The sequence below is a fragment of the Dendropsophus ebraccatus genome, chromosome 12, assembly GCF_027789765.1.
Source record: "Dendropsophus ebraccatus isolate aDenEbr1 chromosome 12, aDenEbr1.pat, whole genome shotgun sequence".
NCBI classification, from domain to species: Eukaryota; Metazoa; Chordata; class Amphibia; order Anura; family Hylidae; genus Dendropsophus; species Dendropsophus ebraccatus.
In genome coordinates this window covers 26,332,606-26,461,550 of record NC_091465.1, presented here as the reverse complement: position 1 = coordinate 26,461,550, position 128,945 = coordinate 26,332,606, and the positions used below count along the sequence as shown (strand labels likewise).

General features: G+C 44.5%; 2 protein-coding genes across 6 annotated transcripts; one reads left to right on the top strand and one right to left on the bottom strand.

Moving 5' to 3' along the window:
* The first annotated feature begins 26,137 nt into the window (after positions 1-26,137).
* On the top strand, positions 26,138-75,501 carry NADK (NAD kinase). 4 transcript variants are annotated; one of them, XM_069946958.1, is made up of 12 exons: positions 26,138-26,312; positions 44,772-44,991; positions 50,732-50,815; positions 66,589-66,718; positions 67,739-67,844; positions 69,948-70,033; positions 70,567-70,669; positions 71,412-71,563; positions 72,198-72,297; positions 73,031-73,188; positions 74,190-74,272; positions 74,918-75,501. In XM_069946958.1, the coding sequence occupies exons 2-12, from the start codon at positions 44,813-44,815 to the stop codon at positions 75,066-75,068; spliced, it is 1,332 nt and encodes a 443-aa protein (XP_069803059.1). In that variant the 5' UTR covers positions 26,138-26,312; positions 44,772-44,812; the 3' UTR covers positions 75,069-75,501. The 4 variants fall into 4 exon arrangements, with proteins under 4 accessions (XP_069803059.1, XP_069803057.1, XP_069803058.1 ...); XM_069946956.1 differs by having other exon boundaries at positions 26,139-26,312; positions 67,736-67,844; XM_069946957.1 differs by lacking the exon at positions 26,138-26,312 and adding an exon at positions 34,811-34,895 and having other exon boundaries at positions 67,736-67,844.
* Positions 75,502-83,370: 7,869 nt separating this feature from the next.
* On the bottom strand, positions 83,371-113,133 carry LOC138768922 (uncharacterized). 2 transcript variants are annotated; one of them, XM_069946972.1, is made up of 9 exons: positions 112,982-113,133; positions 111,286-111,379; positions 107,109-107,274; positions 98,628-98,773; positions 96,732-96,908; positions 88,518-88,637; positions 88,040-88,126; positions 85,514-85,661; positions 83,371-84,728 (listed from the first exon to the last, which is right to left on the bottom strand). In XM_069946972.1, exons 1-9 carry the CDS (start codon positions 112,993-112,995, stop codon positions 84,697-84,699), a joined length of 984 nt encoding a protein of 327 aa, XP_069803073.1. In that variant the 5' UTR covers positions 112,996-113,133; the 3' UTR covers positions 83,371-84,696. The 2 variants fall into 2 exon arrangements, with proteins under 2 accessions (XP_069803073.1, XP_069803074.1); XM_069946973.1 differs by having other exon boundaries at positions 107,121-107,274.
* Between the last annotated feature and the right edge of the window lie 15,812 nt (positions 113,134-128,945).

Genomic DNA, 128,945 nt, shown 5'->3' with positions numbered 1-128,945 from the left:
CACTATAGGATAGGATGTTTGGCTAAAGCCTTATCCGTATTGCGGTGCAGGATGTTGCACTCTCTATAGGCCTTACTTAAAGGCTACAAAAACATGGCCACTTTCTTCCAGAGACAGCCCCACTCTTGTCTCCAGCCTGGGCGGGGTTTTGCTGCTCAGTTCCATTGAAGTAATTGGAGCTTAAAGTTATATTATTTAGTGGTATTAATAGCTTGGAAATAAATGTGCACCACCCATATTATAACCATAAATCCCAGCCTGATCACGGCTCTAATAACCAAACCTTAAGGGGGTAGTTCTGCAAAAATAATAATAATAATTTCAAAGCAACCGGTGCCAGAGAATGCCAGATATTTGTAATTTACTTATATTAGAAAATCTCAAGTCTTCTAGTGCTTATCAGCTGCTGTATGTCTTGCAGGAAGTGGTGTATTCTTTCCAGTCTGACACAGTGCTCTCTGCTGCCACCTCTGTCCATGTCAGGAACTGTCCAGATCAGTAGCAAATTTCCATAGAAAATTCTCTCCTGCTTTCCAAACTAAAAAGAATACATGCAGGACATGCAGCAGCTGATAGTACTGGAAGACTTGTGTTTTTTTTTTTTAAATAGAAGAACGTTACAACTCTTTGGCACTTTCTGACTTTCCGGTTGATTTTTTTTTTTTTCTTTTTTTTTTTTTTTTTGCTAAACTGCCCCTTTAAAGTGTACCTGTTATTTAGAAAGACTTTTAACACGTCTCTGGTCATGTCAAAAGTTGGTTGGTGTGTTAGTGCTGAGAGCCCCAAACAGCAGTGGGTAGCGCACATTACCTCCTGGTACACAGTGATCTCTGTCCTGTTTTTCTCAAGTCATACAGAAAAAGAGATTGCTGCGAGTGGGGAAGTAAAGAGCGCAACCGAATGCTTCTCTTATTCTAAAGATCATTGGGGGTCTCAGCACTGGTTGAAAGTCTTTCTGAATGACAAGGACACTTTAAAGTGGTATTCCGCTCACACATTAAATTTCATATATTGCTGCCCATGGTGAGACTAACATTTCTTCTATACTTATCTATTTAGTCTCCTTCCCCCAGTTCTGAGCTGCTGTTTTCTGTTGAAGATGCAAAAATCTGTGTGTGAGCTTTTCTCTCCATCTCACCCTCCTCCCTCCTTTCTGAGACAACTGATGTAAACAAGTCCCTGGCTGTATCTGCAACTTCTTTGTAAAACTGGGAGGGTTAATCTGAGTTCAAGTTGCTGATGAAATCACTGTGATTAATCCTCCCAGCATTAAAAAATTGTAGATAGGGGCTTATTTCCATTGTAAGAAGGGAGGAGGGGTAGACAAAAAAAAAAAGCTCACACACAGTTTTTTGTGTCTTTAGTAGAAAGCAGCAGCTCAGAACTGGGAGGAGGAAACTGAATAGATAATAACAAGTATGGAAGGAATTGTAAGTCTCACCATGGGCAACAACATATCAAAAGTTATGTTTGAGCAGAATACTCTTTTAAATCCTGTAAATCCCAATGATGCTGTTACCCTGGGTCATTATAGCTATGATTAGGTCTGGATTATGGATGATGATCATAACGTGGCTGTACTACAACCCTCAGAGCGTCTACACTAAAGAGAAGAGGAGCAGTAACATGCAGCATACAGCTGGTAAGTAACAATAGCATCTATCTGGCTAACGCTAGGTCCTAAATTTTGATCTCTAATAGCGATCAATATCTCATGTGCGATCACTCCTGTAGGCTTCAGTGCCGTTCTTGGAGTGGTCTGAAATAATGTGGCCCTTGATCAAAGAGAGGTCGAACACTCTCCTGCCTTAGGGTGTTATGTCTGTCTTTCAGTCACCTGTGTTATCAGAAATGAGATTAGTCATTAGTTATATTGGTCCAGAAAAGTAACCAGTGACTACTCGCCTGGTGGACAGACTCCCAGGAGGCCAGCCTCTGGAGCGAGAGCCCTGCTGTTTCCTGGAGACAGCCTCCATGCAAAACAAATTAAGGATGACAAGGCCTGTATTGTTCACCATAGCAGAAACAAGAACGACGATGGTGACTACTCTCATTGAGAGAAAAATAGTGCACCAAGACGGAGTTGTTGGAATCAAATGGAATTCTATATGTGACTGTAATGATGAGTGGTTACAATATCAAAGCTTATTGGGGAACGCTACAATTGTCCGGAGGCTCCAGTACCCTGGATACAAGATGAGATGCTGTTAGGTATGGAGTATACAGGTTCTGTATGGCGTCCTGCAGCACATTTATCCGTAGATGTTATAGCTGGGTATGTAGACCCTGCACACATATAGGTTGTCACACTGGCTCGCTATAAATGCATGGTAGGCTATAAATCCGGGGATCAGGCAGCCAAGGAAGTGTTACAATCTGGTGGAAACATGGTCAACACTTATCCTGCAGCTGGAAGCCATGAGAGACCAGGGCCGTTTCTAGGTAGTTTTGACTGCAGGGCAACTCTTGCTAAAATGGACCCCCCCCCTTTAAGTGATGTCAAGGGGGGGGGGGGGCGATTGTTGCTATGGAGAAGCAGTGTGTGTATTATGGCTTAGAGCTGTGTTATTCAACCTTTTTTTGACTTGAGGCAAAAAAAAGTAATTCAGTCACTCACAGGTGACGTTATCTTTGATCTGAGGCGTCACTTTTCGCCTCCATCTGGCCCAGACCCCCATGATGATTTCTTGCAGCCACAATTCATCTCTTCTGAACCTGCCAGACAAACATCTTAGGCTCTGTACTTTTACAACTTCCACTTCTTTGTGTCATATGCAGTAAAGTCAGTAGGTATGTGGGTTGCCCCCTGTAGGTAGGATCCCCTACTGTGTCCTCCATATAGGGATAATGCCCCCTGCTTTGCCTCTATATAGTAATAATGCCCATTGTGCAGTACCCAAAAAGTAATCCCCCCCTGTGCTGTCCCTATAGTAACAATCCCCCCAGTGCTCCTCCTTATAGTAACAATCCCCCCAGTGCTCCTCCTTATAGTAATAATCCCCTCAGTGCTCCTCCTTATAGTAATAATCCCCTCAGTGCTCCTCCTTATAGTAATAATCCCCCCAGTGCTCCTCCTTATAGTAATAATCCCCCTAGTGCTCCCCTTATAGTAATAATCCCCCTAGTGCTCCCCTTATAGTAATAATCCCCCTAGTGCTCCCCTTTATAGTAATAATCCCCCCAGTGCTCCCCCTTAGAGTAATAATCCCCCCAGTGCTCCCCCTTACAGTAATCCCCCCAGCGCTCCCCCTTATAGTAATAATCCCCCCAGTGCTTCACCTTATAGTAATAATCCCCCCAGTGCTCCCCCTTATAGTAATAATCCCCCCAGTGCTCCCCCTTATGGTGATAATCCCCCCAGCCCAGTGCTCCCCCTTATAGTGATAATCCCCCCAGTGCTCCCCTTTACAGTAATAAATAATCCCCCCCATGCTCCCCCTAATAGTAATAATCCCCCCGTGCTCCCCCTAACTGAGGTGAGGTGCGGTCCGGGGAAGAGGGGGGGAAGCTGCGGGGGATCTGCGGGCAATAATGTGGCAGGTGATGGGCCGAGCGCAGGGGCAGATGATGGGGCGGGCGGGCGTGCGGGCGGCACGCACGGCGCTGAGTGAGGTCCGGAGGGTGCACCAGCGCCCCCTATCTGTCGGCGCCCCGTGCGATCGCCCGACCCGCCCGCTGCTAGAAACGGCCCTGTGAGAGACAATATGGCTGCAGGATGTTCTGTACGTAGGACTACTAGGGGCAACTGACTGTAATGTAATGGCTCCCCAGATCATTACACCAGCAGGGAGCAGCGTGTCGCTTTGCAGCAAAGGCAGGATGGAAGCACTCATTATTTATGCCCAAAAGTATTTGCTGCCCCCCTGACAGATCTGTATAACCAATCCCTCCTAACAGATGTTCCTGATGATTGGAGAACAGCCAATGTTATACCCACCCAAAAGAAGGGTAGTAGAAAAGAGCCCAGTAACTACAGGCCAGTTAGCCTGACATCTGTAGTAGTAAAAATTATGGAAACACTTCTAAAAGATAAAAGATCATCTAAGAATCAAATATTTGATGGATCCAAACCAGCATGGCCTTACTGCGGGCCGATCATGTCAGACTAATCTTATTGATTTCTTTTACAATGTGACAACGTGACTACAATGTGATTTCTTTTACAATTTTAAAATGGTGTCATGGATATCGCCTATCTGGACTTAAAACAGTTCCCCATAAAGCACTGATAAAGAAGTTGAAGAAAATTGGATTTAAAGAAGCAGTCCAAGTGTTTAAGTCTTCCCCCTACTGCAGGCTGGCACATATACTTATCACTGATGATTATTGTCCTACGGCGCGGCTCAGATGTGAATGGCACCTACATTACCTCTTCAGCTCAGGCTGGAAGTCATGCTCTCATAGAGGTGCATTAAAGACCCTGACTTTCTGCGTTCAATACACCTGTAGAAAGAAAAGGGGTCAGAAGAGCTGTGACATCACCACCAGCGGGATCCAAGCGGCGGATACGGATAGTGACATAGGAGAAGGTTTGGTAGGTAAGGATAGTGATATAGGAGAAGGGTTGGTAGGTAAGGATAGTGACATAGGAGAAGGGTTGGTAGGTAAGGATAGTGACATAGGAGAAGGTTTGGTAGGTACGGACAGTGACATAGGAGAAGGTTTGGTAGGTAAGGTTAGTGACATAAGAGAAGGGTTGGTAGGTAAGGTTAGTGACATAGGAGAAGGGTTGGTAGGTAAGGATAGTGACATAGGAGAAGGATTAGTAGGTAAGGTTAGTGATATAGGAGAAGGTTTGGTAGGTAAGGATAGTGACATAGGAGAAGGTTTGGTAGGTAAGGATAGTGATATAGGAGAAGGTTTGGTAGGTAAGGATAGTGATATAGGAGAAGGTTTGGTAGGTAAGGATAGTGACATAGGAGAAGGGTTGGTAGGTAAGGATAGTGACATAGGAGAAGGTTTGGTAGGTACGGATAGTGACATAGGAGAAGGTTTGGTAGGTAAGGTTAGTGACATAAGAGAAGGGTTGGTAGGTAAGGTTAGTGACATAAGAGAAGGGTTGGTAGGTAAGGATAGTGACATAGGAGAAGGTTTGGTAGGTAAGGATAGTGACATAGGAGAAGGTTTGGTAGGTAAGCATAGTGACATAGGAGAAGGTTTGGTAGGTAAGCATAGTGACATAGGAGAAGGTTTGGTAGGTAAGGATAGTGACATAGGAGAAGGTTTGGTAAGTAAGGATAGTGACATAGGAGAAGGTTTGGTAGGTAAGGATAGTGACATAGGAGAAGGTTTGGTAGGTAAGGATAGTGACATAGGAGAAGGGTTGGTAGGTAAGGTTAGTAACATAGGAGAAGGGTTGGTAGGTAAGGTTAGTGACATAGGAGAAGGTTTGGTAAGTAAGGATAGTGACATGGGAGAAGGTTTGGTAAGTAAGGATAGTGACATAGGAGAAGGGTTTGGTAGGTAAGGATAAGGTAAGGATAGTGATATAGGAGAAGGTTTGGTAGGTAAGGATAGTGACATAGGAGAAGGTTTGGTAGGTACGGATAGTGACATAGGAGAAGGTTTGGTAGGTAAGGTTAGTGACATAAGGAGAAGGGTTGGTAGGTAAGGATAGTGATATAGGAGAAGGTTTGGTAGGTAAGGATAGTGACATAAGAGAAGGTTAGGTAAGGTTTGCCTGTTTGCTGATGACACAAATGTGTGCAATAAGGTTGATATTCCTGGAGGTGTCAGTAATATGAAAAATGATTTAGCTTTGCTAGATAAGTGGTCCAAACAGTGGAAATTGAAGTTCATCGTTTCCAAATGTAAAATAATGCACTTGGGGAGGAGGAATCCTCTATCCCAGTATCATATTGGCAGTTCTGTGTTGGCAAAGACTTCAGAAGAGAAGGATTTAGGGGTAGTGATTTCTGACAAAATGAGTCACCAGTGCAACCAGGTGGTTGGGAAAGCAAATCGTATGCTGGGCTATGTATATATATATAGGTATGCTGGACTGTGTGTGTATATATATATATATGTATATATATATATATATATATATATACACACACATACACACACACACACACACACTCACCGGCCACTTTATTAGGTACACCATGCTAGTAACGGGTTGGACCCCCTTTTGCCTTCAGAACTGCCTCAATTCTTCGTGGCATAGATACAACAAGGTGCTGGAAGCATTCCTCAGAGATTTTGGTCCATATTGACATGATGGCATCACACAGTTGCCGCAGATTTGTCGGCTGCACATCCATGATGCGAATCTCCCGTTCCACCACATCCCAAAGATGCTCTATTGGATTGAGATCTGGTGACTGTGGAGGCCATTGGAGTACAGTGAACTCATTGTCATGTTCAAGAAACCAGTCTGAGATGATTCTAGCTTTATGACATGGCGCATTATCCTGCTGAAAGTAGCCATCAGATGTTGGGTACATTGAGGTCATAAAGGGATGGTCATGGTCAGCAACAATACTCAGGTAGGCTGTGGCGTTGCAACGATGCTCAATTGGTACCAAGGGGCCCAAAGAGTGCCAAGAAAATATTCCCCACACCATGACACCACCACCACCAGCCTGAACCGTTGATACAAGGCAGGATGGATCCATGCTTTCATGTTGTTGACGCCAAATTCTGACCCTACCATCCGAATGTTGCAGCAGAAATCGAGACTCATCAGACCAGGCAACGTTTTTCCAATCTTCTACTGTCCAATTTCGATGAGCTTGTGCAAATTGTAGCCTCAGTTTCCTGTTCTTAGCTGAAAGGAGTGGCCCCCGGTGTGGTCTTCTGCTGCTGTAGCCCATCTGCCTCAAAGTTGGAGGTACTGTGCGTTCAGAGATGCTCTTCTGCCTACCTTGGTTGTAACGGTTGGCTATTTGAGTCACTGTTGCCTTTCTATCAGCTCAAACCAGTCTGCCCATTCTCCTCTGACCTCTGGCATCAACAAGGCATTTCCGCCCACAGAACTGCCGCTCACTGGATGTTTTTTCTTTTTCGGACCATTCTCTGTAAACCCTAGAGATGGTTGTGCGTGAAAATCCCAGTAGATCAGTAGTTTCTGAAATACTCAGACCAGCCCTTCTGGCACCAACAACCATGCCACGTTCACAGGCACTCAAATCACCTTTCTTCCGCATACTGATGCTCGGTTTGAACTGCAGGAGATTGTCTTGACCATGTCTACATGCCTAAATGCACTGAGTTGCCGCCATGTGATTGGCTGATTAGAAATTAAGTGGTAACGTGCAGTTGGACAGGTGTACCTAATAAAGTGGCCGGTGAGTGTATATATATATATATATATATATATATATATATATATATATATATATATATATATATATATATAATGGTATGCTGGTCTGTATTTGTATAATGGTATGCAGTGCTGTGTATATATATAGTGGTAAGCTGGGCTGTGTATATATATATATATATATATATATATATATATAATGGTATGCTGGGCTGTGTATATATATATATATATATATATATATATAATATGATATGCTGGGCTGTATATATATATATATATATATATAATATGATATGCTGGGCTGTATATATATATATATATATAATATGATATGCTGGGCTGTATATATATATTGTAGGGATCTTCCCGGGGGATGGTGTGTTTGGACACAGTTCACAGCAGACTTGGACTTGTAAAATAACAGCTTGGCGTTTATTTGCAGCATAAACAGTCCATCAAACAAAACACAGCAGCACCGTGCTTTAAGAATAAAACAAACAAAAAGGTCTTGCCCGTCTGGGCGCTTACTAACAGGTCTTCTCACCTATCTGACACTATAACACAGCGTCTTTCGCCTGGATACCGCAGGGTGTATATTTGCTCCAGCCGTGGCTGCATTCGCAGCTTCCACCAAACACACTGGCTGTTCACTCCTGGCTGAGAGCGACCACCTGCAGCTCTGCAGAGCTTTTACCTTTTCCAGGCTCATCAAATCACACCTGACCACAAGACCCAAACTGGATCGGGGGGAAGGGAATGGCAAGTCCCACTACCAAAACCTACCTGCCATTCCATGTAAATCCAGGCCCGGTAAAAATAAATAATAACTCAGCAGCATAGCACTGCTGAGCAACAGATCCATCCTGGACTTACCATCTCACACTATGCATCAGCCTAGGTTAGATGTACACCCCCTCGAACACATCTCCAGTGACACGTCTACAATATATATATATAATATATATATATATATATATATATATATATATATATATATACATGCAAAAAAGGGGTTCGTGGAGCCTCAGTTACGAGTCTCAAAACACGGGAATAGCCAGATATCCCTCTCTCCAGAGAAGGAAGCCCATTGCCAAAGGGGGGTTCCTAGTGGGGAGAGCACCAAACCACCCAGATACATAGTCCCTCAGGTCCTCACTCTGTAGCGAGCTTTGGGACCTAAATAGGGAAACACCAGGGTGGCCCCTGTAAGTCAAAGTCTAACTCTGTGGCGAGTATAACGACATAAGACAAGGGTTACCAAGGCTAGGCATCCATCCACAGACTGCAGTTTCGGGGTATTTGCCCCTCGTCAGTGTGGAGCAGGATTCTGGCTACTGGGGCAGTGATAAATAGACCAACAAAACACAACAATCACTGAACTCAGGGAGAAGAGTGAAAAATTCCAATGGAGTACTCATTTACGAGTCTCCATTGATTGTCCCATACAAAATTTAAATATGCAAAAAAGGGGTCCGTGGAGCCTCAGTTACGAGTCTCAAAACACGGGAATAGCCAGATATCCCTCTCTCCAGAGAAGGAAACCCCGAAACTGCAGTCTGTGGATGGATGCCTAGCCTTGGTAACCCTTGTCTTATGTCGTTATACTCGCCATAGAGTTAGACTTTGACTTACAGGGGCCACCCTGGTGTTTCCCTATTTAGGTCCCAAAGCTCGCAACAGAGTGAGGACCTGAGGGACTACGTATCAGGGTGGTTTGGTGCTCTCCCCACTAGGAGGCACCCCTTGGCAATGGGCTTCCTTCTCTGGAGAGAGAGATATCTGGCTATTCCCGTGTTTTGAGACTCGTAACTGAGGCTGCACGGACCCCTTTTTTGCATATTTAAATTTTGTATGGGACAATCAATGGAGACTCGTAAATGAGTATATACACTCACCGGCCACTTTATTAGGTACACCTGTCCAATGCACGTTACCACTTAATTTCTAATCAGCCAATCACATGCATCTCTGAACATGCATCTCTGAACGCACAGTACCTCCAACTTTGAGGCAGATGGGCTACAGCAGCAGAAGACCACACCGGGGGCCACTCCTTTCAGCTAAGAACAGGAAACTAAGGCTACAATTTGCACAAGCTCATCGAAATCGGACAGTAGAAGATTGGAAAAACGTTGGCTGGTCTGATGAGTCTCGATTTCTGCTGCGACATTCGGATGGTAGGGTCAGAATTTGGCGTCAACAACATGAAAGCATGGATCCATCCTGCCTTGTATCAACGGTTCAGGCTGGTGGTGGTGGTGTCATGGTGTGGGGAATACTTTCTTGGCACTCTTTGGGCCCCTTGGTACCAATTGAGCATCGTTGCAACGCCACAGCCTACCTGAGTATTGTTGCTGACCATGTCCATCCCTTTATGACCACAATGTACCCAACATCTGATGGCTACTTTCAGCAGGATAATGCGCCATGTCATAAAGCTAGAATCATCTCAGACTGGTTTCTTGAACATGACAATGAGTTCACTGTACTCAAATGGCCTCCACAGTCACCAGATCTCAATCCAATAGAGCATCTTTGGGATGTGGTGGAACGGGAGATTCGCATCATGGATGTGCAGCCGACAAATCTGCGGCAACTGTGTGATGCCATCATGTCAATATGGACCAAAATCTCTGAGGAAGCTTCCAGCACCTTGTTGTATCTATGCCACGAAGAATTGAGGCAGTTCTGAAGGCAAAAGGGGGTCCAACCCGTTACTAGCATGGTGTACCTAATAAAGTGGCCGGTGAGTGTATATATATATATAATAGTATGCTGGGCTGTATATATATATATATATATATATATATATATATATATATACTGTATATAATCGTATGCTGGGCTGTATAGCTACAGGTATAACCAGTAGGGAGGGAGAGGGAGCTTCTGATCCCGTTGTATAGAGCTCTGGTGACATCACATCTGGAATACTGTGTTTAGTTCTGGAGACCTCACCTACAAAAGGATATTGAGAAAGTAAAACTAAATAGAATCCAAAGAAAATACCCCAAAATACCCCAAAATGGTGGAGGGGGCATAAAACATATCAGGAAAGACTTAAAGGTGTTATCCAGCGCTACAAAAACATGGCCACTTTTGCCTCACTCTTGTCTCCAGGTCAGGTGTGGTTTGCAATTAAGCTCCATTTACTTCAACTGGAACTGAGTTTCAGACCCCACCCAAACTGGAGACAAGAGTGGCGCAAAAGTGGCCATGTTTTTGTAGAACTGGATAACCCCTTTAAGGATTTGAATCTGTATAGTCTGGAGGAAGGAAGGGAAAGGGGGGACATGATCAAAACCTTTAAAGAGGTACTCCGGCGCTGATAAAAACAATCAATCAATCAATCATAAACATAGTTTTCACACTTACTATCCCTCCTTGGTCTGCCTCCATTTGCAGGTCCCCCTGTCCCCCCCAATTTCCCCCTGTTTGCAGGTCCCTGAAGCTCCAGTTGGTGTCATTTTTTTTCTTCACTTCCTGGTTTCAGCTTTCCCATGATGCTTAGACCCGCCTCCCCCTTGATGATGTCATTGTCACAAAATGGCTTCCACAGAGCAGCCTGGGGTCAACGGTCATTAGGTAAGAATGAGTTTATTTCACTTCCTGGTGGAGGATTGAGGGGGGAAAAGATAGGAAAAGGGGGAAGATAGGTGATTGAAGCATATTACAAAGTTAGGCTATGAGTTCACACTACATTTTTCCTATCCGTTTAACGTGTACGTTTTATGAAAAAAACAGATGCAATTGTATGCCATCCGTTTGGATCCGTTTTTCCAATGACTTCTATTATAAAAAAAAAAAGTATGAAAATGGATGGGTTTTTTTAACGTACGTAAAAATAGGGTTGATGACCAAATAAAAACGGATACGTTGAACGGATAGGAAAAACGTAGTGTGGACCCTGCCTTATATAACTTTGTAATGTGTTTCAATTACTGGGAAAAAAGCTTTTCGCTGGAGTACCCCTTTAAGTATATTAAAGGACTAAATAAGGTTAAGGATGGAAGTGTTTTTTAATTTAAAAAAAATTAACTCAAGAACAAGGGAACACAGTGAGAGGTTAGCTGGGGGAAAGATAAGAACACACTTCAGGAAATATTACTTTACCGAAAGAGTAGTACAATAACAGAATATAAACCTGCCTGGTATATAGATATATCTGTCTTATCATAATAAGAAGGGATTACTAAAAGGGCAGACTAGGTTGACCGGGGGGGGGGCTTTTTCTGCCAACAATTTTCTATGTTTATAAGTTTGATGCCCTCTGGTGGCAAGACCTGGTATATTGTCAGGCCACACCTGTAATTATTTACATGTCTGCCTGACACACAACTACAGGCTGAGTTTTGAACCTGTATCTGATTTTATTATTCTCTTTTGGTCAGTGAGTGTATTTCTTAGTTAGACCTGTGAGCATGTGCAATGGTCTGTTCCTCAACGTACCAGACATTTATCTCTGATGTCAGCGTAGTGAAACAGACCACTGCCAGAAATAACAGGGTGTTTCCCTGCACCAAAACTTGCAAGACTTCATATTTGTAATAAAAAGTCTCATGTCTAATCCTGGTTGCCCCTTACTTGTCTGACAGCTCTCTCCTTCCCCTATGTACGACCAAGGAGCCATAATCTGTGCTGCCAGCAGATGGCAGCATCACTCCTGCTGATGGAGAGGAGACAAGGCTGAGTATTCTCCATATGGGGGGAGGCTATAGTTTACATCTATAGCCTATGTTCACCCACTGTCTTTTTTAGTAAAATCACAGCTGTTGTTTGCAGTCTTGAATGATTTCCATTGAAGTCTATGAAAACAACGACCGTTAGTTCACACAATGTATAAAATAACTAATCAATATTCTGTGTAATTAATTTGAGGCCGTTATTTAGCAAACAGCAGCCGTTATTTTACATTGTTCACACATAGATTTTTTTTAACCGCCTTTTCAATTAAATTCAATGGACCTTTTAAAATTAAAGACCCAAAAGGGTCATCATCTACCTGAATTATAATAGTGTACCAATGGTCATCATGGTAAATGACTGCCTCCAAAGTATGTTAAACAATGGCCATTTTTTGATGCAATGGCTGTTATTTTGAGCATCAAATAACGGCCATTGAAGATCGTTGTGTGAACATGGCCATAAGGTGCTCTTGCTGTCACTTTGTTTGCATCCCAGAGCTGAAATTACGGAGGCTCAAAAAGCGCCTATAGAGGGGATATTCCACACAAACATAACTTTTGATATGTTGCTGCCTATGCTGAGACTAAAAATTCATTCCATACTTGTTATTATCTATTCAGTCTCCTTCCCCAGTTCTGAACTGCTGCTTTCTGCTGAAGAGACAAAAATATGTGGGTGCCGTTTTCTCCCCCTCCCTTCTAAGACAGCTGATGTAAACAAGTCCCTGGCAGGCTTTATCTGCAACATTGTAACTTTGTAATGCTGGGAGGCTTAATCTGTGGTCAAGTTACTAATGGACTCACTGTGATGAACCCTCCCGCATTACAAAGAAGCTACAATGTTGCAGATAAAGCCTGCCAGAGACTTGTTTACATCAGTGTCTCAAAAGGGAGGGGGGACAGAAAGAAAACCTCACACACAGATTTCTTTGTCTTCAGCAGAAAGCAGCAGCCGAGAACTGAGGAAAGGAGACTGAACAGATAATAACAAGTATGGAAGGAATTGTTAGTCTCACCATTGGCAGAAACATATCAAAAGTTATGTTTGAGTGGAATACCCCTTTAGGGTGCGTTCACACCTACAGGATCCGCAGCAGATCTGCAGCAGATTTGATGCTGTGTTCAGTTAATTAAATGAAATCAGCTGCGGATCCGGTAAGTGTGAACGTACCCTTAAGGTATTTATGATTGACAGCATTATTAATAAAGCTGCACACATGTCTCTTGTCCACGGATACAAACTACACTATATGGACACAGGTATTTACTGTAGTGTATACACAGGTATACACTATATGGACCCCGGCTCTTCATCGCTGTATTCAGGTGCTTACATTCACTTCCACTGACACAGATGGACACATCCAGTCCCTTCCAGTCTGCCTTTATAAAGCTTTCTGAAAGAATGGTTGCTGGTTGGATAGATATCAGTAAAAGCTTTCAGAACAAACTTTTGCCCTTGTTTTTATTTTTACTAAAAAAGGCCTTTATTTGGGCCGAGAAGTGTGTCAAGGAGGAGGAGCCTAGGGTCTGCTGGGTCTTAGCACCACTACTTATATGTAGGTGTTCCATTACTTTTATCCATATAGTTTACATAGGCATACATATAAATATTCCTTATTAACTCTTTGAGGACCAGGCCCAAAATGACCCAGTGGACCGTGCAAATTTTAATCTTAGTGTTTCCATTTTTCCCTCCTCCCCTTCTAAGAACTCTAGCACTTTCAGTTTTTTATCTACAAGGCCATGTAAGTGCTTGTTGTTTGTTACAGGAATAGTTGTACTGTGTAATGGCGTCTTTCATTTTACCATAACATATATGATGGAATTCCAAATATATTATTTATGAAGATATAAATTGGTGAAATCGCAAAAAAGAATGCAATATGGTAACGTTTGGGGGGTTCCTGTGTCTACGTAATGCACTATATGGTAACAGCGACATGATACTATTATTCTATAGGTCAGCCCGAACACAACCATATGCAGGTTTACACAGATTCTCTAATGTTATATATTTTTTTTAAATGAAATCCTTTTTTTTGGCAATTAATTATAAATAAAATGGGACTATTGTGACGCTTATAACGGTTTTATTTTTTCACCTACGGGGCTGTATGGGGTGTCATTTTTTCTGCCATGATCTCTAGTTTTTATTAATACCATATTTGTGAAGATCGGACGTTTTGATCACTTTTTATAATTTTTTTTTCTATATAATGTAACATAAAATCGGTAATCCGCGCACTTTTTTCCCTCTTTCCGTGTACGCCATTTACCGTTCGCAATGACGCTTGTTATATTTTAATAGATCGGATAATTACGCACGCTACGGTATATTATATGTTTATTTGTTTATTTATTTTTATATGTTTTATTTATATAATGGGAAAGGGGGGTGATTTCAACTTTTATTGGGGGAGGGGTTTTGGGGTAGTGTAATAGTGTTTTTAACTTTTTTTTTTTTTTTTTTACACATTTGAAGTCCCTTTGGGGGACTTCTACATCCAGTACTTGGATTTTTACACTGACCATTGCTATGCCATAGGCATAGCATTGATCAGTGTTATCGGCGATCAGCTCATTGAGCCTGCCTGTGCAGGCTCAGTGTAGCAGATCGCCGATCGGACAGCATGGAGGCAGGTGAGAGACCTCCGGCAGTCCGTTTTACCGATCGGGACCCCCGCAGTCACACTGCGGGGGTCCCGATCGGTAAGTGACAGGGGCGTTTAAGGAGTTAATGACACGCGGCAGCACGATCGCTGCAGCGTGTCATTACCGGTGAGGTCCTGGCTGCTCACTGCAGCCGGCCCCCACCTCCTATGAAGCGCGCTCCGCTCCGGAGCGCGCTTCATAGCGGGAGAAACACCCAGGGCGTACAGTTACGCCCTAGGTCGTCTGGGGACAGACTTCCATGGCGTAACTATACGCCCTGGGTCGTCTAGGGGTTAACAGATTGTTGGGACGATTGAAAATCTCAGGTAGATAGGTGCAGTCATAGACATATAGGGGGAGATTTATCAAACATGGAGTAAAGTGAAACTGGCTCAGTTGCCCCTAGCAACCAATCAGATTCCACCTTTCATTTTCCAAAGAGTCTGTGAGGAATGAAAGGTGGAATCTGATTGGTTGCTAGGGGCAACTGAGCCAGTTTCACTTTACTCCATGTTTGATAAATCTCCCCCATAGTTTATTCATTTTCCTTTCAGCGTGTGTGTGTGTGTGTATGTGTGTGTGTGTGTGTGTGTGTGTGTGTGTGTGTGTCTGTCTGTCTGTGGTTACAGGTTGGGAGGATTTTGTCCATTTACACAGAAAGATTATCTGACAGATTTTCTGCCAATGATTTTCTGCCAAAACCAGGAACAGACTATAAACGGAGATCAGGTCATAAAGGAAAGACTGAGAGTTCTCCTCCTTTCAAATCAATTCCTGGCTTTGGCTTCAAATCTTTGGCAGATAATCTGTCAGATAGTCTTTCTATGTAAATGGACCCTTAGGGTACGTTTACACAGAAAGATTTATCTGACAGATTTTGGAAGCCAAAGCCAAGAATGGATTTGAAAAGAGGATAGATCCCAGTCTTTCCTTTATGACCTGTTCCCTGTTTATAGTCTGTTCCTGGTTTTGGCTTCAAAGATCTGTCAGATAAATCTGTTTGTGTAAACGCACCATTAGACTTGAATGGAACATGTAGCACATCAGTGCCGCTATCATGTGGAAAACGCATTGGCTGGAAATCAGCAAACAGGGTAACTAGATTGCCAATAGATGGGTTTGCTAGAACTACAGCAATCATGAATGCACCGTGTTCAATACATTTTAAACACTGAACATCCTTGAGAAATAATCTCTGTTTAATAAATCAGGAATCTGTAAAAGATGGAGCAAAACATCAAAACAAGATCTATGTATCTATATCCACCGTGTAAATAAAATCTTACATATTATATGTATGTGCAGGTACCTTCTTTGACCACTAGATGTCACTATATGCACCATGTTTTACATCAGGAACAGGGAACCTACAGCCCTCCAGCTGTTGCAAAACTACAATTCCCATCATGCCTGGACAGCCAAATGATAGGAATTATAGTTTTGCAACAGCTGGAGGGCTGACAGTTTCCCATCCCTGTTTTACATGTTTGTGGGTTAAGTTCACACAACCTCAGATGAATTCACTTACTGTTTCTTACTGCTTTCTATTTAATTTTCTGCTCATATAGCACATACCACTTTGGAAACTTAGTGCACCAATAATCCCTTGCCCCCCACCCCGACATGCAATCTATAGTGATACAGTGGTGCCTTGGCTTATGAGTATAATACCAGGGCCGTGTTTGTAATCCAAATCCACTCTCAAACCAAAGCAAATTTTCCCATAAGAAATCACTGAAATGCAGACAATTGGTTCCACACCCCAAAAATGAAGATTTATTATTCTGAATAACATGTAAAACAAATAAATATTTAGAAACAGCTGGATATGTGATATTATAAGTTACTGTACAGTATAGCAATCAGCATGTGGTATATAATGTATAGTAACTGCATAAACCTGAAAACACAGCCGCAGTTTGAAGATACAGGATGAAGCTGCAGATCCCCATAATGCAGTAGTGTAGTACGACAGGCTAGAATAGAGAAGCAGGGCTGCTGTCAGAGGTCTGTGTGGTCACATCACAGCAATGGGGAAAGGGGTGTGTTCAGCATGGACCAATCAGGAACTGAGAATCACAGAGCTGTGCAGGAGGACAGTAACAGAAACTTTTGTATAAAGCAGTGTGAATGGCTGAGTGTGAGTGCAGCCACATTATAACAGCAGTGTGTATAGCTGAGTGTGAGGGCAGGCACATTATAGTAGGAATGGAGAGGATGGAAAACACAAGGACTGACAGAGACTGCAGGGAGCATGAAGGAATGAGCAGGACATATGTGGGTACAGTATAGTAGCACTCTCTGTCTGGGGAGAGAGGGGTTACAGCTATGGAGAGATTACCTCCACAGTCCTCTCCCCTGATGTAAGCCCCAGCCTGAGACTTCCTGGGTCAAAGTACAGGGCTTTAGACCCGCTATGCAGACCATGCCCCTCCCCCACCCCCCCTCCCACCCAGTACAGGGAGCTCTTAAACCAAAGCAATACTCTTAAACCAAATTACAATGTTGAAAAACTGTGTGCTCTTCTTGCAAAACGCTCTCAATCCAAGTTACTCTTAAACCAAGGTATCACTGTAGTAGTCTACTGTAAATTATTCACGCTGAAGTACTAGCCTGTTCAGTTTAAAGGACAACTTCGGTGAAAAGCTTTTTCCCAGTAATTGAAACACATTACAAAGTTATACAACTTTGTAATATGCTTCAATCACCTATCTCCCCCCCGTTCCCCATCTCTGGTCATGGGGGACTCTACGGGGGGGGGGGGGACTGGTCATAGGGGATTCTACAGGGGGGACTGGTCATGGGGGATTCTACGGGGGGAATGGTCATGGGGGATTCTACGGGGGAGGGACTGGTCATGGGGGACTCTACAGGGGGGGGACTGGTCATAGGGGATTCTATAGGGGGGACTGGTCGTAGGGCTTTCTCAAGGGGGGGACTGGTCATGGGGGATTCTACGGGGGGAGGGACTGGTCATGGGGGACTCTACAGGGGGGGACTGGTCATGGGGGATTCTACGGGGGAGGGAATGGTCATGGGGGAATCTACGGGGGAGGGACTGGTCATGGGGGATTCTACGGGGGGGAACGGTCATGGGGCATTCTACGGGGGGATGGACTATTCATGGGGATGCTACAGAGGGGGCTGTTCATGGTAGATGTTACACATAGAGGGCTCTTAATGTGAGATGCTACAGAGGGGGCTATACATCGGGGATGGTACACAGGGGGGGCTATTCTATACAGAAGGGATGCTACACAGAGGTGGCTTATTCTATATGGAGGGGGGCCTAACTACTATAGGGGAACAAAATAGAGTTGCTTACTACTATATGGGGACTCAGCAAAGAAAAGGCTATTTATTTTATGAAGCACAGAGGGACATACTATTTGGAGGCATAAACTGGGGCTAACTGCTTATATGGGGCACAGAGGGAGCACAGTTAGGGTACTACTACACGGAACGATAATCGGCCGAATTGGCCCGATTCGGCCGATTATCGCTCTCTGTAATAAATGCAACGATCAGCCGATGACAACGATCATCGGCTGATTGTTGATATAGGTTAGACCCCTATTTTCGTCGGGCGACCGCGCACCGCTGCGTGTAATAGCGGTGCGTGGCCGGCGACTAACGATATACATTACCCATCCACGTTCCAGGGCTGCTCCTGCCGTCCGCTTCTCCCGGGGTCCCGCGCGCGCTCTAGCTTAACTGTCAGCTGATAGGCCGCTCAGCCAATCACAGGCCGCGGCGGTCCCGGCCTGTGATGACAGCCGGCAGGAGCAGCCCTGGAACGTGGATGGGTAATGTATGCCAGTTTAGCAAGGGCTGCAAGGACATCGGTAACGATGTCCTTGCAGCTCTTGTCAAACGATTATCGGGCCGTGTAATAGGCCCAGTAAACGAGCAACGATCTAGCAGATCGCTGCTCGTTTACAGGTATTATCGGGCCCTGCTCGGCCCGTGTAATACCACCCTTACTGTGTGAAGCAGATGGAGAGTTTGTATATGAGATGAGGATGATGCTGGAGCAAAGAGCCTAAAATGTCTGATCCTGTGGGGAGGAGTCATGGCCGGAGAAGTCTTCATGATGGGCTGAGCCAGATGGTGACAAAAAGGAAAAACGGACAACTTCAATTAGCAAGACGTCTCTTGTAATTCGTGTAGAGAAGACGCCTCCTGTGAGTCACTGGATGTAACGCTCTGTTGTGAAAACAGTCCTTTATACACTCACCGGCCACTTTATTAGGTACACCATGCTAGTAACGGGTTGGACCCCCTTTTGCCTTCAGAACTGCCTCAATTCTTCGTGGCATAGATACAACAAGGTGCTGGAAGCTTCCTCAGAGATTTTGGTCCATATCGACATGATGACATCACACAGTTGCCGCAGATTTGTCGGCTGCACATCCATGATGCGAATCTCCCGTTCCACCACATCCCAAAGATGCTCTATTGGATTGAGATCTGGTGACTGTGGAGGCCATTGGAGTACAGTGAACTCATTGTCATGTTCAAGAAACTAGTCTGAGATGATTCTAGCTTTATGACATGGCGCATTATCCTGCTGAAAGTAGCCATCAGATGTTGGGTACATTGTGGTCATAAAGGGATGGACATGGTCAGCAACAATACTCAGGTAGGCTGTGGCGTTGCAATGATGCTCAATTGGTACCAAGGGGCCCAAAGAGTGCCAAGAAAATATTCCCCACACCATGACACCACCACCACCAGCCTGAACCGTTGATACAAGGCAGGATGGATCCATGCTTTCATGTTGTTGATGCCAAATTCTGACCCTACCATCCGAATGTCGCAGCAGAAATCGAGACTCATCAAACCAGGCAACGTTTTTCCAATCTTCTACTGTCCAATTTCGATGAGCTTGTGCAAATTGTAGCCTCAGTTTCCTGTTCTTAGCTGAAAGGAGTGGCACCCGGTGTGGTCTTCTGCTGCTGTAGCCCATCTACCTCAAAGTTCGACGTACTGTGCGTTCAGAGATGCTCTTCTGCCTACCTTGGTTGTAACGGTTGGCTATTTGAGTCACTGTTGCCTTTCTATCAGCTCGGACCAGTCTGCCCATTCTCCTCTGACCTCTGGCATCAACAAGGCATTTCCGCCCACAGAACTGCCGCTCACTGGATGATTTTTCTTTTTCGGACCATTCTCTGTAAACCCTAGAGATGGTTGTGCGTGAAAATCCCAGTAGATCAGCAGTTTCTGAAATACTCAGACCAACCCTTCTGGCACCAACAACCATGCCACGTTCAAAGGCACTCAAATCACCTTTCTTCCCCATACTGATGCTCGGTTTGAACTGCAGGAGCTTGTCTTGACCATGTCTACATGCCTAAATGCACTGAGTTGCCGCCATGTGATTGGCTGATTAGAAATTAAGTGGTAATGTGCAGTTGGACAGGTGTACCTAATAAAGTGGCCGGTGAGTGTATTTCTTAAAGGAAGTCTGTGAAGTCTGTACCAGGTAGAGGACTACAGGTCCCAGCAGACAAGTGTGATTCTCCTTAATGCTCTGTTCACACTTACTGAGTACATTGCAGATTTGATGATTTAATCAATGTAATTGGCTTTAAATTAATTGACTTATTGGCCACTGCTCAGTGCTGCCCCACAGGCTAAAATGTGCCAACCTGAGCAAATTGTGAGGGGACAAACAGAAAACATGGCCACAGCAAAGCCCTAGTCCTCATTTATAGGTCACAGCCTGAGGGGGCTATACACCATGTCCTCGGGCTATGTGACCTCTAGATGCTATGTGGGGCTTTTCTATGGTAATTTATGTGGTTTATGGCCACAGAAAATCCCGGGCAGGATTAGTTGAGGCGTGGTTATTGGATGGGGGCAGGGCTAGAGGGGGTGTGGTTAGCAAGGGGCCCACAATTTCTGAACCGCCCGGGGCCCATGGTACCCTTAATCCGGCCCTGAGCAGACAGTATCATTTACGGCCACTCCATAAAATCTGCCGCCCTTCAGAGTCTCTCCAAATCTGCCGCCTGAGCAATAAACTAATTTCGCCTCATGACAGAAGTCGCCCTGGTTTCAGAGCCCCAATAGTCTGTGCTGGCATCTAAAAAGGAAGCGTCACCCAGTGCCACAGGTCTACATTAGTGCATGGCCGCCGTATCATCTCCTTTCATGTGAATAGGCCTCCGGCCAAGTACAGCCATGGAATTATGTTGTTTTCCAAGCTTTTCTTGCAGAGACTGAAGATCCCGAGAGGGCGCAGGTATGAGATGTTTGTCATCTGCTGACAATCTCTCATCCATAGGGACAGCTGAGAGTTGACCATGGAGGTAATGAGGATAGTCAGGAGAGACGTCGCTGTCAGCCAAATTATCACTCAACCAACCATACCATACTCCTGTAGCCACATTGGGCGCTCCTTTACGCTGTATGCATCTGATGGTGTTTGAAGGGTATATTTAGTGTAATTTTGTACATGCTCTTTGTTCTGTCGCCAAAAAAAAAATCTTTGGTACAAGATCCCAGCGATCAGCTGACAAATGAGCGTCAGCAACCTGTGTATCCCAGGGGTTGTGTTTACACAGTATGGCTGCTGTACCATATATATATATTTTTTTTTTTTGCAAATGACAAAAATCCTGGTATAAACAATGCATTTCTACCGCAGTTTGTGCTATTTGGTGTGAACAGAACCTTACACAGGGCAATAATAGTAAAAAGAAAAAAAAAATCAGCTAAAGCTGTCAGCGATGTACTGCGGTATATATCCTGTGATATAGGTCAGGACACATAACATGGTGGAGTGACCCCGTCTGTACACATGGTGCCATTCTGTGTGACCCCCCCCTCTCCACCCCCCGTCCCCCACACACAACGCTGTAATGGAAAAGTAGATGGCAGTGAATGTCTTCTGTGTAACTTCAGCCATGTCCTCGCACAGGATGAGATAATACTCCAGCCGGCTATATTTATATAACATGATCCCAGAAGGTGAGAAATCACCATTAACCGTCTTCACCCGGAACACTTGTGTCCTCGGTGTAGAGATCAGCTATTAGCGGCATGGAGCAGAATACGGTAAGACATAGGGATGGTTCCTGCCAACAGAAAAGATAAAGGGGCTTAAAGGGGTTTTGCAGCAAAATGTTTTTTTTTTTTTCTTTCGAATCAGCTGGTGTCAGAAAGTTATATAGACTTGTATTTTACTTTTATTTAAAAATCTCAGGTCTTCCAGTACTTATCAGCTGATGTAAGCCCTGCAGGAAGTGGTGTATTCTTCCCAGTCTGACAGTGCTCTCTGCTGCCACCTCTGTCCATGTCAGGAACTGTCCAGAAAAGTAGTAAATCCCCATAGAAAACCTCTCCTGGTCTGGACAGTTCCTGAGAGCAGTGTCAGAGTGGAAAGAATACACCACTTCCTGCAGGACATGCAGCAGCTGATAAGTACTGGAATATTTGAGATTTTTAAATAGATGTAAATTACAAATCTGTATATCTTTTTGAAACCAGATGATTTGAAAGATTTTTTTTTCCTGAAGTATCGCCTTAAAGAGATTAGAAGTCCTTGACCATTTTTCTCTAGAAACAGTGCCACTCTTGTTCATAGGCAGTGTCTGGTATTGGACCTTATTCACATTGTGCTTTGTTATAAATTCTATATACTGTACTCTACACTGTGTGAGAACTGAGAATGAATGGGCCCCCTTCACCAGTGTTCTCCGCTCCGGGCACCCCCTGTAGTAACCCGCAGCCCCCTGTGAGTGGATAGGACGGTCTGTAGTCCCCTCCACTATAACAGCTGCGTCCTCAGGATTGGAGGGGATCCTCACCGGTCACACAGTGATGGTGTAGCACAGCAGCGGGGTGACTATAACGTCCTGAACAGGGAGATGATGTATACCAATGTGTCCATAATCTTCATAGATATTCATCTCCTTACATAACAGGATTATCTTCCAGAATCCAAAGCTCTCACCTTACCCCGTCCACGTATGTGTCATCTGTGCGGCCACGCCATGGATTAGGGCCGGCACTCACCAGGTACAACACTGGGATAAGGATGAGCCCGCTATAACCAGAGGAAACTATAGATCTCTGTATAATAAACCATCTCTTATATACGGACAGACTGTGGTTTATATTATTCCCAGAGAGGGGTCAGTAACATATAATATGCTGTATCTCCCCCAAAGTGTTACCCGAAACGTGCTGCCTGGTTGGTTATCTCTTACATTTCTACATAAAGAGGAATTAATAACGTGGAGAGCCCGAGTTTTCTTAGGCCGGATTCCCTCCATAGCGTTATGTTGGCCACCTGTCAGTATGGGATACTGATACACCTCTATACATGCATGGAGAGGCACGGCCCCCATTGATTTCCAAGGTCTGACTTAGGGCTGAGCGACGGACCCTTAAACTGAAAAATAAATTTTTTGGGGGAAAATTGCAAATTCAATTTTCAAAAAAGAAAAAAAATAATTGTGTGCTCCAACCTGCAGGGGGAGTAGCAGAGCTCAGGGCCTGGGAGATAAGGTTACAGGCAGACTCCAGCTAGAACACAGAGTTTGGCCGGGTCCCCTGCTGGATCTGGCGCTGCCATGTCTGAACCTCCACCGCATGCCCACTCAAGATCCTCCAGCGTAGCTGCAGCCGGGCCCTGGGGGGTCTCACTCAAAGGAGGATCAATGGGAGGAACATGAGAGACCCCGAGCACCATCACCAGAGAGCGGGTGAGGTCCTAACATGGTGCCCCACCCCCACTACCCTGTAACTACTACTTCCCTCATCTACAGGACCTCTTCTACTACTACTCCCCTCATCTACTTTACCGCTACTTCTATACCCCTTATCATTGGGAAAAAAATGAAGAATCATCCATATAATTTAAGGCACCCTTAAGATTTTTTTTTTCTAATTTCCCATGTTACTATCTATATATTGGAATCTTGAAGTTTTCATTCTTACCACTGGGGCTAAAACTAAGCTGAGTTGTGTCTGTGGTGATAAGAGGAGGCTGCTGTAAAGTGATCTGTACAGCATTACAGTAACATGTGACACCAGTAGATAGAGAAAATAGCAGCTCCATGTGGAAGCTTTTCAAAGTTCACAGAGCGCGCTCAGTAATGTTTCACATTCATCTCAAGGGGACTGAGTCTGTCTATTGTGGTCTATGTCCATGAGCCTGGCTGTAAAGCATGTCACTAAATGATGTTAAGAACAACCCAGGCAATAGAGCAACTCCCATAACAATTTACAAAAAAGTACATTGTGTCGAACTCAGGCCCTCCTGCTGTTGCAAAACTACAATTCCCATCATGCCTGGACAGGTGGAGGGCCACTTTTTCACACCTGTGATCTAGGCGATAGATTCCCTTTAACCCTCTCTGTGCTAACCCCTTATCCCACTACAAACATGTCTCCTCTATACCACATAGATAGGGGCCACATGTGGTAGAGCCCATACTATGCCCATGACTAGAGGTGCACTGAGCACTTCCTATGTAGTTATGGTGCTTTTAGACAGAACGATTATCGTTCGAATTTGCGCCATAACGATCGGATTCGAACCATAATCGTACGTGTAAACGATGCGAACGATCAAGCGACGAGCGAGAAATCGTTCATTTTGATCCTTCAACATGTTCTTAAATCGTCGTTCGCAAAAAATTTGCAGATCGTTCCGTCTAAACAGTCGTTCACTGATTTAACCTATGTGTGAGATAGGCTTAAGCGATCGCAAAACGATTTTTCCGTACGATGTATTGTTCCGTCTAAACACTGATCGTTATAAAAGACATAACGTTCATTTAAAATCGTTAATCGTGTGATCTGTTGAATTATCGCTCCGTCTAAAAGCACAATGTACCAGGCAGCCCTCACTCTGTACGGGTCCATTAATGAGATGCGGCAGCCATGCTGTGACTATGTACATGTCCGTCTCTGTCACCGCTGACCACAGGAGATCTCTGCAGACAGGAGACGGCCGGGGATCCACTGTATTATAGGTGTTAGGCTAGGTTCACACTGCGTTTTTCCCTATCCGTTTAACATATACGTTTTAAGGAAAAAACAAATACGGATGCAATTGTGTGCCATCTGTTTGGTTCCATTTTTCCATTGACTTCAATTATAAAAAAACAAAAAAACAAAAACGGATCGAAACGGATGCATTTTTTTAAACGTACACAAAAATATTGTTGACTACGTTTTTCTGTCTAATAAAAGTAACCAATTAAAAACGGATACGTTGAAAGGATAGGAAAAACGCAGTGTGAACCCAGCCTTATAGAAACACAAACAGTACAATACACATAGAACGAGCTGACGGACACAACGGATATAACTCAGGCCCCTCACACGGCCATAACCGTCCACAATTGGAACCGACCCATTAATACGGTGATCTGTGACTTGTGCACGGTCCATAGGTCCTCATTATCAGTGCCGGCCGGTATATCACATCACAACCCCAGCACCGGATCCGTAACTAAAGATGTGCGCAAGGACAGGGTAACTCATCACAGGGAACAAACACCCTCCCTCCACCTCAGCCCTAACAGTGCAGAGCATCACTCCCTCCACCTCAGCCCTAACAGTGCAGAGCATCACTCCCTCCACCTCAGCCCTAACAGTGCAGAGCATCACTCCCTCCACCTCAGCCCTAACAGTGCAGAGCATCACTCCCTCCACCTCAGCCCTAACAGTGCAGAGCATCACTCCCTCCACCTCAGCCCTAACAGTGCAGAGCATCACTCCCTCCACCTCAGCCCTAACAGTGCAGAGCATCACTCCCTCCACTCAGCCCTAACAGTACAGAGCATCACTCCCTCCACCTCAGCCCTAACAGTGCAGAGCATCACTCCCTCCACCTCAGCCCTAACAGTGCAGAGCATCACTCCCTCCACCTCAGCCCTAACAGTGCAGAGCATCACTCCCTCCACCTCAGCCCTAACAGTGCAGAGCATCACTCCCTCCACCTCAGCCCTAACAGTGCAGAGCATCACTCCCTCCACTCAGCCCTAACAGTGCAGAGCATCACTCCCTCCACCTCAGCCCTAACAGTGCAGAGCATCACTCCCTCCTCAGCCCTAACAGTGCAGAGCATCACTCCCTCCTCAGCCCTAACAGTGCAGAGCATCACTCCCTCCTCAGCCCTAACAGTGCAGAGCATCACTCCCTCCACCTCAGGTCTTAATCAAAGGAGGATCAATGGGAGGAACAGGAGAGAGACCCAGAGATACCATCACCTGAGAGCCTTAATAGTGCAGAGCATCACTCCCTCCATCAGTCAACCTTGTGCTGCAGAGCATCAGTCCCCCTGCAGAGCATCACTCCCTCCATCAGTCCTCCCTGCAGAGCATCACTCCCTCCACCAGTCCCCCCTGCAGAGCATCACTCCCTCCATCAGTCCCCTAGTGCAGATTATCTCCCGTCTGCCCTTCCCACGTCTGTCCCCTCCGCGACCCCTTGACGTTCTCCCTCCATTGAGCGGCACTGCCACTAAGCCCCGCCCCTTCCGCTCAGATCACGTGAGCTCCTTTAACCCTTTCGTCCCCTGCATCTCCCGTGCGCTCGGGGCCCGGTGTGGAGCGGCGGGCGGGGGGTTCAGGCTCCGGAGAAGCGGCCATGGGAGGCTCGTAGCCTGGAGACCTGGAGGAAGAGGAGGCCATGATGTAGGAAGAGACGACGTCCACCCTGCCAGCTGGGCACAGCCTGTAAGTCACGTGTCCACGTCTGCCAGCTGCTGGGCGGCCTGTGCCAGGCACTGAGGGGGGCAGTCATCTCTGTGTGGGGGTACATAGGAACTTCTGTCATATGAGTGATGCAAAGGTGGGGTACACACACACAGCCCCCTCAGCTGACCCCACAGTCACGTGACGATCACAACTTTTCTCTGCTCTATTGTTTTATTGATACTTTTGCTATTGTGTGAAAATTGCAGGAAGGTGCAACGGTCACTGCACAAAGTGGTATGCTGCCGCAGCCTTACAGGGGTTGTCCAGGCTGGTGTCTGCCTGTACCCCCCAATGAATGAGGTACAGGATTGTCGGGGTCCCCCTGCTGGCAGTAGCCCTGTACCCCGCAAGTGAATGGAGCGAGAGTGTGTGAAAACGCCCAACAACCAACCGGTTATTAGGAGTGAGTGTTCCTGGGACTGCGACATTACCGGCCTATGGGATGTGTCATAAAGACAAGTCCTCAAACTTTCTAATAGCGTCAGCAATTCATGGTCACAATCTCTGCTTGCTGCCATAGAATGGAAGCACAAGCTGTTTTTACCTCCAGCCTTCATGTCTGCAGGGTTCCAGTCAATGACAGGCGGCAGAGATCTTGTTATTTTACAGCACAAGTGTCAGATTGCGATCCTCCAGCTGTTGCAGAACTACAATCCCCATTAGGCTTTAGCTTTGGCTGTCCAGGCATGATGGGGATTGTAGTATTGCAATAGCCGAAGGTTTCAGCCTGGTGGAGACCCCACCTCCAGCAGCAGACGGCAGATTAGATAGGGTCTTTTCTTGGCCCCTTCTTCCTCAGGTGCCATCTCTGTCGTTCTCCTGACTACGCCGCCCCCAATGTAGTCAGGAAGTGACTGCTCTCAGCTATTTTTTATATTTATTTTTTTCAAAATTATACATTTTGATTAGGACTCCCCTGTTTGAGAGAGTCATCACAGGGCTTCTCGGAGATTAGTTCTCACACACTACTACTATGATCCTTGTACAGAGTTCAGTTACATTTTATACTTGGCAATAGAATTCCTTTCTATAAAGTTTTACTGTGAACCTGCGCCTCAAAGACGCCTAACTAGACCGTCCCATAGCACAAACGCCTGATCACCGGGTATAGGGAGGCTTCTAGGAGATTCGGTAAGCGTCTGATGGCAGCTCAGCCTCTTGTCTATTGTTAATTTTGCTTTTTATTTCTTTGGGGTAATGCACACAGCATGGGATAATACAGCGCCTGCAATGCAAGATATCTTATAGATATACTGTAGTCACATGTTGTACGATGAGACGTCTTCATGGTGTAAGACCAGGATGAGGGGGGATCCTAGTGACCACCACTATAAGGTGTCCTGCACCGCTATAGGGGACGGTATCCTAACACTTTATCTAAAGAAAGACAGAGCCCCATTACAGTGAGCGTCTATGATCATGACCTTCACTTTATAGTCTCTGACCCCTATGGTCTATCCCATGGTCATGCTGCCTGTACTTCCCTTTCCAATGAATTTTACCAAAGCCTTTAAAGGGGAACCCCAGCAAAAAATCTTTCAAATCAACTGGTGCTAGAGATTAGTATTTTACGTTTATTAAAAAAAAAAAAAAAATCTCCAGTCTTCCAGTACTTACCAGCTGCTGTATGTCCTGCAGGAAGTGGTGTATTTCTTCCAGTCTGGAGAGGTTTTCTATGGGGATTTGTTACTGCTCTGGACAGTTCCTGTCATGGACAGAGGTGGCAGCAGAGAGCACTGTGTCAGACTGGAAAGAATACACCACTTACTGTAGGACATACAGCAGCTGATAAGTACTGCTAATAATTCTCAGATCTCCAATCTCTGGCCCTTTTTGACACCAGTTGATTTGAATTTTTTTTTTTTAGAGTACCCCTTTGAAATGAATCCCTCTTCTTCCATGTCTGAAGTAGTTACAGGTAGCAGTGTATGGACGGGACATAACTGTCTAGTTTTCCCCCGATTAAGTCATGCACCCCATCTGTTTGAAGGCCGTGGCATCGCATACAGCTCTGAAGTGGAAATAAGCGGCCTTGATTTTCTTTGTTTCTTTGACTTTTGCAGCGGTCACATTGTTCTCTTTACATGTCGGACATCAATCGTTGTATGGTTGAACGTCCCTTTGAACGTCGTTGCGTCCTGACAGCTGCTTGTGCCAAAAGTAGATATATGACTGCACACAAAAAATTAGGGGAGCTGTTAAAGTGTACCTGTTGCTTTGTTGACATTGTAAAGACGTGTCAAAAGATTTCATCCATGACCCCCGACCAGAACCGGCAAGGAGAGAAGTGCCTGGCTGAGCGCTTCTCTCACTATGTTCAGTGTCTATGACTGAAGTGGTCCCATTGTGTGATTAAGTGTTCCTTTAAGTAAGGGGTAGGGAGCCTTGGCTCTCCAGCTGTTGCAAAACTACAACTCGCGTCATGCCTGAACAGCTAAAGCTTTGGCTGTCCAGGCATGATGGGAGTTGTAGTTTTGCAACAGCTGAAGAGCCAAGGTTCCCTATCCCTGCTCTAAAGGGGTTGTCCAGCGAAAATCTTTTTCTTTTAATTTAACTGGATTCAGGAAGTTATATAAATTTGTAATTTACTTCTATTTAAAAAAATCTCAAGTCTTCCCATACTTATCAGCTGCTGTATGTCCTGCAGGAAATGTTTTTTTTTTCTTTCTAGTCTGACACAGTGCTCTCTGCTGCCACCTCTGTCCATGACAGGAACTGTCCAGAGCAGTGGCAAATCCTCATAGAAAACCTTTTTCCGCTCTGGACAGTTCCTAACATGGACAGAGGTGGCAGCAGAGAGCACTGTGTCAGACTGGAAAGAAAACACCATTTCATACAGGACATACAGCAGCTGATAAGTGCTGGAAGACTTAAGATTTTTAAATAGAAGTAAATTGCAAATCTATATAACTTTCTGAAACCAGTTTATTTGAAAGAAAAATATTTTCACTGGAGTACCCCTTTAAGTTTGTGAGCAATGTATATGATATCTCTCCTGTCTTGTCCGCAGCCAAATTCTAGTTTTTCGTACAGGTCTCATGTGGACTTCTCCAGCTGGCCCCATAGGGGTCTGGACCTTCCCTTAGGACTTCATCCTTAGAATCGGTGGGGGTCCCAAGGTCAGCGTTCTCTTCTTCGGTGTCCCTATTGCCTACACTTCTATATTAGAAGACTGTACACCTCCAAGGAGCCAGCTAGCCAGTGCACCTAGACACATCGGGCATCTAAATGTCTGTGATAGTTTCCATTCATATGTAATATTGCTGGGCCATGTAGTAAATCATACAGGCCTTCTTACTGTATCCATCCCGGGGGAATGCATCAGTACCATAATAGACTCCATTAGGGATTCAGTAGGAGATAAAACCTACAGACCCACATGGTGTAGCGCTATTTCCATCCACTAATGTTATGGCCTATGACTAGGATATGCTGTACCACTCGGGGCCCAAACGCTGGAACCTCTAGTGTTTTCAAATCAACCAACAGAAAGTTATAAAGATTTGAAAATTACTCTTTTAAAAAAATAAATAAATCTCAAGCCTTCCAGTACTTATCAGCTGCTGTATGCCCTGTAGGAAGTGATTTATTTTTTCCAGCCTGACACATTGCTCTATGCTGCCACCTATATGACAGGTCGGGTTTTCCACTGACATCAGCAGCAATGTGATATTAGGAAATTGCACATTACTATCCCCTCATATACCGCTATCTTCTAAGTCAGGATAGGCTTCATCTCTCACCTTAGGGGTGTAACCCTTTTACCTTAGCAGGGACCCCTGATAATAGGCTGACCACTGCTGGGACCCCCCAGAGACGAAAGCCTTCAAGTACTAAAAATTACAAGTCTTCCAGTACTTATCAGCTGCTGTATGCCCTGCAAGAAGTGGTGTATTCTTTGAACTCAGAGATACTCGGTGAACAGGGGATAACTTTTCATCTTGGTATAACCCCTTTAAAAGTGAAAAAAAAAGTTTTCAAATCAACTAGTATACAGATTTGTAAATGGCTTCCATTTAGAAATCTCAATTCTTCCAGTACATATCAGCTGCTGTATGTCCTGCAGGAAGTGGTGTATTCTTTGAACTCTGCTGCCAATTCTGTCCATGTCAGGAACTGTCCAGAGCAGGAAAGGTTTTTAGGGAGATTTGCTACTGACATGGACAGAGGTGGCAGCAGAGTGGAAAGAATACACCACTTCCTGCCGGACATACAGCAGCTGACAAGTACTGGAAGACGGGATTTTTAGTACTTGAAGGCCTTTGTCTCTGGGGGTCCCAGCAGTGGTCAGCCTATTGTCAAGGTTCCCTGCTAAAGTAAAAGGTTTACACCCTCTAAGGTGGGAGATCCCCTTTAGGAATCACTGTAATGAAGCCTATCCTGAGGGGATAGTGATGTGTAATTTCCTGATATCACGTTGCTGCTGACCTGTCATATACAAGGAATCTCAGCCGTGGGGTTATCCGAGGTGTAAGTCAGCCCCATGCCTACACTTCCTGTCATCCTATTCCACTTCAAAGCAGATTTCCTTACTTCATGGACGTTATTCCGAGCCGGGAGAACCAGCCGGATGACATTCTCTGTATGTGTGGAACGGGGAAGCGGCCGTGGCTGTCGGGGATCCCGCCCCTGGACGCCGGTATGTTAATGGCTTTCTGCCTTAAGTGTCATTGTACATTGTCTGGTGCCATATATACAGCTGTGTATATCCTGTCATCACCAGTATATATATATATTAACCTCTGGAGCTAGTGAAAGTCTGCGAAGTCTATGACTGTAAGTGTGACTTATGGCATTATACCTATTACAGATCTGTTATGTAGCTTTATATGCTTTTACTCCTTTTCTGATTCAGATATATAGAATGAGTTAATCTCTATAGCAGGGGTAGGGAACCTTGGCTCTCCAGTTGTTGCAAAACTACAACTCCCATCATGCCTAGGCAGCCAAAGCTAAAGCTTTGGCTGCCCAGGCACGATGGGAGTTGTAGTTTTGCCACAGCTGGAGAGCCAAGGTTTCCTACCCCCTGCTGTCTAGGGATCATTGAGCATTTTATTAGGTCTCGTTCACACCAGTGTATTGTGGTCAGTGTTTTGTATCAGTATTTGTTATAGGCTTTTATTAGTTTTGTCATCTAAACACGGAAGCAAAATTCGCAAGTGTGAGGGAGGCCGTAGGCAAAAGTGCCCCATGTTTGCTGTATATAGCAGCAGAACAGTATAACAACCTATATACCGCCGCCATGTATGCAAGCTGTGCGCGTTCATTTCAGTGTACAGACCTATACTATTATTTTGAGGGATTCATTAGATAGAGCCAGGAGAAGAACACGCCTGAATGCTTCACTCCTCGGATTGCTACCTTTTAGGTAGGCTCCATTGTGAGGGTGCTTTTACACATACAGGGGGAGATTTATCAAACATGGTGTAAAGTGAAACTGGCTCAGTTGCCCCTAGCAACCAATCAGATTCCACCTTTCATTTTCCAAAGAGTCTGTGAGGAATGAAAGGTGGAATCTGATTGGTTGCTAGGGGCAACTGAGCCGGTTTCACTTTACACCATGTTTGATAAATCTCTCTCCCTTTTACACCGAGCGAATATTGTCCGTTCACGCCAATAATTGCTTGATGTGATTGGTCATGCTAATGCTGCGTTAACACGGAACGATAATTCGCCCAATCGTACGATTAACGATGTCGGAGTAACATTTTTTTCTTTTAATAACGATCAGCGTTTAGACTGTACGATATATGGTACGGAAAATTGGTTTAACGCAAAACCAATCTCGCACATAGGAAAAATCGGTGAACGACTGTTTACACAGAACGATCTGCGATTTTTTTCGCAAACGACGATTTTAGAACATGTTGTAAGACCAAAATGAACGATTTCTCGTTTGTCGTTTGATCATTGGCAGCATTTACACGTACGATTATTGTTCGAATTCGCACGATAATCATTCCGTGTAAACGCTGCATAAAAGGCAACAATCAGCCGACATGCACGATGTCGGCTGATCGTTGTCCCACAACGTATTTTTAAAAAACGATCACGCTAGCGACGGTCTGCTGGCAATCACCCTGTGTAAGGATATGTTCACGCGGAGCAAAATCAACAGAATTCCGCAGCTGATCTCTGCACCACAGAATCCCACCTGGTTCAGTGTCACACAGTGTCTCTATGGGAGGGTGTGCACGCCTACGCTCTCCGCTCAAAAAATTGACAAGTCAATTCTTTGAGCGGAGAGCAACGGAAACGGAGGCACGTAAGCCCTCCCATAGAGACACTGTGTGACACTGAGCCAGGCGAGAGATCCGCTGTGGAATTCCGCCCCTTTTGCTCCGTGTGAACATACCCTAATAGGAGCAGTGGCATTAGACCGCCGCTTTCCTCTATGGGCTCTATGATCTAAACATCATCCAGGCAGCCCCTCCTGCTCCTCCCTGCTCAATATCTCTTTCAGACAGACAGCGAGCGGGGAACAAGGAGCAAGCAAGTGCTTACCTGACAGGTCGGCACAGCGTTCTCCTAAATATCGGCCTATGTAATACGGCCTTTAGTCTGTCTATCCCAACTCTTGCAGCAAGCTGTAGAGTGAAACCCTTACTTGGCTACATCTATGATCAGTCTGAACACCCTAGGTTGTCAAAAGTCTGGACATAGGCAGAGGGTTTTTTTTTTTAAAGTGGCAGGAACACTTAAACCTTCCTGGTGGTGTCCATATTAGAAAACACTCACTTCCTTCCTGTACAGACAGTGAGTGTAGCAGGGTGTGTATGCTTTATGGCAGCTGCAATGAATAGGTGTGGTCTCATGTGGGTTTTCCCCCCCTATGTATTGCCATTAAGGAAATTATAGGGACAGTCGTCGTAATTTCTATTCCTTGTTGCTTTTAGTGTAGCGATAGAACCAGGCATCTGCCAGTGACAGCCGTGTATATTTTTTTGGGTGACTACTGAGGTCAGACGTCTTGTTGTGCCGACAGTCCACAGGAATGCCTTGAGTCATGGAGCGGTGAGCTGTACGTGCCCTCTCAATGTGATCACCAACAATATAGAAGAGGAAAATGATTTTAACACGTTGCATTACGGCAAATCTTAAAGGGGTTATCCAGCGAAAACCTTTTTTCTTTCAAATGAGCTGGTGTCAGGAGGTTATATAGATTTGTAATTTACTTCTATTTAAAAATCATATGTCTTCCCATACTTATCAGCTGCTGTATGTCCTGCAGGAAGTCATGTATTCTCTCCAGTCTTACACTGCGCTCTTTGCTGCCACCTCTGTCCATGGCAGGAACTGTCTAGAGCAGTAGCAAATCCCCATCTGCTCTGGACAGTTCTTGTCTCGCACAGAGGTGGCAGCGGAGAGCACTGTGTCAGATTGGAATACACCCCTTCTGCAGGACATACAGCAGCTGATATGTATGGGAAGAATTGTGATTATTTTTTTTTTAAATAGAAGTAAATTACAAATCTGTATAACTTTCTGAAACCAGTTGATTTTAAGAAAAATATTTTCGCTGGACAACCCCTTTACGTAATACAGCGCTCGCTGTAATGTTTCTGTAAGCTCAATGGACGTTAGTGGATTCACAGATGCATCACCAATACCATCTACTCCATTTGGCTTGGGCTTTGTGATGGCAAATTGCATCTAAAGCCCCTATTACATGGGGGCGACAAGAGGGAGCAAGCAAGTGCCGACCTGCTGGGACCAGTGGGGATCTTGAGAACGGTCACCTTGTCTCGCCTTGGAGTGGGGTGGTCGGTTGAGTAGGTGGCCATCCATTCGTTGTATAGAGTCATGCTGGAGCTAGCAGAGTACAGCACTATATCATTGGAGCAGATAATGGCAGCATATTGGCAGCCTCCAGAGAGTGATGAGGGAAGCCACCAGAAGACTAAGGGACGTTCACTGTTCTTGTTCTATAAGGACTGTTTGCACGGCTCGCCATGGTTCGCACCCAGGGCACAGAGATCAGGATCAGGGGCCATATTTTGAAAGTGGTTGTCTTTACCTCTTCTTTTTTTTTTTTTTTTTCTCAAATAAGACAAGAAAACCAATATAGGAGAGCGGGAAGATGGTTAGTGGACGGAGAGGTATATGTATTGGGCCTTTAAGGGAGCATATTCCCTGTAGGTCCCTCAACGAGGTCCTAGGTCACAGCATGCTGAATCCAGGTGTGGAGGGTCAGGTGCCACATCTGGTTAAGGCACGGAAAGCGGTGTTGTCGCATTGCGCAGTTTCAGTTTCTGCGCCAGTATGTAGTAATGGCTTCAAAAAGGGGAAGCTGGAGTAGCACGAAATGTGGCTGAAGACATCATAACTCTCCTATATTGGTTTAAATAAATATCCAACAAAAGAAAAAAAGAAAGGATTATTTGGTTTAAATAATCCTGTGTCTCTTTAAGTCCTATCAGGATGGGTTAACCTTTAACAGCATTCAGGACTGTGACCAAAGTGTCAGTTCACAGTGCACGGCTGCTGTCAGGAGCGCGGCCGTCGTTACACGTCCATGGCATGGACTCTCTTAAAATGGGCTGCAAATATTTCGATGGGAAGGTAATATGGGGATTATTATATGGATAGGGGGAGATTTATCAAACTGGTATAAGGTAGGACTGGCTTAGTTGCCCCTAGCAACCAATCAGATTCCACTTTTCATTTTCCAAAGAGTCTGTGAGGAATGAAAGGTGGAATCTGATTGCTTGTAGATCCTATTTTAAAGGTTCGTCTAGGGCAGGGATGGGGAACCTTCAGCCCTTCAGCTGTTGCAAAACTACAGCTAAAGCTTTGGCTTTCCAAGCATTATGGGAATTGTAGTTTTTCAACAGCTGGAGGACCGAAGGTTCCCCATCCCTGATGTAGGGGCACATGAACGGTTATTATGGAGGGAGGCTAGTGATCTGTGGAGAAAAGCACCCTAGCCCCTTTAATTTTAAAGGTGAGAGCTCTGGTTCACAGATGATGACATCATCTGACTTACAAGGAAGTGTCTAAAAGTGATGCATGACCTCATATGTTTGATGTGTGTAGTTAACAACAATGAAAGCCAGTTAATAGCACTGTAAAAAGTTATATAGAGATTCAGTAACCTGTCATGGCAGCCCCTTACCGTATGCTATGATAAGGCATGTGAATGATGGACACCCCCCCTCCCCCTTGGGAAACTGTGGATAAGCGTGACCCCAACTTAGACAGTCATGCCGCGACCCTGTGTTCTCTATCTTCTCTTGAATAAATATAGATGTATGGATAGCTTTAGTGGTCACTTTCTCTAATGCCGGGATTCATCGTTCTGAGGGTTGTTGACCTGCCCTGCGTAAACCAGTGCCACGATAAGCCTCATCCATAGCAGGTGAACGCTTCCTGCAGTGCCTGGTGTTTCATAACATTATATAAGGAGTCACTTAAACTTTTAAAAGGGGTTATACACAGTTAGAAAAAACACATCTACTTTCTTGCACAAACAGCACAACCCCTGTCCTGGGTGGTATTACAACTCGGCTCCGTTAACTTTAATGGAATTGGAGCTGAAAACTGAGGACAGGAGAGGGAGAAAGTGGCCATGTTTTCTAAGCCTGAATAACCCTTTTAAGGACTCCATACGCAGTAAACAGAAGTTGGCCAAATCTGCAGATATTTGTCTAATGTGTCCAGAAGGAAGCAGCGTCTATTTGCAGCTTTTGACCCTGAAACAAAGATGCGTAAACTACTGAAAAGGAACTCACCCGGTCACCGCTAATATTAGGCCCCGTCACATGAGCTGCTGAGTAAATGAACAAATACAACACTATGATGTATCTGGGCGTCCGAAAACTGGCTCATGTGACCGCTCTACTAGACGTGGAGTTACAGCCGGACGTAAATGCTGATAAAGTAGCCGATAAACCAAGTGCCGCCTACTAGTATTCCTGGTATGCCATGGTAAGTACCTACCTAAAGTGCTCCTCCCTGGTAGCAGGGATATGTATATGTGTGTATATATTAATATATATATTATACACACACACACACAGTGGTGCCTTGGATTATGTGCATAATTTTTTCTGGGACTGTTCTTGTAATCCAAATCACTCTTCAAAACAAAGCACATTTTCCCATAAAAAGTAATTAAAATGCAGACAATTGGTTCCACACCCCAAAAATAATGATTTTTCATTCTGAGTAAAATGTAAAACAAATGAAACAAACATTTAGAAACAGCTCAATATGTGATAAGTTACTGTACAGTATAGCAGTCAGCATGTGGAGTATAATGTATAGTAAGTGCATAAACCTGATAACACAGCAGCAGTTTGTAGATACAGGATGGAACTGCAGATCCCCATAATGCAGTAGGGTAGAACAACAGGCCAGAATAGAGAAGCAGGGCTGCTGTCAGAGGTCTGTGTGGACACATGACTGCAATGGAGAAGGGGGGTGTTCAGCATTGACCAATCAGGAAGTGAGAATCACAGAGCTGTGCAGGAGGACAGTGACAGAAAAGTTTCTATACAGCAGTGTAAATGGCTGAGTGTAAGTGCAGGTACATTATAGCAGCAGTGTGTATAGCTGAGGGTAAGTGCAGGCACATTATAGCAGCAGTGTGTATAGCTGAGTGTTACTGCAGGGATATTTTAGCAGCAGTGTGTATAGCTGAGTGTGAGTGCAGGCACATTATAGCAGCAGTGTGTATAGCTGAGGGTAAGTGCAGGCACATTATAGCAGCAGTGTGTATAGCTAAGTGTGAGTGCAGGCATATTATAGAAGCAGTGTGTATAGCTAAGTGTGAGTGCAGGCACAGTATAGCAGCAGTGTGTATAGCTGAGTGTAAGTGCAGGCACATTATAGCACCAGTGTGTATAGCTGAGTGTGAGTGCAGGCACATTATAGCACCAGTGTGTATAGCTGAATGTAACTGCAGGCATAATATAGCAGCAGTGTGTATAGCTGAATGTAACTGCAGGCATATTATAGCAGCAGTGTGTATAGCTGAGTGTAAGTACAGGCACATTATAGCAGGAATGGAGAAGATGGGAAACACAAGGGCTGAAAGAGACTGTAGGGAGCATGAAGGAATGAGCAGGACAGATGTGGGGACATACATGCAGCACTCTCTGGCCGGGGAGAGAGGGGTTACAGCTATGAAGAGATTACCTCCACAGTCCTGTCCCCTGATGTAAGCCCCAGCCTGAAGTGGATCTGCCACTTACTGGGTCAGAGAACAGTGCTGTAGAATCGCTATGCAGGCCATGCCCCTCCCCCACTCCCCATCCCACCCAGTACAGGGAGCTCTTACACCGAAGCAATGCTCTTAAACCAAGTTACAATTTTGAAAAACTATGAGCTCTTCTTGCAAAACGCTCTTAATCCAAGTTACTCTTAAACCAAGGTACCACTGTATATATATGACATATATTGGACTTGCGAACACTACCAGATAAACATTAACCACCATGAACGCCCGTGATGGGATAGAGTATCTGTCCTGTCAGTGGTCATGGTGTTTTCCCAGTAGATCACCCATTATTGCACCTTCCTCATTCCTTCCAGGGATTGACATGATATTGTATACATGTGGCAATGATTTCCTGGTTTCTATGATATTGTGGATGATTCATCTTTTGTTTAGTATGGCATTGTCTTCCTGAATGGTTACATGTAAGGTGGAGCTGTAGCTGGTAACATTACAGAAATATTATCTACTCCCTTTCTTTAAAGGGGTTATCCAGCGAAAATCTTTTTCTTTCAAATCAACTGGGGTCAGAAAGTTATATAGATTTGTAATTTACTTTAAAAATCCCATATTTATCAGCTGCTGTATGTCCTGCAGGAAATGTTGTTTTATTTCCAGTCAGACACAGTGCTCTCTGCTGCCACCTCTTGCCGAGACAGGAACTGTCCAGAGCAGGAGAGGTTTTCTATGGGGATTCATAGAAAATCGAGAACATTAAAAATGTGTCCTGTCCTGTCCATTAAAAATGTGTCCTAGAGATGAGGGAACCGGTTTCGGGTTCAAGTCCATCCAGACCCGAACATTCGGCATTTGATCAGCTGTGGCTGCTGAAGTTGGATAAAGCTCTGTTTGTCTGGAAAACATGGATACAGCCAATGACTGTATCCATGTTTTCCACATAGCCTTAGGGCTTTATCCAAGTTCAGCAGCCACCGCTAATCAAATGCCGAAAGTTCGGGTTCGGATCGACTCGAGCATGCTCCAGGTTCGCTCATCCTGTCACATCCACATCCTGTCACATCCACCATGTCCTCTTTGACTAGTTTTTTTTTTACCAGCAGACCAACTAGTCGAATATTAACCTTTTGTCGTGATCAGGGGGCAAAGATTCCTCACTTGGAAAAATCTAGAAACACAGAAGATAGCTGGCAGAAAAAGCCCCCCTGGTCCGTCTAGTCCGCCCTTATATTATCTCCTTTCTTATTATCTTAGGATAGATATATGTATATACCAGGCAGGTTTACGTTCAGTTATTATAAATTTACCTACCACATCTGCTGGACGTTTGTTCCAAGCATGTACTACTTTTTCAGTAAAGTAATATTTTGTTTGATCTTGCCCTTAACTAACCTCTCACTGTGTCCTCTTTTTCTTGTGTTGTTTCCCCCCCCCCCCTCTCTTTTCATATTAACCTTTATCTATGTATGTAATAGCCATTATATGGGGTAAGACATAAGCTCTGCTCTATAACACAAGCAGTGTATGCCACATAACACTACTAAGGGATGAAAAAAAAGAAAAAGAGAAACAATAATGGTCGGACGTGCAAAAAACGTCTTACCGGTGGAGTCCAGTTACTCAGTCCCCTATTGTGCACATTGGAGCAGAGGACTGTAGGCCGGCAGGTTGTGCAGAAGCCAATTGTTATTATAGTCTATGGGAGTCATATAGAACCCTATTATATGATATGGTCCCATCTCTCATAGGTATTATTTACAAAGGTACTGGTGTGAATACGGTTTTTTCCTGAAACACAATCTATTATTGGGCCGGAGCTGGAAATCCCCCTTCTATTTGCTGTAATCTATCATACATTCTATCAGGTGAATACATAGTGTTCCTATGACTGAGCAGTAGGTACATAGGGAAGTAGTCGGTGTTTATTAAAGATAAAATCTTGGTATACTTCCCATTATACGGTGGGGAACATCATGGGCTATGCGGAAGTGCGGGCTGTAGCAATGGTGGCTGAGGGTTTTGTAAGATGATTTAGTGGAAGTGGCTGTAATATCATCATAGCGAGAGGATGGGGACATGATGGATCATTTTGTAAGATGCAGCTTCTTAGAAGAACTTATAACTGAGGACAATGGTAGTTTGTGTCTGTGCCATGATATATGCTGAATGGTGGCACAGTCCGACACTACTGGCATCTATTTTACCCATCCCGTTTCACACACACACATATTTATATATATATATATATATATATATATATATATATATATATATATATATATATATATATATATATATATAATTATAATAGTTGTATGTGAGCACAGGAAAGAGTTCCTTCATGGCATTGATCGGACAATGGCCTCGGAAGGTCAGTTATTCCTAATGTCTAGGCGTGGTGAAGAAGCTGGGTTCGGTCATTAATCACAGAAGTTTCCACTTAAAGGGGTACTCTGGGGACAAATAGTTTTGAGATCCAATTTGTATCAAAAAGTTTTATATAGATTTGTAAATTACTTCTATTTAAAAAATATCAAGTCTTCCAATACTTATCAGCTACTGTATTCCCTGCAGGAAGTAATGTATTCTTTCCAGTCTAACACAGTCCTCTCTGCTGCCACCTCTGTCCATGTCAGGAACTGTCCAGAGCACTAGAAAATCTCCATAGAAAACCTCTTCTGCTCTTGACAGTTCCTGACATGGACAGTGGTGGCAGCAGAGAGGACTGTGTTACACTGTAAAGAATACACCACTTTCTGCAGGACATACAGCAGCTGATATGTACTGGAAGACTGAAGATTTCTAAATGGAAGCCATTTACAAATCTGTATACTAGTTGATTTGAAGACTTTTTTTTTTTTTTTTTTTAATCTTAAAGGGGTTATACCGACATGAAAAGTTATCTCCTGTTCACAGATAAAGGAGAACTAGTTAATCCCAAACAGATCAGTTGCATAGACAAATTCTGCCATTACCATAGCCAGCGAGTGACTGAGCGTGCCCTCTCCAGATCATGGTGGTCAGACCCCTACCGATTAGCAGGTTATCCCCTATAACACCACCAGTTACTTTGTGTCATGATCTGTAATTATTACTAAATGTGATCAGAAAGAACCAAATTGCTGGTAAAATCCTCCCATGGAAACCCATCTCAGTGTACAGCCAAGCCTAGAATGGCCCAGAATAACACACATTGTTATATACTGCTAGAGAAACCAGTCCAGTAGGTGCAGGGTGCCCGGCCTTCATATGAGATGTGGAAACACCAGAATGTTCTCAGGCCATCAGGCTTGGCCTCATTGCGTCGCTGTTGGGCTGAAATCACACATGAATTTTTTATTTATTTTTTTTGCCATCCCCTGGATGTGGATTCATAAAGGAGAAAGCATAGACTGATCCTTCCTTCTGTATCTGCTCAGAAAATGAAGTGTGTGATTCCAGCCTGGGCTTTGGCTCCAATACTGTGTACATGGTTATGTTTCATCTGGGTTAGGCACCTCGTGAGTGCTGAATGGAGACCAATGGTTCTCCATGTTAGGGCCTGTTCACGCTACGGAATCGCCGTTTAAATTCCACTCGGAACCCCTGCCGACAGACTCCGGGCCAAATCCGCCTGCTATCTCTTTCAACGGGAGGCCTCGCGCTTCTACGCGGGGATTAGCGACGCCTCCCATTGAAAGAGGCGGGATTTGGCAGGGGTTCCGAGTGGAATTTAAGCCGCGAGTCCGTAGTGTGAACAGGCCCTTATGCAGTTTTACTCAAGTCCTCCAGAATGGGAGCTGCTTGTACAGAGTGGCTCATGGAGAGAATCCTATACCCCCCCCCCCCCCAGCCCATAGTTTCCTTGTGTCTTAATAAGTCAAACCTACGAACCTCTTCCCAACATTTTAATATATGGAAGGTTGCCCTGAGCCCCCTCCACGTATGGTCAGTAGAAGTTTTCCATTACAGCTGATGCCCAGAAGCCTGAATAAGAGAGAACTCTGATAGCGGCTCTTTAACCCCCTAGATGCTCCAGTCAATAGTGACTGCAGCATCTAATCGGTTAGATATTAAGTGGTGGCTACATGATAGCTGGTAGCTGATGGCAGATGGCAGCTAGTGATGACGCCTAGGCCTGTCATCTTAGTACTGCAATACTGTAGTAAGAGAGGAGTTGTGTATTGTAAAAGCAATCACTTGGTCCAATCCTCCTAAGCCAGGAATAGGGAACCTTTGGCCCCCTAGATGTGGGTGAGTGGACCCTACAATGCAGCCCTATCACAGCGATCATCTGTAACAAACCCTCAGCAGCGTTCACACTCCCTGCAGTTTGGTGGCCTTGAGTTTTGGACTGTGTAGTCCCTAATCTAGAAAGCAGAAGGCTGCTGGTCATTGAGGGGGGTGGGGGCTTCACTGAGTGGATTCCTGGCTAACAAATGTCTTATTGTAATACAGGATATAAAATAATCGCTTCCTTTCATTCGGAGACATGAATGTGCGGAGGAATGTTCTCGCTTCTGCCGCTCCTGGCCCCTTTAGTCTACTTTCTAGCAGATTTCTATAATGCAGAATGCAGCCTCTCCTCATAAAGAGTCTAAAAGTACCGATCCGGCTTAAACGCAGGGCCGGCTTCTTCTTATGTAGCCCAACAGTGTCATGAATGTCTTTCTGTTTTACACATGTCATGAAAGAGGTTGTACCCTATGGACAGTCTTCTCATTGTCAGGAGACCCTTCCTAGCAGTATATTGTACAGGATCCTGCCAGCAAGTGCTTAACTTTTCTGCAGAGCCTCCGCAGGACAAATGAAGCATTACACATTTTTTTTAATTTTTTATTATTATTTTTTTTTATTTGTGTCTGTATACTGCATGGAGATGCCTGTCCAGGGAGATGTACCCTTTATAGCCACTCCCCTTTGACTTATTATGTTAGCATATTGTCATCCACCTCTCTAGTTGTCATGTTGCTTTTTAGCTGACAAACTTTCTATTGCCATTGATTTAAAGGAGAGAAAGTTGCTGGTCTATATGTGTAGTGTTTAGTCCTCAGCGTCCCTATTCTTACATATCCAGACACCACCCATGCCCACTAAGCACCATTTAGTTTAATTGTAAGTCCCTGATGCATATTACAATGCTAAAGAGATCGCAGAGGTGCAGTGATATAGTAGATGTCCCATACTGTTCCTGAAAGGTAAATCAAGGCTTCCTCCTTTCACCACCTATACATTTTTGAGCAGCTCTCCAAATGTAATCTCTCCCTCTGCAGTTTTATCTCCCCCCACTACCCTTACTAGCTTCTCAGCAGGCACAGTTAACCTCTTGCTTGCTGCTGGTTTTATTACTGATCACATGACACCTTGCAAAGTCAGTGCATTAGTAACCCCTTCTCTCTCCCCTCATGCCATCTGTAGTAGTGTACTGTAAATCATGTCTTAGTACAGTGTCAGCTTATTCAGTCCATACTTTCACCAGCCCTCTGTCACGACTTAGTGCAGTCATGTGACTGGTCAGACAAGTAAGGACAAGAATCTACCTGTATGTGTACTGCTGGCAAATTGCCTAGCTTTGGTCCTCAACGTGCAATGGTAAAAATAAGAAACAGGACTCTCAGGGACTCGGTAACAACGGTAGGATAAATACAATCGCTTAGTCGCCCCTCTGGATTTGTAGGTACACTTGAAGGCCATGTTCCCACAGCATATCTTTTTGTAAAAGTACGGCCGTTGTTGCAAGCGGAAACAACGGCTGTAATTTGTATGAAAAGACACGCTGCCTTATCTTCTATGGGATCCCAGCCGGATACACATAGTATATACGCTCCGGCTCGGATCCCTCGCGGCGCCGCAAAGAACTGACATGTCAGTGTTCTGCGGGTGCAGAAAGCCCTGTCAGTGCACACAGTGAAGCGAGCAGCTGCGGCCGCAAGCTGTATGGTGTTCTGTGGGGAGTTCTGATGCAGACGTGCATGGATGCGCCCGCATCAGAACTTTGCGGCATGAAAGATCATCCGGCCAGTACTGCAGTCCTGGCCAGGATGATCTTTTCAGAGACCGGCCGTTCCGTGACTCGGCCGGGTCACGGAACGACCGGTCTCTTACAGCATGTGAACATAGCCTAAAGGAGAATTCTGGCAAGGGGCAAAAATCCATTAGGGCAGTGGCTGGGGGGAAATTAAAAAAGACAATATGCTCACCTGTCCCCATTCCCACACTGTGCCATATCACCGGGCTCCTTTACTCCGAGGGCTGTCCTCCTCTTCCAGTTTCCAGGCGAAATTTTTAGCCCGATCAGCCAATCAGTGACTACAGCGGAGTCCCGGCCCAGTCACTGACTGGCTAAGCGGGGCATTCGTTAATCGGATCATGACGTAGCCATAAGGGAGCTCAGAATACAGCCAGCGGGGTCTAGGAGCGGGATGTGGCGCTGTGTGGATATCGAGACAGGTAAGTATAACTTCTTTTTTACGTCCCCCCCCAACCCTAATAATTTTTTTGCCCTGCGCCCGGACTTCTCCTTTAGTACAATGCAAGGGAGCTCTGTTACAGGGAAAATGCTATGAGGAAATTAATCAGTGTAAACAGACTGCTCTAAAATGATGTGATCATAAAAAGTGGACTTTCCCTTTAAGTGACTCCTATAGCAGTTATGTTATAAAGCTACTATGTGCTATAACTGCAGGAAAGTCTGAGTATTACAGTAAGACTATAATGCAACTTTTTTTTTTTTTTTTTCCCATTATCTGTGAAATTACCATTTCAGTTTGGTGTTCTGGGTAAAGGTATCCCTTACGGTCGCACGTCTAGGTACCTAGTATTGCTCTTTCCCATCACTCGGTATCTGTTGTAATCTCATGTTGCGGCACAAGGTCTCCGTCACACCAGATACCTTCTGTAATAAAGTTTGCCACAATGTGACAACCTGCATTTTCTTCCCCCTTTATCCTGTTTGTGTAATCCACAGACCTTTTTTTTTTCGTTCCTGGTATTGACCTACTCTGGTTGAGAGGAAGCCGGGTGGAGTTTCCTCCAGTCTTGAAACGCGCAGTGTTCTGTGCCTGGATTACTAGGCTGTCAGTAGGGCAGGTATGGCTGCGGCTGCCCTCTGAGTGTCTCGCTGTCAGCTGGGTGGGGAGGAGGTGTATAGTGATTTCACGTCTCAGGTGTCACTTGCCACCTGACTCCTATTAGAATTGATTGGCTAATAATACAAAGGACGGACACTAGGTTTCCAATACAGAGGCGTAAAATGTAACCTGTATTGTTTCCTTCTCTTTCAGGTGTTTTCATTGTTTTTGAGTGAGCCATTCCCTGTTGCACTATGGAGCGATCCCAGAACAAGGTGTGCGGCCAAGAGAAGAGTGTGAACGTAGAAGAGCCGCTCTTCTTTGCGGCCTGTGATTGTGAGGAGGACCTGACCCGGGGGAAACCTATTCGAGGGAGGACAAAAGCTCGCAGTCTGTCTGCATCTCCAGGACCTGGAAGCACCAAGGAATTCAGGTGTGTTGGGGAGAAAATCAGGGGCAAAGTTTACATTTTTTTTTTCTTTTCCTAAGTGTATATATATTGGTCTAAATAGTGTCATGTGGGCTGGCTCCTACCTCCCTGGTGGCTTGGTGGGCTGGTTCCCAGGGTACCCAGTGGATGGCGCTGGGATCTTGGGTGCAGAATGGTCGGGTGCTGGGTCTAGAACCCCCATTGTTCATTAGATAGAGGAAGGATGGGGATCCTTCGGCCCTCCAGCTGTTGCAAAACTACAATTCCCATCATGCCTGGACAGCCAAAGCTTTAGCTTCGGCTGTCCAGCCATGATGGGAGTTGTAGTTTTGCAACAGCTGGAGGGCTGAAGGTTTCCCATCACTGAGATAGAGCGAGAAGAAGCGCCCAGGTGAGTTCTTCACTTCCCAGCTCACTGCATCAATCATCCCATCTAGCTGCAGGGGACAGTCTCTGGAGGGACCAACTACTGTAACAAGGCAGGGAGTGAGGCACTTAGATGAGCACTTCTCCCTACTCTAAGAGCCCTATTACATAGGGCAATTAGACCAACCTCTCCCTGTACAATATGGCCAGTGATCTGCCAACGAATGAGAACTTTTATTGGTTGGTTTGGTCACTTTGACCTGAACAATATCATTAAATGGCCACATAGCTCCCCTTTATGATGGGGAATATGTCCCCGGCAATGGATGACAGCAAAGGGCTATGTAAATGATCCAGTGATTATTCATGCAGCCCATCCTACCCAATGCCAATCTATGAGCATCAGGTCCTTTAATAGGACCCTAACCATCTGTGGGGGTCCGAACACCCATACCTTAACCCACCGGTGTCAAACTTCCGGCCCTCCTGCAATTCCCATCATGCCTGCGCAGTCAAAGCTTTAGCTGTGCTCTGAACATTTTGTTTGATGCAGTGATCCCTGCCTTTGTTGGCCAAATGGTTAATATGAAATAAAAAATGTTTATAAATGTGTTTCCATCACGTAATGTTATCACACAGCTATGCATAACCTTATGTTTAGTTGGGGTGCCCTGGCCGCTGCTGAGTTCACCTGTCCTGCCCACCCGTTGTACACCCCTGCTAAATATAAGTGTAGCTGTCTGATGTTATCTGCACAGGTGGTGGGGAGCGCTGCTGTGAAGGTGTGACATCTCTTAGCTAGGGGCTCCTTCATTCTTGCAGGTCTTTTAAGAACATGTATTAACTACGTATCGGATTCCCCAGGTATGTCTATCCTCTCCAGTGTGAAAGATAGATAAATCTAACCTGCTGATATGTCCCTATTGCGCAGGTTCTGGTGCAGTTAGTCATATGCTCCAGGGTTCGGTGAGACCATTGGAAGCACTGTCTGCCCCCATAGCGCCAATCTCCCGCTCCATTGATTATAATTAGAGAGGATGGGTGGGCTGGATCGGCGCTTTGGGGGCGGGCAGTCCTCCTAATGGTCTCACCGGACTGTGGAGCACACAACTAGCTGCACCGGAACGGCACCGAGGAGAAAGGTAAGAGACATGCCGCCTGTGCAGAAGGGGCATACCAGCAGGTTAGTTCCCCTTTAACATTCTGATACATGATACTTTTTTTGTATGGTTATATAGTCGGGCCACTCATTAGATTGCATTGAATGTATGTATATAATATATATAACATTGTAAGTGAATTAAAAGTTACATCATTCCTCTTAAATTCTTCATAATCTGTGCTCGGTGTTGAATATGGGAGGGCTGGGTAACAGCTGACATCATGCGCAGCACAGAAGCTTTTACACAGCTTTCCCAGACTACTGAATGGCATCATTGGCTACCTATGGAATCCTATGGGGAGACTGGATATAGGAATCTGGCCAAGTGTAATGGTGGTCTCTAGGCTGTCACCCTTGGGACGGCTAGTAAGTGTTTTATAGGGGTTCCTTTTTAAGCTATTCTCTCTGTATCTTATTACGATCCTTGTCCAGCCACAGTGTCCCTGAGGAACAATGAATGGCCTGGTAACCCGATAGATTGCTGACAGCTCCATCATATCAATAATGAATGGAGCTATACGATATAGAGCACACAGATTACTGATCATACAGTGGGGTTATCCATGTCCTCTATAGCCCGGCGCATGAGGACTGATCCGGCTGACATACAGCAGACAATAAGTTGATCTGTCAGGTTTCTTAAAGCGTCGCTGTTACTTTTAAAAAAAACTTCTGACATGTGAAAGGTTTTTATTGGTTGGGATCTGAGCGATCGTCCTCGGCCAATCATTAGATGGAGTAGGGGGAGTGGGCGGCTGTGTGTTCCACGCTCCGACTTGATCCGTCTCATTGCAGGAGACAGGTTTCTTAGACATCTATGGAGACAGATCGAGCAGCGAGCCGGAGAGTGGAACACACAGCCGAACACTTCTAGCTCGGTTTAGCGGTTAGCAGGGGTCTGAACAAAACTGATAAAAACTTTTCATGTGTCAATGTAACATTTTGAAAAGCGGCAGTAACACTTTGATTTAAAGTGTCACTGTTATTTTATTTTTATTTTTTTTTGCAGAAATTAATAGTCCAGGCTATTTTAAGAAACTTTGTAATTGGGTTTATTAGGCAAATACGCCATTATCTGCATTCAAAAAGACTTTCCCCAGGTCCCCCCCCCCTTCTCTCTCTTTCACTGCTCATTATCAGGAAATCTCGACTCTTTTACATCAGTCGGGCCCTGTCTGTTCTATGAAGAGAGGAGGAGAGAGATTAGTCACCAGCAGAGAGCAGAGAACAAAGGATTACACAGCGGGACCTGTGTGAAAGCCGGTATTCAGAGGTCAGAGAGATCAATGCTGACTTCAGAGGCGATAGCCCGGTGATGTAGCTGTAAATTAACTTTTTGTTGTCCTGTTTTGGTGCCTCCTCTCCCTCCACCCCTTTCCTCTCTATAGACAAATCATGAAGACAGGGGGAGAGCTTCAAACTGCTTTTTCATGATAAAAATGCATTTTTTGGCTAATAAACCCAATTACAAAGTTTTCTTAAAAATTGCCTGTACTATTGATTTCTGCAAAAAACAATTCAAACGACAGTGACACTTTAACATTTTTGCAACTGAAATAGTGGCAACAGATCTGAAGCCTTCATGGCCCCTATGTCAAGATCAGGGGCCTCCCAGCGCTGTAGGGCCTGTGCCTATCTTGAGATGGAGGGCCCCCTGGCCTACTCCGCTTTTAGCTGTTGGTGGTGGTCGGGAGTCCACATTACAGGGAGTTGCATAAGAGCCAGGGAAGAACAGGGGGTTCGGAGGTGAGACCTGCATCTAATGCACTGCTGGTGCCAAACCTGTGGCCCCCCAGCTGTGCAAAACTATTAAGTCCCAATATGTGTGGACAGTCAGTGGGTGACCAGACGGGATCAGAATTGTAGTTTCCAAACATCTGGTGGCTGCAGGTTGTTCACCACTGTAAGAGACATTTATGGCTATCCTGAGGATATGCCATAAATGTCCCAGATGGAAATATCCCTTTAAGGCCCCATGAATATAGGCGTATTTAACGTCCCTACTGCCCAGATCCTGAATGCAGATGCCGTGCACTTTACTGGGGTCATAGATCAGGACTCCAGATTTTCTTTGACTAATTCTTACAACTTTAAAACGTTGAACTCGAGCGCTTGGTATATGGCTGTTCTCCATGGCGTCCTCCCTGGCCGTGCCAGTCTCTGTATCCCGCTCTCTTCTGCGTGCTCAGAGATGGAGGCACCGCTGGATTGTTCCTGCTGACAGCAGCAGATGTCACATGGAAAGCGACGACCCAGTAGACACAATAGGATGCAAAGCAAGTCTTTGTTCTTCTTGCCTGTTTTGTATAGTCAGTATGCATTTCTTAAAGGGGTATTCTGATCTTGAACACATATGGCATATCCTGTTTTCTGATGTGGCTGCCACCTCTGGGTTTCTTATCTATCAAAACATGAATGAGCCCCAACTAGTGGTGACCCCTCCGCCCCAACCAGGTTTAATAGGGTCCCTCACATTCATGGCTGAAGCTTCCAGTATCCCCAGACTCTTTGGGACCCTCTATCTACTCCTCTTTGGGGTGGATTCAGTACTGTAGAAAGCAAGGTCTCCATTGGCTTTCCATACTTGTAGGTCATCCTGCCATAATAACATTGTCATGCCCCATCTCACAGACTCCTGCTTACAGATGGATCACATCCCCATAGCCATAGATTAATACTTACATATTTGTCTTGGGTTCTATTGCAGGTTTCTTGTAGTGTAGCATGTGAATCCATCCTTAAAGGGGTACTCTGGAGAAAGTTTTTTTTTATTTTCCTCTTTCAAATTTTATTTATTTAAAATCAACCAGTGTCAAAAAGTTTTATATAGATTTGTTAATTTTTCTATTTAAAAATGTCAAGTCTTCCCATACTTATCAGCTCCTGTATGTCCTGCAGGAAATGGTGTTTTCTTATGTGGTGCTCTCTGCTGCCACCTCTGTCCATGAAATAAACTGTCTAATCTTTTCTATGGGGTTTTGCTGCAGTTCCTGAGATGGACAGAGGTGGCAGCAGAGAGCACTGTGTTAGACTGGAAAAAATACACCACTTCCTGCAGGACATACAGCAGCTGATAAGTACTGGAAGACTTGAGATTTTTACATAGTAATTTACAAATTTGTACAATTTTCTGCCACTAGTTGATTTAAAAACTCTTTTCCCCCTCTTTGGAGTACCCCTTTAATCTCTTTGCTGGCCCATACCCTACAGCGCTGGGAATCTTGTTTTTCCATCCATTTACATAATTCTTGTGGTCTCATGTTCCTCCTTTACTGCTTGTTGTAATACATTGCTTATGTTGCGTGCATCCAGCTGTAAGTGGTTAATGGGGTGGCTGTGCGGTGTTTGAGTAAGCATGACTATGCAATCCTGGTGTCACTCCTTCTCCAGCCCTGCTCCCTATTGTAATGTATAGCAGCCCACACACCTCCTCTTACTACTCTTTTAGTACTTGTGTTGAGAGGGAACGCTGTATCATTATATTTATTGCTTTTTTCCGCTTTCTAGACAACTTTATCTCTGTTTTCCCTTTTCTGTTGAGAGTCTTTATCAGTGGTAACATGCTGACTTTCCTATGGTTGACCTGTAACCTCTCCCTACTGAGCAAAGTCGTCATAACCTTGGGTTGTGTTCACACAAAGATTAGGATGTGGATTCCTTGTCTGAGTCCATGCGAAATTTGCTTGAAAAGTGCAAACACAGAGGGAGCATGCACAATGCCTTTTCGTCCTTGGTGGGATTTGAACTCAGGGCCCCAGTGCTGCAAGCCACCATTGCTGATCACCAAACAACCATGTAACTCATCGGTATCTCATTCTGCTTCTTTATTCTCCAGTATATGACTAGGTTGCTGTATCTGGCAGTAGAGATCAGTATTTATATGGCTGCCTTTTATTATCCTTTGTCTCTGCTCTTTGTGTTTACAGCCTTCCTATAGTTATATATCTTATTAGGGTAAAGTGGAATCCTCTTATTCCCTCAGCCTCTAGGTTCTTTGTAAATGTTGTAAATTCATTACCCCAACAAGATTTACATTTTAAGAAGAGTTTTCCTTGTTTGTATTTTTGCACTGGCTTAGGCTCGTTCTGTTTCCTAATACAGATTATGCCACGTCCTGTATGAAAACCCTTCACATGAATGTCAGTGGTGCCAATCTATAATGCCGCCGCCTCCTACCAGTTGTTGTTTTTAACTTTCTGTCCTTTTTCGGTGCAGGAGAACGAGATCCATGCATGGACCATGCCCAGTAACCACGTTCGGACCAAAGGCCTGTATGCTGCAGAATCCCAAAGCGATCATGTGAGTAGCGACCACAAGAACTTTTTATCCTTTTCTGGTGCTAATGCTCATACTGATGTGGTCCTGTTCAATGTTACTGGATTCAGATGTGGAGCACAAAGGTCTTTTAGTGTCTTGTAGTGAAATTGTGCATTTAATTGTCCCTTTTAGAACCTTTTAGAGCACATACTACTGTGTGATCATTTTACTGCCAAACAGAATTAATTTTAAGAAATTGTGGCATTTTTTCAACTTTTCTTTGGTGTTTCATTTTCACACACACACACACACACACACACACACACACACACACACACATATATTACACACACACACATATATTACACACACACACATATATTACACACACACACACACACACACACACACACATATATTACACACACACACACACATATATTACACACACACACACACACACACACATATATTACACACACACACAGACTTACATACATACATACATACAAACACACACACACACACACATATATATATATAATACATACTCACTACAGTACGCTGTTGAAACCCACCAACACCCCACAGTCCTGACCCTGAGGTGCCTATAGTGACAGAAGGAGCCACCCCTTTCATTGTCTTACCGCTTTGATGGCACAATCTGTAATTAATATAAAATAAAGCAAATCCTAAAATTATCCTAGTTTGTAGTGTCTACCGTTCCTATGCAGATCTGTGTGTTTCTATGGTAACAGACTACCCTGTGTAGTCTGATCCTACAGTCATGCTCCCTTCCATAGAACATACATTATATTAATAAGCAAACAGTAGATGCTGTAGATTTCTTGTAGTCCATTGTGAACCATTTTAGAGGGATTATATTATTTCTTTACCCCATTTAAATGTAATAAAGTAGCATCCAAAGTGGATCTCTGCTTTTTTTTTCTTTTTTTAAACAGTATTGTGAAAGTCTCTTGCGTTCCTCTTTTCTCCTTTTTGTGGTGTATTACAGTAACCTGTCTGGTGTCAGAGCAGGACAAGTCGGGTGGAGCTATTGTAATTGTCTCCGTACAGTAAATAGAGGGATTCGTGGGCGCAGGGCGCTGCAGTTGGCATCACTTGTATACAGTCCTGTGATTCACACTCCGTGTGAACGCCGTAATATTATTGACTCTGCAGGTTTTGTTGTACCAGGTAAACAGGGGAGGGAAAGCACTTTTTAAGCAAATAAAGTTATAGTAATGTCTTATCTTTTGGGATGAGTGATAGCAGAGGTGGTAGAGCAGTCTGGACCCCTGACAGGGGTAACGCTCCCCAGACACCTTCAAGAACTGACAGCCAAATGATCGCTCAACCATCAGTTATGTCTCCTGCCTGCCGCCAGTCCTCCCCATACACAGGAATATTCAGCTCGGCCGCGCAGTCCTGCCTTCTTTATGGGGAGAGGAGGTGTAAGCTGAAGCCAGAGCACTCTAGCTGCGGCTTATCTTTCCTGGATTAAAGGGATCAGCCATGATTTTCCATCACGTCCAACCCCTATCTCCACCACATGATCTGTTGGTAATTGTTCAGATTGACAGTGAATTTATACAGGTTCGGTGGTCTAAGGGTCCTAGATCGCCGCTCATTTACTGAGCCGTTACACAGGCCGATTTTTGGGCAACAAGGACTGCACAGACATCGTTAGCGATGTCCGCGCAGCCCTTGCATTTAGTGTAAAATATCTCGCCTTACCACGTTCCTGGAAGTGCTCAGGCTTTCTGTGCTGTGTGCCTCTGCTCTGGTCTTTGCAGTGACAGGCCGGCGGCTGCTCAGACAATCATTGTCCGAGACAGGCCGCAGCCGGTAATTGTCCGAGTGGCCGTGGCCTGTCACTGCAAAGACTGTAGCAGAGGCAGAGCTGTACACAGCACGGAGGGCCTCAGAGGACTCCGGGGTACGTGATAAGGGAGTTAACATTTATTATTTTACACTATAATCAGCCGTCGGTGCACATCACTGTTACACGTAGCCATGCGCTCCTGATGATTTTTGGTCTAAATCTAAAAAAAGCGATCAGCTGATCATCGTTTCATCGGCCAATCGTTCTCTTTATTAGACTGAACGATAATCAGCCGAATCGGCCAAATATCGCTCCATGTAATAAGGCCCTAAGATCTAAGGTGTTTGGGGTCCCTAAAGGGGTTATCCAGCGCTACAAAAACATGGCCACTTTCCCCCTCTCTTGTCTCCAGTTTGGGTGGGGTTTTGAAACTCAGTTCCATTGAAGTAAATGGAGCTTAATTGCAAACCGCCCCTGAACTGGAGACAACGGTAGGGGGGAAAGTGGCCATGTTTTTGTAGCGCTGGATAACCCCTTTAAAGATCACCAATAAAGACTTGGGGGGGGGGTCAGACACCTTCACAATTAATATCCAATCAGCCGCTCATCAAGCATTTGCTCGTTCAGCAGCCAGTCGCTGGCATTTTAACATTGCCTGAATGTTGGCAAAAAGTGTTCCTGGAAGAGTTCATCTGCCGGTGTAAAAGGGCACTGACTCCCTGCACCCCCACCAATCAGCTGTGTGAAGGGGCTGCGGCACTCGTGCTTACAAAACCTCCACTACTTGAGTGTTTATCTGCGCTCCGCTGTGCATCGCCGCCCTATTACCTGCAGTGGTGTAAGGTGACGTTCCCGTTTATAGGGCTCCAGGCACCTTCACATGACGCCTCGCTCTCAGCACTTTTCTTACTTGTTTTTCTGCTAGAACAAAATGTCACAACATAAAAATTTCCAAGGGGGGGAAAAAAAACCCTAAATACTCCTATCTATGACCTATGTCTGGTATCACAGGTTATTTACAGCGTTGTTTAAAAAAAAAAACATTAACATCCTGTATTCTAGCTGTTGCATTATATATGGCAGGGGTAGTGAAGCTTGGTTCTCCAGCTGGTGCAAAACTACAACTCCCATCATGCCTGGACAGCCAAAGCAAAAGCTTTGGCTGTCCAGGCATGATGGGAGTTGTAGTTTTGCACCATCTGGAGAGCCAAGCCCCTGTTATATAGTGTGTACAGAGCAGCCCCCACTGGTTGTCGGCCATCGTATGACTTGAGGACTATTCCATATAAGATAACTGAACAGGGCAGGAATCCCCGTTGCATAATACGACCTTTGAGTTGGAGATAATAAGCCGCGTATGTACAATAGCGGTGAATAGCAGCACCAGTAACACAGCCTTTTAGCCGGCGTTGGTCTCTTTTGTTGAGCGAGTAATCCCGTCCTTGTTGGTTTACTATTATCTGTTACTCTCTTACTCATCAGAAATCCAGTGCAGCCAGGCTGCAGGCAGATGAGGAGCTCCGGCTTCCTCTGTAATCCCGGCCAGCAGTAAGTAATCCCGCCGTGTGTATGGAAACGTGGCTGAGACGGCCAGCGCTGTGTACAGATGGGGACTCCGACCACAGTCCTCTACCTGTGCAGTATATCCCATAGACTGGCCTTTCATTATAGTCATGTACAGTGGACAGGGCATAGAGGAGAAGCTCATTTAAAGGGGTTATTCAGGGTTAAAAACAAAACAAAACACAGCAACTTTCTTGTAAAAATAGCGCCACTCCTGTCCTCAGGTTGTGTGCGGTATTACAATTCACCTCCATACACTTCATTGGAACTGAGCTGCAATACCACACCCAAACTGAGAACAAGAGTGGTGCTGTTTATGAAAGAAAGCAGCCATGTTTTTCTTAAACCCTTTAAGTCAAAATATCCTTTAAGTAGATTACCAATGGTCTGAAATAGGATACAAAAAAGCAGGGCAAAACTCGGCAGACAAGACCTTTAGCAAAGAAGTCGCTTATTGATCTGGAGAGTTACAACTTTTATATAAAAGGAGAAGTCTGGCCAAAATTTTTTATTTAAGTATTGTATTGCCCCCCCAAAAGTTATACAAATCCCCAATATACACTTATTAATGGAAATGCTTGTAAAGTGCTTTTTTCCCTGCACTTACTACTGCATCAAGGCTTCACTTCCTGGATAACATGGTGATGTCACTTCCTGGATAACATGGTGGTGTCACTTCCTGGATAACATGGTGAGGTCACTTCCTGGATAACATGGTGAGGTCACAACCCAAATCCCAGAGCTGTGCGGGCTGTGGCTGCTGGAGAGGATGATGGCAGGGGGGCACTGAGGGACACAGGGCATGGGGGGGACACTGAGCATCCCTCTGCCATCATCCTCTCCAGCAGCCACAGCCCGCACAGCCCTGGGATTTGGGTTGTGACCTCACCATGTTATCCAGGAAGTGACACCACCATGTTATCCAGGAAGTGACACCACCATGTTATCCAGGAAGTGACACCACCATGTTATCCAGGAAGTGACATCACCATGTTTATCCAGGAAGTGACATCACCATGTTTATCCAGGAAGTGACATCACCATGTTATCCAGGAAGTGACATCACCATGTTATCCAGGAAGTGAAGCCTTGATGCAGTAGTAAGTGCAGGGAAAAAAGCACTTTATAAGCATTTCCCGTAATAAGTGTATATTGGTGATTTGTTTAACTTTTGGGGGGCAATACAATACTTTACTGTAATAAATTTTTTTGCCAAACTTCTCCTTTAAGAGTGCCCTGTGTTACTGTGACATTTACCTTTTCTTAAAGGTATTGTCTAGTTTAGAAAACCTTTCATGACCCTGGTCTATTAGTATGTAGAATGGCTACAAAAAGCACCTCTCACTTTGGAGGACCCAATATGTCCATACAATACATAGACAATCCATTGATCTCTATGATTCCTCTGCGCTCCTCACTTTCACCTGCTGGGAAATTGAACATTTCATGCTTAGTTCTGCACAGATGCCCTGTGATCAGTTTGTCATCTGTATACCGTTACTAAAGAGGGTTGCCTAAGCCAAATAGCACATTACCCCCTTTAAGGGATATATTCTTTATGGAAAATATGCTCAAATTTTTTTAATAGATTTTTCAGATCCATTGACCCATCCCCCAAGATGGGGACTAACGTACTATGTGTGTATGGGACTGATAATGCAGCCTACACTGCTGCTTGTTGCTGTTGTTACTCTTAGTTTGTGTCCTGTTCTCACCTCTGCCCCCTGCTGGATACTGGGAACTTTACACTTATTGAAAACATTTTCAATATGACTTTTCTTTACAAGTTATTTTCTTTTCTTTTTTTATTTTTTTTTTTATTTTTTTTTTTGACAAGACAAAAAAAATTGTATGTCCGCAGTACACACCAGGGCTTTTCACTTGCTTGACGTAACCAGTAAGATTGGGGTTAAATTTTAAAATTACAATTTTTTTTTTCACCATTGACATGCAGAATAGAGATCCTTTTAATATAAGGATGAGGAAACTTTATCTCTCCAGCTGTTGTACAACTACAATTCCCATCATGCCCATCAAGGCTTTTATTCTATATTCCTATTGTATTACTTTTTTTTTTTTTTTCAATAACTGGACAATGCAGCAGGAAAGTGAGAGCATTGACCTATACTTACGTCTTCATTCTCACATCTTCCGTACAGTCTGGATTCCACAGAGCCGCAATACCACACCCACACTAAGGACAAGAGTGGCGCTGTTTCTGGAAGAAATCAGCTATGTTTTGTTTTGTTTTTTAAACCTTAATAACCACTTTATTTTTAGGGAAAATTACCGGTATTCCAACACATATAGTGCAAATATAGAAGACAACCTTTTAAGTTTTGATCTTGTATTATTATATAGCGTTGGGAGAAGCGCTCGGCTGTTCGCTTCACTCCCCGACTTGTTGCTTTTTCCATCTCGCTGCAGTAGACGGTCCGTTGTTTGTCTCTGGAGACCATCTGCTGCTATCTAATAATCATTGGGGGTCTAAACACCCAGACCCCACCTGATCAAAGCTTCTGACATGTCTCTGTGATATGTTACAAGTTTTTTAAAGTGACAGGCACGCTGTAATATGGACCTGCGGAGGCAATCCATCGCTTTCCCTTATATGCTGTATACCGCATCCTGTACCACACGGCTGTATTATCGGGAAGGTTTATAGTTGTTTTTATAGGTTTTATGTCCTGTACTTCACCAGGTTACACAGCGGACATATTGGCCTGTACAGTGACGTGGACTTTCCTGACTGCTGGTAATGACACATGAGCAATGATGTTTCAATAACCATCAGGTAATCTTATAAAAACCTGTAATCTGGGTAATGGGGCCATTTTGGACCTTATTATTCAATGACCTTCAAACTTTATAAAAAAAAAAATAAAAAAAAGTCCAACAATACCGGATACTGTAGGCGTCACTCCGTATCTGTTACTATGTGTACCGTTACCCTCTAAGGTGCAGTCCCCTTTTGGCTATCCTCCTGTCCACTCTCCTTTTATGGTGACGTTACCTGATAAGGTGCCTCCCATCTGCCCTATTAACCAAAGCCGGCTGCATATAACGTCCCGTCCGAGTCCGTCCATGGCAATAGTCCATAGCTCGGCTGCCAACCATGAAGCACTTCTGTGAAATGCGTTTCAGGGCCAATGGCTCCTCTGCTCCTATATTTTTCATTGATGGGTGAGTGTATGTAGTGGATCTTATGGGAAATGTGCAGTGGTCACAATTGTCCTTTTGCTCCTGCTTACTCTACTGCATACTGTTTTTCCCCTTTCAAATAAACTGGTTTCGGAAAGGTAGATTGATTTGGAATTTACAATTTCTAAATTACTATTTAAAAATCTTAAGTCTACCAGTACTTATCAGCAGCTGTATGTTCTGCGGGAAGTGGTGAATTCCTTGCAGCCTGACACAGTGCTTTTTGCTGCCAGGAACTGTCTAGGGCAGTAGAGGTATCCTATGGGGAATTGCTACTGCTCCGGACAGTTCCTGACATGGACAGAGGTGGCAGCAGAGAGCACTGTCAGACTGGAAAAAATACACCACTTCCTGCAGGACATACAGCAGCTGATAAGTATAGGAGGACTCAAGATTTTTCAATAGAAGTAATTTACAAATTTGTATAACTTTCTGACACCATGCCTTTAACATGTATGGATTGGCTATTACACCATAAGGGATGTTCTTTTTTTCTTCTTCTGGACGATCACCGCGACATAACTGGTCAGACAGGAGGCACTTGTGTCTATGAAAGTATCCAGAATTACACCACAGCGTGAGCGCAGTATAACACACATTTCTCTTTACACATCACATCACACATTTCTGAAATTCCAATGGGAAAATCCACAATTATACCAGTATAAAGGTATACTTTACACTTCTATGTCAGTGACAGCAACTGACAGCAAATCCCCATAGAAAACCTCTCCTGCTCTAGGCAGTTCCTGTCGTAGACAGAGGTGGCAGCAGAGAGCAGTGTGTCAGACTGAAAAGAATACACCACTTCCTGCAGGACATCCAGCAGCTGATAAGTACTGGAAGACAGAAGATTTTTCGATAAATGTAAATTACAAATCCATATAACTTTCTGATTAACAGTGGATTTAAAAAAAAAAAATCCCTCCGGAATACCCCTTTAAAATCTGCATTTTTGCGCACACCCAGTGGAACAGTAGTGTAACAGAGCGGTAATCTGTGCACCTAGCTTCATAGTATTTTCCAGTGAAAAGGAGTTAAAAATCCATGCGATTATTATTTATTTTTATTTTTTTTTTAAAGTGTTTTTTTTTTATAATCATTTACTATAAAAAAAAAAACAAAAAAAAACTGCCCTGTGTGAACAAAGTGTAAGGCTGCTGGCCTTGTTACAGTCCTGTTGGCACTTTGCTGCAAACTTTCTCAAATCGTGGCTGAAAAGCGAAAGCTGTGTTTGTGCAAACAAAAACTGCAATGTGTTGAGTAACCACACACCAAGTGTGAACAGTGCCTCATAGTAACTTCTAGCGCACGGCTTATTTCACTCCTGCACCTGCGTGATTGTAAGCTCTTCTGTCCAGGTCCTGAATGTGAACAAAAAATTACATTACCACTTAGTCCAGGGGTAGGGAACCTTGGCTCTCCAGCTGTTGCAAAACTACAACTCCCATCATGCCTGGACAGCCAACGGCTGTCCAGGCATGATGGGAGTTGTAGTTTTGCAACAGCTGGAGAGCCAAGGTTCCCTACCGCCTGCCTTCGTCTATGCCTATTGCCTGCGACACACGCTGAGAGTTGTAGTCCTGGATCAGTGCTTTCCGGGTATGGGGGATAGGATAGAGGACGGAGTTGACTTCCTGGTGTCCTGATCAGTAACATGAAGATGTGTTTGTACAGCGAGTGCATCACCTCCCCCCTCCACCTGACTGAGCACCACTCCTCCTCCTCCTGGGCAGGATCAGCATTATGTAATACAGTCAGCATGTCTTAAGAGGCAGCTCCTGGCCACCTGGACAAACCCTCCTGCAATCTTCACGCCCTCCTCCTGCATTGTCTGACAACCTTCCTCCCCTATAAACTCTCCGAGCTCCCAGGATCAGCCACTTTTTCCTTCTTCCTCTACCTTGAGTGGAGTCTCTGACTCTTCCCAGCAAGTTTTCCCTCCCGTCCTCTTGCAGAAGGAGCGGCCCATCCCCTGCCTTGTGAGTGGAATGGCAGAAGACTGTACGGAGAAGACCCAGCTAACGTCGCCTCTTAGCAGCACGTGCAGCTGTTTTCACTTACGTCTCCGGGATAGGAGACCACATCAAGTTCCATCTTAGAAATGACTTGATCTCTAATTGTCAAGGTCTGAGACAAGGCGTCAAGACGTCTTCCCCCTGCTCCTCTTAGTTTTCTTCCCGTTTTGCTATTTCTACCATGTCCTTCCAATAGCATCACCCCCGGGAGCTCCGGACTCTTCACTTTTCCCTCCTCCGCCTGTGAAATTTATGCAAGGAACCATGAAGATTTTTGACAACACGAAGCCTAGAAGCCATCCCAGGAATACCTGGCAATGGTCAGTATCCCCGGCCCGCCGCCCCTTGTCGCGCCCCAGGGTACGGAGGGGGTGGTTGTGCTTTATCAGCATGAACAAGTACATAATGTGAGCAAACTTTGTCGAATTGGAACAGGGAATAGACAGATCCCAGGGCAGCCGTCCAAGCATGTGTCCCCGCTGCCCCGGCTCTGCTTATTCTGCAGTTGTTGGATAACGTCTGATTTCACCAGAATCTCATCCGCTGAAAGGGATGGGCAGCAATGTTTGTATACTTCTGTGTGTGTTTGTCCTACTATACTGCTTGGCATTGAGAGGAGATTTTTTACGCTTTCTGCTTTGATGTGGTTTGCGCCTTTTACTGACATTACCCGGACGGAAGGTTGTTGGGATTGTGCGTCCCATTAGAAAGCTATGATTCATCCGTCGCTGCTTCTACTCATGTAGCAGAGCTGTGTGTGTGTAGTGGATTGCATCCTGTCTTTTTATTGGAGACTTACGGGGGAAGGATTCTCCTTGCACTGGAATTTGGAGGGGGAAAAGTGGCTATGATGGCCGATATCCCCCCCATTGTGTATAGGTTCTTGGAAGGGAGTTTCACTTGGGTGTATAAAGTTTTCTTACCAGTGCACAAAAAGTGCGGTATCGGACACTAGATTGTAAGCTCAGTGGACCAGGTGAGAAAATACTACTTGTTGTTATACAACCTTCTATGGAGTGATCGACAACCTGTGGCCCTCCAGCTTTGGAAAAGTACAACTCCCAGCATGCCCTGTTGTAGTTTTGGACAGGTTGGTAACTATTGGTGTACACTTACATATTGTCATACAAGTATTATCTTTCCTCCAGTGCCTTTTCTTTTCCTGCTTTCTTCTTCCATCTTCTCCAATGTTTATATATATATATATATATATATATATATATATATATATATATATATATATATATATATTATATATATAATGAAAATAAATATGTATGTATGTAAGTGAGGGGGACCTGTTCACACCTGCGTTTTAGCCATACAAGTATTATGTTTCCTCTTTTTCCTCCTCCACTGCCTTTTCCTACTTTCTTCTTTCTTCCATCCTGCCTTCCGTTTTTTTATATATGAGTGAGGGGGATCTGTTCACACCTGCGTTTAAGCCTCCATTGTGGAGGGAAATAATGAGGAAAATGATGCTTGCCATTGGGGTTTGTCACTGTAACTGTATGTCAGTAGGGTCTTCATGGCATCAGTGTTATAAGATATGTGACATTGTGGTTTATATTAGGGCTGGGCGATATTGGCCTAAATCAATATCGCGGTTTATCGCACATGTAGCCGCGGTAACGATAATTGACCGATAATTATGACACACCCCTTTTTGCAAACCACACCCACTTGCCGTGCCAAACTGGCGATATTTTGATTCAAAAAAAGTTAAAAAGAACTCACTGAGCAGCAATCCATGGTTAGTCTATTATCATTATTATTATTTGTCATTATTAGGGGGTCTCAGCAGAGACCTGGACATGTGTATATACAGGTATACACCCTCTACAGGGTATACACAGGTCACAGAGGGATAGGTGTGTATGACTATATGGGGGGGATGGATTGGGGTGTATTACTATACAGTAGGTTGGGATCGGGTTACAGGACTATACAGGCAGCACATAGGGATAGGGGGCGGACGGGGGTGTATGACTATACAGGGATGGCGGACGGGGGTGTATGACTATACAGGGATGGCGGACGGGGGTGTATGACTATACAGGGATGGCGGAAGGGGGTGTATGACTATACAGGGATGGCGGACGGGGGTGTATGACTATACAGGGATGGCGGACGGGGGTGTATGACTATACAGGGATGGCGGACGGGGGTGTATGACTATACAGGGATGGCGGACGGGGGTGTATGACTATACAGGGATGGCGGACGGGGGTGTATGACTATACAGGGATGGCGGACAGGGGTGTATGACTATACAGGGATGGCGGACGGGGGTGTATGACTATACAGGGATGGCGGACGGGGGTGTATGACTATACGGGGGGGGCAGATAGGGGTGTATGACTATACGGGGGGGGCAGATAGGGGTGTATGACTATACATAGGGGGGCGGACATAGGTGTATGACTATCTGGGGTTGGCGGACGGGGGTGTATGACTATACAGGGATGGCGGACGGGGGTGTATGACTATACAGGGATGGCGGACGGGGGTGTATGACTACAGGGATGGCGGACGGGGGTGTATGACTATACGGGGGGGCAGATAGGGGTGTATGACTATACGGGGGGGCAGATAGGGGTGTATGACTATACGGGGGGCAGATAGGGGTGTATGACTATACGGGGGGGGCAGATAGGGGTGTATGACTATACGGGGGGGCAGAAAGGGGTGTATGACTATACATAGGGGGGCGGACAGGGGTGTATGACTATCTGGGGTTGGCGGACAGGGGTGTATGACTATACATAGGGGGGTGGATAGGGGCGTATGACTAAACAGGGGGGCGGACAGGGGCGTATGACTATACATAGGGGGGCGGATAGGGGCGTATGACTATACGGAGGGGTGAAAAGGGGCGTGTAACTTTACAGGGGGCACATAAGGATGGCAGGCGGGTAGGAGAATATTATACAGGGAGGTGCATGCTGGTACCTGTAGTCCCCTCAGTAACAATACAGGACTGTAACATAGGAGGAATGGATGGGCTGCAGCAGGCAGGATACCACACACAGCTATAAGTTATCCTGCCTGCTGCAGCCCATTATTCCTCCTATGTTACAGCCCTGTATTGTTACTGAGGGGACTACAGGTACAGCTGCTCCTCCAGCTATGACATGCCGGCGTCACTGCACACACAGCACAACAACATGTGCAGGGACGCCGGTATCAGAGCGGGAGGTGGAGGAGCAGCAGGACCCAGGTGACAATGCCGCCCGATCCGCCCCCCGCCCGTCCGAGCGCCCTCACCCCCACCCGTCCGGTCCCAGGCCCTGTCCCGCCGCACCGGTCCATCCATGCGCCCACCCGTCAAGTCCGGCGTCCCTGCACACACAGCACGTTGACATGTGCAGCGCTCGCCGGCCGGGGCGGGGCCCGGACGGGACTGGTGCCGGGGAGGGCAATGTCAATGTGCTGTGTGTGCAGGGACGCCGGACGGGACCGGACTTGTGGGGCGCATGGATGGACAGGTGCGGCGGGACGGGGCCTGGGACTGGACCGGTGAGGGTGCTCGGACGGGCGGGGGGTGGGTCGGGCGGCATTGTCACCTGGGCCCTGCTGCTGCTGCTGCTCCTCCACCTCCCGCTCTGATGCCGGTGTCCCTGTGTGCAGAGACGCCGGCATGTCAGTGGTGGAGGAGCAGCAGAAAAAAATACAAAAATACCGCAGATACCGTCCTGGCTAAGTTGAGGTCGGTTAACCGACGCCAGTGACGGTATCGGTATTTTTGCGGTATACCGCCCAGCCCTAGTTTATATTATAAACAGAAAATACAGCATACAGTGTGAACAGTGCCTTAAAGAGGTTGTTTGGGGGCAGACTTTTATATATATTAAAAAAAAAAAACCTTACACTTACCTGCCCTGATTCCCCTGTTCAGGAGGTGCCCAGTCCTCTTTACTTATTCCTGTTTCTGGTGATTTGCTTCCCCTGCAGTAGCTGCCCGCTCAGCCAATCACTGGGTAGGACAGGTCACCGCTGTGGCCATTGATTGGCTGAGCAGGCATTTCCTATTAGGTTACGGTATCATCGAAAGAAATGGAGAGGAGGGGTTCCTTTAGAATGGCTGGGAATCAGGGCAGGAGAGTATTGGTTATTCTTATTTTGGCAGCACCAGGGGGCATAAAAAATAAACAGTTGTCCTTGGTTGACCCCTTTAAAATGTAGTGTAATTTTTTAAAACTATATGGACATGTGAAAAGTTTAGATTGTACCTGGTCTTCCGCTCCGATCATTAACCATGGCCACACTTCACTCCCTGACTGGCCACAGGAGATGGCCTCTATTATAAGTCTAACCAGTTGGATCAGGCAACCACCCAATGTGATCTAAGCTTTTCACGTGTCTGGATAAGATATCAAAAGTTTCTGTAGATAAGGCTGTGTTCACACTATCAGCAATTTCCATAGTATCTGGCAAAAAGAATAGTACAGCCTGCATCGCTCTTCTTCACACCCGGGCCTCCACGGCCTTGTTGGGGTCATCCTTAGTGCAATGGATCTAGAACTCCATCCTTTTTGTTTTTCTTTATACAAAGCTTGTCCGTAGTGTGAATAGAGCCTAACCTTGTAGTGACCTTATACAGTTATAGTTTATATTATGTTATACATAGTATGCTGGACATCTCTGTACCTACACATGTTAATTTATTCTATTCTGGCGGATACATTGTTATTTCTGGCTATGAGTCACATTATGCAGCACATGTCTAATGTAAAGCAATGTAATGTACAGTCTAATGTAATAACCCTGCAGGGCGCCGGGCAGGCAGCAGCTGCCGACCATTACCGTACCTGGTTGTATGGCAAATCTCTATATCCGCTATATGTTGTGTCACAACCAGACCGCCATCTGCTCCTGACATAGAGCCGCTCCTGTTGGTGACATGAAGTGCAGCCCAGTATATAAGTCACCTTTATATCCATCTAGTGTCTTATACTAACAATATGGGGCTCATCCGTGACAGTATCTCTTACGTCAGATCCAGGCCAGGCCTGTTATATCTACTTATAAGACTTCCGCTTTCCCAAAACCCTGAATGGCAGAGCAGTCCAGTATTATAGTGAGAATAGCCCCGTCCTTGTATTATGGACATCCCTTATGGGATCCGTAATGGTGCCCGCGCCCTCAGATCTATAACGAACAGCAAATGAAGCCTCTGTTCACACTGCAGTCACACACACACACACTATATACTGTATGTGTATGTATATATATATATATATATATATATATATATATATATATATATATATATATATATACACACACACACATCTTCTACAAACAGCGCCATTAAGTCCTCAGGTTGTGTGTGGTGTTGCAGCTCAATTCCATGAAAGTGAATAGAGCTGAGTTGTAATACCCCACACAACCTGGAGACAGGGGTGGCACTGTTTTTTTTTCTTTTTAAAATGTTGATCGGATCACAGATAACTCCTTTAAATGTCGCTATAGAGAAGTCGATGATAATGTCGCCCCCTATGAGCAAATATTTGCAATGAACCTTGTAAGAGAGAACAGTGATTGTGTATTCAGGTGATGGCATTTGCTTGTAGATGTCAAGTCATGGCCGTAAATCAACAATGCGAGTAATAAAAGATTCTGTAGCCAGGCATGACGCAGCAGTAAGGAGGAGCGCCACCGCGCACACGGCCGCTTTGTTATGGGGACACTTTATATGATTTATCACATACAATAGATATGATTACTAGCATCATTCATCCTTTGACTAAGACGTGGGTTACACATTAGCTTTATGGCCGTGACCGGACCAGGACCTCTGTCATAGGGAGCTAGCCCAGTGTCCGGCAACCTGCTGTACTACAACCCCCAGCATGCCTGCAGGGTAATAGTTTTACAACAGCTAGGCTTGTAGAGTACTGATCTATAGTCGTCCTATCGGTATCCGACCTGATTATTATAGGGGACAAAAAACCTGACAAGACATGGCCGACTTTTTGACAGATCTAGCATGCATCATTCTTGATGCCCTATAACTTTCTATTAGATTCCCGTCCCAGCAGGATGTATGGACCGCACTGACCCCGGTCCTGATAATACCATACCAAGAAGTCTATAGGATTGTCCATTACACCTGCCTTCTCTTATATAGAAAATAGCCACTGCATGTAATGTACGGTAGGCTGAAAATGGATATGAGGGTGGTCTTGGGAAAGGTTTCACCAGCCTTAAAGGGGAGCTCTCACAATATAGGAGACCTATACTTTGCACTTGTCTTACTGACCCTTCAGAAGTTTTGCTCGATAGGAGCTGTTCGCTGTTGCCTCTTTTGTTTCAGCTCTGCTCTCCGGTTCTCTCCGAGTGCTTTGATCCATAATTTTAGCGGAGGGGTTCCTCAACCCCTGGACCTCCGCCGGCCCGGTCTTCTTGCATGTCTAGGTATAATAAATCTCTTCCCACACGAATATCAATCTGCTCAGCTTCTCCTGCTTCCCGCAGATTGGACCCCAGTTTCCCTTTAAGTGACAGCACATGATTTGGTTCCTGGGAAGCAGACAGCAGGTTTCCTTCACCTTCCATACAGGAGCATTTGCATAATATCCCGGAGGGGTGCTGCACTTACCTGGCCTGCTGCCCCTTTGTCCAGGGCTTGTGGTGGTCCTCGCAGTCCTGTAGAGACCCCCTCTGTAGCCAGTTCCCTCCCTGCACCTCTGGTGCCAGGCACAGGCGACTCCTCCCTTCCAGGTCATTCAGGGTAAGTGCTTTTCCCATATTCTGGTAATTCTTCTGATGTTCCTTGTGGTCTCTACTGTGACCTCTTATATTTACCACAATATTCCAATGCTGATGATGTTCCTGATTGGCTCCTGTAGTCATCCAGAGAACGGCCGCCTTTTCTTCTAATATCTCCTGCTTTTCAGTCTGAGCAGAACTACAGTATTGGAAGCCACAAATCTTCTCTGGTCACTCGCCCGTCATGTTCGCCATCTACCTGTCTACAAAATGCTCCGACATCCTCTTAAGACTAGCCGCATCCTTGTGCGGTCGTAACTCAAGGTGCTTTGTCACTAACAATGGGGTCTTCTAGGATTTTAGCAGTGGCGCATAACACCTACCAGTCCCTTGGAGCATCGGTAGACGGGCTGTAGTCTTACTGGGCAGTATCTGGAGAAGCAGAGGTATTGTGGGAAATCTCATTTTTATTTTTTTTTTCTTGTCCTTTCTAGGCATATCCAGGACCCTGCAAGTCAGCTACTAACATGGAACAAGCCACCCAAAAGTGTGCTGGTGATCAAGAAGGTCAGAGATGCCAGTCTGCTGCAGCCCTTCAAGGAGCTCTGTATGTTCCTTATGGAGGTAAGTGGGGTCTGACGCTGGGGAAATGGCGCTTGTTCCACATAGCATTTACCACAAAATATGACTTTTTACCCCTCTTTACTCTTCAGCTATATCCTGAGCATGCCCCAGTGCCCGGCTGCAGTCTGTATATATCCTCTATGTTACTATGGTTTTCACATTGATAGTGAGGACTCCTTATGACGGGCAAGTAGCCAGAGGGAAGAAGGAACGCTGTATGGAGAAATTACAGACTGCAGCCAGGGAGCAGCACAATATACCATCTCCCCATCTCACACGGAAGTATAGTGAATTATTCGGCACATTTCCTGGTATAAGTTACATTGCTGACTCCTATCTTATATATGTGACATGTATTCTGCATTTAGGGGGCCCGGTATTATAATATAGTATAAGAAGTTTACACCTCTAAACTAGAGGACTCTATGTATCACATACCATAGTAGTTTAGTAGTTTATATAATAAGCATCATACGTATATGACATTCTACCTCGGACTATGTAGTCGTGGAGTTATCAGAATTGGGAGGACTGAACGTTTTGTGCAAGGATTAGACTGCTGTCCTCTTCTGTATTTTATTAGGTCTTTCAGGTATTTTATAACTATACAAATACTTGCATGGTATAAAAAGATTTCCCGTCAGGTTATTACATCTGGCTGCATACATGCAGGTGAGGGGGGGGGGGGGAAACACCTTCCTTATTGACTTTTTTTTGGACCTTGGTCTTTGTCGGGCTCACGTATGCAGGTCATAAGTACTTCTTAGTAGTATACATATCCTTTATACTCTTCTTGGTTAGTGATGGTCCTACTGCTATAGTGGTACTTTTGAGGCAGTAAAAGGGAATGACAACCATGAGGATTGTTTTCCTGAACACAGTTGCTGAACGTATATCTGTGCATGCATGTCTCTATTCACACCTAGAAGGTGGCCGTTTCTGAGGCTCTGTAGCCAGGTGTAGTCTGCAGGTAATGGGTTGGTGCTCGGTTTTAACTTTTCTTTCATCTTTATTTAGCAGAAAAATATGATAGTCTATGTGGAGAAGAAAGTCCTGGAGGACCCGTCCATCATGAACGACGACAATTTTGGACCAGTCAAGAAGAAGTTTTGCACTTTTCGAGAAGGTAACACCCCAAGCCCCGCCCCCCGCCTCCTTCCCTGCTCAGATCTGTGTACTTGTTACACTCTAAATTTCTGGCTTGAAAGTTGAGAAAAGTCTGCCAAATCTCCTGATCTGCGCGAAAGCCGGTTATGTGTTTATGTTGCTTCTATGAACCGACCCACATCACCAGTGCAGCACTGAATCATATCCCTGCTCTGGAGTAGTGGGGTTTCAGTCTCGCTTTACAGCATTTAATCAGTGTATTAAAGGAACAGACAAAATCTAGAAATACAGGTTACCGGGAGATACATCTACCCGAAGTGTCTGCATGTTTCTGAAACAGTCCTGTAATACTCCTGCAGGGAATACATGGGTTAATTTCTTCTGTTTTCGGGTGGGGTGGGGGGGCTTGACCAAGTGGGTAGAGTTAAAGGGGATATTCCACTCAAACATAACTTCTGATATGTTGCTGACCATAGTAAGACTAACAATTCCTTCCATACTTGTTATTATCTATTCAGTCTCCTTCTCCCAGTTCTGGGCTGCTGCTGAAGACACAAACCTCTGTGTGAGCCTTTTTCTCTGTCTTCCCCTCCTCCCCCTCTCTTCTGAGACAGATGATGTAAACAAGTGCCTAACTGGCTGTATCTGCAACATTGTAACTTCTTTTTAATGTTGGGAGGGCTAATCACAGTGACTTCATTCGTAACTTGACCTCAGATTAACCCTCCCAGGATTACAAAGAAGCTACAATGTTGTAGATACAGCCAGCCAGGGACTTGTTTACATCAGTTGTCTCAAAAGGGGGGGGGGGGGGGGGCGGAGAGAAAGGCTCACGCACAGATTTTTGTGTCTTCAGCAGAAAGCAGCAGCTCAGAACTGGGGGAAGGAGACTGAATAGATAATAACAGGTATGGAAGGAATTGTTAGTCTCACCATGGGCAGCAACATATCAAAAGTTATGTTTGAGTGGAATACCCCTTTAATATTTTTGTGTGTGTGCGCGGGGATTCTTCTGCAGCCAGTTGCTTTATGGCCAGACACAGGATTGTGAAAGGGAGGAGGAGGAGGAGAAAGCATGATTATTAATAGAAGCATTTATGTTGTGTCCCCCTGAAATTGTGCATACATGACCTCACAGGCTTTTATCATGTGGGATAATATTGACTGAGTAAATTATCACATTGTACATTGACCAAGTATAATGTGAGAGGGAATGTCTGGAATATATCATGCACCGATCTGCACGTGCACAGGCCCTTATCAGCATACTGGACCTTGGAGTGCATAGTACAGTGCATGGAGTGCATCAGGTCCTCTAGACCTGATACTAATGTCTTACCAGTTGTTGCTGTACTATTACACTCGCTTCATAGTTACCAATAAGCCTGGGTATACCCAGCTTGGTTTGCATACCCCAGTACAGTCCCTCCTTCCTTGTAGTGAACGTCCCCTGGGAACTAGGAGGTATCATATACACACCGCTCAAGAAAAAAGAAGTGTTGCGGAGGGCACTCACCATAAAACTTGCAGGCGTCTGGAGAAGCGTGCTGAAGCACGCGAAACAGCTGTCACGCTACCTCGAGGTGCTGGCAGCTCTGCTGTCCACTAAGTTTTTTTGTGAGTGCGCATCCCAACACTTCTTGATATGGTCATATGAAACCTATTTTTCCTAGGAGTGAGCATCCCGCAAAAAAGTTTTTTTGGCATTTTTTAAGCTCCTATATTGTCATAGATCTGTTTTTTAAGTAATAATGCCAATCGCTGTTGCAACCTACCTGTGTATGATATACACCGCTCTATGATATTTATTGTTGTGATTCTTGATGATCTGGAAATTTGGGGTTTGGTCTCCTTTTTTTTTTTTTTCTTCTCCCTTTAATATATATTTAATTTTTATATGGCACGTGAATGTCTTGTTAAACTGGTTCTTCATTTTCTTCTGTCATTTGGATTGTTGTACCCACCCCTGTTCTTACCCCGATGACGCTAATAGCGGAGGCTCCGGAGAACACTCCCCTCAGCACATGGTGTCTTCTTCCCTCCACACCCAGCTCTTTATTCCTGTTAGATAGAATCCCAGTAACTTCCTGAATACTGAACTCTATGTTTCATTATCTACCAGATTTTGATGACATCTCCAACCAGATTGACTTCATTATTTGCCTTGGAGGAGACGGGACCTTGCTATATGCATCGTCGCTTTTCCAGGTCAGTTTTGGTCATGTAGACAGCTGTTTCTTGCCCCATGCACAGGGTAGGATGCTGGCTGGCAGAAGGATTGGCTCCAGCTCTGACTGGTAGGGAGGTTACCTCCAATAGGTGGCACCAGTAAGCAAGCTGTCTGATTAGGAAAACTGTACTGCCTATTTCCAAAAACAGCGCCACCCCTGTCCTTGGGTTGTATTCTGGAATTGCAGCTCAACTCCATTCACTTAATGGGAGCCATTCTCTGTCCTATCATGAGTGATGTCTCCAGAGCCTTTAAGGGTTTACTCAGTAAAGTATGTGCATTACTATTGAGTCATGATGGTAGAATCAGATGAGGTCACCTGAGATGTAATCTGGGTGGTCTTATAGAAACAGCGCCTCCCCCCCTTCCCTTACGTTTATGGGTCATGCCAGCCCTTGCAGAATTCACATAATGATGGCTGAGCACCAATGCCAGACACAGACTGGTCCTCCAATGTTTGCATTGTACTTCTACACGTTTCTAAAGGTCCCCCCTGTTTTTTCTCTTCTAGGACAGTGTCCCTCCCGTCATGGCTTTCCACTTGGGATCACTGGGGTTTCTCACCCCCTTTAGCTTTGACAACTTCCAGACGCAAGTCACTCAGGTTATAGAAGGTAAGAACATGGCTGAGGTCAAACCACGGGCAGCCAAGCTCCTCATCGGCGAGTGACGCCCTCGTATAGCTCTTTTGTCTGAGCCTTTCAATGATCGCTCTCTGAATAGTGTGTGTACAAGTGGCGCGTTCCTTTGTGTGAGCACAAGAGGGTAAAGAGAAGCCGCTGCCAGCCTGCGCTTCTTAAAGGGATCAGTACAAGTTACTGTCGACCTAGATGTAATGTATGTCATGGGGTCGTAGGTGTCCTATAAGCAATGTAGCAGTAAATAAGCTGAGGTCTTACCCTCCAGTTGGTGACTCTTATATTCTAGATCAGTGATGGCTAACATTGACACTCCAGCTGTTGCAAAACTACAATTCCAATCATGCCTGAACAACCAGAGATATGGCTTTGGCTGCCCAGGTGTGATGGGAATTGTAGTTTTGCAACAGCTGGAGGGTCAAGGTTAGCCATCACTGATCTAGATGAATGTATGACATCCCTAATAGAGGGCCTTCTCCTGGGTGCGGCTTACCTTCTATTAGTTGCAGCTGTTATCTATGGCATTTCTACTGCGAACAACGTGGGGTCTCCGAGCAGGGAGACTGCTCCATTTATTGTTGCAAGGAAACCACAATATATGAGGTTGTCCAGTGAAGATAATATATAGTTATATATGCAATATAACGTTTATTTCTGCAGTTTGGTTTTGTACTATTTCATCTAAATCTAATCTGCGTATCGACTTGTCCTTGGCCAGGTAATGCAGCACTTGTCCTCCGCAGCAGGCTAAAAGTGAAAGTGCACAAGGAGCATCGAGAGAAGAAGAACATAGTTCAGAACGGTGTGGAAGAGAACGGTCTTATCGTCAACCAGCAGGAGAAGGAGCATGTCAAGCAAACCAAGTATCAGGTGCGATGTAGTGGCTTAAAGGGGTTTCCTGGGACACTCTGCCTATCAGATGTTCTGTAGATCTGCAGCTCGGGCATGTTCATAGAGAACAGAGCCAGAAGCAGACAGCGTCCATTCATTTAATCAAAAGCTGAGCTGCAGTTACCTTACATGGCCACTAAACAATGTACGGCACTGTTATGTTGTGTATGTAGGTGTGACTGTTCTGCAGAACTGCTGATAGGTCATAGACATTGGATTGCACCCATGAGGATAGGTTCTGCTTAACAATTATGATCACCATTTTTTTTGTGCATAAACCTTGGCTTATGGCTAACAGATGAGCTACAGCGTTAGAAAAGCAAAGCCATCCATGTGCTATGGTAATTGTAGATATCTCCTCCTTTTTGGAAAGAATTCATGGAATCTGAAAACTGTGATAGTTTTGTCCATAATATGTTGTTGTTATAGTATCGCTGCCTTTAGCCATAGAAGAGAGGCATTGTGGGCACATTTTTTTTAAATCCTTCTACAGTGTAAAAGCTGCTTCTCCGCAGCAAATCTGCAAAGTCTGAGGAAAGTCCCTTTTTTTTTTTTTTTGCTTTTTTGCTTAGAAGTAAAATTTGTTAAACTTGTGTTTATCTTGGAATTGCAGGTCTTGAATGAAGTGGTGGTGGACAGAGGCCCTTCGTCTTATCTATCTAACGTAGATGTCTTCCTAGATGGGCATCTCATCACTACAGTTCAAGGAGATGGTAATACTTTATAATGAACAGACTTCAATCATTATTAAGGTTGTCAGAACAAGATGGCTTTGTCCCCCGACTTCCTGATATACATACCCACCCAGGTGGAGTAAGCATTCAGGTAGATAGGCCACTCATAAGACTGGGGCTACCAACCATTTTATGATTGCTGCATGGCTCGGCCATAAATGCAAGTGACTGGTGGTCCTGTTGTGCCCCTGAAGTGGCCATGAACATGACTAACAGTCACCAGAAATCCATCCAAGATTGCAGGTTACAACACTGTGACACTTACACTGTGCCACCAGAAATCACTGTATAGCGCTAGTCTAAATGTCAGTAGCTCCAATTTCTACACCTTGGCTGTGGAGCGCTGATATATATTAAAGCGTCTCTGTACCAGCCGCTACCGTTTTGTACACTTCATCACGCCATGTCCGGCACGGGGTCGGCCTTTCTTCTTGGGGCCAGTAAGGTTTATTCTGGCGGAGAGTCAATGAGGCGGGGCCTAGAGCATCTGTGCCCTAGGCCTGCAGCAGCTTTCTATTTTCTGCATGCCCCAAGGCTAGATGGAGGCGGGGAGAGAGGCGCTACAGGGGAATCTGTAACCGTACCGGCCTTTAGATTCACTTTAATAATGGCCGAAGTTTATTGTTATGTTGATCAGTTTAGGGTTATTTTGTGAGTTTTTTAGGATTTTGGCGTTTCATTAATATGCCTTATTTAATTTCTTCCCCCTCAGGAATCATTGTGTCCACCCCAACTGGCAGTACGGCCTATGCAGCTGCAGCGGGAGCCTCCATGATTCATCCAAACGTACCAGCCATTATGATCACCCCCATCTGTCCCCATTCTCTGTCCTTCCGACCAATAGTAGTACCTGCTGGGGTGGAGTTAAAGGTAGGTTTCATATATCACACGCTGTGAATTTCTTCGGGCACGTTCCCATCTGCTCTTGGTTACGATGTGTATTTGTTGTTATTAATCCATTCACACTGAACGCCACCCGGAGTAATGCCAGGACTGCGCTAGTAAATCAAGCTGGTTGAAGCTGAAAGGCTCGTTTGGGGTGGAGGCTTAATCCAATAAGAATTCACTTTGGAGACTTGCCATAGGCAGCAGTGATTACAACTACAACAACCAAAAACCATTTTCCCCCCTCTTTTCTGCCATATATTGACCTATTTTTAGGTAAAATTATATTTGTGGTGTTATAGTTATTAATTAAAAAAAAAAAAAAGCTTTACCTTGGGATATACCAATCGCCATAATGGTGATGTCTTAACCCCGCAATACAACTGATCTAAGCAACATAGTCTTAGACATAGAAATGTTTATGAAATCTAGACTTGTTTTCATGTAATGCATACACTAGTTATACTAAGGCACTGCATAGATGCTAATGTCGGATGATTCCATGAGTTTCTCCCTCTAGAGGTGAAAATGTGTCAGTAATAAGAAACAGCATTTTCTGGTATTTCCTCTGTAGGTATGTGTAGATGTGAAGTTCAGTGTTTATTCGGTGTCTACCTGTCCAGCCATACAAGGATTCCCCATTATGCAGATCAGGGATAGTTATGGTGTAGGAGTTAACACGATAAATGTCTAAGATAAGACTATCCCATTAGGTTGGGTTCACACTGTTTTTGCTGTCCGTTTTTTTTATATCCTTTTTTGCGAAAAACAGATGCAATTGTGTGCAATCTGTTTTGATCCGTTTTTCCATTGATCTGTTGATCCCATTATTTAAAAAAAAAAAAAATGGACGTGGTTTTTTTAGCGTACACAAAACAGTGGTCGGCCAGTTAGGATGACATGGTATATTGTGCTGCTGTTTTTTCTAAAGTGACTTTATATGTGAAATTATATAAAGCTTTCCCATTCCTTTTTTTTCCTTTTAGATAATGCTTTCACCGGATGCACGAAACACAGCTTGGGTCTCATTTGATGGTAGGAAGAGGCAGGAGGTCTGCCATGGAGACAGGTAAATAAGCGGTGCAGATAAAGCAGCTCATGGTATAGATCTCTGCTGTCATGGAGCCATGAGACGTTGCCTGCTTAGTCAGTCAGGCAGCAGTAGCAGTGTCTAACCTTACGGGCTGAGCAGGCAATGCTTCATGCTGACCCCAATCCAGAAAGTGCTGTGAATCAGGATTGGGGCTCTGTGACAGTGACACAAACTATAACGTGAGAGAAGAGGTGTAAGCGGCTGCCAGTGATTGACATAGCCTAGGAAGCTTGGAAATGGCAGGCATCTCTCCTCCTGGCCACTCTTGACATGGACATGTGACTGTTGTAACAGGTCATTGACTGCAGCAGCCACGTGTGCTTTTTTTTTTTTTTTTTTTTTTTTTGAAGGACAAGGAAGTATAAAGACTTGCATGGAAGCACCAGTGATTTTTAAAATTGACTGAAAAGGGGTTATTCAACCTTTTTTTTAATTATTATGTTTTTTAATGGTTTGCCTTTGTATAGCACTATAGTTTCTATGGTATCAGTTCTAGCCCTCTGCTGTACTGTATACATGATTCCGCAGGCACAGGGCTCCGGCTCTGCGGCTGGTACTTATAATGTTTTGCAGTTTTTATGACCTTGATCCTAAAGTCCATTTTCCCTCTTGTCATTGCAGTATTAGCATTACTACCTCTTGTTACCCAGTCCCTTCCATCTGTTTCCGAGACCCGGTAAACGACTGGTTCGACAGCCTGGCCGAGTGTTTACATTGGAACGTCAGAAAGAAACAAAACCATTTCACAGGTGAAGAGGAAGAGGAGTACTAGCGATGGCCGGATCTCAGAGACTCTGAACCCTGGGCCGTACCTCTTTTCAATGAAATGGATCTCTTTCCTTGTAATACGCGCCCGTTCATGGACTACAATAGACCAAATCAGACAAAAGTGCTTATTTCTTTCTTTTTCTTTTTAAAGCCACCAGCTACAAGGTGCTGGTCAAAAGCGACAACCAGCTTCCTTTATTTATCTAAACTAGCGTTCTCTCTTAAGGTTTTAAGAAAGAAGTTTATATTTGTTTCTTATTAATGAAACTTCAAACAATAAATGAGATGACCGCCTGCTGCCGGGGCGGCCTGCACCGTATTGTCCGCCAACACCATACAGTGGAGGCCGGCAGCCATGCGGTTACGTAGAGTTGTTTACATTTTATAATTAATTGTCCCATACCAGAAAAAAAATCCTATAAAAATATTTGTTCTTACATCTTCGGAGCCTATTTTGTGGAATCTGTGATATACATATTGTACATAAGATATATCCTTCATTTATTAACCCCTGTACAACCCCCAGCTCCTCATTATGTTTTCCACTGGATGCTGCCGCTTGCTTTTTTTGTAAGATTCTGCATCAATGCTTTGAGCAGACGGCGGATTGTGCTTCAGAATATCATCGAGTCAATGGGGCAGGCGGAACTGGTATGGTGCCTGGGCAACTAGATCCGTCGTAACTCCCACCACCACTTCTGGACCTGGCTGGCATCATCATTGGATGTATGAATGGGTGGATCTATAGGTTGGGGTACACATAGTTAATACAATGTAAGGATCATATGCTCTCCTGCAGCACCTTCTGTACAGCGCCTTTGTATTATTATTTTTGTATTTATAATATGATCGAATAGACTTTTCCATCAGCCACCATTACAACCAACACTGTGACAAATCTACCCGGTTACTTTGTTTTGCCTTTTATATTCTCTCCTGGTTTTATCTTTTTATCACTGTGCTGCTTCTGTGTCCACTAAGGAAATGAACGTTACCTTGGCTGTGCTACATATACAGCAGAATCCCCACATGCACAGTGCAATGAGGACTGCCCTCATCATTCACATTCTTGTGTATACAAGTCTTCCGGGGTCAAAGGGGTTGTCTTATGGTGTGTTTACACAGACAGATTTATCTTACAGATCTTTGAAGCCAAAACCAGGAACAGACTATAAACAGACAGCAAGTCATAAAGGAAAGACTGACATTTCTCCTCTTTTCAAATCCATTACTAGCTTTGGCTTCAAAGATCTGTCAGATAAATGTCTGTGTAAACGCACCCTAAGAAAGTTCTATATGAATAACCTAAAGGAAAGGCTGAAAAATAACAAACCCATCCTGACCTGTTACACCCTGCACTGATGTCTGGGTGGTCTCTCCCATTTTTCTTGCCATTCAGTGATTGTTATGTACATCTGTGACAAGGCATGCTGTAGTTGATTGCTTGCATCACTCTGGAGGCCAGTCTCTGGCTTCGGTGTTAAAATGGGGGACCACCAGTACATCAGCACTAGATATGACAGGTGAGCAATGGTTTCATATGACTTCCCTTTCAGTAGCTGTACCCATGAACTCCTGCTGAATTCATGGATATCCTATACAACGCTGCCACTTCTACAGACTGGCAGCTTTCTGTATAGACAGATGCCAAACGGCACCAAATAATTATCCACAATTGCTGAGCACACTCACAAGGCTGGAGCTACAGCAACCCTGAAGTTGCAAGAAGTCCATTGCTGATGGATGTCTTGAAACTGTTGTGTTGCTGCCAATTGGGGATAGCAGTGTGTTCCACATACTTTCCTTGAGTGCAAAACTGCACACAGTATAGCCCCAGCCTAATACAGAGAATACACAAACACTATTATTATAGGAACTGCATTAAGGGTGGGTTCACACATACAGGATCTGCAGCAGGTTTGCTTTGAATCAGCACCATCAACTCCTGAACGTGTGAACGCACCCTCAAAAGAAAGTAACAGCAGGTTGGAAGACTCTAACCTGCTGTTATGTTCCCATAGGGTCAAAGATGCTGAGGAAGAAAGTAGTTTTCTTACCTTCATCCTTTGCACTGTTTTCCTTTTAAACAGTGCTAAATAAAACAGCCTTGTAACCAGGGTCTCTGTGACTAACGTATGCTGCCTTGATAAGACAGTGTGAAATTGGTGACATATCCCCTTTAATTATTTATTAAAAGCACTTAAAGGAATGGCCTGAACCCTTCATACCAGTCAGGATTACTGAGAAGGTCAGGTCACCCTATTCAAATAGAGCACTTTTTATATTGGCACCTTGAGGGGGAGGGGACAATGCGGACATGATCAGGGTATCTTTCTGGGACTCCTTTGTATATACAGGCATCTGTCCTCTCTTGCTTTCTGCTTCTGACCTGTAGATACAATTTAGTGTCTGTTTATTTTCTGCAATCAGTTACCTATATATTCTTTACATACAACCATTTCAATGCATGTTGCTACACAGATGGACAGCAAGAAGTTGTATATCCACCCCGGTTATACTGGCTTGTACTCCATTCTGGTGCATCCACAGTAAGAAAGACCTAAGTCTTGATGTGGAGCGGAGAATAGGCACGTTTCCACTGTGTGTAGATGAGATGGTAAAAATCTACTGTGCATGTACTGTATACCGCTGAGGATTTTCAATGCAAACTTCCACAGAAAATCAGTCTAGTGTACATTTAGCCTTCACAATAGGAAAATGCAAGAGATGAGAAATGCCACATGAAGCCCAATGGTTTCTGCATCATCTAGTCTTCTATGTTGAATTGTAAATGTTGTGTCCTGGTTTCCAGATCGTCCATTTTTACATGTATTTTTGTAGCATTACTTGTTGCATTGTTTGTTCTATATGTTTCTCTTTGTTCTAAACTGTTAAGCAACCGGTTCCATCTGCTAAGAAATCTGTTGTATTGTTCAATTTCATATTTGCATAAATTGTGAAGACTTTTTGTTACAGTTTGTATTGTAGATTCTATTCTGAAGTATACAATGCAGCGTGGCTCATAACCACCGCAAACAACAACCAAGCTGAATGGTAAAGTCTTCCCCGAGCTCTAGGGGAGAAGTGGAAATATATCCAGAAAAAGTAACCAATTCTCTAGGTTATAGCAAAGAAAAGATAAAGATATACCCCAAATACCAACAGCTTAAAAAAAGTTTATATAATAAATTAAAAATCATGAGATCATAAAAACATACAGTAAAAAAAAAAAAAAAAACACACACACAGGGCCCTTGTGTATTTGTATATTAGTCTACACTACACTAATAGAACACATGTACGCAATATTGCACAAACAAGTAGTGAATTGAACAGTTGTCTTAATGCCCAATAATGTCTATCACATATTGGCATATGCACATCTGTATATTGTCCTCAAAGAGACTGTCAGTAGTAGTATGCTTTCCTAAGGGTAGCATAAACTGACAGAGAAGCTGAACAGAACGATGGATCACTTACATTGTTCTGTACAGCTGATCCTGAGATATCCTCCTGAATACATGGACAATAAGTAGTCCTCTCCATTATGTGCATGAGCCCAGTAGTCCTGGATATTCATAAGTAATGCACACTCAGACTACTGACAATCTGTAGCCGCTTGGCTAGGCATACTGCATATAAGCAGTCATCTTTAGGGGTTGGAGGGAATGGCGCAGCACAAAGCCCATTCTGTGGCATATCAGGTGAACGTCTGAACAGAATGCTGTAATGATGAAGTAATAACACCGTTCAGCGCTTGTAGTCCTTATTTAAAGCAGCATAAACCTAGTGACAGTTTCCTTTAAAAGTGCTTAGTGCAAGGTTTGCATTCAAACTCAAGTATGCTAAGATAAATGATATATCGTTGTTGGAGATGAGCGAACCGGGTTCGAGTCGATCCGAACCCAAACGATCGGCATTTGATAAGTGGCGGCTGCTGAACTTGGATAAAGCTCTAAGGTTGTCTGGAAAACATGGATACAGCCAATGACTAGATCTTAGGGCTTTATCCAACTTCAGCAGCCACCGCTAATCAAATGCTGAAAGTTCGGGTTCGGATCGACTCGAGCATGCTCCAGGTTCGCTCATCTCTAATCGTTGTTAATAGACTTACTTCCCAATATAGTCTCTATAGTACTGTAGGAGATGTAGTAGTACACACACAAAACTGTAAGCACCTCTTGCCACTTTTGATGATAGGAGAGGGCCTTGCTATAGCCTCAGTCCTAGTTGTGGTTGATGGTAGTGAAGCCGATGGATGTTCTCCATGGCTGAATGTGTCTGTGTGTAAGATCAACTGTCTCGGCTCTGTACTAGAGGAGTGCACCGGTTTCCAAGCGGAATGTCATACTAGGCATCTTGTTACAGGAGATGCGCTCTTCCAGCATGGGACACTAACAATCACACAGTGAACAACTAGTTCCTGAGAACTTTTACATAGTTAGGATAGGTTCACACTACGGAACCCGAGCAAAGAATTTCCGACGGATTCCGTAACTCGTACCCGTTCACAGCCTTGTGCCTCTCCGCCCGTGCCATAGCCACCATTCTATGCACAGGTGGATTCCGCCTAAAGAATTGACATGTCAATGCAGAACCTGGCCGTGCATAGAACGGTTATCAATGGCCCGGGCGGAGAGGCGTGTGGGTACGAGCTATGGAATCCGTCGGAAATTCTCCGCTCGTGTTCCGTAGTGTGAACCCACCCAACGATCCCTTTTTACAACCAGAATATATTTCCTAAAATCAGAGGTGAAGGATGTATTCCGCACCCATTTCTTTGCCCTATGAACTAACTTAGATTAGATTTATTTTCTTACATACATCAACTGCTGTACAGTAAAATTGTAGTGATTACCATTTCTTGTAGGAAAATAGGGCAAGGGACATACAACCTAATGAGGAAGGACATTAAAGGGGTACTTCAGCGGGGGGGGGGGCTATTTTAGGATCTGGCCAGGGAGGAGGTGGCTGAGAGAAAAGACGTCCACTCACCTCCTAGGATCCAATGGTGGGTCCCGTATCGCGGCACTCCGGTCCCCGGTGGCTTCCTGGTGTCAGACGTCAGCTCGAGACATGACGTCTCAAGTCCGCTCAGCCAGTCAGTGACAGAGGCGGGCTCTGTTTCAAGTCCGCCCAGATCCCACCTCTGTTACTGTCACATCTCGAGCTCGCGTCAGACACTAGGAAGTGGCCGGGCACCGGAGCGCCGCAATATGGGACCCGCCGCTGGATCCGGGGAGGTAAGTAGACGTCTTTTCTCTCCGCCACCTCCTCCCTGGCTAGATCCCAAAATAGCCCCCTCCGCTGGAGTACCCCTTTAAAGAGGTAGTTAGTTAAGAGATTTTGTAAAAATAAATCTCAATTCTTCCAGTACTTATCAGCAGCTGTGTGTCCTGCAGGAAGTGGTGTATTATCTCCAGTCTGACACAGTGCTCTCTGCTGCCACCTCTGTCCATGACATGAACTGTCCAGAGAAGTAGCCAATCCCCAAAGAAAACATCTTGTGCTCGCCAGACTGGAAAGAATACATCACTTCCTGCAGGACATACAGCAGCTGATAAGTATTGTAAGACGAGATTTTTTTTTTTATAGAAGTTATAAATCTCTGGTACCAGTTGATAAAGAAATTTTATTATGAACTACCCCTTTAATAAGTATCATGCAGCTTTACCACATATCATAAGGGATTATGGGAAAGCACCATGGACTGGGGGAGGATTCAGTTCTGTTAAACTTTCACAACCCCAAGCTATTCCGTATAGTAGGTTCTACTGCTTTTGTTTCTCAATAGCTGCTTCTTTCTAATCTATACTGTACACGTAGTTTGATCTGTTTATCAGGGCAGCAGAGATGCGGGAGGAAGACTATGTATGTGCAAGTGTAGATGTCATTACAGACAATATCCACAGGCAACAATGTTGAAAATACATTTGCTAGGATGATCAGCTGATCGTCTCTGGTGCTGATCAGCTGTTTTTTGTCATCTAAAATTACATTTTCTACTCGTGGCTGGAAGTAAACTTACAGTAGTTAAAGGGATGTTAGCAGTAATTTTAAAGGTAAAAATTGTTTATCGTTAACAATTATCCGACCGATAATCGTCTCGTCCCGTGATCAGTGAAAAAAAATCCATTTTGCATCCATGTTTATGTTTTTCAAGGATCTGTTTAAAGCTTCTTAAATAACTCTGATAACATCAAATCTGTGTTTTGCACAGGTGTACACGAATGTCAGATCCGTTGCACTCCTTTAAAAACACGGATCTTATAAACTTCTATAGGGGAATCTTTTCATTGATCTCGTCCGAGTTATGACATGTCCTATTTTCTTGACACAACAGATTATGGATCTGTGAAAAAACACCATCGGAATATTTCAATAGAAAGCAATGAGCTATAAAGTTATCCATGATCACTGATCCGTTGTCACAGACAACGTCACGGAACGTGTGAATGCAGCCTAAGGTTACATGACACCCACAGATATCTGGGGAAAGGGGCAGAGAATGGATAGATATAGACTGCTAATATCTTCTGTAAGTGTTGGCTGGATTTACAGCTTTGACTACTCAGTACTTCCCTATAATGTCCTCCATGCTTCTGCTAATGGTGTGCTACAGAGATATAGGGGGACAAGACCTCTTGTATGTGCGGTGTATGGGAGACATAATAGCAGCTAGTCTATGTCTCTACCTACTATCTCAGGGACAACTAAATATTACAGATGAAGACAAAACCTAAAAACCTATCTTTCTCTCAGCGAGGATGATAGTCATAGCCAAGATATTGTCTGCAATACAACAGCAATTTTATTAAAAACATACAGATTGTATAAAAATGAATATATATATCCCATTACGTCATACAGCCATTAGTCACAGTTCGGGCATTAGGTTTTTCCTTAAAGCTTTGGCAATAAACGAATCGTATTTGTAAGGACGACAATGTGACATAACACAAAGATTACGGATACAAATGAGTGCAAGTAACAATGGAGAAGCCGGGCGACCAATCAGAATCAAACCATCTGAATATGGCAGTCCTATAGTTAAAGAAGGCCTCTGATGGCTACTGTTTTACTTTACACCAGTCTCTATTCTTATTATAGGACATTTAAAATTTCTTGTAACTCACCTGACTTTTAGGAGTTGTCAAGCAGCTTTGCCAGATGTACCAAAACTTAACATGATTCAATGGGAGGTATAATGGTGGCAATATAGAACGCCCTTACAGAAAATACTTCATATTAAAACGGGTTTCCCAGCCTAGTTAAGTGGATGGTCTAACCTCAGAACAGGCCATCACTGAGGTCCGACTCCCAGCACCCCAGCCGACCAGCTGGTGCTTGTGGGCTGCAGCCTCTTCTTGCAATGCCGTACTATTAGTAGTAATGGTGCAAGACACTGCCGCGTTGTCCCATGCAAGCGGCAATTTGAGGACAGGCCATCAGTTTAATTAGACTGGATAACCTCTCATATATTTCTGTTTTACAGGTTATAAAAACACATAAACATAATAAGTATGGAAGATACAGTACACAAGCTAGTAAGAACGGCCATGTTGTGGTCACATATTACACTGCCTGTCAATGAAACAATGTGACAACAATCCACCAAGCGTTTCCATTGGCGAGTATCCCTACTCAGGAATATTATAACAAAGGACACACACAAAATCTTAAGCTTCAAACCATAGATTAGTGACTGCAATTCTCTGTATGGAAAAATACAATATATCCCTTATAGCCTATATATCAGAGGCTGCACTGCGGAGCATCCTACTCTGATGTCTATATTACTCTGTTCTTAGTATATAAAACAGGCTGCGCATCCAGAACAGTCACACATATATAACATCCATCACTCTCGAGCCCTTGATTCAATCACATTATGCTGCAAATGAAGGCATGTATGAATGGTGCCAGGCTACATCTGATAGCTACACAGCACATGTTCTGGTCCTTTAAATTGCTATAAAATAGGGTTGTGCACTGATCACCCCCAACAATCAGCTCATTGCTGTGGGACCCCTGGACACCAGCTTTCCAGATGGGGTTGTTAGGTAGTTTGTCCCTTGCAACCAGAGATTACACAACATTAGGACAAGCGGGCGTGGAAGTGCAGGGACCATATGGATCCATGTAGAGATGGCTTAGAACCACTGTGTAGGTGCAAATGTAAACTACTTGAAATGGCAATACTAATATTCATTATCCTAAGGAGGTAAAGACAGTGGAGTTAAATGTGCAAGCTATATAGCAGAAATGATAGTCCACATAGCAATCACTAGGTGGTGACTATATTTAGGGGAATCTATCAACTCTATATCATGCTCAGAGCTGCTGCAGATAAGTGATAACATAAGTAATGCCTGTCTCTTAGTTGATGGCTGTTAAAAGTTATAAAATCATGTTTTTCCTATAAGCTTAAGAGCCATTAAGGGCATTCTGAGCAGCAGTATACATGCCTCCTCTCTCCCCTACCGTTCACTGCCCTGCATAGCTGAAGTACAGGACTCAGGGACAGAAACCTGGGGGGAGGAAGCAGGCATGCTGCAGCTCGGCAGCACCTCTTTGACACCTGAGATTGGCAGGAAAATATGATTTTATAACCTTACTAACAGCTATCAGCTAAGAGACCAGTAAGGTTATACCAACTAAGTTATAAAAAAATGTTTTCCTTCTAAGCTCAAGGATCACAGAGGGCAGACTGAGAAGCAGCATGCACTCCTCTTCCCTCCCCTACCTCTCTCTGCCCTGCATCATTGATGTATAGGGCTCAAAGATGGAAGCCAAGCAGGGACAGGTGGGGAATCAAAGAGACGTACATGATACAGATTTAGAACTACCTCTGACACTTGAGTTTGGAAGAAAAACGCGATTTTATAACTTTGTAAACAGGGAGCTATAACAAATGATACCCATCAGCTATATGTCCATGTCCTCAGCTCTAAACATGATATAGATTTTCTTTAATGGGTTGTCCAGGACATGACAGGTCCTCTTTCTCACCTACATCCACTCAACTCAAGTCATAGGAGAGCTCTCCATGTCGGCAATGCATATAGATTAAACAGACCAATTCACATTCTGCAACATAGGATATCCAAGCCAGGTATAGGTTATAGCCCACTTTGCTTTTTTGCCTCTTGGGAGATATGCCGACACCATCACAGCAGCATCACATCTCCCAGAATGCAGTACAGCAAAGGATATGATGGGTCAGAGACTGAGCAAGTGTCAGCAAATGTCACTAATAGCAATTAATTGTGAATGCAGATCAGTATGTATGGAGGACTACGTACTTACCATGTTATGTTACATATAAGCAACGTAATCTGCTGTTACCCAGTGATGCATGTAGATCACAAACTGCAAATGTTCAAAGACAAATCTATGGCACAGGCCAGTGCAAACAGTACAAGAAGTACAGAAAGTGGCTGCAATGTGCTGCAGTAGTGGAAAGAGGAAAACTCAAGGGTTTGGCGATTAAAAGCTGATTCTTCCCTTTGACAGACGGCTCCGGAGTGCGCAGCGAGGCTACACGTTACCTCCCACCTCCATAATGGCAGGATTACAACAGTCCGTCCTGGCAGGTCAACAAGGTCTTCCAGAATTATCGCTCAATGCTTTTAGGAATCAATCCTTCCATAGGAAGAAAACACTGTATAGGATTGAAAACACATGTTTATTACTGTGCTGATCTACCAGAGCTGTCAACACTCATAGCAGATCCCTAGACATAGAAGCTTTGGGTGTTATACATACACAACAGGCAGATGTTGCCTTGTATAACAGACCAGCGATCAGACAACAAAGGAGCAAATGCTCATGTATCAGCTGATCCTATTGTCTTGGCATGGAAAAGCAGATAGCGCGGAACTTGTCAAGATGGAAAAAAAAGGGTAGCTAGGACTCAATCGAAGTGTGCAGACATGTTTTAGCTACTGAAAGTACTATGGACTTTCACAGCAGTACAATTGCAATGCTTGTCTGTCAATTCTGTAGACCAGGGATGAGGAACCTTCGGCCCTCCAGCTGTTGCAAAACTACAATTCCCATCATGCCTGGACAGCCAAAGCAAAGCTTTGGCTGTCCAGGCATGATGGGAATTGTAGTTTTGCAACAGCTGGAGGCCCGAAGGTTCCCCATCCCTGCTGTAGACCGATGACCTTATTGATAGGCTGCCATTACTTTGAATTCATAGCCTGACGCCTACAAGGAGTAATAGTTTTCTTTTATACTAATGTCTAATACAGTACATAGACTGATTCAAAGAACTTCTGGACAGCATTATGCATACATATAAGATGGAGGTAGTAGTTGAGGATGAGGGGCCGGTGTGCATTTTTCCCATTGTACTCCCATATATCTAGTTCTCATACTTTACAAAGTTCCCACAGCTTCACACCCGCTTGTACATACACATAGAAGACAGATCACACTTACTTCTCTCTCTTAGTCCTTGGCCGAAGCTCCGATACACGCGGTACAGAGACCAGAACAGCACAGATTTAATAGCCACAGAGATGATGGAGCCCATCACAGCGGCAGCTTCTAGTGTGTAGGAGCCGCCAGCGCCCCATTCCACCGCCACCTGATAGAGAAGCACAAAGGAAGTGAACGGACCCTACTACAACATGATGGACAAGGCCAACTCCCAGGACCCTCTAACACACACATCATGGAGGACAAGCACAGGAAAACCACAGAACATGTTATAGGGCCAGTGCTGGACAAGTAACACAAGTAACACAATTCGGCTATTCTTATCAACACTTTGGCCTGAATATCCCATGTAAAGATGACACAGTAACCAGTGGGAAAGGCTTGTGGTGAACATTGTGTACTGCACTGCTGGTGACTGGTAAGCAGCATCCTGTCATTGTTATGGCTGGAAGCATAGGTGTTCTACTGGTTTCTGTAGTGAAACTGGGAGCGTATAGAAATAGAATAGAGAAAGGTGACAGGTGTCTGAACACATTCCTAAGGCAGATGTATGGGAACGCCTGTTCAGACATATCCAGCTTTTGTGTAAGTTTCAACCTAATCTCCATATAGTGCTCATTGCAAAATACATGCTGCAAGCTAGCTAAACCCTTTTATTGTACACCCTAGGTTAGAGCTGCCACTTGTTGGCACTGGTTGGTGAGGGAACTATAGCTTTAGGTAGTCTTAGCGCTCTTGATTTGCTGCACTGTGGTGCTTGGTACTACTAGACACGTATGCTGTCCTGCACTGTGGTACTTGGTACTACTAGACACGTATGCTGTGCTGCACTGTGGTACTTGGTACTACTAGACACGTATGCTGTGCTGCACTGTGGTACTTGGTACTACTAGACACATATGTTGTGCTGCTTGGTACAGCGGGATGTGCTGTACTATGATTCTGGTACTTTTAGAGGTATGTTGTGCTGTGTGGAGGAGTATGTTGTATTAGACTGCGCTGTTCAGTACTGCTGCTGGAGTATGTTGTATTGTACTGTGCTGTTTGGTACTGCTGGAGGAGTATGTTGTACTGTACTGTGCTGTTTGGTACTGCTGGAGGAGTATGTTGTACTGTACTGTGCTGTTTGGTACTGCTGGAGGAGTATGTTGTACTGTACTGTGCTGTTTGGTACTGCTGGAGGAGTATGTTGTACTGTACTGTGCTGTTTGGTACTGCTGGAGGAGTATGTTGTACTGTACTGTACTGTACTGTGCTGTTTGGTACTGCTGGAGGAGTATGTTGTACTGTGCTGTGCTGTTTGGTACTGCTGGTGGAGTATGTTGTACTGTGCTGTCCTGTTTGGTACTGCTGGTGGAGTATGTTGCATTGCACTGTGCTGTGCTGTTTGGTACTGCTGGTGGAGTATGTTGCATTGCACTGTGCTGTGCTGTTTGGTAGTGCTGGTGGAGTATGTTGTACTGTGCTGTGCTGTTTGGTACTGCTGGAGGAGTGTGTTGTACTGTGCTGTGCTGTTTGGTACTGCTGGAGGAGTATGTTGTACTGTACTGTACTGTACTGTGCTGTTTGGTACTGCTGGAGGAGTATGTTGTACTGTACTGTGCTGTTTGGTACTGCTGGAGGAGTATGTTGTACTGTACTGTACTGTTTGGTACTGCTGGAGGAGTATGTTGTACTGTACTGTACTGTACTGTACTGTGCTGTTTGGTACTGCTGGAGGAGTATGTTGTACTGTACTGTACTGTTTGGTACTGCTGGAGGAGTATGTTGTACTGTGCTGTGCTGTTTGGTACTGCTGGTGGAGTATGTTGTACTGTGCTGTCCTGTTTGGTACTGCTGGTGGAGTATGTTGCATTGCACTGTGCTGTGCTGTTTGGTACTGCTGGTGGAGTATGTTGCATTGCACTGTGCTGTGCTGTTTGGTACTGCTGGAGGAGTATGTTGTACTGTGCTGTGCTGTTTGGTAGTGCTGGTGGAGTATGTTGTACTGTGCTGTGCTGTTTGGTACTGCTGGAGGAGTGTGTTGTACTGTGCTGTGCTGTTTGGTACTGCTGGAGGAGTATGTTGTACTGTACTGTGCTGTGCTGTTTGGTACTGCTGGAGGAGTATGTTGTACTGTACTGTGCTGTTTGGTACTGCTGGAGGAGTATGTTGTACTGTACTGTGCTGTGCTGTTTGGTACTGCTGGAGGAGTATGTTGTACTGTGCTGTGCTGTTTGGTACTGCTGGAGGAGTATGTTGTACTGTGCTGTTTGGTACTGTTGGAGGAGTATGTTGTACTGTGCTGTTTGGTACTGCTGGAGGAGTGTGTTGTATTGCAGTTACTGATTGGCTAAGCAAGCATTTTCACCTGTCTACTTTGACTCCATAGGTACTGCGCTGCGGAACTGGAGCTCCGTGGGTGGCAGGGGATCAAAGGCGGCAAGTGCAGAGGAAGCGGGGGAAAGGATCTCCATATTTTCTTACAATTAAGCACAGAACATCGACACATGTCAAACGACGGACACAATAGATAAGTCACAGTACCTTGTACAGAAGATACACTAGATAGGCCACTTCAGGAAGGTTCTGTAGCACAAATATCCACACAAGAGGCTTCAATTCTTTTATAATCTGGTAGGAAATAAATATGAACAGATTTATGTATGGATGTGGGATACTAAGCACAGATGGGAAGACCCCTTAATGGTGCGTTCACACCTACAGGATCTGCAGCTGATTTTCTGCAGCAGATTTCATTAAAATAACTGAACACAGCATCAAATCTGTTGCAGATCTGCTGCAGATCCTGTAGGTGTGAACGCACCCTAAGGGTGGATGCACACATACTGTATTGCAGCGAAATTCACAGTGTGAAGTCCGCTGCGAATGTGGTACATGTGAATTTTATCTAGAACAACCGTAATAACAGCGCTCCTTACATAGAGGATGTATATGGAGTCTGTGTATATATATATATATATATATATATACACAGGGAAGTGGGTAAAGTATGAATACTTACTGCCAGGATACCAGTAATGACTTTAAGAAAGGCCCAGACCAGCCCGATGACAAGTATGATGGTGTGAAGGGTAGAGATTTCATACAAGCCCGAAAACAGGACCAAGACTGTAAGGCAGAGCTGCAAATACATGAAGAGACATAGAAAGTAATTCAGCTTCCATTATACCAATGCAGCCCCATGTCACATAATATATTCTTATTATAGTGCAGGCATGGGGAACCTTCCGCCCTCCAGCTGTTGCAAAACTACAATTCCCACCATGCTTGGACAGCCGAAGCCAAAGCTATTGTTTCTAGTGCTATTAACACAGCAGAGAAACACAACCAAAAAGAAAAACTGGCTCTCTGTGGTTGGTGGCTACAGGTGTGCAAATGCTAGATGTCCTCTGTGTGAATTTGTACCTAATCAGACTTTCTTCAGTTCAATCAACACAGAACGAGCATACAAGATTAGATCTTTTATAAATTGCTCTACCACTTAGGGCCAGTTCACATTGAGTAAACAAGGTGTAATTTCCGCCATGATCAGTGTGCTGCAGTAAGTGAATGAGAGGATGCGCGCTCGTCCGCAGCCGCCGCTCTCCGCTCAAAGGGGTAACATGTTAGTTCTTTCAGCAGAGAGGAGAGGCAGCGGAGGAGCGTGCGCCCTCTCATTCACTTACAGCAGCACACTGAGCACGGCGGGATTCCGCCGCCGAATTATGCGGTGTTTACTCAGTGTGAACTGGCCCTTACACAGTATATTTGGCTCAGTGTACTGCGTGCAATCTTCAACATGTTGGATCCACTAAAAGGAAACTTAAAACTAGGATCAAAGAACATATAAGAGATGCACGCTCCTGTTCAGCATCCTTCCATAAAAAAATTGTTATCTGGCCTCCCAAAACATTTCCATGAATGCCACCAGGGGGATGTTTCTAATTTACTTGTTGGAATAGAATAGAATACTTACTTGGAATGGAAAAGGTTAACAAGCCCCGGCAGGGTGGTGACTGGATTCACCTTCTATGAAAGAGAGAGGCGTGCTGGATCCTCGCCATGAACACAAGGTTCCCGTTTGGGTTATATTATAAAACTGATTCTTTGTATATTGAGCACATGATTTGTACTTTTTACAAGAATCCTTGTATTTTCCTCTGCCATTTTTTGTGAATGAGTCATGTGGTCGGCTGAAGGTTCATTCCCCTAATCTAGAGCGTTCCTTTGTCCAGGCACCATACCTCATATGTATATAAAGCTGGACCTTTGCCATGATTAAGGGGGTGCTCTCCCCACAACGCGTCGGCATGTTTTTTAATATGGAATTACAATAAAAATTCAACTTTTTATGGAGCTGTGGACTGGACTTTCCTATCTTGAATATACTGAGTGACGGCCCGCACTATACATCCACATCGCTCCCACCTGGGTGCACCACATCTACTGGATAAGTGTAAACGGTGAGCTGATGTCCTTTATGTCTTATGTGATGTGACGGTCAAAACTGTCCAGCCTTATTGCCCATAGCAACCCTCAGTGATCTGCTTGGAAGAAGTTAGCTAGACTTAGGATCGCTGTCTGTTGCCCATAGTAGCAAGATCAACTTTTTAATTTTTAAGAGAGGACTAAGAAAAGAAAGCGGTGTTGTGATTGGTTGCTATGAGCAACAGACTGTCCGCTTTTTAAATTTTTTTTTTTATAAATTCACAGAAATCTCCCCCAATTTAGTAGAACTTTAGGTCGATAACATGATCGCCTCTAAAATGTTGAGCTCTGGAAAGACAACTGCGTCCCGATTCCAAGTCATCCGTGTTAAATTGAAACTCAATAATGAGGTCTATAAATATAGCTAAAAAACCACAAAAGTGTTGAGATCCCTCAGAAGATGTATGTATAAGAAATGGTGGAAGATAGAAATAATCCAGGTAACAGGACGTACTGTAATTTCTAGGGTATCGACTGTATTCAATGGAAGGTGTCAAAAGCTGCAGAAAAGCAACATCCAGACTTCACAGAAATGGCTGAATTATTGATGAGCTGGCCAAGTACATTACGCCATTATACATCCCAGGAAGCGGACGAGTCAATTTTTAGCTATTTCTTTCCATTTTAGCTCAACTAATCTGTTCCTCCCTGACCCCAGGCCCAGGGCTCAGTAATGGTGTTAGTCCAGCTTCCTTTGTCTTAGAAACAGGGACTCAAAGAACCTCCGCCACTTTACGGCACCTTGGAGGCCTCCGATTCAACAGCGCCGCCGGTTATAATGGCTGACACGTTCCTGATGTCCGATGAGGATGATAAACTATGATTTCTCCTTATTGGTGAGGTAATATAATGTAACCTTGCAAAGTAGAAAACTGCACAGTTACCAAGGAAGGGAGCGGAAATGTGATGGAAATAGAGATTATATTTATAGGAGGGATGATGCCAAGTGATTTTATCTTCCGTCAAGTTACTAAAAAGTAGTTTCTAAGTTCCTGGAAAGCTGGACGACAACTAGAATGGGCACTGTTCATGCTGAGCAGCTTGTCACAAAGTACTCACACAATCCTTAAAGTGTCACTGTTTTTAAATTTTTTTATTTTTTTATTTTTTTGGCAGAAATCAATAGTACAGGCGATTTTAAGAAACTTTGTAATTGGGTTTATTAGCCGAATAAAGCATTTTTATCATGAAAAAGCAGTTTGAAGCTCTCTCCCCCCTGTCTTCATGGTTCTCTTATGGAGAGGGGAGGGGTGGAGGGAGATGAGGCACCAAAACAGAACAACAAAGAGTTCATTTACAACTACATCACCGGGCTATCTCCTCTGAAGTCAGCACTGACCTCTCTGACCTCTGAATAGTGGCTTTCACACAGGTCCCACTGTGTAATCCTTTGTTCTCTGCTGGCGACTAATCTCCCTCCTTCCCCCTCCCCTCTCCATAGGTTACACATGGCTCGACTGATGTAAAGAGTCGAGATTTCCAGATAATGAGCAGTGAATGAGAGAGAGGGGGGGGGGGCTGAGAAAAGTCTTTTTGAATGCAGATAATGGCAGATCTGCCTAATAAACCCAATTACACAGTTGTTTTTTTTTAAATCGCCTGGACTATTGATTTCTGCAAAAAAAAAAAAAAAAAATACAACAGTGAGACACTTTAAAAGAGATCATCCAGCATTAGAAAAACATATCCACTTTCTTCCGGAGACAGCACCACTCTTGTCTCCAGTTCAGGTGCGGCGGTTTTGCAACTCAATTCCATTAAAGTGAATGGCGCTTAAATGCAAACCACACCTGAACTGGTGACAAGAGTGGAGCTGTCTCTGGAAGAAAGTGGTCATGTTTTTCTAATGCTGGATAACCCCTTTACAAGTAAATCTGTTCCTTACACTATCTTAATAGTTTGACGTGTCTTGTCAAGGTAGCCTGGGAAAGATGGATGAGGAGACAATAGAATAACATTCAGCTGGACCCCAAATAACAGGGTTATAATGCTGGTGTGTTATGTAGAAAAGTGGTCTTTGGGCTTCCTCAGGACCAAGTTCTGGGTATGACTTCAAATTCTTTACTCCCTATACCAGGGATAGGAAACCTTTAGCTTTGGCTGTCCAGGCATGCTGGGAATTGTAGTTTTGCAACAGCCGGAGGTTCCCCATACCTGGCCTATACCTAGACCACTGTCACTGTCTTTGATAACAGTAATAGAAGCGATATCGGTTTCACTGTGTTATGCGCCAAGAAAAACAACCAGAAATATCGAGTCTTCTAGCAAAACGTCAATGCATTCCATTCTGTGGGAAACCAACCCAAATAAGAATACATTGTGAGGGCAAGCTGACACATTGTAGCCCGGGGAATGCACACAGACACGTTACACACCCAAGGTATGCCTGCAGCCCAGCCGATCTGGATGAGGCCATGTTATTATTCAGAAGAATGCAGAGTTTAGCCGGCAGTCGTGATCACCTGACAGGTTGTTATAGGAGGTGACGGGGTTCGAATGTATCATATAGCCTTTGTATTTATTTTCTACTGTTTTGTAACATTACTGGAAACGTTTCGTAAGCACCATATTCAGTACTAGGGATGCACGATGCACCGAAAAATCGATACTACTATCGATTTTCGGGACAAAAAAATGGTTCGATACCAGGATTTCCTGGTATCGATACTTTATGTTAAACTACAAAATAGCGTAGTTTAACATATAGTGCCGAGAACATGACAGGCGGCTACCTGAGCGCCTGTCATGTTCTCTCTGTGCCACCCCTGCGAACAAAGACCCGGGAACCTGCATGCTCACTCGGGCCCAGATCATCTACCTACCATGCAGCTGCCGCCGGCAAATTTTAGGTCGCCGCTCCTGCCTCTGACATCGCCAGCCCCGGAACACGTGTGTGCCACTGCGGGTCCTATGGGCTAAGATGAGGACCTTCCCCCCCCTCCACAGTCACCGAGCATGAGACACAGCTGGGTCGGTGAGTGTCTGACAAGGGCAGAAGGGCAGCACAGGGTCGGCGGCAGGAGAGGGAGGAGAGCGGCTGAGAGCTGCACGGTCCGGGAGAGGAGAACGCAGGAGAAGGCTGGAGGTGGGGGAGGCGAGGAGGAGATCTGACAGGAGGTAGCTGTGAGGCCGGGCCGTCAGGACATCACCGGGGCTGGCATCAGCAATGTGGGGGGTGAAGAAAAGGTCGGCCTGGCTGCGACTGTGAAGGGAAGTGGGAGGGGGGCGGTAGCCTGCACATTACTCTGCCGCCCGAATCCAGCTGGAATAGTTCAATTACAACCCCCATCATCCCCCCTGATAGCTGAAGTGTGTTACATGACTACAGTTCCCATCATCCCCCTGATAGCTGAAGTGTGTGTTACATGACAACAACCCCCATCATCCCTGATAGCTGAAGTGTGTGTTACATGACTACAACCCCCACCATCGCCCTGATAGCTGAAGTGTGTGTTACATGACTACAGTTCCCATCATCCCCCTGATAGCTGAAGTGTGTGTTACATGACTACAACCCCCACCATCGCCCTGATAGCTGAAGTGTGTGTTACATGACTACAGTTCCCATCATCCCCCTGATAGCTGAAGTGTATTACATGACTACAGTTCCCATCATCCCCCTGATAGCTGAAGTGTGTGTTTCATGACTACAGTTCCCATCATCCCCCCTGATAGCTGAAGTGTATTACATGACTACAGTTCCCATCATCCCCCCTGATAGTTGAAGTATGTTTTACATGACTACAGTTCCCATCATCCCCCTGATAGCTGAAGTGTATCACATGACTACAGTTCCCATCATCCCCGATAGCTGAAGTGTATCACATGACTACAGTTCCCATCATCCCCCTGATAGCCAAAGGGTGTATCACATGACTACAGTTCCCATCATCCCCCCTGATAGCTGAAGTGTTATTGTGCATATTATAAGATTATCACCTTCCTGATGACGCACGGTAAATGGTGCAAGCGGAGAAACCACCAAAATCAGTTCCACATAAAAACGTGGTACTAAATAAAACCACAGATTTCCCCATAGCCATGTTAAGAATCAGAATAGGGCTATTTTTTTAAGAACATTTATTTTAAATAATGGAAACTTTATTTATAAAGTAATATGGTTCGTACAGACCTGACAGTCGGGGGGGGATCTCTACTCTTGTGTTTTTTAAAAAAATATATAATTTATTAAGTATCGAATTGGTATCGAGCATTGAAAAAAAAAAGTTGGTATTGGTATCGAACTCAAAATTCTGGTATTGTGACATTACTATTCAGTACAAGGACTTACTACTATCGGGAAGACTCAGCTGTCCCCCCAATAGAAAATCACTTCGACCCCAGACATAATAAACTATTTTAGACAATCGTTTAAAGGGGTACGTCAGCGAAAATCTTTTTCGTTCAAATCAACTGGTTTCAGAAAATTATATAGATTTGTAATTTTCCTCTAGTTAAAAATCTCAAGTCTCACAGTACTTATCAGCTGCTGTATGTCCTGCAGGAAGTGGTGTATTCTTTCCAGTCTGACACCATGCCATGTGCCACTGTAACATAGCTCCAACAGCCCCCTTAGATCACATGTCTGTCTCAAACTCACAGCCCTCCAGCTCTCCTGCCTAAGATATGGGGGTCATTACGGGACTTCCACCTCACCTAATTTTTTTACCCCACTTCCCAAAACAGGACCATGAGGTACACTTATTGGGTCCTGCCAGAGACCGTGCTACACTGACAGGCCTAAGGGCCCTATTCCACCGGACGATTATCGTTCAGATTATCGTTAAATCGTTAGACCGCTTTATAAGACCTGGACCTATTTTTATCGTTGCTCGTTCGCAAATTGTTCGCATTGAATAAGACATCGTTCAGTCATTCGCAGTAGATACGAACGCAATAGCGAAGAAATAGCGAAGAAAAAACTATCGCAAATACGATCATAAGTAACAATTATCGTACCATGGAAATTAGTTTTCAGGTCTTTCGCAATAGTGGTCGTTTGAAATCATTAACGATTATGCGAACGATAATCGTCCGGTGGAATAGGGCTCTAAGCGTGCAAGAAGGAAGTGCTTGGCAGTGGGACTGGTACCATTGAATTAGCATAAAAGGAGAATATGTCAGCTCACCCTTGATAGCCACAATTAGCGCAGGTGTGTGTGGACCTCCTGGAAGTGAAGCACGTTCTGGCTGTATTGCGGGCCGCAACCCGGAAAGTCCATGAAACTAAAGATTCCATTCATCCATCCATTCCACATGACCATTAACATGTGACCATCATGTGACCTTACTCGGAACAGGTGCTCCCGTTCTCCTTTGTCTGGGGCGTGTCTATCCCGAGGCGGTTCATCATATTCCATACACATATAAACCTGTAAGTTACCCACATAGATTTGCCATGATTAAGGGGTTCTAACCCTGAAACGCGTCGGCGTGTTTTTATCTTTTATTTTTATTTTTTTGTTTTGTGATGTCCCAATAAAGCTACCATAATTTTATTGAAGCCGTGGATGGAATCTTTCGTTTCATGGACCATTGAATTAGCACTGGCAAGCGACTGACAGCAGGCAAGTAATTCTTTTGCACATTTTTAAATGTACAAAAATTAACCCCTTTAATACAGAATACAACAAATCTTGCCCGACTTAACTTGTCTATTTGGGAACTACATTAACAAACAATTGGTTTCTGGAAGGTTGGGAAGAAACTTCGGGTATAACCTTAGTTTTATCTGTTCATAGGAAAGCTAATGGTGGCCATACAACTTCAATAACTGATGGCCGAATGACTGTCCGGCTGTCCATTCTCTCCCAACCGCCCGTCCCATACACCGGAACGTTTGGCACAGACGAACATCCTTGTGGGGAGGGGAGGATTAAGCCACAGCCAGAGAGCTGTGGTTGTGGCTTATCACTCCAAAAACAAAGGGGTCAGGCAGAGATTTTTTCCATCACGCCTGACTCCTATCACCACCAACATCATCTGTCGGTGAATGGTCTGGAGAGCCCTATACAACTTATACCTATGAAGTAGAAGATGTATAGGGAGCTTCAAGGGGGTTTTTCAATTTAAATTTACTTGTCCCCTATCCACAGGATAGGGGGCAAGGATGAGACAGCGGAAGGTCCGACCTCCGTGCTGCCCTGGCATCTCTCTATCGGCGCCCTAGCTTCTTTGTTATGAATGGAGCTGTGGGTCAGAGCATGACCTGCAGCTCTATTCATTCTTTATGGAGCCGCCTGTCAGAACAGAGTACTGTACTCTCTCACTATCTGTCTGTCACATTGTGCATTGCCGAGGATATATTGTCACATCAGCAGATTAAACAGCCAGTATGTGACCAAGAGCTGAAGCTTGATCCCAAGGACCAGGACTGCCGCTGCAGGACAGTATGTGAAAGTCCCTCACATAGTGTAAAACTGGTTTGGAAAGTGACTTTTCAAGCAAATATCAACCATGTGTAAAATGTTAATCTTTAAAGAACATCCCCCTGAGGACAACACATAAATGTCAGTTCACGTATGAGGAGACTTATTGCTTCCTAAACTGAACCCAGCTAACATCTTTTATGCAAGAAAGGTAAAAGAGACGAACCCTAAATGTATAACAAATGCACGTCACAGTTAGCGATAGCACATCGCTAGAATATACCTTCATGTCCAAGAAAACGACAAATATCATATAAATATATACATATATATTTATCTATATGATAATAATAATGATGATGTGATGATAAGTTCAGTACCTGTGCCTGCAGATCAAAGGTAAGCAATGAGAAGCAAAGGCTCAACATGTTGTACTGCAGCTGGATACTCTCTAGAGCGCCGCCCACACGGAACGCCATCATATTCTGCCCCCACACCAGACTCAGGGCACAGACCACGTGGAAGAGGCCGACAAGCAGGATTACTATGAATCGAGGCTGGGCAGAGAAAATAAAGAACAGATCATTACAAAAATGTGAAGAAAGAGGAATTAAAAGTAATGACTATTATGCTGCAGATTTAGTGAATTTTTCAGAAGACATTTATGGCCTATGCTGGCATTAGTTTTTAGTTTTTTTTTGGGGGGGGGGGGGGGGTCCAAAACCCTGGACAGCCTGCCAATCAGTACAATAAATGTTGGTACTATATATAGTAATGTGTCAGGGATCTAATATACAATATCCAGCTGCTGCCTTGTCTCATTCTTATGCAAGTGAATAGAGCAGAGCAGAAGAACTAGGCTTAAGCCACTGAAAATGTACAAAGTTGGGCCTGTTAGATCAGGGATGGGGAACCTTCAGCTTTGGCTGCCCAGGCATGATGGGAATTGTAGTTTTGCAACAGCTGAAGGGCTGAAGTTTCCCCATCCTTGTGTTAGACAATAAAAAGGTTGCAACACTAGTTGGGGGGCTGTGGCTCCTTTAATCAGCTGATCAAGGGGTTACTGGGAGTTGAATAAAACTTCTACAAATCTAACCAGGTCTATTTTGTCTTTTTACAGCAGATTTTTCTTTTATCTTTTACGACAGCCTTTAATTCCTACAAAACAGGTAACTGGGACTGGTCACCTAGAACCCAATTTTCCTATCATTGCGTGAAGGGGAAACATCTCAAAGGGGTTATCAAGGATTACAAAAAAATATGGCTACTTTCTCGTAAGAAAAAAAAAACAAAAAAAAACAACACCCCTGTCCTCAGGTTGTGTGTGCCATTACAGTTCAGCTCCATTCACTTTAATGGAACTGAGCTGCCAAACCTCACACCCAAACTGAAGACAGGAGAGGGGAGGGTCTGTGTCTGGAAGAAAGCAAACATGTTTTTGTAAACTAAATAACCCCTTTAATATCCACTGAAACTAAAAGCCCCTATTACACAGGGCGATTCAGAGGAGCAAGCGAGCACTGACCTGTCAGATCAGCACTCGCTTGCTCCTCGTTCCCCAATCACTGTTGTCGATATTACATGCGCCGGCAGTGAGCAGGTAAGAGCTAGGGGGGCTGTGGGGAGCTGCCCAGGTGATCGCTAGATAGTCCGAGAAGCCCATAGAAGATAGCGGTGGTCTCCTGTCGCCGCTCCTACCACACGGTGCGGTGGCAGCATATCGCTGCTAAGGCTAGGTTCACACTGCATTTTCAGCATCCGTTTAACGGATCCGTTTTTTGCAAAAAATGGATTGCAAAAAACGGATGCATTTGTGTGCATCCGTTTTTGATCCATTTTTCCATTGACTTCCATTATAAAAAAAAAACAGATCCGTTTTTTTTTTTACGCACAATAAAGTACTGTTGACACTACTTTTTTGACCGTTAAAAAAAAATGTTCCGTTAAATGGATGCTGAAAACGCAGTGTGAACCTAGCCTAACTAGATCGTTGATGTTTCAACATGTTGAAAGACAACGATCAGCCAACATTGTACATTGTTTCTATTACACGAAACGAATACGGCCAAAGATCGCTTTGTGTAATAGGGTACAAGTAAATGTTGGAGGTGGGAGATCCTTAAGAAAGAACGTTCACTTCTAGGTGGAGTTATCTTCTAGGAAACGTATTATAGCATGTACAGTACAAACTGATTATAAGACTGATGTTAAGGAGATAAAATCATCAATACAGACAGATCTATGTGGTTAAAAGCAAAATAGAAGAAAAGACTCACCTGTATATCAGGTTTCGCATCTTTGGACAGTACACTGAAGTTGATGATTGATCGGATCATTTCCAGGAGGATGGAGACCACGAAGGCAAAGAGTTCCTGGCGGTTCTCTTGCAGGATGCCCCGAGACACGTAGTAGATGCAGAACACTGATAAAAAGATTTAGAACAATCCTTCAATGACTACCAAGGTACAACACCTACACCATTAACTGTTATGTGATCCTAAAGATCTAAATCTATAACAGGGAGCGACGCTGCAAGTGACCGACACCATTATCTCTATGCACGTTCATGGAACAATAAACAATAGTGGCCTTAAAGGGAATGTGTGTCATCAAAACGTTCAATCCCTAAAAACCATACTGAAAAATTAAAAATCTAAACTTCTGGCACATATCTACGAAACCTGAAAAGTTTCTTCTGGACAGGGACAGCAGTATGCTTAATGTAGGAGATCCCTTCCGCTACCTAATCATAAGACCACTTGTTCATTCAAATTGGATGATCATAGAAACAGATTAAAGAACTGACGTTCCTTAAAGGGGTTTTCCAGGTTTTCCTCTCCAGTCCTTATTTACAGTGTGATATTGCAGCTCTGCAGCTGCAGTACTATGTTTATAGTAATCCTGGATAACCCCTTTAATTCTATATTAAAGATTAAATATTGCACATTGGAGATTCACCAAAGATAAAGAATTTGCTTACCAGGTAATTTATGTGAGATTCAGAACAGTGATAAATAGATTAGTACTTTCTATTACTGAGAACCATATTACACAATGTTCAGTCTGTGATATACCATTGTTCAGGCCACAACACAGTTTTATGTTCTTTACATTCTTATACCTAATGATCGCCTTTACCATATTATACCATATGTATTGCTAGTTTCTGTTATGGTAGTAAGTGAATAAAATAAGAAATAGAGATGAGAGAATTTACAGTAATAACAAGGCGAATCGCTTCATTATCTCAGCAATCCGCTCATCTGCCGGCTGCCATTTAGCTGTCTGCCGCTCCTCCCCAGGTGCTGGGGAAAGCTGGATCCAGTCCTGGGAAAATTCTCCGTACAGATCCGAGCTGCAGTAACCAGCGTGGCCATTACACAATGAACAGAGCGGTCTACTTATGCTGCAGCTGTGTATATGCTGGAGCCGTGGCAGGATTGTATCTTCCAAGAACATGTAAATTGGCAAACTTTCAAGATGCCCAAGTATATAAGCATAAGGAGGCACGGGTCCCAATGATCTAAATGGCCCAAATGTTGTCTGCCAATGACTAGATTAGGTTCATTTTCCGAGGTATCCAAGTTTTATCTCGGACTGCTGCACTTTTGATTGAAAACAAAACATGTATACGCTCAGAAAACGACCCCAACACAGTCCCTCGCTGATCACATTTGGGCCATTTAAAAAGTGTCACTGTAGTTTGTAAAATGTTTTAGGGTACAAACCCACACACCGTATACGCAGCAGATACGCAACAAATACGCAGCAGATTTGAAGCGGTGTTCAGTTATTTAGATCTAATCTGCTGCGTATTTGCTGCGTATGGCAGCAGTAAATACGCTGCGTATACGGTGTGTGGGTTTATACCCTTAGGGTATGAACCCACACACCGTATACGCAGCAAAAACGCAGCAAATACGCAGCAAATACGCAGCAGATGTGATGGTGAAGATTTGATGTTGTGTTCAGTTATTTAGATCTAATGTGCTGCGTATTTGCTGCATATCGCAGTAGTAAATACGCTGCATATACGGTGTGTGGGTTTGTACCCTTAATGTCATAGAGACAAGTCAAAAGTTTTGATCAGTCCGGGTGTAAGTGTTTAGACCTGTACCGATCGTGAGAACAAGCTGAAAGAAGACCACGTTGCAGCGCGTCCTCTCCCACTCTGTGTAAGAAAAAAAAAAAAGTCTATGGAGCCCGACTATTTATCTTACACAGAGTAGGGAGAGGACGTGCTGCAGCACTGTCTTCTCACGATTGGTACAGGTGTGAACACTCAGAACCGGACTGATCAAAACATTTGACATGTCAAAAGTTCTTACAAATGACAGGTACACTTTAAGTCAATTGAGCAACTGCTTGTCTGTGATTGGTATTTTGACAGGTTGCCAAGGGATATGTGCCTTGGAAGCCACAATACTGGAGTGAACAAGCCCTTAAAGTGTCACTGTCGTTAAAATTTTTATTGCAGAAATCAATAGTACAGGTGAAACTTTGTAATTGGGTTTATTAGCCGGAAAATGCATTTTTATCATGAAAAAGCAGTTTGAAGCTCTCCCCCCTGTCTTCATGGTTTTCCTATGGAGAGAGAAAGGAAAGGCAGCAAAAACAGGACAACAAAGAGTTAATTTACATTCACATCCCAGGCTCTCTCCTGCGATAGGCACCACTGACCTCTCTGACCTCTCTGACCACTAATTAGGGCTGAATATCTCCCCCACTGCCCAATCCTTTGTTCTCTGCTCTCAGCTGCTGCTAATTTCACTCCTTCCCCCTCCCCCCCCCCCTCTTCATAGACCAGACGGATCCGACTGATGAAAAAACTGTCGAGATTTCCTGATTCTGAGGAGTGGATGACAGAAAGGAGAGGAGGGGGGGGCCTGGGAAAAGGTTTTTTACATGCAGATAATGGCAGATTTGGCTAATAAAACCAATTACAAAGTTTCTTAAAATCGCCTGGACTATTGATTTCTGCCAAAAAAATTTTTAACGACAGTGACACTTTAACCCCTAGACGACCCTGGACGTAGGGTTACGTCATGGAAGTCTGTCCCCAGACGACCCATGACGTAACCTTACGTCATGGGTGTTATTCCCGCTATGAAGCGCGCTCCGGAGCGGAGCGCGCTTCATAGGAGGTGGGGGCCGGCTGCAGTGAGCAGCCGGGACCTCACCGGCAATGACACGCTGCAGCGATCGCGCTGCCGCGTGTCATTAACCCCTTAAACGCCGCGATCGCGGCGCGACCGCGGCGTTTAAGTGTAAGTGACAGGGGGAGTCCCCTGTCACTTACCGATCGGGACCCCCGCAGTGTGACTGCGGGGGTCCCGATCGGTAAAACGGGCCGCCGGAGCTCTCTCACCTGCCTCCGCGCGGTCCGATCGGCGCTCTGGTCACTGAGCCTGCACAGGCAGGCTCAATGAGCAGAGCGCCGATAACACTGATCAATGCTATGCCTATGGCATAGCAATCATCAGTGTAGAAATCCAAGTAGTGAATGTAAAAGTCCCCCAAAGGGACTTCAAATGTGTAAAAAAAAAAAAGTTAAAAACACTAACACACTACCCCAAAACCCCTCCCCCAATAAAAGTCTAAATCACCCCCCTTTCCCATTATATAAATAAAACATATAAAAATAAATAAATAGATAAACATATAATATACCGTAGCGTGCGGAATTGTCCGATCTATTAAAATATAACAAGCGTCATTGCGAACGGTAAACGGCGTACACGAAAAGAGGGAAAAAAGTGCGCGGATTACCGATTTTATGTTACATTATATATATAAAAAAATTAATAAAAAGTGATCAAAACGTCCGATCTTCACAAATATGGTATTAATAAAAACTAGAGATCATGGCGGAAAAAATGACACCCCATACAGCCCCGTAGGTGAAAAAATAAAACCTTTATAAGCGTCACAATAGTCCCATTTTATTTATAATTAATTGCCAAAAAAAAGGATTTCATTTAAAAAAAATATATAACATTAGAGAATCTGCGTAAACCTGCATATGGTTGTGTTCGGACTGACCTATAGAGTAATGGTATCATGTCGCTTTTACCATATAGTGCATTACGTAGACACAGGAACCCCCCAAACGTTACCATATTGCATTCTTTTTTGCGATTTCACCAATTTATATCTTCATAAATAATATATTTGGAATTCCATCATACATGTTATGGTAAAATGAATGACGCCATTACAAAGTACAACTATTCCTGTAAAAAATAAGCCCTTACATGGCCTGTAGATAAAAAACTGAAAGTGCTGGAGCTCTTAGAAGGGGAGGAGGGAAAAACGGAAACACTAAGATCAGAATTTGCGCGGTCCACTGGGTCATTTTGGGCCTGGTCCTCAAAGGGTTAAAGGGATTATCTAGGATTAGAAAAATAAATAAATAAATCACATCTACTTTCAAAAACAGCAGCACTTTAAAACACACACACGGCCATGTTTTTCTTTTATTCCCTTTTTGCGTTCTGACATCTCTACACAGGTGTAAAGGGTAAATTTAGCGGTTTTCATACCTTATTTTATATCATACGTCATGGTGCTTGTTCAAGTAAAAAGTCATCTTTTATCAACTGCAGATTGTGTTAAGTGGGCGTGGCCTCGGGGCATTAGCGCCACTTAGCCCCGCCCACAACGACACAGTTGGCCCCGCCCCCTCGCCGACCACTGGAACAGGCTGGCCGTAAGGTCTAGACCACACCCCCTTTACGTCAGCCAACCAATGGGCGTCAAGGGGGCGGGACCAACTGTGCCATTGTGGGCAGGGCTAAGTGGCGCTAATGCCACGAGGCCACACACACTTAATACAATCTGCAGTTGATAAAAGATGACTTTTTACTTGAACAAGCACCATGACGTATGATATGAAATAAGGTATAAAAAGTGCTAAATTTACCCTTTACACCTGTGTAGAGAAGTCAGAATGCACAAAGGGGGTGACAGTGTCACTTTAAGCCCCCATTACACGGAGCAATGTGGAGAGCAAGCGAGAGCCGACCTGACAGAACAGTGCTTGCTTGCTCCTCGTACCGCTATTACACGTGCCGACAGCAAGCGAGGAGGAGCAGGCAAGAGTCGGGGGGGGGGGGGGGGGGCATGGGGAGCCGCCCGGGTGATAGTCAGATTTAGGCCTGACCTGAAACAATATCGCTGTAAGTCCTAATAATAATCTGATTTTGACATACAGTGCAGGAGCGTCCTTGTGTCAAGGTGACTCCCTGGAAATTTCTTATCTGGCAGGATATAGCAGGAAGCTCCCCAAGCTCACCACTTTAAGCAGGCTGCCAAGCACACATGGCCCCTTAAAGGGGTTGTTCACCAATTTTTTCTTCTTTCAAATCAACTGGTACCAGAAAGTGCCAGAGATTTGTAATTTACTTCTATAAAAAAAAAAAAAAAATCTCAAGGCTTCCAGTACTTATCAGCTACTGAATGTCCTACAGGAAGTGGTATTTTTCCCAGTCTGGAGAGCAAGAGCCGTTTTCTATGGGGATTTGCTAGTACTCTAGACAGATCCTAACATGGACAGAGGTTGCAGCAGAGACTACTGTGTTAGACTGGAGAGAATACACCACTTCCTGCAGGATATACAGCAGCTGATAAGTACTGGAAGATTCAAGATTTTTTAATAGAAGTAAATTACAAATCTCTGGTACTTCTTGGCACCAGTTGATTTCTGTGGCAACTAACAGGGCACTTTAGGTAGGGGCATAAAGTGAGGGCACTAAGGGGGAGTACTTTTACCAAGAAAGGGACACTTAAAGGCCATTATTACTGTGCAGAACCAGCACAGGGTACTGTAAGTGTTTAGGAGGGCATTGTTTCTTTAAACTACTACTGTGACGGTACAAAAAGGCGCACTGTTACTCTGCTGGGGCACTAAGGAGAAACAATTACATAAGGGGTAACTACTACTGTGAGGGGTGCTATAACCTTGCCACTACTATGTTCAGGGTAATGATAGTGTTATTATTCAGAAGAACACGGGCACTTTAATGTCGGTAAGTTGACACAGGCACAACACGCACCCATGTGAATCACTTTAATGGCCACTGGTCAGACTACATTTCGGACATTTTTGTTTTGCAAGAATATATTGGATATTGAATATACAGTCTAGAAATTCAGCTCTCCCTATCTGCAGGCAAAGCACAGACTGGGTGGCTCTCATGCTATATACATCTTTTGCTGTAGCTTTGGTATATGTTTTTTCTCTTTTCCAGCCTGGCCTCCCTGAAGCAGTCCTCACACATATTTGACTGTATAACACAAGACTAATAAACCCTATACCTGGAGGGTGTTTTCTCTCTAGAAGTATTTGTTTGGGACATATGGCAGCACCAGAGGCTTATAAATAAAAGTCTATGATAACTGGTTTGACTTGTAGGCGTCTGTATTTTCTTTTGGTGTCATGATACCTGAAGTGCCTGTGGTGCGCTATTATAACCCCACCTCCCAGGTAAAATAGTGCGGCAACATAGTAATATAAAATAACTCAGCAGGGAGGTACGCAGGACAATGAATATACATTTTGTTGTTACATACTAGATCGTTTGAGGTCGTCCCTTCAGCAGAACATCAATATTGCACAAAGCAATGACGGAACATCCTGCGGACAGCACGTAAGCACTGCCCCATAATCTACAACTTCTGTAATAGTGAGAAATTCTCAGAAGTTCTTATTGCAGATCCAGCAGAACCAAGTTTAGTTGGAGGGATAACTCATGGTGATCTCAATGTGTCACCTATGGTCTTACATAGGACTGTAGGTATCTTCCTGCATTCTGTGCGCTGTAGTGTTCTCAGGATATGCAGTGCAGATAGACTGGGGCTGTCTGTGACTTATCTGACCGCCTCTCCTAAGTCTTTTATTTTCCAAAATGAGGAAACACGAGATGTGGCAATAAGATTTATGTTCAATACATTATTGTAAAAATAAATGTAGAAATACTCTGATCTGCTACTGATGGGAAAGTGTAAGGATCTGAGAGACTATGACAAGGCCCAGACTGGCTCAGAGCACCTCCCAAAAACAGTAGGTGGGGTGTTCCCGGTATGTAGTGGTCAGTACCTACCAAGGGTAACCAAAGGATAGACAACCAGGAAGTTGGCAACAGGGCTATCCAATTAGACAAAGCGATTTTTAATGATTTATGATAAACAATCGCAAACAAGATCGTTCACTGTTAGGCTAGGTTCACACTACGTTTTTGCAATCCGTTTTTGCAAAAAACGGATGAAAAACTGATGAAAAAAACGGATGCAACTGTGTGCATCTGTTTTGATACATTTTTTCCATTGACTTCCATTATAAAAAAAAAGGGATCCGTTTTTTTTTTGACGGACACAAAAATGACGTCGACCACGTTTTTGTGTCCGTCAAAAAAAAATAAAAAAAACGGATCCGTTTGCACAGTTGCATCCGTTTCTTTTCATCAGTTTTTCATCTTTTTTTTTTTTTTTTTGCAAAAAACAGATTGCAAAAACGTAGTGGTAAACCTAGCCTTATCGTGAATTTGCTCAGCATATTAGACAGAGCGATTGTCATTCGTTACAACGATCGTTTACTCCCTCTGATCACAGCAAATGAAGGAACGATCTGGAATTTGGGTCCATTTACACAGAAAGATTATCTGCCAAAGATTTGAAGCCAAAGCCAGGAACAGACTATAAATAGAGAACAGGTCATAAAGGAAAGCCTGAGATTTCTCCTCTTTTCAAATCCATTACTGGCTTTGGCTTCAAATCTTTGGCAGATAATCTGTCAGATAATCTTTCTGTGTAAATGGACCCTTACACTGAACGATTAGTGAACAAATGTGGAATTAAAGCGAACAATTAACGATGAAACGAGTGATGACCGATTTCTCGTTGATTGATCGTTTCCTGCATTTACATGAAACAATTATCGCTTAAATTTAAACAATATGACAATAATTTGCACGATGTGTATGGGAAGTGAAGACTAGCCGCTTGGTGTCATCTCACAGATTAACTACGGTATCACACATTGCCGAAACAGTCCCTGCTAGCTATGATGGAGAGGTGTCAGACTGCGGCTATGTATGGGGCTGAATATCTCCTCTACATATCCTCCACTGCACATGAGCATCCCTATCTGGATCATGAAGCAATGAAAGAAGGTGTCTGGCATGATGGATACCATTTTCTTTTATCTCTCGTGGAAGGCTGGTGCATCACTTACCTGGATACACGAATGCTAAAAGGCAGATGCTTCTGTATACAATACAGTACAACTCACATCCCAAACACTTACATTAAAAAAAAAACATAGTGTACTTGACTAAGCTTTTGTTTACAGTAAAATAAATGAGTTGAAACGTATGAAATGCAGGGAACCGTAGACACTTATTTTACACAATGCAAATCAATTTCTATATTTAACATATCAGTTTTAATATGTTCCATCACTATTACAACACACAAGTCACATGTCAACTGTAAACCCAGCCTTAAAGGGTTTATCCAGGCTTAGACAAATATGCCTGCTTTCTTCCAGAAACAGCACCTCTCCTGTACACAATTTGAGAGTGTTTTTTTTAGCTTGGTTCCATTGAAGTGAATAAGCTAAATTGTAATATCACACACAACCTGAGGACACGGGTGGTACTGTTTTTGCAAGAAAGTAGTCCCTTGATAAGCACAAACGTGTGAACCCAGCCTTAACTGGAAAAGAGTGAGCGCATCTTGGCTCTGTGTACCATGATTACCTGTGCACTTACCAACTCCTATGAGCTGTATAAGAGACACGGTGGAATCTTCATTTCTCTGTTGCACCAGGTTATAGATGGTTAAGCCAAGAACACAGAGGAGGGAGATGATAGCCAGGATGAAATATGTTTTTATCGGCCATGGAAGCTCTCCCCAGGGCTTGATCTGTAGAAAAAAAGCACAGATTATCACGTCTTGCGCATTTCTTTGTTCCACGTCATACATTTAATCTAGGTAAAGCGTGATCAATACCCAAAAAACCATCTAGTATCAGACCATTTCTCTTATTCTAAAATTTAGCAGATTGGGTTTTATGGGGTTATAAAATGATTATTTGCTAGTGAGTGTCGGCTCCTACAAGCAGCAGCACCGGGCACTGAAGCTAATCTATACTGCCCCCTCTGATAATGTACACTGCCCACAGACTGCCCCCTCTGATAATGTACACTGCCCACAGACTGCCCCCTCTGATAATGTACACTGCCCACAGACTGCCCCCCTCTGATAATCTATACTGCCCACAGACTGCCCCCCTCTGATAATCTATACTGCCCACAGACTGCCCCATCTGATAATGTACACTGCCCACAGACTGCCCCCTCTGATAATATATACTGCCCACAGACTGCCCCCTCTGATAATCTATACTGCCCCCTCTGATAATCTATACTGCCCCCTCTGATAATCTATACTGCCCGCAGACTGCCCCCTCTCATAATCTATACTGCGTCCTCGTGATAATCTATACTACCCACAGATTGCTCTCTGATAATCTATACTGCCTGCAGAGTGCTTCCTCTGATAATCCATACTGCCCGCAGACTGCCCCCTCTGATAATCTTTATAATCTGTTGCCTTGCAGCACTGGGCCAACATCTTAAAGGAGTCTGCATGTTCTCCCTGTGTTTGCATAGGTTTTCTCTGTGTACCCCGGTTTCCTATGACATCTATACACATAAGCGACTTTAGTCTGTGAGCCCTAGTTGGGACAGGAGCCAAATTGAGAAGGTATGTATCGGTCGGCACTATATAAATAAAGGAATTATTATGGGAATAAAATGAAAACACAAGCAGCTGAGTCCCCCTAGTGGTGGCTGCAGTCACTTGCAGGCATCAGGCTCCTCATCTTCAAGAAATAAGATAACGAAAGTCAAGACGTTTACCCATACATCTGCTTCCTAAGTCATTTGTGCTCCATCCGCAGGTGCTGGACTATAGGCGAGTGCCCCTGGCGTATGTACAGATACAGAAGACTCTGCTGCCTGCACTGTTAAACGGAAACTAACAGCAGGTTTATACATTTAAAAGCTTTTTAGGATCTAGTGCAGAGTTTTGTAATAATTGCTAAAAAGAAGTATTGGGAGCATTTACTCCTCTGTGTGGAGCACTGGCCTGCCCCCATAGCGCTGATCCGGCCCCCTCGCTCCATTGATTCTCATTAGAAGGAGCTGGCTCAGAACTATGGGGGCAGGGCGGTGCTCCTAACTGTGCTCCACACAGAGGAGTAAACTGCTAGTAGCACGGGAACAGTGCAGAGGAGGAAGGTAAGAGGAATACCTTCCTCCTCTGTGCCCTGTGCACAATAAGGGGCTATAAGCAGGTTAGATTGATCTCACCTGCTGATAGTTCCCCTTTAAGCGCCTGCACAGAAAAGGAATCTGAAACGGAAAAAAAAAACAGAAGTGTAATTTTGGAAACCAAAAGCATGATAATGTTACTCTGTCCTTAAAGGGACACTAGACCAAGAAGTGAATGACAGATGTGAACAGGTTAATCTTACCTCCACGGTCCGTCCCCAGTAAAAGGCCCTATCACACAAAGTGATTATCGATACTGACCATTATGGCCGAGAATTGGTTTGTGTAAAAGAGAACGATCTGTCGACACTGGTCTTTCAATACGTTGAAAAATCAACAATCACAATAGCAGCGATCTGCTGACATCGCTACGTGGAATAGGAGCGGCAGCAGCAGACTGCCACTATCTTCTATGGGCTGTCTGGATGAACTAGCGATTACCCGGGCATGATTAAGTATTAATTGCTATATGATTAAAAAAAACAAAAAAACAACAACTGCAAAGTAAAAGAAAACAGATTTCATGAGGAAGAACTGAAATATTGTTCAGAATTTTTGTTATCTTTAGTTTTCCTTTAAGACGGTTCTAAATACACATAAGTGTTCTTGGGAATGTAAAGCATGGTATTTACATTCCTTTGCATCTTAAATGGAATTTTTTAGCAGTTCTCAGCCCTTAAAGGAGAAGTCTGGGGAAAAATTTATATTAAAGGGAGCCTGCCACCTCCCGTGCTGGGGGAAGGCCGCCCGACCCCCCGATAGAGCCCCGGATACTTACCCCATCTTACCAAGTCCCGTTTCTGGAGCCGGTCCCGGGAAGGAGATATCCCAGTCTGAAGCCTGGCGCGCGCTGCTGAGATGAGTCCAACGCCCATAGAGAATGACGGCTCCAGGAATGGGACTTGGCGAAATGGGGTAAGTATCCAGGGCTCTAGCTCTATACAAATCCCCAATATACACTTATTACGGGAAATGCTTATAAAGTGCTTTTTCCCTGCACTTACTACTGTATCAAGGCTTCACTTCCTGGATAACATGGTGATGTCACTTCCTGGATAACATGGTGATGTCACTTCTGGGTAACATGGTGATGTCACTTCCTGGATAACATGGTGATGTCACCACCCGACTCCCAGAGCTGTGCGGGCTGTGGCTGCTGGAGAGGATGATGGCAGGGGGACACATGGCACTGGAGGGACACCGAGCATCCCCCTGCCATCATCCTCTCCAGCAGCCAGAGCCCGCACAGCTCTGGGTGTCGGGGCGTGACATCACCATGTTATGCAGGAAGTGACATCACCATGTTATGCAGGAAGTGACATCACCATGTTATGCAGGAAGTGAAGCCTTGATGCAGTTGTAAGTGCCGGGAAAAAAAGCACTTTATAAGCATTTCCCATAATAGGTGTATATTGGTCATATGTATAACTTTTGGGGGGCAATACAATACTTAAATAAAAACTTTCACCGGACTTCTCCTTTAAAACTGCTGACAGCCCTATATACAGTTCAGAGAGAAGGAAAGGATACTTTCTGTTTTGAACATGTAAGCCCTGTGGAGGAGATAGATGGGACCTGCACCTATGAGACATTGATAGTATATCCTGTGAATTTGCCATGAAGTTCTCCGATCAGAATACCCCTTTAAATGTGTAGATGCATTGCCAGTATGGGTCATTCAGGATATATAGAAAGCTGGGTAACGGGCTATGGGTAGAATACACATCTTCCCCTGCTTCCTGTTACACGTGTGTTATTCAGGACATATAAAAAGCTGAGGGGATGGTGCCGGGAGGAGGATGCCTGAACGTGGAATAGAAACTGGGGGGAAGGGGGGGGCGGTGGGGGTAGTACACAAGGAAGGGGACCACAAGTTCCAATGTGTCATATACAGGGGGACTACAAGGCCCAGCATGTCATATACAGGGGAATCTAGCTAGTGGACAGTCCTTATCTCTGGATGTCTTAGAGACTTGTTTTACCATTTTTATGCGTGTGAAGACAACTGCAAGTTAATAACAGGATGCCTATCCTGTAGCATCCTGTTGCATAACTCTTGCAAGGTACAAGAAAAAAAAAATCTGGTTTTCATAACAGAAAAAAAATACAAACTGCCCTATTCTGATCATATGTTAAAGAAAATCTGCCTGTTCTATATGATGCTCAGAGCTGCAAATAGCTCACAGGGAGATAAATAAATGATACTTGGGTTATAGCTGTTTGCAAAATTATAAAATTATGTTTTCCTCCCTGCCCTGCATGATTAATGTACAGAGCGCAGTTATGAGGCGCAGGCAGGAAGGATGGAGAAGGTAGCAGACATGCATGCTGCAGCTCAGTCCAGCCGCTATGGCAGTTTAGCTTTGAAGTAGAACATGAAAGTCCTATTACACAGAGCAAAATTAGCCTGTCTGGACAATAATCGCTCAGTGTAATAGGGTCCTAATAGTGAAGGTTCATGACGTAGGTCAATCTGTACTACAAGGGTAAATTCAGACACAGCACAATGGATTTTTCAGGACAGAATCTGCATCCACTGTTTTTGGCCTCGACCCGATTGACTCTATATCAACCTCATTAGACCACGGGTTGTACTTACAGGGCCAAATGGTGTAGGGATGAGCTCCTGGTGCCGTGGTTGCAGGTTGGGCAGGGGCAGGTCGCTGGTATCACTGTTCCGTGAGACAATAGGCCTGAAAAAAACAAGATAGTAAAATATTACGTTAAGTATACACAATTACAGATGCATTAATGCATTAGTCCATTTAGGAAGAACACTGGGCTCTGTAAAGAGTGGCTGCTCACAGGTCAATGCTCTGGCTTCAGAACACAGACTTGGGTACCCCTTTTCCAGGTAAAACACAGGAGCCAGACCTATCGCACATCCATCATGTCCTTCAAAGAATTGTGCAGCTACCAACATGCCCTGGTAGGAGAAGCTAGAACCATGGGTGTCAAACTCAGGCTGTTGCAAAACTACAATTCCCATCATGCCTGGACAGCCAAACATGTCACCCCTGGACAGCCCTCCAAACCCACCCTACCCCTTGATACAGCCCCCCATACTTACCTCATCCTGCCAGTCCCACCGCAGAGATACAGCTGAACGCTCATCCGTACACTCAATATGCAAATGAGCGGAGATGATTTTGACATCCATAGAAAATCACTGCTCCGATAATTTTCTACGGACGTGGGACTCATCTCTACCTATATCATCTGCATATTGAGCGGGCAGCTGTATTTCCGCAGCAGGACCAGCATTGGCAGGATGGGGTAAGTATGGGGGGGGGGGGGGCACCCAGGGGTTAAAGCTTCCCTTTAAGCTTTGGCTGTCCAGGCATGATAGGAATTGAAGTTTTATAACAGCTGGAGGGCCTCAGTTTGACACCTGTGAGGTAGACCCTCTAAGGGCCCTATTCCACCGGACGATTATCGTTCAGATTATCGTTAAATCGTTCGAATCTAAACAATAATCGTTCGGTTGAAATGCAGTTAACGATTAGCGACCAAACGAAAAATCGTTGATCACTTTATAAGACCCGGACCTATTTTTATCGTTGCTCGTTCGCAAATCGTTCGCATTGAATAAGACGTTGTTCGGTCGTTTGCAGTAGATGCGAAAGCAATAGCGAAGAAGAAACGATCACAAATACGATCATAAGTAACGATTATCGTTCCATGGAAATGAGTGAACGTTTTCTGGTCTTTCGCAATAGCGGTGGTTTGAGATCGTTAACGATTATGCAAACGATAATCGCCCGGTGGAATAGGGCCCTAAGACTACAGCAAAGTTACCTGACCCTCCAGCTGTTGCACAACTACAACTCCTATCGTGCCCTCACCTCATGGACTAAAGCCTCTCATCGTCTACAGCAGAGTCATGCAAAACTACAACTCCCATCATGCCCGTCCCACCCCTGGACAAGAGGGTGACCCTACACACCCCCTTTAATTGTCCATAGCAGAGTTTATCAACCTGTGGCCCTCCATCATGTCCTTTCAGCACCCCGGACAAGAGTAGACCCCATATCCCTCTGTATTGCCTGGTAATCTCCAGCAAAACTACAACTCCCATCATGCCCCAACAGCCTGTAGCTCTGCAGTCACAGGTAAGGGTAACATACAGCAATAAGAAGCTGTGTCAAGGTAGTAAAACCGTAGCAATGCATGCTGGGACTTGTAGTTACTTAGCGTACATGTATAGGAGGGCGCCCAGCCCCCCTGCCATGTATACGACACTATATGGCGACTATACCGGGCTGCTGGGGCCCCGTGTACCGGGCTGCGGATACCTGTGGTCCTCCATGCTGGCCGTGTCCCCCGGAGTTGCGGCTCCTCCGCTCCGTCACAATGGTGCCCGGCTACACCCGCCACCTGCGCCCTGTCCCCCGCACTTACAGCACAGTGCACGGGGCTGGCCTAGTGCTGGCTGCCTGGCTGCGCTCCCGCTGCATCATGGGAGATGTAGTTTACATTCCCAGCACAAGTCTTGCTCAATCCGTATTTTACCTCAGGGACTTCCTCATGATTTCCTCTCAGTGTAGCCTTGGGCGGGATTTCACTCCTTTACTGTAAATCACATCACACCCAAGGGCCAGGGCCACACAGAATGCAATAAAGCTGTGCTCCCCAACCATTTACTACTATTTTTTCACTAATACATTTCTTAACTTGAACACTTTACGGAACCCAAGCGGAGAATTTCTGTCGGATTCTGTAGCTCGCACCCGTTCACGGCCGCACGCCTCTCCGCCCATGCCATAGACACTATTCTATGGGCAGACGGATTCCGCATTCCGCCGAAAGAATTGACACATCAATTCTTTCGGCAGAATGCGGAATCCACCCGTGCATAGAATGGTGTCGGAGAGGTGCGCGGCCGTGGACGGGTACGAGCTACAGAATCCGTTGGAAATTCTCCGCTCGGGTTCCGTAGTGTGAACCCACCCTAAAGGGAAACTATCAGCAAGTTAGACGAATCTAACCTGCTGATATTTCCCTATTGCACAGGAGATGCTGAGGAGGAAGGTATGTGTCTTACCTTCCTCCTCGGCACTGTTCCCATGCAGTTAGTCGTTTGCTCCATGGTTCCATAGGGCCGATCTCCCCTGGCCGGCCCGCCTATTTCTATTTATAATAAATGGAGCAGGCAGGCCGGATTGGTGCTATGGGGGCGGGCAGTGCTTCTAACAGTCTCACCGGATCAGGGAATAAACGACTAACTGCACCGGAATGGCACAAAGGAGGAAGGTAAGAGGCATACCTTCCTCCTCTGCGTCTCCTGTGCAATAGGGACATATCTGCAGGTTAGATTATTCTAAACTGCCAATACTTCCCCTATCAGGTTGGATGTATCTAACCTGCAGATATGTCCTTGTAGGGTTTAGGGCGCTGAGGATGAAGGTAATTTTCTTACCTTGATCCTCAGCACTATTTTAGTGATATTTGTAGATTATTTTATATGCCAATGAAGTGTTTTGGTGCACTTGGGGTGGGACTTCCACTTGGGGTGCACCAATCCGCCCCACCCCTCCTAATGAATAATGGGCAGATTGCTGTGTACTAGGACCAAACTGACTACCTGCTTGCCAATCATAAGTACTAACATGTCACAAAAAATATAACTGCGCTCCTCTCAAAAAGAACCGCCACTTTCAGTATATATTCTTCCACCCTTCAATGCGTTAAACCAGTTCTAACACGCCAGGTTAGTAAGTATTCCAGCTTCAGTGACTTTTATGCAAGAAATTTGTTGAGCTGCACTACTAGCCTTGAAGGCGTTGTCCTATATGCAGATGCTCAATAGAATTTAGGGTTACATTGATATCTTTTAGTTGTTTAGGATTCCACTTGTTTGGTCATTTGTTGACCAAGATAAGAAAGTTAGCCATAGCTCATTACGAGATCACACACAGTGGAACGACTTTAAAAAAAAAAAAAAAAACCTTCTGGCGACTTCTTATAGACCACACCAAACAATGCTTTCTCACTCAGTTACTTAATTGTCCCTGACACAATTCACTGCGTCTCAAGGGTTCTGTCTCATGGTCACTGTTCCTTCCATTTCAATGACTCCGTCCAGTGTGTCTTGGTTTCCTGCATCTCATGGGTCCTGTCTAGGCTACAGAAAAGGAGGTAAGACCATTCTCCGTAGCAACCAGTTTCCCATTACAGCCATTTTCTTTGTCCTGTAGAACTGGACTCTTAACAGGCTTGTTAGGACCCACAGTCTCCTCCATGGCACTGCTTTCCCCCAACAATGGCTTCCATATTGGAAAACACACTTCAGCTTCCACTTTCTGGAATATGGCCCCTCAGAAAACACAAAATAGCGGAAATTCAATTAAACATAATGGGGCAATGCTATGTCTATATCTTATGAGCGGAATTTGAAGCGGAATCCGCAGCTAAATTTACGTGGATTCAACTTTAAATTCCTTGCCTCAGTGTGAACATACCCTTAGGTTATGTTCACACTGAGTAAAATCGTTGGAATCCGGCGGTGGAGCTCTCTGTAACGGAATCCTGTCTGCCTTAGTGACACACAGTGTCTCTATGAGGGGGCTCACGTGCCTCCGCTCCTGACGCTTTCCATGCAAAAAATTGACATGTCATTTCTTTCAGGAGAGAGCGACGAAAGCAGAGGCACACAAGCCATCCCATAGAGACACTGTGTGACACTGAGGCAGAAAGGATTCCGTGGCAGAGAGCTCTGCCGCCGAATTCCGCCACTTATACTCAGGTAGAGGTAGAGCTTGCGCTACTGCACATGTCTGCCTATTAATTTTCAGCACCCGGACCCTTGACCCATACAAACCTTACATCACTATGACATGTCAAAAGTTTGATTCAATTATAGGAACCCTTTAAGGGGACATTTAGGCTGCATTCCCACGTTCCGTGATCCTGACGGATCACGGACATGGAATGCACGTACCGGAGTCCTCCCGCGCCCGGACAGCATCTGTAATTAGATGCTGGGAGCGGGGGAGACTGTATTCATAAGCGCCGCGCTGTAGTAACAGCACCGCGCGGCTGATTTATTACAGCGCGGCGCTTATGAATACAGTCTCCCCCGCTCCCAGCATCTAATTACAGATGCTGTCCGGGCACGGGGGGACTCTGGTACATGCATTCCACGTCCGTGATCCGTCAGGATCACGGAACGTGGGAATGCAGCCTTACATGTACTGTTTGCTGCAGATTTTACGCTACAGATTTCACACTGCTGACTATGGGGCCTCACTTTTAATTCTGTCCAGGGCCTTACTTTGCCTAAAACCAGCCCTTAGTTATCTCTGGCAAGATAATATTCCCCACGTAGGCATTACTCTGTAGAAAATCACCCCTGGTAGTTATCATCCCCCCCAGTAGGTAGTATGCTGTAGAGGTGATACCCCTGCTAACACCCCAATAAGTAGTATCCCCAGTAGATGGCCTCCTGTGTAGTCCCCCTTTAGTAGAAGGTCCCCTGTGTAGTCCCCTTGTCAGTTTATGCCCCCTAGTTTATTCCACCTTTAGCAGATGGCCCCCAGTATAGTCCCCCTTTAGTAGATGGTATCCAATGTGGATAAATAGAATACAAAAAAACTCACCTCCCACAAGCTCCCCCAGCGCTGCAGGTCTCCTGGTGCTTCTCTCCCCTCTTGGGCAGGACTGGGTGGGCAGGACTTCTGTCTCAGGCAGCTTCTGTAACAATTGCTGCCTGTGCCAGACAAGAGAACAGGAAGGAGAAACACCAGGTGACCTGCACTGCATTGTGAGGCAGGTTTTGTGTTTGTTTTTAGTTCGCTCACAGGTACTGCAGCTGTCATAGAGGTACGTAAAAAGTTTTGATAGGTCCGGCCGGGTCTGAGTATTTAGACCCGTACCAATCAGGGGAAGAGCCAGGTGAGGATGCGCTGTAGTTCAGTCCAATCCTGCTATCTCTTAGAATAAAAAGAGGCTGGCTCATAATGTAAGTCTATGATTAATCAGGACCTTTGACATGTCTCTATGACATAAAAAAAACAAAAAGTGCAACAGCACCCTGCAGGTGCAAGTTCTTACTGTACATAGTCCCCCAGGTGTACACACATTACAAAACTTCTCTAAACACTCCCACACTAGCAATGTAATTTTGTCTGTACTTTAGCCACATGTAGCCTGCAACCTACAGTGTGAACAGAGGCATTGGAGTGCGTCCACTTTTTTTTTCTGTTGTATGTGGGGGTTGTGGCTGCTTCCTGTTGGCTTGCACTTCACCCATGTCTTGTAAGTGCTATATATAGAGATCTGGCTCCTATCTGCCCAGTTTTAGGCCTATTTAGTCCAGGAGAGGCCATTGCTAGTGTGAGAATGCAAGAGTAGGACCATGTTTCTGAGGACGCCTTAATGTGGTGACATGGTACACTCTGTTTGATCAAATGGTTTGCTAAGATCCTCATTTTTTTATATCTATAAAGCAGGTTTTTATTGTGTGTACATCGGATGAGTATATACGGTAGGCCCTTGCACCTGTGGGTTGCTGCTGCACTTTTTGTTTTTGTTTTTTTTTGTCTGTTCTTATTGCTGGCCAATTTCTGCTTTTTTTTTTAAATGTCTCTATGACATGTCAAATGTTTTTACAAACAACAGGTACACTTTAAAAACAATTTTTCAAACTTACCTTTAAGTTAAAATAGAGAGGCCTAAATGTTATATACGGTAGATGCACAGAGAGGACATAACTACTACAGTATATGGGAGCACAGAGGGACCCTAACTACTGTATGGGAGCACAGAGGGGGTCCTACCTACTATATAGGAGCACAGAGGGACCCTAACTACTGTATGGGAGCACAGAGGGGGTCCTACCTACTATATAGGAGCACAGAGGGACCCTAACTACTGTATGGGAGCACAGAGGGGGTCCTACCTACTATATAGGAGCACAGAGGGGACCTAACTACTGTATGGGAGCATAGAGGGGGTCCTACCTACTATATAGGAGCACAGAGGGGCCCTAACTACTGTATGGGAGCACAGAGGGGGTCCTACCTACTATATAGGAGCACAGAGGGGCCCTAACTACTTTATGGGAGCACAGAGGGGGTCCTACCTACTATATAGGAGCACAGAGGGGCCCTAACTACTGTATGGGAACACAGAGGGGGTCCTACCCACTATATGGGAGAACAGAGGGGGCAAAACCACTATATGAGGGCACAGAAGGGGCCTTATAGAGTCGCAGGAACCTAAAAAGCAAACAATAGAAAACTAAGATTTGGAAAAAGGTAGCACAATGCTTCTTTTTTGTAATCTTTATTTTAATGAGTAACTACAACAAAGGAAACTAAAATTCGTAACAATAAAATACTAAAATTTACATACCATAACCATGTCTATCATTAAACAGTCTCTTCTTAATAGTTCTCCTGTATTCCTACAATAACATAAGTTATTTAGTTTACCCTGCTATTTTCCCCCATAGTATATTTACATTTACATATGTTTTTTATCCAAGGGGGCTAGTACGAGGGACCCAGTTTATACTTACTTTAATTTCTCTATATTTTAAACCTTCTCCCTAGCTAGGCCACTAGCTCACTGGACACCCTTGTCCTAACAACTTTTCACTAATTTAAAACTTTCTTCCTAACTTACATCTACCTAATTATTTATGCTTCTCCTCTAAATTGAGTTAAATTCACAGAAAATTAGTTAATAATAATAATAATAAATAAACGATTGCTAAAATCCGATTGCTAAAATCCTGCAGCCTTTTTTTTTTTTTTTGAGGGGGGGGGGGGGGGGGGGGGGGGGGGGGGGGGGGAGTTGATTACCAGTAGGTACTTACCTCTCCTTGTGCCAGCGGTGAGCGGCCACGGGATGCTCGACAGAAGTAATTTTCCCAATGTTGTGATAACAGAAAACACATGTTCCGGCTGCTGAACTGGCCGATCAACCAATCAGTGACTGGAGCGGCGTCCTGTCCCAGTCACTGACTGGCTGAGCAACCAGTCCATAAGCCGGGTTGTGACGTGGACACCTCAGAGATCCCAGCGGGGGTCACGCGGCCACTCACCCTGGGCACAAGGAAAGGTAAGTGCCTACTGGTTATCAGTTTCCCCCTCCCCCTGCAGGATTTTAGCAATCGCCTGACTTTTTAATATTTGACTGCATCTTCTATTTACTTCAGATGATGGGGATTATGCATTGTCCACCCTTCCAGGTAAGGGGGACTCCTAATGGACCGCCCAAACCATGCAACCATGGGTCTCTCCCGGTCCACATATATTATGCAGAACTCAAGAAGCGGTTCTAGTAAAATAAAAAGCTGAGCTGTGATTGGCTGCTATGGGCAGATTGCACCAGTTACTTTTTTACAGTTTCTTACATCTGGGCCACAGTTCTTTCTCCTCTGCTCCTATCAACGAGGCCTCTTCTTTTATTACTTTAATTCTCTGACCTCTGCTAAAAAGATCACCATATATACTGATAGTCTAGTCTAGTGCATCACGCTTTTACCTGTTGAAGCAATACCATATACGTCCACTAGAATCCGCCAGAGGACAATGAAAGTTCCTTTTGGATAAGTTCAGCTGTACACAGTTTATGTAGGCCGGTATATATAAGAATGCACACAAGCCTGGCACCCCTGGCAAATCAGCCACTAAAACCCCCATCCTCTATTCATAACTATATCTATGGTATTATTCAGACTGCACAATACTGGGAAATATTTCATTGAAAAAATTTGTTAAAATTTTTTCCTTATCCAACATCTTCCCTACCTGCTGTCAGGTCCGTATTCTCTGGTGGCATTAAGACATCAGCCAATTGGCTACACTGGTGTCCAATCTTGGCCAGTGATGGGCTGAATAGGCAGGTCCTGCCCCAGCTCCTCCACTCAGAGAAGCGCTGAGCTGTGGGGGACTGGAAGTCTGTGGAATGGGAGCTGCAGGGAACTGGGGGAGGTAAGTTTTGCTTTTTGTCTGTTTTTACATCATGGCCAAAAATTTAGATTTCACCACGATATACCTATCATGTTAAAATCTTATGAGCGTTAGCAGTCTGGGTGCTCAGACCCCCACTGATTGCTAGAACAGGCAGGGAGAAGCACACAGCTGAGTCCCATAGACGTACATATACATCAGTATTTGAACGCACTTCTCCCAGCTCTATCTAGTGATTGACCACCTATGGCAAAAGTTTTTTCAAGATGAAAGTGCCCATTTAGACACAGCCTTGTGTTTTACCTTACTGTGTGCGTGCACACACAATACACTATTGAGGCTCTTAGTCCTAGTAGTGAAATGTGTGAGAGGAATCACCACCCTAAACTTTGTAGACCTTGCCAAATATTTGACAATAGTCTTCATTTTACCACTTTCTTATATAAAATCTTATTAACCTACTGAGAGGCAGCATCTATTTATCTATCTCCAATCTTCTATTTTTTATAAGGGCTAACAGAGAAATTGGCATCAGAAAATTTATTCCCAGTATAGAGAGATTGTAAATGTGGATGTTTAGGCACTTGGCTCTTCTTAGTAATTGATTTCCTACAGCAAGCCGCCCAATGAGAAAGCACAGCTACTTATAATATGGGAGATCTGGGCAGCTGCCTGAACCACCCATATTATAATCTTCTGCAGGATGCACCAGGCACAGGCAGCAAGTGTGATGGCACCACAGTGCCTGTACTGGGATGCAGCCCCATCTTCCTTTACAACTGACTTCAAGGCCGTATTTCTAACACTGCCTGAGGCCTAGAAGTGAGTTGTAATAGAATTCTGCAGGTGGAGGAGGCGAAAAAGTTAAAGGGGTTATCCAGTGCTACAAAAACATGGCCACTTTTCCTCCTACTGTTGTCTCCAGTTCAAGTGCGGTGTGCAATTAAGCTCCATTTACTTAAATGGAACTGAGTTTCAAAACTGGAGACAACAGTAGGGGGAAAGTGGCCATGTTTTTATAGCGCTGGATAACCCCTTTAAGTCCAGTCCATTTATACAGGGGAGAAGCAGACTACCATGTGGGGCACTATTGGGGTAATTTACAACTGTATGGGGCACTATTGAGGGGGCTGAATATTATATGGGACATTATTTAAGGGATATCCAGAGCTATAAAAACATGGTCACATTCTTTCAGAGACAACACGACTGTTGTCTCCAGCTCAGGTGCGGTTTTCAATTAAGCTCCATTCACTTCAATGGAACTGAGCAGCAAAACCCTGCCCAAGCCGGAGACAAGAGTGGGGCTGTCTCTGGGAGAAAGTGGTCATGTTTTTGTGGCGCTGGATAACCCCTTTAAGGGGGTCTGACTACTATATGGGGCACTATTGGGAAGGGTGGGGTGACTACTGTAATGGGCCACTAATATGGGATTAAATATACCCCTCAAAAAAGGGTTGTTGGTGTCTATTACAATACACCAGTCCCACAGGCATTTGGCCCAGGGAAAAAAACTGTCAGAATACTAGGCTGCAACCCAGCCATCCCCATAGGACATCAGTAGGTGCATCAGGGGCGGTACATGTGGCAGTGATGCTGACACTTCCCTGACAGTGCCAGGAATGCAGCATAAATTTTTAATTTTGACCCACTGTCTATTTGAGTCTGACACCCGTCATAGGGGCAAAAGCAAACACTCGCTCATCAGCTGATGAAGCATAGGGCTGCATAAACATCCACCTTAGCCACATGTTAAGCGAGCCGTATAATAGGCTGTGTAAGTAAACACTGATGTGGCAGATCAGCACTCCTTGACAGTGCGGCTCAGGCCTTATAATACCACCTTAAGGTTACAAACCCACTTGGCGGGTCTGCAGCGAGTCTCCATGCTGCGTTTTTGCAGCGAGACTCGCTGCAGATCCCGGCCCTATGCTTTTAATGGCAGACAAACACATGTACATCCCTGCTGCGAGTTTGTCTGCAGCCCACCCCATTAACCCCCCGGCCGCCGGAGCTGATACTTCACCTGATCACGGCTCCGGCGGTTCCCGATGTCTTCAGCAAGCCGGAGCGGGGACCAGGTGAAGTATATGCTCCAGCCAGCCGCCCGCAGCCCCAGCCGCCCGCAGCCCCGGCCGCCCGATCGCCCCCCCACAGCCCGATCGCCCCCCCCCCCGCAGCCCCGGCCGCCCGATCGCCCCCCCCGCAGCCCGATCGCCCCCCCCCCCCCCCGCAGCCCCGGCCGCCCGATCATCCCCCCCCCCCCCCCCGCAGCACCGATCGCTTACACGCCCCCCTGCAGCCCCGGCCGCTCGATCGGGGGGGCGTGCGATCGGTGCTGCGGGGGGGCGATCGGGCGGCCGGGGCTGCGGGGGGGGGGGGCGATCGGGCGGCCGGGGCTGCGGGCAGCTGGCTGGAGCATATACTTCACCTGGTCCCCGCTCCGGCTTGCTGAAGACATCGGGAACCGCCGGAGCCGGGATCAGGTGAAGTATCAGCTCCGGCGGCCGGGGGGTTAATGGGGCGGGCTGCAGACAAACTCGCAGCAGGGATGTACATCCCTGCTGGGTCTTTGTCTGCCATTAAAAGTATAGGGCCAGGATCTGCAGCGAGTCTCGCTGCAAAAACGCAGCATGGAGACGCGCTGCAGACCCGCCAAGTGGGTTTGTAACCTAACACACGACCGATGCACAGCAGATCAGCAGCAGATTTGATGTCGTGTTCAGTTATTTACATCAAATCTGCGGAGTATCGCAGCAGAAAATTCACTGCGATACGGTGTGTGTGAAGCTACCCTTAGTCAGGAATCCTGTGAAAATGCAGTAGCAACATGCATGTTGGCATTAGAATAGACATTAGACTGGGTGAAGCAGCCCGAGTCAGTAGTGCTGCACACTCCAGCAGAGCGAGCCATAATTGACTCGGTGCCACAGCTACACCACTAGTGATTTATGTAGCCTTGCAGTTCCTGGCACAGCCATTGGTGGCAGCAGAGGGGCCCATGTACTTTTTTTTTTTTTTTTTTACATTTTCTTTATTTGCTGCTAGAGATGAGCGAACCTTGAGCATGCTCGAGTCCATCCGAACCCGAATGTTCGGCATTTGATTAGCGGTGACTGCTGAAGTTGGATAAAGCCCTAAGGCTATGTGGAAAACATGGATATAGTCATTGGCTGTATCCATGTTTTCCAGACAACCTTAGAGGTTTATCCAAGTTCAGCAGCAGCATGGGAGGTTTGGATGTGACCTGTCAATAAACTTACTGTTCTGGAACACAGACAGCCACAGGAAGCTCTGAAGAAGACGCAAAGAAGCAGACAGGTATGGGGAAATCGCAAGACTCCATCAGGTGTGCAGCCCTTTCCTGCAATCACATCAGTCTGGGCAATAACATTTTAGCAGGTCAGAATGGCCGATAAATAAGCGTTTGCATGTTCGTTGCCGACTAGCCCTGTTTTTTTTGGTTCAGGCACTTAACACCAAAAATACTGTAATCATAAAGCAAAGGATGAAACCAAGGAACAAAGTTTGTTTTTGTTTTTAATGGGACTTTGCAGTCATTTTTTTAAGCCCCTATTGATTTAAATGTAAGCTTCTAATGGTGCGTTTACACAAGAGATTTATCCGACAGATTATTGAAGCCAAAGCCAAGAATGAATTTGAAAAGAGGATAAATCTCAGGCTTTGCTTTATGACCTGATCTCTGGTTATAGTCTGTTCCTGGCTTTGGCTTTAAAAGTCTGTCAGATAAATCTGTGTAAACGCACCATATGCTTAATCACTCTAAAAAGTGACATTTTGGGTATTCAAGGTGTGGATACCTTAGAAAAATCTCTAATATATCTGTGCTTGGATAGGAATAGATCCTTGCAATTCAATGGCCTGAATTTAGCTAGTCACTACCTTCTGGTAATTTTCGCAACATATACAGGTTTTGTCTTAGGGTGGTATTCCAACGATGTAAACGAGTGTCAATCTGCTAGACGACAATCGTCTATCGAGGGCTGCAGGGACATCGTTACCGATGTCCTTGCAGCCCTTGTTTCATACTTTACCTGTTCAGGCTCATACTTTACCTGTTCCTTCTCCCGGTCCCGTGCCACAACAGCTTTGGAGCGGGGCTTTCTGAACTAACAGACCGCTCAGCCAATCACTGGCCGCGGCGGTCCCTGCCAGTGATTGGCTGAGCGGTCTGTCAGTTAAGACAGGCCGCTCTGAAGCTGCTGCAGCCCGGAGAAGAACACCGGCAGCCTGAACTGGTAAAGTATGATGTTTTTGAAATAGTCGGTCGACCACCGAGCCCGCTATTCCAAGTAGCGATGCACGGGTGGTGATCAATGATTTTCGTTTTGAACCTAAGGGCCCTTTTACACAGAAAGATTATCTGACAGATTATCTGCCAAAGATTTGAAGCCAAAGCGAGGACTGGATTTGAAAAAAGGAGAAATCTCAGGCCTTCCTTTATGACCTGGTCTCTGTTTATAGTCTGTTCCTAGTTTTGGCTTCAAATCTTTGTCAGATAATGTCAGATAATCTTTCTGTGTAAAAGGGCCCTAAGTTTGACACGATCATCGGCTAATCGTTCTCTCTATTCCACGGAGCGATAATCGGCCGATATATCCACGTTGGGTGGAATGGGCTATGTACAGACCACTCACTGCAAACTCACGGCAGAGATCCAAGCCACAGATTTCTTTTGCAGATTTCATGAGATTTAAGTCTAGCAATGGACAAATATTTAAGTTTTTAGCATATATTTTGAACAAATTTTATCAGCCCGTCTACCATATCAATGATTCCCATCAATTTGGTCAATACATGTGCCAAAAACCTCAATATATATATATATTAATTAGAGATGAGCGAACCTTGAGCATGCTCGAGTCCATCTGGACTTTCGGCATTTGATTAGCGGTGGCTGCTGAAGTTGGATAAAGCCCTAAGGCTATGTGTAAAATGGATATAGTCATTGGCTGTATCCATGTTTTCCAGACAACCTTAGAGCTTTATCCAAGTTCAGCAGCCCCCACTAATCAAATACCGAACATTTGGGTTCAGATGGACTCGAAACCGAACCCGGTTCGCTCATCTCTAATATATATATTTTAAATGCAATTCAAAAGAATCCATATATAGGTTATGTTTCCACTACCGTTATTTGGCACTCAAAACAATGCTCGTTGTTTTAAATGAAAAATTTCATTGAAGTTTATGGATAGCAGACGGAAATAAATTACATGAACATTATTTCGACAGCCGTAGCAAAACAACGGCCATTTTTCTGGATTGATTTCAATGCAAATTATTGCATTATGAAAATAATGGCCATTGTTTTAATTGAAAATGTCAACTTTTTCATAAAAAGTATGGTGTGTGAACATAGCCATATACAGATCATAGGAAACGGCAGTGAACATTGGGTGCTGGCAGTACGACTTTATAATTGTTACCCTGTTCCAATTGTAATTTTTTTTTTCTGGGGTTGGACAACCCCTTTAAGATGTGTGGGATCTGCCAGACAGATGGAGTGTTTTTTACCCAGCCTCCTTTCTGCACTTGATGCCAACAGGCAGAAGCAGCAGACAGGCACCGATTAAAGAGATCCGTTCTCATTTGCAGTTGGGCCACATGAACAATCACTGTATCATTTGTGTGGGCATTTAACTATATTGCTATTAGCTGCACATCCCATTTACACAGAGATGTGTGGTCAATAGCAGTAAATTGTGCTGCCACACAAAAGATGGGACCAGTAGACAAGCTGGAGTTTTCCCACTCCTCAGCTGATCGCTGACACTTTTACACAGATTATCAGCCAAAGGAGCAATTCTGGCAATACTTCTTGCCGGTAAGGGGCCTTGTCTATAATGGAGTGAATCACTATATGTATTCTCTACATACCTATTATGTGTGGTCTGGTCCTGTCTTATCTATATACTGTGGTCAGTTTTCACTGTAATTCTGCCTTTAATGATAGTGAGGAGACAGATTAAAAGTTCTCTTCAGTACAAGTCTCTTACTAGGCCAAGTAGCCAGAAGAAAACGGTAAAATTCAAGGATTATTTATTAATACAGACAGTAAAATGGGGAAAAGTTTAAAATAAATAAAAGTAAACAAAATCACCAAAACTTACAGGCTAGAACTACTACTTTTGTCGATCCTTGATGGGGTTTTGTCACAGAATGTATGCAACTTTGTTTTCATAGACCTAAATGCAAGTCACATGTGATTGATTTTGCTGTTTTGTTAATAGCCAAGTCTCATGCTGCGTTTACACAGAACGATTATTGTGCGAATTCGCACGATAACGAATTCGAACGATAATCGTACGTGTAAACGCAGCGAACGATCAAACGACGAGCGAGAAATCGTTAATTTTGATCCTTCAACAACTTCTCAAATCGTCGATCGTTCGCAAAAAATTCGCAGATCGTTCCATGTGAACAGTCGTTTGCCGATTTAACCAATGTGTGAGATAGGCTTAAAGCGATCGCAAAACGAATTTCCATACGATATATCGTACCGTCTAAACGCTGATCGTTATGAACAAAAAAACGTTACTCCGACATCGTTAATCGTACGATCGGGCGAATTATCGTTCCGTGTAAAACTAGCATCAACCATAATGAGCTCATGCAACAGCAAGTGGTGGATAAGTCGCTCAAATTATTTTGGATGTGCATTGTGGATGAGACTTACTCTTGTGGTTGTGTAGCCTTAGCCTAAATAGGAGTATTATGAGAATACAAGTTGATGCATTCCCTTTAAGTCTGACCTAGACCTAAAGGCCCTATTCCACAGAGCGATTATCGTTCATAAACTCACTCCAACGACCGCTCGTTAACGATAATCGTTCCGTGGAATAGCTGTAAACGAGCGAACGACAACTGCAAAACCGTTGGTGAGTTGTTCAAAATAGTTTTTCAGCATGTCGAAAAAAAATCGTTGGTCTTTGAAAGATAATTTACTAATCGGTTCATAAAATTAGAAATCTTTCAGTCGTTAGTAAAAAGGTTTAAAAAAAGTAGGTGTGTTGTATGGTCATGATCACCCCGGGGAACGTTTTAAACGACCCACAAAATAGTCGTTACACTACATATATCATTCACGTTCCCACGTGTTATGTGTTATTGTTCGATAAATAAAAACGTATAGTGATCGATTAGAACGGTCGTTGGAGCAAGTTTATGAACGATAATCATTCCGTGGAAAAGGGCCTTAAGTCATATCTAAAGTTTATGGTGCTGGTAATGATTTTTATCCCACCCGTTAGTAACTTTACAACCATTTTCTTCATAACCTCCTCCAAATAGTAAAGTTTATTTACTTGAAAAATACTGATAAATGCATCCGGACAGGCAACGTACTGCAAATTCTGTGTTCGCTGCACCTCACCTATCCTTAAAAAAAAGGATATTCCCATCTCAAGGTCCTGGCATAGTGGTAGAAACATACCATCACCTAATTATGGGCGTCTGAACTCTGATCCAGAGAAAGAAGGCTCCACAGAGCTGAATAGGCAGCATTTTCCCCCCGTGCGGTTGCACTCTTGGCTAAAGAAATATTTGTTTTAAGTAGAGATTAGAAAATTTACAGTAATAGGGTGCACTCACATTGAGGAATCCGCGTGGAGAAGTTCCTGCGGATTCCACCACGCGCATCTCCGCCCGTCTCATAGACTCCATTCTATGGTCAGGCAGATTCTAGTGTCCACCTAAAGAATTGACGTATCAATTCTATGGGTGGACGGCAGAATCAGTCTGACCATAGAATGGAGTCTATGGGACGGGCAGAGATGAGAGCGGGAGCAAAGAACGGAATCAGCAGGAACCACTCCACACGGATACCTCAATGTGAACGCACCCAAAATGCAAAGTACTTTGTTATCTCTGAAATCGGCTCATCTCTAGTTCAAGGATTGTTGGTGATCCCGTAGCTCAGACCCACAAATAATCAGAAACCGTTGGTATATTCTATACTGTTCAATATGCCTTTATAAAATGGGATTAACCCTTTAAATACTGTCACTTTTGACATGGTAAACAGATGTTAAAAGTTTAGATTGGTCAAGGTCTTAATGCTGAGACCCCCCCCCCCTCTAATTGTTAGAATGGTCCACTGCCTAGTTCAGGAGAGGGGGGTTACAGATACATGAAGCCTGTCTCCGGGGGCTTGCAGCATCTTCGTCCTTACATTGCACAGTCTGCTGATAAAGTGGTTGGGATAAAAAGCACAAGGATCTGCTAATACACAGACCTAGAGGAAAGAGACTGGGGTTTACATGAGTTCCCACCACTAGAGAGGTCAGGAATGGTTTTACATGTAATAGACTGGACACTCTAAAGGTGGCCATACCAAGTAGACTAATATGGACCCACCTAAGGTGTTTGGAAGATGTCAGGGATCAAGAATACTGAGGGGGAAATAATCTACCACCAGAGGTGTGTGACAAGAGCTTACTGTCCTGTCCCCACTGAGAGGAAATGTACACTCATATGAATCGAGCAAGCATATGTATTCGGGAGATTTTTAGAAATGGCCGTTTGCCATTTGTTGGCTGCATATTGACTTTGAGATCTGTCCATTGTGAAAATGCATCAACAGACAACCCTTATGTGTGGAGGGTCAGGAATATTAGATTTTTGCAGGACCCTGCACCACTTAAAGTGTCACTGTTTTTTTTGCAGAAATCAATAGTACAGGTGATTTTAAGAAGCGCTGCGGAATCTGTTGGCGCTATACAAATAAATATATTATTATTACTATTATTAAACTTTATGATTGGGTTTATTAGGCAAATATGCCATTATCTGCATTCAAAAAGACTTTCCTAGCCCCCCCCCCTTCTCTCTCATCCACTGCTCATTATCAGGAAATTGGGTCTTGTTGCATCAGTCGGGCCCTGTCTGTGCTAAGGAGAGGGGAGGAAGGAGATTAGTTGGCAGCAAAGAACAAAGTATTACACAGCGGGACCTGTGTGAAAGCCTGTATTCAGAGGTCAGAGAGGTCAGTGCTGACCTCAGAGGAGATAGCATGGTGATGTAGCTGTAAATTAACTCTTTCCCTCCACCCCTTCCCCTCTCCATGAGAGAACAATGAAGGCAGGGGGGAGAGCTTCAAACTGCTTTTTCATGATAAAAATGCATGTTTCTTAAAATCGCCTGTACTATTGATTTTTGCAAAAAAAATTTAACAGGTACACTTTAAAGCAGCAATGGGGAACCGTCGGCCTTCCCGCTGTTGCAAAACTACAATTCCCATCATGCCTGGACAGCCAAAGCGAAGCTTGTAGTTTTGCAACAGCTGGAGGGCTGACGGTTTCCCATCCCTGGCTTACAG

Excerpts from the sequence above, each read along its gene's own strand:
- NADK (XM_069946956.1), top strand. The coding sequence starts at position 44,813 with ATGGAGCGATCCCAGAACAAGGTGTGCGGCCAAGAGAAGAGTGTGAAC. Across the intron at positions 44,992-50,731 it reads GGAAGCACCAAGGAATTCAG|GAGAACGAGATCCATGCATG; the intron begins GTGTGTTGGGGA and ends TTTTCGGTGCAG. Across the intron at positions 66,719-67,735 it reads TCTGTATGTTCCTTATGGAG|CAGAAAAATATGATAGTCTA; the intron begins GTAAGTGGGGTC and ends ATCTTTATTTAG.
- LOC138768922 (XM_069946972.1), bottom strand. Across the intron at positions 98,774-107,108 it reads AGGAGTTGGTAAGTGCACAG|TGTTCTGCATCTACTACGTG; the intron begins GTAATCATGGTA and ends TCTTTTTATCAG. Across the intron at positions 88,638-96,731 it reads CCTTTGATCTGCAGGCACAG|CTCTGCCTTACAGTCTTGGT; the intron begins GTACTGAACTTA and ends ATGTATTTGCAG.